The sequence below is a fragment of the Pleurodeles waltl genome, chromosome 7, assembly GCF_031143425.1.
Source record: "Pleurodeles waltl isolate 20211129_DDA chromosome 7, aPleWal1.hap1.20221129, whole genome shotgun sequence".
NCBI classification, from domain to species: domain Eukaryota; kingdom Metazoa; phylum Chordata; class Amphibia; order Caudata; family Salamandridae; genus Pleurodeles; species Pleurodeles waltl.
Genome location: NC_090446.1, coordinates 1412762729 through 1412906907, shown reverse-complemented (window position 1 = coordinate 1412906907; position 144179 = coordinate 1412762729). Strand labels below are relative to the sequence as shown.

Below are 144179 nucleotides of genomic sequence, written 5' to 3'. Positions count from 1 at the left end.
ACCCCTAAAAACTACTCCCAACCCTCCCCCAGCCCCACTCACCTCACCGCATCCTCTTCCGATCCTTTCTACTCTTATCTCCACACCACTAGACTGCTCTCTGCCGTATCTCAGCCTTAACCAAGTATATGCATGGTTTAGGCACATGCTTCGTTAAGGCAGAGAAAAAGGCAGTTGTGGTTTAGGCAAGCGTTGTTCAGCTTGCATGGTAAACATCTGCCTGGCTTAGGGTGTGTTTTTTAGGATGTTTCCCCTATATATATATACCCTTCATGTCAAAGCATAAATTGTTGTAGATGGAGCCCATGTTATGGTATCTTAGGAATGCAGAAACAGTTTTATTTACATGTTTCCTGACTTTATCTATCTGTGGACAGAATTCACTTGACCACTTCCATTTCTGCCTTTGATATATCTTGGAGAACACCAGGTCAGTCTGAGGGAAAAGTACCATTAACTGAGAAAATGCATCCTTCATTAGTATTTCCAGCCCTACCCCAGTAGGTGTGCCCAGGTTATTGCCACCAGAGTACACAATTATGAGGTCAGGGTATTGGCAATCTGTGATGCTTTCAACCAAAGGCAGCAATTGATGCCACTTTAACCCTCTCTTGCCAATCCAATCCAAGTAATGTCTACAGTTGGCAAACTGAGGTTTATGTCAATGCCACTCTTTATAGCACACTCCCTAGTCCAAAACACAGAAAAAGGATGGAGCAGAATGAACTAGCTCTGAAAAAGAAAGGCAGTTAAAATGGTAGATAGGAGTTGTTTAAAAAATGTGATAGATTTCATTGGATGATGTAACTATGCAGGTAGTTAAAATTAGGTAGAGATTGTTCAGAAAAAGTAAATATATCTGTGATTGGCTGTGGTTAAAATAAAAACAATGTAATAAAATCTTGGATATGCTTTTAATTACACCTGCTTTAGTTGAGTTAGAGAGTAATATGCTGCTTCTACAATGCATTGTGAACTTGTGACCTACTGGTTCTTGTGGATTGCTATGGAAACTCTTCTAAAAGAGTATTAACCAGAGTGTAATCTGTTTCCTAAACTTACAGTTGTTTAGAATCATTATTTGTGAAGGGAGGTTTATTTTCGTAATTCGAAGTTTCCTAATAAGTGTACTGTGGTTGTAAACCATTAAGAGGACGAAGGCAAATATGTTTTTTGTCGCCGTACTTATTTGGCAATTCATCACAAAATTACACAGGGGGCCGCACTGAGGGTTGTGACAAATTTGCAAATATGGTGAAATGCCCTACTACATTGGGCTTCTTCACAGAAGTGCATGAAAGTGTTAACAAATACTAACCATTGATAAGTGATTTAATGTAAGTAAAGTATGTAAGGGATGTTTTGATTTGCTACCTTCGGCAGTGTCATTGAGTCCAAAGTTGGGAAGGTTGCCATTAATTGTTGCTTTGTATAGGAGTTGTGTGCCATTCTTATGCTTAGTCTTTACATTTCCTGTGAGACTACAGTCTAACTTACAATATCAAAAGAAAATACTTGACCAACCAATTTAATCAACAGGTGTGTAAGTTGCAATGTAGTTAAAAAAAATGTGATTGAGAAGGTATGTGTGTACATGAGGTTTATAAAAGTGTTTATGGTGTATACAAAAGTATTGTGAGTATATGAGGGGATCAGTGAGTGTGTGTTTGAGTGCTTTTGTGGGTTTATGAATGGGCGTGTAAGTATCTTTGAGTGTGTGAGTGAGTATGTAAGTCCTGTAATCATATGTTGCCCTGGAACAGTAGAGGGTATGTGTGTTTTTTACTGCATTGTCTAGTTGGCATATAAAACTTCTTGATAAGCTCTATACTTTTGTTTTACCATGTACTAAGTGCATCTTAGGTACGGTGCAGGTAAGTCATAGGGCAGGCTGCTATGTGCTTAGAGGGTACAACATGCACTTTAAGTCATATCGAGTCACATGTGCACCTTGAGACCCCTAAGCATAGTTAGATATGCAATCATTCACCCATATTACAAGTTGTATACATATTTACAAAAGCAAAGTTACTCACCTAGCCTGTGAGAGAGAGGCATTTAGATATTCAGTAATGTGTCCATACTGCATTTATGTATGCAGCAGCAACAGAGGCAGTTGCAGACACATTTATGTGACCCATTACTCAGTAATAGAGGCAGTAAGTAATATATATAGCCACTTACATAGGCATAAAGAGATTGTGACTTATTTTCTTTCATATCCAGTGACGCAGCCAGAGAGGAACTGGTACACTTATTTAAATATGTAATGATGCAGTGCTACTCCTAGTCAATCATCCAGAGTAGTAGAACTTCAAAATGTGACTTGCCAACACCTGCAGAGTCTGTGAATGCAGTTTTACTGCCAGATCAAGTTGGTATTTAACACTGCTTACCAAGCACCAAAATGTTCTTTTACTAGATATAAGTAACCCCTAAGGTAGGATGTAGGTAGGTTATAGGGCAAGGTGCTGTGTGCTTAGAAGGTAAGAAATGCATTTTGAACTTTCAGTGAGTCACATGCATACTTTCAGACCCATATGCCAGGCTAAACATCCATTGTATCTCCCATACTGCAACTGACATGCATATTTAGAAAAGCATAGAGGGACTCAACTACCCAGTCAGAGAGTGACAGTTACATTTATCCATTCACTCACACACCCAGACACCAATTATGTGTCCAGCATAGACAGAGACACTTACACATTCACTGTCATGCCCATACAGCGCTTAAGTATCCAGGAGAAACAGAACCAGTTGTACACACAAAGTTACATGCCCCTGTACTCATCAACATAGCCAGTAAGGCATTCAAACAGTCACTTACATATACATTTAGAGACCCATAAAGTTAGTAAAGGGGCGATTCATATACTGGCATACTTAGAGGGACTGATACATTCACTCAGATATGTAGTCACATACTGACACAGCCTAACCACCCATTCAGAGAAGTAGACATTTAAACATGGCTCAGGCCTACTACTGCAGAGCCTGTTTGTGCAGTTTTAGTTTAAGCTCGACTTGGCATTAAAATAAAACTTTGCCAAGCCTTAAGCTGTCCTTTCACTACACATAATTCACCCCTCAGGTAGGCTGTAGATGGGCCATAGGGCAGGGTGTTTTGTGCCTAAAAGGAAAGACATGTCCTTGTGAGTTTCAATGAGTTGCACCTGCACTTGCAGACCCCTACATAATACATACAGGCTCCCACCCAACAACTAACATACCTATTTACAAAAAGCATACAGCCACTCAAACACTGTCAGAAAGAGACCGAGGCACAGAGACAGCAGTTATGTATCCAGCAGTATCGGAGCCAGTTGCAGACATAGGGCCTCATTATGACCCTGGCGGGCGGCGGAGGCCGCCCGCCAGGATCCCGCCCTCCAAATTACCGCGCCGCGGTCAAAAGACCGCGGCGGGTATTACGAGTTTTCCCCTGGGCTGGCGGGCGGTTCCAGTTAAACCGCCCGCCAGCCCAGGGGAAAACGACCTTCCCACGAGGATGCCGGCTCGTAATCGAGCCGGCGGAGTGGGAAGGTGCGACGGGTGCTACTGCACCCGTCGCGTATTTCACTGTCTGCAAGGCAGACAGTGAAATACATTTTGGGGCCCTCTTACGGGGGCCCCTGCCGTGCCCATGCCATTGGCATGGGCACGGCAGGGGCCCCCAGCGGCCCCGCGACCCCCCCTACCGCCATCCTGTTCATGGCGGCTTTCCCGCCATGAACTGGATGGCGGTAGGGGGGGTCAGAATCCTCATGGCTGCGGAGCGCGCTCCGCAGCCATGGAGGATTCCAATGAGCAGCGGAAAGTCAGCGGGAGACCGCTGACTTTCCGCTTCTGACCGCGGCTGAACCGCCGCGGTCAGAATGCTCATTGGAGCACCGCCAGCCTGTCGGCGGTGCTCCCGTGGTCGGTGGCCCTGGCGGCCACCGGCCGCCAGGGTCAGAATGACCCTCATAGTTACATAGCCCTGTACTCACCAACACAGCCAGTAAATAACATATACAGCCACTTACATACACATTTAGGGACATACAGAGTTACTAAAAAAGCCAGTCATATACCACCATACTTACTTAAGTGGCAGACCCATAGAGGGACTGATACACTCACTCTAATATATAGTGAAGTACTGACACAACCTACTCACCCATTCAGACAAGAAGACTTTTAAACATGTCTTGGGCCTCCTACTGAAGAGCCTCTGTCTGCAGTTTTAATTTCAGGTTGACTTGACATTTAAAACCTCTTTGCCAAACCGTAAACTTTCCTTCTGGTACATATAAGTCACCCCTAAGGTATGCTGTAGGTAGGCCATAGGGCAAGGTATTTTGTGCTTAAAAGGTAAGACATGTCATTTTGTGTGCCAGGTATAATATATGTAAGGTAGCCGTTCCCCTGTAAAAAGCCATGCAGAAGTGGTGCAGTGAAATCTGCAAGATTTCACTGCGTCGTTCAGTGCTTTCACTGTGTCAGAAATTGAATGCCTGCTCAGAGCAGGCCTTTAACTGTTTCAGGGTTTTTTACAATGGGAGCCTCCTAGAATTGCTAGAGTAGAGTAATTTTTTTGATGCTAGTCCAGCAATGCATCATTTTAGCACCACAGATGCATCAGAATGGAGCGGTGTATAGTAAATATAGCGCTACTATGGTGTCGTTAGGGGGGCTCAGGGCAGCACAAGCAATCTGACAAATCGGAGCTGGTGTGTCAGATTCTTGTAAATGTTTATAGGAGGGTGGACACAGGACCTGGTCATGCAAGGTGGTGGTTGGATTACTGTAAAATAATTCAAATTATTTGTTTTTAGAAACAACATAGAAATTTACTAAAACGCAGATTGCACGGATGTTATAGTTCGGAAATAGAAGTTCCAAAACGTAGAAATTCACTGAACTTAACTAAATGCAGTAGCTTAGTATCTATCTTTAAGTCTCAGAAACATTTTCGAAATACATTCACTGGATGATGCCATCAGTGATGTCAGTTGAGATATCATTAGTATGTCATCAGTGATGTCACTGACCATTTCATGAGTGATGTAATATGTGAGGTCATAAGCAGTGCATTGCAGGGGCAGAAGCTATAGTTAGCTAAGGTAACTATAACTGCTGAATTTCTATGGTTTTGTACGAGTGAAATGTGAGCCTAACTGTAATGTCCCTGTAACCTTTGGCTTTTTTCAGTGAGTAAATATATATATATATATATATATATATATAGGCGCGAGTTATAGTAACTTTGGGGCACGAGTTATAGTTACTTGAAATAACTCTAACTGCTGAATTTCTATGGGTTTGTATGAGTAAATTCAGAACTATAACAACCCTGTAAACTTTATTTTTTTTCAGTGAATTTCTATGTTTTTTTTATATGCTATTTCCTAACTATAACATCGCTGTAACCTTTGTTTTTTCCAGCGAATTTCTATAATTTTTTTTTTAACATAAAATAATTTTACTTACTATAAATTACTCTCAACACCGCCAAGTGCGGCTTTCGGCCGTGCGCAGAAGGGGTTGGCCAATGCAGCCAAGTCCTTATAACCACCTAACCCAGCGCTGTGCATGGCCGTTGTGCATGCACTTCTGGGGGTTGGCCACAGGGCCTACAGCCAACCATTACAACCACCCAACCCCGCTCCAGGTACGTCCTGCAGCGGTGGGGGTTGACCAGAGGGCATATCCCTATGAGTGGATCTGTGAGTGGGAGTGGGAGTGTTTGAGTGGGTCTGAAAGTGAGTGTGTGAGTCTATCAGTGAGTCTGAGTGAGTGTCTGAGTGAGTGTGTAAGTGGGCGCTTGACTCTCTGAGTGCATCTATGACTTAATGAATTAGTGTACAAATTAGTCTGTGATTTTTTTTAAATTTGTTTTGGCTTATTCACAAATTCGTTGCAACAGATATTTGTGAATTCATCATGACATTACATGGGGGCCTGCTCTGTGTTGCAAACTATTTGCGAATACCGTGTGTGGTGAAAGAAATCATTTTAAACCCATAATTTGACCCTCAAACACCACTATATCACACCCCTGCAGTCAGGGTACCTCAACCCTGACCCCCTTATTCCACTTTTCATTTTGTTTTTGAACCCCGGGGACATTAAAATCACGGCTGAAACTTTCTGGTCAGTCGTCACAAAGGATTTGCTGGCCTAAATATAAAAATGTATTTTTCCTTTAATATCTCAAAAACTACTGAACAAATTTACACCAAATAACAAAAAGTGTAATCTGCGTACTGAAAGCTAACTTTCTACCAAATTGAGTGTAATTCCATTCAGCAGTTCGGGCTGTCATGTTCTAAAACTTCTATGGGAACTAACATCGGAAATGCACACTTTTTGACTCTCCTTTTTCTCGACCCCTGCTTGAAGGATCAACCCGAAAGTTCCCATGCTCAATAAGAATTACCAAGAATATTTAGTGGCCCCAAGGAGGAAGTGTAGCTCTGAACTTCTACAGCAAATAAAGCAGTGAACCGTATAACTGTATCAGGTTAAGCAACTACATAAAACATTTATTCAAGTAAGATGTTGTAGAAATAATATCAAGAATCCAAATATCTCAAATTATTTTTCAAAATATTTAGGTGTTCCTAAAGTGATGGCACAGTGAACATTATTGGTGTGCAAGAAAAAGTGGCAAAGTGTTTTGTGGCTAAAAATAGTGATTTTCAAAAAGACCTCTTCAATCCAGGTGTCCAGAAGTCACTGAATTATGTTGACGTTTCGACCCCATATCCAAGAACAAATCATTAGACGGTCATCATCAGGACAGAAGTCTTTATTATAGGTAGCACCTAAATAAACCAAAAAGACCATTATCGGCCCCCTAGTTTGTGAAGACAATGGTTCAATAAGGGTTGGTCAATTTCCACCATGAAGCTACTTACCATAAAATAGAACTGATGTTAAGACTTTTTATATGACTTCCTTTACACTGCCTCTTATTCACAGTCAAAAATAAGTTTATCCCCTGTTCAACCCTTTAGTTTTCTCTAGGGACTTGGCCCTTGTTTCTGTTTTAAAAAAATAGGCCAAAATGAACCAGATAATGCTTTCAGAACTCACCATGAATCATCGTGTGTGCTGTAATACAAAAAATACAATCCAATGATGTGCCTTCCCAGAGTTGTGATATGTTTCTCCTCTACTTCCTTATAAATTGTGTCTCCCAAAGGGACTAAATCATCCAACAAATCTAAAAATGGAAATGACAATGGCCCTCATTATGACCCTGGAGATCTACTGACCGGCAGGACTACGGTGGCGGTATCACTGCCAATAGGCTGGCGGTGAAGACCGCTACCTTATGAGTGTGGCGGGTTGGCCTCTGTCAACCCGCCATATCTCCGCTCATACCACCAGAGCAGACAGACAGGCTGGGCCAGCGACGAACATCTCCGACCCGGCGGTCCACAGAAGACCGCCAGCAGTATTAGGAGCCGCCTTTCCACCAGGGTTTCCGTGGCGAGAGCACCTCCATGAAAACCCTGGTGGAAAGGCTACCGGTGACAGGGAATTTCTACACTGTCACGGGCAAACGACTCCCCACCCACCACAACAAGCAGAATACCGCCATCAACTCCCCTCCAAGTACAGTTCTCTCCTCCCTCCACCCTCCACTCACCCTCCATGTACAGCACCCCCGCACCCTCCATGTACAGCCCCCCTACTCCTCCTCCCCCATACATGCACACGCACACAGACACGCTAATGTTCGTTTGTAGCCTCAATGCGAACACGCTTTTTTTGGTAATGGCACATTGAATGGGTGCTTTGTATTTCGATTTAAGTCAATATTAAAGAAACTCTTGACAGTATAATCCAGATGTAGTCGCATACGGTTTTATTAGTTGGGACGGCACCACACACTTTTGTTCATTAACACATACTAACATTAATTTCGAGGGCCATGCGCTTTTGTTCTAAAAATTTACATAATACGGGTTCTATTGTGATTCTAAATCTTGGTAGCATGTTCCTGATGTAGTCATTTTATTTTACCTTTGGGATAGAGGGCTTCGTGAAAGTATAAACGGAGGCTGGTGAATACCAGAAACCAATGTTTAGGCTGCGTAGATTGGATATTTGTAATACTTTGAATCACAAGAAAATCTTTGCAGTGCATTTTTGTTTTAGTTACACGTTATTTAATTCAAACTTGAGAACACAAGATTTTGTTATCATATTTATGCAGTATGGTGGACACCATTTGTTGGAAATGGCCCTTTTTGCAGGGTTAGCCCCAAACATTTTGCCTTCTTTCTCCTATTTTTTTTTCTTATTGGTTTTTGCTGGTTTATTGTCTCTGCGCACTTTACCATTGCTAATCAGTGCCAAAGGGCAAGTGGTCCCTATATCATTGGTATTGGTGATTGGTTTATCCATGATTGGCATGTTTGATTTACTGGTAAGTCCCTACTAAAGTGCACCAGAGGTGCCCAGGGCCTGTAAATCAAATGCTACTAGTGGGTCGGCAGCACTGATTGTGCCACCCACATAAGTAGCCCGGTAAACATGTCTCAGACCTGCCACTGCAGTGTCTGTCTTGCACTGCCAATTAGACCTGGCAAGTGTATCCATTTGCAAGGCCCAAACCTTCCCTTTCACTACATGTAAGGCACCCCTAAGGTAGGCCCTAGGTAGCCCCATGGGCAGGGTGCAGTGTACTTAGTGTGTTTTACATGTCCTAACAGTGAAATACTGCCAAATTCGGTTTTCACTGTTGCAATGCCTATCTCTCTCATAGGTTAACATGTGGGCTGCCTTTCAATAATGTTTAACTGCAGTTTCCATTTGAGAACATATGGAGATCTGGAGTTTGGGGTCTCTTAACTCATAATTTAAAAATACATCTTTTAATTTAGTTGTTAGTTTGAAAATGGCGCTTTTAGAAAGTTGGCATTTTCTTGCTTAAACCATTCTGTGACTTTGCTTGTTTGTGGATTCCCTGTCTGGGCAGTGACACAAAGGAAGCTGGAGTGTGGCCAGCATATCCTGATGAGCCATCTGAGCAAGAGTAAGGGAGGAGTGGTCAATTACACCTGAAAGGACTGTACCTGCCCTCACACAATGCAGTCTCCAACCCCCTGGTGTGTGTCTGGGGCCTGGCCTAGGGAAGGCAGGATTTGGTCAACAGCAGAGACTTTCCTTTGAAGTCGGGCAAGTTCAAAGGCAGAAAGGGGTATGAGTAGTGGACCCAAAACCCCAGTCTTTTAGAATCTTCCTGGATCAAGAGGAACCTCTGCCAAGGAGTTGAGCTGGAGAGCTGGAGAAGGAGTACTGCCCTTTTGTTATGTTGCTTTGCTGGGTTGGCCTGCAGTTGCTGTTTCTGCCTTAAAAGAGAGCAACGGGTGAACTTTGCTGTGTATCTTGGTTCTGAGAATTCTCCAAGGGCTTGGAGTAGAGGTTGCCTCCTGTTGGAAATCTCAGGGACACCAAAGACTTCAGTTTCATCTGCCTATAGCACTGGGAACTGTGCGTTTTGTGATGTTCAGGAAAAAAAAACACTGCAACACTGCCAACGACACCCCTGGCCTGCACCTCGACCTGCCAATGCCGGCGGTCACCATAGGTAATTATAGTTGGGACTTACTTTCTAAAGAAAAAGCTGTTTTTTGCTTGCCTATTTTTTTGGTGCCATTTGACGAATCTTCATGAAATTTTCCCCAAAAAGTTGACAGTCATGTGAGCTTCTGTCTGGAAAATTTCAGGGTGATCCGTCAAGCGGGGGCCGAGAAAAAGGGGGGGTGAAATTTAGAGCTTTGCCAGTGTTAATTCCTACAGCAAAAATTGAACAGCGACAGAGCAAACACCACTGGACAGAATTACACCAAATTTGGCAGAAAAGTAGCTTTTGATCCAGAAAGAGTCCTTTTTGTTATTGGTGTAAATCCACTCAGTAGTTTTTGAGAAATTTAAAGAAATACAAATTTGTGTATATATATAAGGATGCAAGGATTCACAACCCCTAACGATCTTGTGGAGAGATCTGATTGGCTGAAAAATACAAAACGGGCCCGGGTACGAACACCCTGACCACTTAGCCTTCACTCATCCACACAACCACTCACATAGCCAATCATACATTGATACAGGCATTTACACTCATTGGATGATGTGATCAGTGATATCATCATTGATGTCATTTTAGATGTCATCAGTGTTGTCACCGACCATGTCATGAGTGATGTAATATGTGAAGTCATAAGCAGTACATTATGGGGGTGTAAGTTATAGTTAGCTCAGATAGTCTTAACTTAACTATAATTTCTCTATAACCTTTTTTTCAGTGTATATAAATATATATTTATCTCTCAATACATCTGACATAGCTAATCCTAACTACACCTCTGTGTGCCTTGATGATGTATTTCCAAGGTACATTGTGGTGGCATTAGGTATAGTTAATATATACTTACCTATATACTTACCTTCATAATATTCCAGTTGTCTTGTCGAAATTCTGGTTACAATATCTTCACATGTTTTTTTAAATATTTGGGTGCCATACCCTTAAGAGGTGGAATCTTCAATAATGTATGATATATTTGTAGACCAGAAAATGATTCCAAGATTTTTTTTTCATATCTCTGTAACTGCAATAGAAGACGCACCTGATAAATCCCCCATATGTCTTTTGTACCAAGTCAAATATAAATCTTGGCCCATATTTATGGGGAATTGGTGTAGGGCAGTGCCACAATTTTTCTTGCTGCACTTTCCTGCACTAATGTGAAAGGGCCGGAATGCACTGTATTTAAGAAATATGATGCATTCCTGTCCTTTCCCCCTGCGCTGGCGCACAATTGGCTGCGTAGCACCAACACAGACACCCTGGCACCATGGTGCAATGGTGCCTGCGTTGCATGCAGGATTGTTTTTGTGCAGGAAGGGACAACTTCCTGCATAATCAGTGATCTGTTTCCCACTTTCTGTGCATGCTGTAGAATAAAGCACACATGAAAAGAGGAAAGAATGAGGAGAAATGAAAATATTTCTCCTTGTCATGCCTTCTCTGGGGAGGCGTAAGGTTTTGGTGTTGCCCCAGGTTTACGAAATTAAGTAAATCTGGGGCAACGTCAAAATCCATAGGTGTTGCGTGGGAAAGCCCACCTCAACGCCCATGGAATGCTTCCCTGGAGCAGAGTAAGCAACACAGAAACTTGCGCTGTTTTGTCTTACTCCATTTATATGTGGCCATGCAAAGCCACGCAAAGTGGCTTTGCGTGGCCTCATAGAGATGGTTTAGAGACTTTCACCGCTGAAGCATCAAAAAAAGTGATGCACCATCAGTACAAGGCTCTCATAAGTATGTGCATCGTTAACTTGACTGGAGTGGACATGGAAAATGGCGGGAGAGGTGAAGTGAAACAAATCAGGAGTAGTGCAAGAAAAGACATTTTGCAAACCACAACTCTTGTAAAAGAAATGTGAGAACCCATATTTTTGTACATCAATAAGGGTAGCTATTAGTAGCGTTTGCGTTGAGTACAGCCTGGGTATGGTACATTTCTGGTAGACCAAACACTCCACAGTACTTCAGTACTCTCCCATCAACGAACCCTGCCAAAGAGAGGAGCTTTGCCTTGCATAGCAGTCTTACCACATGAGCTTTGAAAACTACCGCAAGAAACAAATCACTAATTAAAATTGTCCTGGGTTAATTTATTAGTAGAATCGTGGAAATGCGTGCAAAAAATAGCAGTGTGACTTTGAAACAATGTAAGTCACAACTAAAACTGAATTCTAGGAAAAGTAACAATATCCACCCATTTGTGGTTGCTGTAAAGTTGACAAGCATATTTGCCATCAACATTGGTTTGACGTCAGAGCTAACGTTTGAAATAGAAACGTGTGAAAGTTATGATGCCAGCTTTTTGCAACTCCTTGAAGTTTTTTTAAAGGCTTCAGCATCCACCAGCTTCACAAAGTCGATAAAGCTCATAAAGGGTTCAAACGAGTGAGTGTTTTTTGACGGAAAAGCAGTAGAACCTACATTTGTGTGATAAATTGTGCTGTAAAATGTTTTTTTCGCAGAACTACTTGGTTAAAAAAAAAAAACTTCAGTTTAGGAATGTAACACCCCTAATTCAAACGCATAGACATTGTCCCAGCAAGTGAGTTTGATCATGTTTTTTCTGTTTATAGTACAGTCCGGTCCTCTTTCGGAGGCTAAAAACGTTATTTTACCAGGGGGCCCTCCAAACTCTAGTTTAATTAACTTCAGGGTTTGTAACCACTGCTTTTTATTGCGATCTTTTTTACTGGATCAGTCTACTTTCTTCCATTGTAGTAATTCCTCAAGCCATGTACATACCTACATTTCTTATTGCATTGCTCTTATAAAAACTCTAAGCCAGCAGCATTTGCCCTGAGTCATTTGCGTCTTAATCTTATATTGTTGAGTATGTGGTAATGCATTTTCATTGAAACTTGTATTGGTGATACATGCCCATATAGATTTAAAAGATGAATCTGAGTACTTGTACAGTTATAATTTGGATATTTGCTCTAACAAAAGTATATCTGCATTTAACAGGTCAATGGAGTGACTGTGAACCTTCCGGTGAATCTCCACGAGGGGCGGATCGTGGTGTTCAGAAAGGGTGCTCACTCAATTCTGAAGACAAGCTTTGGCTTAACGGTGAACTACGATATGGTCCATAATGTTGTTGTCACGCTTCCTTCTCGGTACCAAGGTCAAACGCGTGGTCTGTGTGGGAACTTCAATGCTGAGCCGTCTGATGATTTCACCGTTCGAAATGGCTCTGTTGTCAACAGTGCCTTCCTTTTCGGGAAGAGTTGGATGTCCGAGGAGAGTCTTGGCTGTGATCATGGCTGCTCCGACAACTGCACTGTGGTTGTAAATTCAGAAGATATTAAGGCTAACCCATCCTGCAATATCATGCAGGATCCTACAGGACCCTTCTCTGCATGTCACTCACTGGTTGATCCAACGCCTTACATCTCTGACTATGTTTATGACAGTAACCTTACCAGAGGAAACACCACAGTACTGTGCCAGCTCATTGAGACCTATGTGACTTCCTGCCAGAAAGCAGGGGTGGACATTCAAAACTGGAGGAACAGCTTTTTCTGTGGTAGGAAATCATTTTCGAAAATTAATATTTTTATATTTAATTTTAAAGTTGTTTGCTCTCACTGGATTAGTACATTGATAAAGCGCAGCAGTCAAATGGTTTGACACTTAACTTTCATACTGGAAACATCTTATCCTTCACTTTGAGGTCTGAAATCCTATAGCATTGTTCTATGTATTAATTATATCTGAAAGAGACTTCAAGCTGCAGATTCCTTGCCTTAGAATATTCCCCAGGCATTGGGACTGGATCCGGAAACGTTTGATGAGCAGTGACCCTGGGAGCTGGTAGGTGACATTGTTCAGCTCTGCGTTGCGTTAGGGTAGTCCACACTCAAAATGATGTACCCTGTGCTTATGTGTGCGCCACCCCAGCATGCTTACATCAGCCCAGTCACTTTTTGGCTGACCCTTTTTTCAACCTTTTGTTGGATATTTTTTTAGACTTTGTCTCCTGGTGTGAGTATGTGCGCCAAAAAGTCAGTTTTCAAACATGTGGGGCCCGTCACCGCCAGATGTCCGTGACAGACCCGCATTTGGTTTGCCATTGGTGTATGGAGTTCAATCATTTAATGCCTAGTGGATAATGAATGGCATCTCTGTCTTGAAGTGTTCCAGAGCCTCTTTCAAAAGTGAAGAGAACCTTGGTTAGATCTTTACGCCACTGTAGATAATACAGTTTTACGCGCTGGAGTTTCCAAGGCAGCTCGCTTTCTGAAACACTTTTTGTTTCGGATTGAGCTCTGGCCTCCTGTATGTCTTTACATCCATACCATCCCTGCTCAGAGTTTTCAAGAAGGTCAGGATTGACCTGGACCAAGTCATTCTTGTGGCTCTGAATTGGGCTCAGAGAGTCGGGTATCCCGAGTGGATAAGCATGAGCATCGGTCCTCTGATCAGGCTGCCTCTTTGGAAAGATCTTCTGTTGCAGCAACAGGGCAGTGTTCTGCATCTGAACCTGAAAAGATTTGCCTTTATGCGTGGTGAAGGTTGAGCGGTGGTAGTTGACAGCTTTCAACCTTCCACTGGAAGTCTGCAATGTTCTTTTTACTGAACGTGGTAACTCTTTTCCATGTAGAGCAGTCTATCACTCAGCCTACCTTCTACATTGTGCTTCATCCCGCTAAAAAAGAGGAGAGAGACCACCAGTTGGACCCAAAAAGAGGGTTCTTGTTCTACTTTGACCACACAAAAGAGTTCCAGGTGGACAAGCAACTCTTCGTGGGGCATATCAGAGCAAACAAAGTGAAGGTGGTGCAAAAACAGACCTCCTAGCGATGGATAGTGCTCTGCATCAAAATCTGCTATGCACTGTCCAAAAGCAACCCCCTGACGGCTTGGTTGCTCTTTTTACTAGAGACAAGGCTGCAAACACTGCATTAGCTCATGGAGTTTCTATCTTGGATATCTGTCAGGCAGCATCATCGGCTTCTTCACGTGTGTTTACAAAGCACTACCGCCTGGACAGTCAGGTCTGGCGTCCTGGTCAATTTGCTCATTCGGTCCTACAGGACTTTTTAGTCTAAACCAAATTGCAGCCCCACCTCCTTGGAGGTATTCCTTCTGTATCTATTCTAAGGTAAGGAATCTGAATTCTTTATCAGATGAATGTGATCCTTACCTTCGGTAACGCCTAGTCTAGTAGAGACTATCTAGTTGCAGATTCCTTCATGACCCTCCTTTTCTCTCCGCTCTGCGAACAGATTATAGTGTGAAGTGTTCACCCTCTCTAAGGGCCTAGCTTTGCACACTAGTGGTTAGTGTTTTTTGTGGCTCTGTGTTTCTGGCATGCAAAGGAGCTTTTATCTTTCAGCAGAGTCCTAATCTGCCAGCAGACAACCCAACTTTATTTAGATGAATTCTCCTCCTGTGCCCATGGCCCAAATGTGATCTCTCTGCTACTGTGACCCCAATTGTTGAGTCCACTGTAATGCATACTGGTAAAACTCAATGTAAACTCTTTGGCTAAGGCAGCACAAAGTACATGTTTATGAAGTTGCTTTTCCATCTATGTTATCAAACATCTGATTTTACCATGCAATCAGATTTTGAAAATGATGTAAGAAATACATTTGAAGAATTTGTCTAGTAAATTCCCATGCTGATAAATATGCTAATCCCATTGAGACCTTAACAGATAAAAGCCTAGCAAAGCTCACAAAGTGAATTGTTTTTGTGTTTTATTTTACTACCAAAACACACTAACCCAAATCTTTAGCATGCCTTGTGGGCTTACAAGGGACACTTTAAGGTTGACTTTTGAATATGTAACAATTGGCTTATCCTAATTATTAAAGGAATTTTATTATTGCAATGTCTTCTTGGCAGATATGTGGGTTGTGAAAGACATACGGCAGGCCACATATGACATTATATAAGGGTGAGCCAAACACACAGCATTTTACTCCACAGAGTTTCGCTCACTCTATTGCTTTCGTTCTGTGAGCTAGTTTTAGGCAGTAACGTACACACATGTTTCCTGTCAGCATTCTTGTACACTACGCTGCTACGCACCTTCCCCTGCAGCCATTGCATTCTGGAGTATGCATACAGCTCAATTTAACTCCAATCCCAGCCACTTAAATAAAGTTAAACTCCCTTTCAAGCACATCTCAAACAGAAAGTAAAACCATATGAACAATATGTAACCCTAACTGGCACGCATTACCTGAAAATCACAGGTGTGAGACACTAAAAAACATAAGCCCAATTTGTAGGCCTATGGGCAGGGTGCAGTGTTAGCAGTAACACACCTGGAAGTAAGTGGCGCGGCCAGCCACAGTGACATGATGATCACAGCGAGCAGCTGCCCTCTGTCTGTCGCCATGGGCTCGCTCTCTCACCGAAGGACCGCTAGCAGGTTCTCCGGGTGCCTTCTCAAAGTTCGCACCGTCTGCTGTCCACAATGGCGTGAGAATGAAAAATGGTGGTGAGAGGAGCCTGGTCAGAAACCATACACACTTTACCTGGTGCAAAAGACAGAAAAGCTACAGAGAGAATACTCCAGTAAGAAAAGGGTATTGTTGTTGTAAATATGAATTTGTTAAAGGCGTTTAACAAATAAATGACAAGTGTAGCGAAACAGCAATCAGTGAAATATGCATTGCAAGGTATAGAATGTGTGCTTTAGAAGTGCAGGACAGAAACGTCACTGTTTCGAAGCTTTGTGCCCGAGCTCTTAGCTGAACGCAATGACAGGCACAGTGGACGTGTCCCCTGAAACACACATTCAAAGAATATTTAACCAAAGGCATCTACTTCAGGGGTGAAAGCAGTGCTTTAAATGAAAACATACAAGTGCATGTACTCACAAACCAAAGTACCTGTTTGCTGCTGAGAAGTGCCAGTACTCTCCCATGAAATGTATGGCAGCAGAGCGGAGAAGTGCAGATACTATCTCTTCAAAAATAACGAAGCGCAGGTACTCAGTACCGGACTGTACCTTCCCATTTAAAGCACTGGTAAGTAAACCACTTTCCAGTGCCAACTTGAGTTTTTATTACTATGCTGTCGCTCTTCTCTACTGTCCTTGCTAGCATTCCTTTCTGGCTTGTGATGTACTCTTGCCACAGGCTGCTCTTTTTTTTATTGTCAAGTGCTCACTACAGAAAATCAAATTATGACATAATATTCACGTTCATAAAGAAAAGAGAACATTATACAGTACTTTTTGTTAGGGTCGAGCTCTCGAGTGCAGGCGTTAGCGCATGCATCTCGCAGAAGAGACACTGTTGTGTTCAGTAAAGGGCTTTGATCCTGCCTGTTACGCCCCATTTGTTGGTATGCGTGGCACTCGTCTTTACAGCCTCGAAATTGGTCAAGGCATGTATGGCATCATTTCCATTTCTCTGTGTGGCCAAGGATCAAGCACTAATTGATTTCAAGTAAGTAGTGCCCGTCTGCTGCTCCCCATGTGCTTGAGTTACTATTTTGTTCCTACTTCCAGTGCCCTGCAAACAGAAGACTTGTGACTGGCAAAAACGTGCCCAGGAGGACAACAAAATTGCAAGGTTTTTCAAGCTAACTTCATTTTCTTTTCTTAAGTTGTCTTTTCTCAATTTCCACTCATTTTTTTAAATTGTTTTTGCTCGTGGACGCTGTTGTCAAAAGATGACAATTAAATAGTTTGAAATAAGCGAGACCCATAGCATTGCAAAGGCTTGTCAAAATGCAACGCTTGTAAAATAAATGGTATGCAGACTCTCCTTTCACTTTGAGCACTTTCCATATCGCTGAACAGCAGTTTACTTCAGGCTGCCCTCTCTATTGCATGTTTATATTAACGCTGCCCTCAGATACAATGTGGCTCACTGCACGTTCTCTTCTGCTGATGCAGATCAGAGCTTAGGGGGTGATTCTAACTTTGGAGGAGTGTTAATCCGTCCCAAAAGTGACAGTAAAGTGACGGATATACCACCAGCCGTATTACGAGTTCCATAGGATATAATGGACTCGTAATACGGCTGGTGGTAAATCCGTCACTTTTCCGTCACTTTTGGGACGGATTAACACCTCCTCCAAAGTTAGAATAACCCCCTTAGTGTGTGTCAGTAAATTCTGCTATGCGGCGGATGGTGAAGAAGGCCAATTTGGTTAGGCCAATTTTGCCAATCGCATTTTAGGGCCGGCGCATACGCACTGTGGCGCTGATTCGCAGTCTCACCAAGTTTTAATATAATCAAAAAGGGTATCCTAAAAGAGGTGAAAAATCTGAGATTCCCATGCAGAAAAAGCAATCATTATCCGTTTTGAATATTCACATCTACTGTGGACCAAAGCTTGTTCAACAGGCCACAGCCTGATTTCCTGTGTAAAAGTGCATGTTAATCTCAGTGTGTTTTGCCTGTCTCACTGACATCCTGCTAGCCAGGACACCAGTGCTCATAGTTTGTGGCCTAATGTGTGTATTGTCAGTAGTACTTAACAGTGTCACTTAAGTTCTGCTAACCAGAACCTCAGTGCTTATGCTCTCTCTGCTTCCAAATTAGTCACTGTAGTTTAGCAACGTCATATTCCAATTCCAATTGGCACACTGAATCCTCCTTCAAAGTCCCTAGTATATGGTACCTAGGTACCCAGGGCATTGGGGTTCCAGGAGATGCTTATGGGCTGCAGCATTTCTTTTGCCACCCATAAGGAGCTCAGAGAAACCCTTCTTCAGGACTGCCACTGCAGCCTGCGTGAAATAGTGCACACACTATTTCACCACCATTTTCACTGCACTTAAGTAACTTATAAGTCACCTATATGTCTAACTTTCATTTACGGAAGGCTAAAGGCAAAGTTACTAAGTGTGAGGGCACCCTTGCACCAGCAAAGGTACCCCCACACTGTCCAGGGCCAATTCCATGGACTTCATGAGTGTGAGGATACCTTTACACGGGTGCACTAAATATAGGTCAATACCTATATGTAGTTTCACAATGGTAACTCCGAATATGACCATGTAAGGTGTCTAAGATCATTGAATTGTCCCCCCCATTCCAAATCCGGTATTGGGGCAATCCCATGCATCCTGGGGGCTCCACCATGGACCCCCAGTACTGCCAAACCAGCTCTCTGAGACTTGCACTGCAGATACTGTTGCTGCCATCTCACAGACAGGGTTCTGCCCTCCTGGGTCTGAGCAGCTCAGTCCCAGGAAGGCAGAATATAGCATTTCCTTTGGGAGGAGGGTGTTCCACCCTCTCCCTTTGGAAATGGGTGTTACAGGCTTGGTAGGGTTAGCCTCCCAGAGCCTCTGGAAATGCTTTGAAGGACACAGATGGTGCCCTTATTGCATAAGCCAGTCTACACCAGTTCAGGGACCCGCAGTCCCTGCTCTGGCACGAAACTGGACAAAGGAAAGGGGAGTCACTACCCTGTCCATCACCGCCCCAGGGGTGGTGCCCAGAGCTACTTCAGTGTGTCTCTGGCGTTAGCCATCTTGTTTTCCAAGGTGTGGGGACACTCTGGAGATCTCTGAGTGGCCAGTGCCAGCAGGTGACACCAGAGTCCCCTCCTGATAGGTGCATACCTGGGTAGGTAGCCAATCCCCCTCTCAGGGCTATTTAGGGTCTCTCCTGTGGGTTCCTCTTCAGATTCAGTAATTGCAAGTTTCCTCCAGGAATCCTCTGCATCCTCTGCTTCAGCTTCTGACTGTCCGATCAACCACAGACTGCTACAGGAACCGCTGTAACTGCAACAAAGTATCCAGAAAGGCTACTGTGACCCTGCAACGTCAGCTCCAGCCAGCAACTGCAACAGTTTCCAAGGTGTGCATGCTCTGAGGACTCCCTGCCTTCATCCTGCACCAGAAGAACCAAAGGAATCACCTGTGGAATGATGGAGTCACTTCCCTGCTCCAGCAGGCACCTTGGATGATGACCGGTTCTCTGGAACTCCTCTCCTGGCCACGAGCGTGCTCCCTGGAACACAGCCGGTGGACCCCTTCGACCCAGACTGTCCTAAGGTCCAGCTGTCCAAATTTGGCAGAGGTAAGAGCTTGCCTTCCCAGTTTGCGATAGTACCCCTTTGCACCGTGTCATCTCTAGCTCCTGGGGCTTCTGTGCCCTTCTTCCAAGAATCCTTAGACCACAGTGTAGCCCAGGTCCCCAGCACTCCATCCTGTGACACACAACTCGCTGAGTTGTTCTCCAGCAGCGTGGGACCTTCATTTGTTGGGCTGCACCAACCGCAATTTGCACCTTCTTTGTCCCCATGTTCTGGGACTCCCGTGGGTGCTGCCTGGTCATCTGTGGGCTCTCTCCAGTGTTCGGAGCCCCCTCTGCTTCCTCAGTCCGAGTAGAGGCCCCCAGGTCCCTCCTGGGTCCAGGCAGCACCATCTTGACGCAAAACAGGACCTTGCTTGAACCAAGGCTTGTTGGATGAATCCAGCACCGCAAACAGCCTGCATCCAGCATCTCGACGTGGGACATCTCCTGCACCACGCAGGAACCCGCAGCCATCTTCTTTGGTGCTCTTCTGCAGACTTCTTCTAACCGGAGAATCCTCCTTTGCACCATCTTCTAGGTTGGCAGGGGCTCCTGTCCTTACTGGAATCTTCTGCGACTTCTGGACTTGGTCTTCTCTCTTCACAGGTCTTTAGGTCCAGGAATCTACCATTTGTTGCTTACATTCTTACTTGGTTCTTGCAATAACTCTTATCACGACTTATAGTGTGTCCTGAGGAAACTTGCAGTACTTTACTCCTACTTTCCTGGGCTCTGGGGTGGGGTATTTTACTTACCTTTGGTGTTTTCTTACACTCCCAGTGCCCCTCTATACAATACACTTGCCTAGGGGGGAATTTGTGATTTGCATTCCACTTTCTTAGTATATGGTTTGTGTTGCCCCTGGGCCTATTACATTCTATTGTATTTTCTACCGTTTGCACTATTCTATGACAATTTACTTACCTGATTTTGGTCTCTAGTGTATATATTGTGTATAATACTTACCTCCAGAAGGAGTATTGCCTCTATGATATTTTTGGCCTTGTGTCACTAAAATAAAGTACCTATATTTTTAAGAACACTGAGTATTATCTTTTATCGTGTATAAGTACTGTGTAACTAAAGTGGTATTGCAGGAGCTTTGCATGTCTCCTAGTTCAGCCTACGCTGCTCTGCTACAGCTATCTCTAGACAGCCTAAGCTGCTAGAACACTGACTACATTTCACTAATAAGGGATAACTGGACCTGGTATAAGGTGTAAGTACCTAGGGTACCCACTACAAACCAGGCCAGCCTCCTACACTAGCCTCTCACCGAGACCTTTTACCAGATTAGTAAGTCATTCCACATAAACTAGCCTGTTCATCTGCTGATGAGTCTGTTGTGAGGATAACGTATTCCCATAGGTTTATTCATTTAGTCAGGCTCATGAGCTGCATGTCTAGCACACCTTTGCTGCATCTCCTCAGACTCTATTGAACTCAATGTAAGTCAGCTCATTTTGGGGTCTCAGTTTTTTAAGTACAGTGAACACCTAAATTATATCTCACATATAATCAGATTTGAAATACCTATTTTAGTTTCATGACTTTTGACGCACAGTAAACGTTCCACCTAATCCAACTCCATTAGCTTTACGAGATACATATTTTAACTGATGCAATTTCACCACCATGCAACATTTCTACCAGTTAACCTCAAATATATTGCCAGTGTGATTGGAAGACATCTGTGTCATTAGGTTAAAAGTAAAACACACAATGACCAGAAAAGGGTGGGAGGGTATAAGTTGTGGTCATTGTTTTCTTAGTCATTGAAGCACATCACTTTTCGGTCCAGTCGTGTTACTCAGAGTCTCTGCTGTCCGGTAGGGGGTCCTGGGACAGTTTTGGCTGATCGTGCTGTACAGGAACAGTAAGTGAAATAAGAGCTAAAGTAAGGGCCAGTGGGTAATCGAAGAGATAAAGAACAGTGTAAACAGGGGACAGAAAGAAATAGAAAACATGCACAAAAGACAGCTGAAAAAATAAAAATAAAGAAGAATTGGACAAAAGTATATATATGTAAATCATTAATATTTTGCTTGCTCACAGCCATCCTGTGCCCAATGAACAGCCACTATGAACTCTGCAGTGGTGAAAGATGCCAAGATACATGTGCTGCAGCCTTAGTGCAGCCTCAGTGTGGGCCCACCTGTCTCGAAGGCTGCTTCTGTGATCAAGGATATCTGAGAAGTGGAGACACCTGTGTAAAGGCTGAGCAGTGCGGCTGTGTGCACGATGGGCGTTATTATAATGTGAGTGTAAAATATTTTTCCATACATTAGAGATATGCAATATTTATTAACAACAGATTGGAGCACGAATTTCATTGTGCCAATATCAAATATAATCACCTCATCATGTAGAGTTTTTTTTTTATTGTTGGTAAGTCAATGCACCCGTGCGTCAGTTTTACTACTATGCTATTAATAGGAGTACTGTTGAGCCAGGGCTATGGTAAAGCACTGCAAACAGAGGCATTTTGTACACAATGTGTTGTTGCCACCAGTTAGTTTATTTGACCATGAGGCTAGCATGGGGCTATTAAACAGGAAGTGATCAAAGCACTCAAATATGGGAGGCAATAGCAAGAGCAGGAACTGTGATAATGCTTTGTGACCACACTTAGGGCCTCATTGTGAGGCTGGCAGTCACTAGACCACCAGCCTCGCGGTGATGGTCAGACTGTCGCAGCTGTGGTGGTCTGACCACCACATTACAAGTTTGGCTGTCGGACCGCCATCTGACCACCGTCTCCGTCAGTATCCAAGGGCCATATGTACGAACACTTTTTCCCATAGACACAGAATGGGTAAAAACCTTTGCTACATCTGACCCCAAGATCCCAACAGGGTGATGGTGGTATTGGTTGTAATCTGACAGGGCGGCACTGAACTCAGCACTGTCCTGCTGATTGCAACCTTGTTCTCCACCAGTCTTTTCATGGCGGTTTCACCATCATGAAAAGGCTGGTGGAGATCAAGCACAGGGGCCACAGGGGGCCCCCTGCACTGCCCATGCTCATAGCACCATCGGAAGGAGCACTGTCTGCTTTGAAGACAATGCGCATTCTGAAGGTGCTGGGCAGCCCCCTCTGTGCTTCGAGATAGCACTCAGCTCCTTTAAGGGAACTGAGTGCTATCTCGTGCTGACCGGCGGGAACGCTCTAGTTCAAGGTTTCCGTCAGTCAGCCTGGTCAGGCCAGCGCCAACCTTTTAATAGGGTGGGGGAACAATAATTGGGCAGACAGAAGCTTAAATGGTAAAAGTGAGCCATTCACCGCAAATGCATAGTGTAGTAGAGTGGGTGTGGAATTGAAGATGATGGGGTAGTCAGTCAGTCAGTCAGAAGGTTTAAATGTGAACTGAAAAAGATGTATTGATTCAGAATAAAGTGGTAAAGGAAATTAGCTTGGCAGCTTACAGCTGGAGTAAGCTAGAAACAATAACTAATATCACCCACCTAGTAAGCACTTCCAATACATAGGCCCTCATTATGATCTTGGCGGTCCAAACAGTGGACCACCGAGATCACAGCCACGGCAGGACTGCCAGTGCTGGCGGTCCTATGACCACCATATAATGACACCTCGTGGCACACCGCCATTGATGGCAGTGTGAACCGCCAGACGCCATACTGGTGGTCGGTGGCGGAGGTGGATGCTGCTCCACCCTCACCGCCACGTCAGCCAGACACCGCCATGCCTATTATGATGCAATAATAGGTGTGGCATGTATGAAGACGAAGCGCTGCCGGCGGATCAGCATCCAGGAAGCCCGTTCCCTCCCAGAGCAGCAGCACCGAAAAGGTAAGTGCTGCCCGAGAGGGAAGGGGGTGAGTGTGTGGAGTGATTGACTGCATGCATGGGGGTGTGCGTGGGGGTGTGAAAGGGGATGTGTGTCTACGTGTTTGTATGTGTGTGTGTGTGTCTGTGAATGAGTGTGTGCATGTGTGGATGCGTGCATGTTTTTTTGGGGGGAGGAGGGGTCCTGAACGAAGGTAGGGGTGGGGGATGGTGAGGGGGGTTGGGGAGGGCCTACAGGAAGATCGGGAGAGGAGGGGTGGGTGTTCGATTTTCAGGGTTTGTGGGGGTGGGTCAGGGGGATTGAGGGGGTGGGTGGGGGTTGTGGCAGATGGGGGGGAGCTGGCGTGTCACATACTTGTGACAGGAATGAGAATTCCTGTCACCAGTATGCTTTCCACCAGGGATTACCTGGCGGGGTAAGTGCAGCCAGTTCCCTACTTGCATCATTATATGGCAGTCGAGCACTGCTATGCCGTCGTGGCGGTGCTCGACCGCCAAGATCATATTGAGGGCCATAGTGATGAAATGTCTCCAGTATGCCCTGTTCATTATCACTACATTAATAATTAGAACCATTTGTAGCTTTTTGTGAGATGGTTTCCAATTCCGACTCTCCTTGGATTGTGAACATTATTAGATGACATGAAAAATATACTAAAATGGTAATTTTATTGTCTAACCTATTTTATTCATGTATTGAAATAAATGACCTTAAATCATAGTCTATATTTTATTGCATGAACCAGCTGGAAACAGTGTATTTTAAGTGATGTTTTTAGCCTTTTTTATTTAACCTGTTATTCTGCATTACAGGTTGGTGAGCATGTCTGGCTCTCTAACTGCTCTCAAAAGTGCAGCTGCAGCTCTCCAGGAAACTTCCAATGTGCAATGTCCAGCTGCAGCGCAGACCAGAAGTGTGCTGTCGAGGGAGGAAGGCTGGCCTGCCAGGATCACCTGAGTATCTGCACAGTCACTGGTGACCCCCACTACTTCACCTTTGACGGCGCTGAGGCATCCTTCCAGGGTGCCTGTGCCTATGAGGTCTCACAGACCTCTGAGTCTTCCAATTTCTCGTTACGTGTAATTGCAGAGAACAGACATCGTGGAAACAAAAAGGTCTCCTTCGTATCTCGCGTGGATATCAGGCTGTCACTGAATGGCATCAGCAAACGCATCATTGTGGGACAAAGCAGAAGCGTGCAGGTGTGTGACAAGAGGCACAATTCATGCCATCAACATCCATGTCACTTCTGTACTTTATATCTACCCACCTGTAGCACTTACCTTCTCGCCAGTCTTGCTCACGAAGCTCTTACCATCTATCTCACTCTTGTAAATGGCTCCAGTGACTTAACATTGCACACTAAGGGCCTGGTGAAGCTTTTCCACCTTTACAAGAATTATATGTAGGATCACCATAAGGATATAGATTTTGAGACCTGTAACATGATTGCTTGATAACTGCTGAGTGTAAAGCACTAGAGTAGGCAACAAACTGCTGCCTCGGCTTTAAAAGAACAGATTAGAAGTTGTGATGTGCTGAAATTCTTAATAATAATTTATTTTATGAAAATGCACACTGTCTGGACACACTCCACTCATTTATATTCTGCTGCATATTGAAAACATTTCAGACAGTAAAAATAATTATGCATTTGTCAGCAAGTCAATATAGAGTTAGGAATAGAAAATTGGCTTAGTGGCTCGCCATTTATTTTGAAATGTAGGACTGTGAAGAGCAAAGATACCAGCAGACACATTTCGAATATGTCCTGTTCGCTAACATATTTCTTAAAGTGTAGAAGTTAGTGCTGGTCCTACGGGATCAGCAAAACAGAGAACTTAGCAAGAAGAGGAGGACTTGGAGTGTAGTCCGCAGGTAAAAACACGCACTAGGAGAAATAGTAGATCAACTAATTGAGAAAATCCTTATGGCACTTTCAACTACTGTAGTTAATGCTAAAGCAAGGAGTACGCTGTACAATTAAACTGATCTCTTTAAACCGCCTGTCTGTACTTTGACCTAGAAAGTCACACTATTTTTGATAAGTTGTCAGATGGTTTGATCGTCAATGTTGTTGTCACGCTTCTACTCCGACTAGAGGGTTCCTCGTTTTTTCATAAAGTTTGAGGCGTGTCAAACAGAATATCTTTTCTCCTCTGCTACTATCTCTTTCACTTGAACAAACATTTACTTTTTGCCAACGCAGAGTTAAGAAAATTAAATAATATTTCAATTAGGATCTTGATACCTAGGTTTAAAGGTTTCAGAGAGGATCTCAAGACCTACCTTTTCTGTTCCCTGGCTCAGTTCGGCTTCTATTAGGATTAATTCCCTGGGCTGGTTTAGTTATTTTAGCCCTTGAGCAGAAGTTCACACTTCATAAGTTTACATCAGTTCATTGATGCCCCCAGAGGCTAAAGAAGGCTACATCAAAGATTATTCATATTGGACATTACAGCCTGGGCCAGCAAAAGTTACCCATCAGCTAGTAAACATTTTTAATACTGATGTCTAACTTTATTACCCAAACAAAAAAGGATTTTCAACCTCAATATTACACTGCCAACTTAGCTGCAATTCATGAGTTGATCACATAGACATTTGAGTAGAAGTAGCACATTCATTCTTCATTGTATCACTACCCCACTTAAAGGACGTAATTGTTTGCTTTCTTCAATATATTGCTTCTTTCTGCAGAGTTTCTATGTATGTAATGTACATTGTCCAAAGAAGAAGCTTACATGTAATATACTTATTTTCTATATGGCAACTTCTCTGATACAGTGTAATTTTGTTTTGGCAAATATTATGATATTTTTGCAGTGAAATATTCTTGAAAAATCACCTGTCTTAAAATCACGAAAGATACATATTTAGCTTCTTCTCAAATATTGAATTTCAGTGACAATGCACAGTAGCATTATTGGTTGAAAGTATTCTTGATGGTTGTAGTCTGCAGGAAAACGTACACTTTTAGAAATCAGCAGCATAAATATTTCAGACATAGATGAAGCAGATTTATACATATTACTAATGCTGAATACCTGCACATTTAGAGAGAAATGTAATGCTGATATTGATTCATGGAGTTAGTGTTTACATCTCAGAATCATGCCAGAATAAACCATAATCCATGTGCATTTTCTGTGTCACAGGTTGATGGGGTTTTGACGCGCCTGCCAGCAAACATTGGCTCACTAGCCACAATCACCTATAAGGGTAGAGCTATTCTGGTAAAGACAACACAGAACATGGAGGTTCAATATGATGGGGTTAGTACACTGCTCATTAGAGCTGGTTCAGAATATCAGAACAACCTCACTGGGCTGTGTGGAAACTTCAATGGAAAGCCTGATGATGATAAAGTGCTGCCAAACGGGACCAAGGCAAGGAACGATCAGGAATTTGGAAACTCCTGGAAATCAGACACCAGCACTGCAGGGTAAGATTTAATAAACAAACATCTGCTATCACACAACTACTTGACATTGATCACCTACCTAGCTATTGATGAGCTATTAAAAAGGTGCTAATACATTTAAGTCAGAGCAAGTTCACGCTAAATATTGATGAATCCAAGGGTTATACCACAGGAATCGTTCATGACATTTTGGGCCAGATTTGCAAGGCCCTTGCAGCTCCTTGTGCCACATTAGCATAATTTTTTTGACCAGCGGGAACAGTGCTACGATATTGGCATTGGCTCCTTTATTTTGTTTTTGTTTTTTATTTGAGAATCAGAAGCTTACATGCATACAGGGCTCATTATTAGCCAATACCAAAAACTAGGACATAAACGTGATCAATCAACAAGTGGGCATCTGGAAGGGGGAGAGGGAAGAAAACGCGGGACAGGGGGGATAGGGAGAGAAAGAAAAAAAGGGGGGTGTAGCCCTGGGGTGGGGGGAGTGAGAAGGTGTTGAGATAGGAATAGGGAAACTCCGGGAGGAAGGTGTATGTAAGCTGTATCATTATGCGGTGACTGGGAGTCAAAGGGCGCAGCAGCTTATGGCAGAGATTATCAGTCTATTTGATCTAGTCGGAGACCTATCCCGGTCAATGTGGAGGTTACGGTACTGGCAGCCGGGGATGGAAGGGGGAGGGGGAAAATATGGGTAGTTCATGGATCCCTTATTCTGTCAACCAACCCCAATATTGCAGTGCTTCTTGGGCTGCCTTAGGTTTGGGTTGATATGTAGGAACAATGACTAGGGGGCAAGGCAGAGGCAGCAGGGTGAATCAAGCAAGAGTATAGTAGAGGAGCAGAAGGTCTAGAGAGGCAACAAGAAGTACAGAGTGGAGGGGGGTGGGGGGAGGGGGGAGGGAAGGGATGGGAAGGGATGTTATGGAAGAGGCACCCAGCGCCGTGGTCAGTGTAAGGGATGGAGGAGGAGGGGGAAAGATCGAGGGAGGGGGCTAATAGAGCATAGTGGGGAAGAGGAGAAAGGTCTGCAGTAGGGCAAGCGGAAGGTGAGTGAGTTCATAGATAGAGAAATGGATGAGAGAAGGCGAGATGATACAACACAATGTGGAGGGCACCGGTCTGAATTAAAAGGGGAATATACATGGATGTGTGGGTTTATTCTGTGAATGTGCCAGTGCGTAGTCTGCGGATGTTCCATGGATAGGTTGCTTATTTTCTATGAATGCTCTATGAGTGAGTATACTATTCCGAGTTAAGGGAGGAAGGGTGTCCAAACCTGTGTAAATTGGCCAGCCAGGTCCTGCAAATTATAGATGACGCGTTCATGTGCCGCAGTTTGCATCATTGCCACTATCCGATGTGGGCGGGGTGGTTGATCTCCAATGACAGAGGATGCATATCTTGGCTAGCTCAAGGGCGGTATGTAAGAGGCAGCGTTGTGGTCTAGACAGGACAGGGAGGTCCCTCATATCATGAAGGAGAATAAGAGAGGTAGTGAGTGGCTGCTGGAGGGAAATGGAACAGCTGAAAATGGTTCTCACAGACTAACATGGGACAATCACAGAGAATGCGTATTAAATTGCAGCTTATCTCAGTACAGTGCCAGCAGTGGGCATGTGGCAGAAGGCCCATTTTGCACAATTTTGCTGGGGTCCAATACCAGTCATTAATTATTTTGAAGAGACAGAATTTCATGCGGGCCTCCCAAATGCCCCTATCCAGGATGTTCAGTATGTCTGTCCAGTCTTCTTCCTCAAAGACTCTTTGGAGGCGGCGCTGCTAGCTAGCGCGTAGGTCGGCAAGGAGGGGCTGAGAGTAGAGATGATTGGTGAGCACTCCATAGAGGCCTGACATCCGTCCTTTGGAACACCCCCACATATTTAAATAAGACAGCACAGGGGAGGTTTGGATAGTCCGGGGGGGACCCCTAATGTGCTGCAGCGACAGTGCTGAAGTTGCAGATATCGCCATGTTTGGTCTGAGCGAAGGCCAAATTCTTCCCGTAGTATTGTGAAGCGTTTAAGTTCGCCATTCTCTTTGAGTTGGCCCAGGTGGTTACACTCTGCCGAGCCCCATTGTGACCAGTAGAAAGAGGTCCCTCCTATACGCAGCCGGTCGTTACTCCATATAGGGGCCCCTTTATGAAGATGGGGATGTGTGCCATGAAGGCGGTGTGCCCAATGCAAGGCTGTTAGTGTCGCCTTCAATATTAGGTTTTTGGGACTTCTCTGAGTTTTGTAGGTTCTGTATATGATGCTGAAGCCACCGGATTTTGAAAGCAGTTGACAATCAATAAGTACCCATTGTGGTGGTTCTGGTGCCCCCGGTAGCATCTCTTCCAATTGAGATAGGTGGAGGGCTAGAGAGAATTGTACCACAGATGGGAGTCCCATGCCCCCACTAGAGCGGTGGGCCATGAGTTTGGCAGATGATAAGCGGGGGCGAGCTTATCCCCACACGAAGGATCGGATTGATGCATCGATTCATCGATTCTCCTGAGAGTCGTGAGGGGTATTTGTATGGGCAGCATACCAAGGACATAGGTAAAATGCAGTAGGGTAACCATCTGCACTGCCTGGACTCTGCCCCACATAGTGAGCCCCAGATGGGCCCATTTATCAAAGTCCTGAGACATACGAGTCAGGAGGGGGCCCAGGTTATCTGCCACCATGTGATCCAGACCCCTGTTTACTAGGATTCCTAGATATTTAAAGTGGGATGGTTTCCATCGGAATGGGAAACCATGGATCGCCGCTCGCATGGTAATGTTGGAGAGGGGTAGTGCTTTGCTCTTGTCCCAGTTCACCCAGTATCTGGATAGGAGGGCAAACCCGTCAATAATCTCTAGCAAGGCCAGGATGGAGTGATTCAAATCTCTTAAGGTGAGTAGTATATCATCTGCATATAAATAGAGCTTAGAGACTTCCCCCTGTACTGGTATTCCAGTGAGGAGAGGGGATTGGTGGATGGTGGGCACAAAGGGTTCCATTGCTAGTAGGAATAAGAGGGGCGATAACGTACACCCCTGCTTCATCCCCCTGTACACCGGGAAGGGGTCAGAGAGAAATCCACCACAATTGACCTGTTCCACAGGGCAATCATAGAGTAGACGCACTTGGCAGATGAAGTGATCTCCAAGGCCAAACTTCTTTACAGTTGCAAATAGATAGCCCCATTTGATGCGGTCAAATGCTTTTTCGGCTTCTAAAGAAAGGGCGAGGGCCTTCTCCGGGAGGTCTCTAGCAAACCAAAGGGCATGGGAGAGCGAGCGAAGATGATTTTTAGATGTGCACCCTGGAACAAATCCCACCTGTGTGGGGCGGATTAGGGCCGGGAGTACTTTGCGTAGGCAGGACGCTAGGACACTGGCAAGTATTTTAATATCGCCGTCCAGGAGAGATATAGGGCGATAGCTACCGCATAGGAGACGGTCACATCCTGGTTTGGGAAGGACCACTATCACTGCTCTATTAGAGATAGTGTCTAGGGATCCCTCACGGCTGGCTTCGCAGAAGGCTTCATATAGTAAGTCAAGTGAGTCACTGCTGGTCCATTTGTAGAGCTCTACCGGGGAGCCATCCTCCCCCGGAGATTTATGGTATGGTTGGTTTGCTATTGCCTGTGCTATTTCAATCTTACTAATCTCCCCATCCATTAGGGCACGTCCCTTATCTGTCAATTCAGGGAGATGGCCCCCATCTAAAAAGTAGTCCAGTTGGACGGGGCTAGCCGATGTTCCAGAAGTATATTTCTTGATAAAACTTTGCAAACTCTTGAACTATGTCTTGTGGGTGAGTGAGGAGTTCACCGGTGGAGGAGGAACTCGCAGGTATAGCTTGTGCAGCTTCCCATTGGCGGAGTTGAGCCGGCAGGAGTCTGCCCGCTTTCTCACCCTGTTCATAGTGCCGCCCTTGAAGGCGTTGCAAAGCATATTCAGCCTGGAGGTGTATAGTTCATTAAGGGCCATCCTTGCCTGTGCTACACGTTGGCGAGTTGGTAGAGAGGGTTTGTTTGTATACAACTGACTGAGAGATGCAATATTGCGTTCTAGTTCAAGTTAGTGAGTTTTCTTTTGTCGGTTAGAGATTGCCGCATCTCTCATCATCTGCCCCCGTATTGTGGCTTTCGCGGCCACCCACAGTACCCTCTGGGAACAGACTGAACCCCGATTTCCTGTAAGTAAGTGTTGACATTCACCCGCAATAGAGTTTTGCCATGGGGCATTCTATAGCGGTGTACTGGGAAGCGCCATGGTTTACGTCCCGGTGAGGGGAGGTCCATGACCACTGAGGTTAAAATCGGAGAGTGATCAGAAAGAGCACATTCCAAAATCTGAACATCTCAGGCATGCACCAGTACCTTTTGTGACACAAGGAAGAGGACCAACCTCAATTGGGTGCCATGTACCAGAGAGAGGAAAATAGTTTCTCTGTCTGCCTGGTGAGTAAGCCTCCAGAGTTCCACAAGACCGTGATGAAAGAGCATATCTGCCATGATTGCTCTGTCAGGATTGTTACTGGTGCTGATGGGGCCGTTCTTCTCTAACACCGTGTCCCTAGCGAGGTTCCAGTCCCCCCCAAACGAGGTAGCGTGAAGCCCCGATTTCTGTGAGTAGGCGAGTTAGACGTAGGAGGAAGGATCGTTTGAGACCCGTGGGTGCGTAAACAGATCCAACACATATCAATTGATTACCGATCTTTAGTTTGGCAAGCATGTACCTCCCTTCTGGGTCAGACCATGATTTGACCACCTTTGCAGGAAGAGTTTTACACAACAAGATCGCCACCCCGCTTGCTGGGCGTCCCACCTCCCTGCAACTGTGGGGCAGGGCAACTACTGAAAATTGCACTCCCGACCCAGTTACTGCGCAATTTGCTAGATTCAACAGCATTGAGATGCGTCTCTTGTAAGAGGGCTACATCTGCCTCTTTGGAGAGTAAATAGGAAAGTACTTTTTTCCACTTCACGTATCGGGTCAAGCCATTGACTTTCCAGGAGACGATTTGAAGTATACGGGGAGGGGTGGTTGCCCTATTAGTCATGGTGACAGCATGTGTCTGTGGCTAGCAGAGGAAAGGAAATAAAGAGAAAGATTGGAGGAGAGGGGGTGAGTCGAAAAAGAGCGATGAAAGTGAGGGGTGAGTATCAGTGAGGAGCGAATAAAAGATGGGGGAGATAAGGGTGCAAGTGTGGAGGCGCCAGGTACTCTTCTGTAATGATCTTCAGGAAGGGAGTGAAATAAGATATAAGGTATGGGAAACTAAAGCGACGTAGTAGTAGAGAGGAGGAGAAGGATGCGGGAAGTGATGGAACAGGAAGAGAAAAACAGAAAGGAAAGTGGATAGGAGGGGAGATGGAAGGGAGGGGGGAGGAGAGGGGGATGGGGGACAGTAAAGAGAGGAAAGGAAAAAGAGAAAAAAAGAAAAAGAGGGTGAGGGGAGTGGGATAAGCCTGTCCTTAGTGGAGAGAGGATCCTCGGAAGTCTGGAACTGTAAGCTGCATGTCCAAACCTGAGGACATCATACGCCTGGGGAGGGTTCTAAGAGAAGGCGGGGGCACCAGGCAGGCAAGAAGAGGCAAGGAACAAGGAATTAATAGGGGATTTGGAGAAGGAGATCAAGCAGCAGAATGGGTGGGCCATGAGCCTACTAAGTCTATTGTGAGCAGTAAAGTGAAAGGGCATCCATGGGAGAAGGAGATTTCTATCTCTCTCTGTCTCGTCATGGAGCATGGTAGAGGAGGGTGAGGGGGGAAGCGAGGGGACAGGGGAGGGAATGAAAGGAATTTATTAGTGTCAGCCATGAGAGAGTCCTATTCTCTGTGGTAGGAGTGGGAGGCTGGGAGGGGATGCTGCTAGACTGGTGTGCTATGAGAGCGCATAGATAATATCAATAGCTGCTACCATAGTTCCTCACCTGTGGGATTGAGTTTAACCTGGATGGTGTGGATTACAGTGCGAGACAATAGCCTGTGATGGGCACCAAGTCCGTCCCTTTCAAGTGCTGTGACTAACTTGTCTCAGTGGGGAGGAAGCTGGCGGGGGGAGAGTGGGAAGGGAGGGAGGGAGAATATTAAGAAGGGATGAGGTGTGGGGTGGTCAAAAGACAATTCAGAAATATGACAAAAGAGCAAGATAGCAAGCAGCTAAAATGGGCCTAGCTCATGGACAGTCAATCAATGAAATAATAAAACAACGAGCCATTGTACAGGTCCATGGGTCAAAGAGTGCATACAATTGCAAACACACATATAGTCAGATGACTGGGTACTTGCCTCCCGACTGGCGCCAAGCATAGTACTCACAAACCCTCCGTGGCACTCCGTATTTGCTGGATTCAGGGTACCCCCAGCAGTTCAAGTGGAGGTAGGGCTGGGTTTCAATGGACAGAGAGATTTGTCCCTGTCTGTCTGCTGGGTGTAATGCGCTACGACTAAGAGTGCTTTGCCTGTGTCATCATGGGGCCTCAGAAGTTTCGCCAGATCTCTGCCTCTTTGATGAGTCTCTCTGCCACCGAGGGGCCGTACTTCCAATGAAATGAGCGGTAGGAGTGAATCCAAGGAGTCCGTAGTCGAGTCAGGGGGCAGAGTCTGAGGAGTCAGGTCCATAGACGTGAGCACAGATTGTCTAGGTAAAGCCGTAGGTCTTCCAGGTCATAGAACTCTTTAGACTGTCAGTGTTTAGTGGCCCACATGTGGGCCTGTTCGAAGAGTCCATATTTCACCTCCATTTGGCGTAGGCAAGGATGGAGTGACAAGAATGCCTTGCGGCATTCATTTGTCTCTTTTGAGAAATCCACAGCAATGGGAATCTCGTAGCCATTGGCTTGGAACGGACCCTGGGAGCGTGCTGCAGTAATGAGCTGTCAGGCTTGTGTGTGGCGCAGGAGGCAGGGGATGACAGGGTGCTGTAAGCGCAAGTCTTCAGCCCTTTTCGTCCCTAGACGATGTGCACTTTGAAACTCCAGCGGGGGGTGAAGGAGATGCCCGTTAGGGTCTCCCTAAGGAAAGCCTGGATATCCGTTCCTTCGATGTGCTCCAGGAAGCCAAAGAAACATACATTGGGGGTGATTCTAACTTCGGCGGGCGGCGGAGGCCGCTCGCCGAAGTTCCCCCACCAAAATACCGCTCCGCGGTCTAAAGACCGCTGAGGGTATTTTGGGATTTGCCCTGGGCTGGCGGGCGGCCGCCAAAACGCCGCCCGCCAGCCCAGGGCAAATCAACCTTCCCACGAGGACGCCGGCTCCGAATGGAGCCGGCGTAGTGGGAAGGTGCGACGGGTGCAGTGGCACCCGTCGCGTATTTCAGTGTCTGCAAAGCAGACACTGAAATACTTTGTGGGGCCCTCTTACGGGGGCCCCTGCAGTGCCCATGCCATTGGCATGGGCACTGCAGGGGCCCCCAGGGGCCCCGCAGCACCCCCTACCGCCATCCTGTTCCTGGCGGGAGACCCGCCAGGAACAGGATGGCGGTAGGGGGTGTCAGAATCCCCATGGAGGATTCACAAGGGCAGTGGTAAACCGGCGGGAGACCGGCGGGAGACCGCCGGTTTACCCTTTCTGGCCGCGGCTGTACCGCCGCGGTCAGAATGCCCTTGGGAGCACCGCCAGCCTGTTGGCGGTGCTCCCGTGGTCGGTGACCCTGGCGGTCACCGGCCGCCAGGTTCAGAATGACCCCCATTGCCTCTATGGCTCCTGTCTTCCAATTCGATGATCTTGCGGCGGAGGAAGAGAAGTTCCCGGTCCCATTCAGGGACGGTGTTTAGATGGTCCCACACTGTGATTACATGTTGTTCCAGGTCAGACACTATGAATTGAAAGTCTGCAATATCCAAGCGTATTGCTTTGGTTTCTGCCGCCAGTGTGGATATGGTGGAGTCCATCCCCTCCAGCCGTCGACCCACCGCTGTGATTTCTTGAAGGATGTGGTCCATGGTAGTGCCTTGCTCTGGGTTTTCAGGAACAATGAGAAAGTCCACCAGTTGGGATTCTCGGATGGAGGTCGGTGGGCAGGAGTGGTGGAGGGCTTCAAAGGGCTTGAGAGAAGAGAAGCTGTCTCGCTGGCTTGTCGGAGGATTTATCACTGGACTTTCTGGTGGCCATCATGGGACTGTATTCCCTTAGTCTATAAGGTAGTAATATTGGATAGGGTAAGTCCAGTGCTCAGTCGTTTTGTTGTGCAGGAGACACAAAGCACGTTATGCACAACGGAAGGCATTCTTCGTCAGGCAGAGGGGAGAAGGTGTCCGTACCCTCCCTGTACTTCACTCAGGTGGGTTACAAGGGTCCGCCGACTAGCAGTCTCTGTTCCCAGATGGGGTCTGTTCCTACCCCCGCCATCTTGTGTACCTGTGCGGGTGGTCCCCCAGTCGATCACCTGCTTCCCACGTCCTGTCGCTGCGGGTGGGTAAAGAGGGGGCGAAGAAGAGTAGGCAGGCTTCCGTGTCCCAATGCTTCCCCAGGTCAGACCTCTTTACCACTCTATGCAAACCTTCACTAGGCCATAGGTTCCACAGTGTTAGAAATGTGGTTTTTGGTTGGCAGTCAGGTTACCCCCTGTCCAAGCAAAAGCCCTCACTCTAGTCAGGGTAAGTCACACACAATCCAAGATTATCCTGTGCCCACCCTCTGGTAGCTTGGCACGAGCAGTCAGGATAATTGTAGGTCAAAACGAATAAAGTTGCAATGTGAATTTGTAGAGATATCACTAAAAAGTGATATAAAGGCCCTCATTCTGACCCTGGCGGTTCTCTACCGCCAGGGCCAACGGGGGCGGGAGCACCGCCGACAGGCCGGCGGTGCTCCCTTGGTCATTCTGACCGCGGCGCTTTGGCCGCGGTCAGAACGGGAAAACCGGCGGTCTCCCGCCGGTTTTCCACTGACCTTAGAATCCTCCAAGGCGGCGCAGCTCGCTGCACCGCCGAGGGGATTCTGACCCCCCCTACCGCCATCCTGTTCATGGCGGGAAAGCCGCCATGAACAGGATGGCGGTAGGGGGGGTCGCGGGGCCCCTGGGGGCCCCTGCCGTGCCCATGCCAATGGCATGGGCACAGCAGGGGCCCCCGTAAGAGGGCCCCGCAAAGTATTTCAGTGTCTGCCTTGCAGACACTGAAATACGCGACGGGTGCCACTGCACCCGTCGCACCTTCCCACTCCGCCGGCTCGATTACGAGCCGGCATCCTCGTGGGAAGGGAGTTTTTCCCTGGGCTGGCGGGCGGTCTTTTGGAGACCGCCCGCCAGCCCAGGGAAAAACTCATAATACCCTCCGCGGTCTTCTGACCGCGGAGCGGTATAATGGAGGGCGGGATCCTGGCGGGCGGCCTTCGCCGCCCGCCAGGGTCATAATGAGGCCCAAAGTGTCTTAAGTCTTTAAAAAGCAAACAAAGTCTCTTTCAAGCACAAAGTACCTGGTTTGGAGTGGAAAATCTCCTCAGAGGGCCACAAAAGAAGAGATACGTGGAAAAAGGGTGTGTGCGTCAATTTCTCCCCAGCACACACGGACTTGCGTCGTTATTTTTCACGCGGGGAAGTCGTGCGTCGTTTTCCGGCGCGCGGACAGTCTCTTTCTGTGGATCGCGGGGATTACCAGATGTCCCTGGTCTGTGCGTGGATTTTCCTGCTTGGTTTCCGGCTGCGCGTCGTTCTGCGGGGCTGCGCGTCAAAATTTCGGTCTCACGGCAGGCGTCGCGTCGATTTCTCCTCTGGAGGTCGGGCGGCGTTGTCCTTGCAAAGCCGTGCGTCGATGTTCCGGTCGTCCCGAAGGCGTCGCGTCGATCAGCGTCAGAGTGCAGTGTTTTTCTCACCGCGGAACAAGTTGTGCGTCGAAAATTTCACTGCACGGAGCGTCCAAGTGAAAAAGAGAAGTCTTTTTGGTCCTGAGACTTCAGGGAACAGGAGGCAAGCTCTATCCAAGCCCTTTGAGAGCACTTTCACAGCCAGACAAGAGTTCAGCAAGGCAGCAGGCCAACAGCAAGGCAGCAGTCCTTTGTAGAAAGCAGACAGGTGAGTCCTGTGAGCAGCCAGGCAGTTCTTCTTGGCAGGATGTAGTTTCTGGTTCAGGTTTCTTCTCCAGCAAGTGTCTGATGAAGTAGGGCAGAGGCCCTGTTTTATACCCAAATGTGCCTTTGAAGTGGGGGAGACTTCAAAGAGTGGCTAAGAAGTGCACCAGGTCCCCTTTCCGTTCAATCCTGTCTGCCAGGGTCCCAGTAGGAGGTGTGGCAGTCCTTTGTGTGAGAGCAGGCCCTCCACCCTCCCAGCCCAGGAAGACCCATTCAAAATGCAGATGTATGCAAATGAGGCTGAGTACCCTGTGTTTGGGGTGTGTCTGAGTGAATGCACAAGGAGCTGTCAACTAAGCCCAGCCAGACGTAGATTGTAAGGCACAGAAAGATTTAAGTGCAAAGACATGCTCACTTTCTAAAAGTGGCATTTCTAGAATAGTAATATTAAATCCAACTTCACCAGTCAGCAGGATTTTATATTACTATTCTGGCCATACTAAATATGACCTTCCTACTGCTTTCAGATCAGCAGCTACCACTTCAATACTGTATGAGGGCAGCCCCACTGTTAGCCTATGAAGGGAGCAGGCCTCACAGTAGTGCAAAAACGAATTTAGGAGTTTTACACTACCAGGACATGTAAACTACACAGGTACCTGTTCTGCCTTTCACCCACACAGCACCCTGCTCTAGGGGTTACGTAGGGCACACATTAGAGGTGACTTATATGTGGAGAAAGGGGAGGTTTAGGCTTGGCAAGTACTTTTAAATGGCAAGTCGAGGTGGCAGTGAAACTGCACACACAGGCCTTGCAGTGGCAGGCCTGCGACAAGGAAAAGGGGCTACTTAAGTGGTTGGCACAACCAGTGCTGCAGGCCCACTAGTAGCATTTAATCTACAGGCCCTAGGCACATAGAGTGCACATTACTAGGGACTTATAAGTAAATTAAATAGTCCAATCAGGTATGATGCAAGGTTACCATGTTTTAAGGGAGAGAGGATATGCACTTTAGCACTGGTTAGCAGTGGTAAAGTGCGCAGAGTCTAAAAGCCAGCAAAAACAGTATCCAAAAAGTGGAGGGAGGCAGGCAGGCAGGCAAAAAGTTAGGGGTGACCACCCTAAGGCTGTCAGGTCTAACACACAGGGTGTTTGAAGGTGCTGCAACTTTTACAGCTTGATGATGGGTACCCCAGAAACCTGGGTTGCAAACGAGGATACGAAGTGGTGAATGCAAGCCTCCCATCTTATCCGGAGCGTTAATCAGAGGTCAGTCAGGAAGGGGGGGGCGTCACTGTTCCCTGATGAAGGGTTATCTCATTTGGGCCGTGCAGGTAGAGGGGGGTATAGATTGAAAGGAGGGGGCTTGGTCCCCCTGTACCCTGCTGAGCTGAACCCCCTGAGACTGGGGAGTAGAGGGATGGCAAGCTGCCCGTCCTAGGCTCACCAGCATGCACCCTAGGACTATGCTGCATTGGTGCATGAGCACTGCAAGTGAGGAAGGAGAAGGGGGGTCTGCTGACCTCCAGGCGCACCCCCATGTGTCAGCAGCAAGAACTAGCAGCCCTGCATGCCTAGGTTACCGTGGCTGGCTCACGAGGCTTCCAGCATTCATGGGCTGCAGGTCCCACCCCTCCCAGCGCGACGCTCATCGTCGTCCCGAAAGCAGGCCACACCGCCACCGGCTTCATCAACAGAACGCACCGTTCACCAGTTTGCGTACTGTCGTCTGTAGCTGCAAGGCCCCGCGCAGCAGCACCAGCGAGAGTGAGGGGGTCAGGTACGTTGCAGTTGTCGCGGTTGTTGCGCAAGGCCGCTGCTTCATGGAGGCTTCAGGCCCTAGCCCTGCTGGCGCAGCCACTCCTCAATATCGCCGGCCGGCCTCCGCTCCTGCAGGACCTTCCAGAGGAGGCACCATGTTGTGCCAACTCCTCAAACCACTTGCGGTACCCTCCAATGTTGCCCCAGTCCCCCCGCCTCCACTTGGGGCCCACCGTAGCGTGGAGCTCTTCCTTCAGGTGGCCATCGCTCACCGTGGCCAAACCACACCCCGGGCCCCTTTAAGTGAGGTGTTAGAAATGGGGTCTTTGGTTGGCAGACAGGTTGCCCCCTGTCCAAGCAAGAACCCTCACTCTTTTCAGGGTAAAGGAGAATCACACTCAGTTAATCCCCGCCCACCCCCTTTGTACCTTGGCATGAGAAGGCAGGCTTAACTCAGAAGCAATGTGTAAAGTATTTGTACCAACACACACAGTAATACAGTGAACCACTACAAAATGACACAACACAGTTTGAGAAAAATAGTAAATATTTTATTTTATCTAGATAAACAAGACCAAATACGATAAAAATCCACATTACACCATTAAAAATATGATCTTAGCACTTAAAAATGCACAAATGCTGCAATTTGATGTTAAGCGGCATTGTGACGGAGTTGTTTCCCACAATGCGAGGCCATTGGCACCGTTTATGGAGTAGTGCGGACCCCCAGGTACAATACTTTTGTAAACAAGTAGAAAACAGGCCAGTGCACAGAGTCGGGGTGCAAGGCATCGCTGGATCCGATGCTGCAGAGCAGTGGAAGTGAGGCTGCGTCGGTTGCGAGGTGTCAGTCCCTTGGTTCTGGCAGATACGAAGTCCGGCGAAGTCACGATGCTGCAGGGTGACCTCACGGGGTCACAATGATGTCACAGGGCCTCAGGTGCTGCGATGTCATCGGGTGTCACGGAAGTCAGACTTATGACAGTCTGAATTCGGTGAATTCGTGTGGGGTCTGTGGCTGCAGCAATACAAAGCCTGGGGAGTCGTTGGGGTTGTTGCGGTTCTGCGAGGTCCATCCACAGCTTTGGGGAAGACAGAGTCGCGGTTTCCATGCAGCGGCATCCTTAGCAAAGTTGCACGGCATTGTCTGCCATTGTTAGACAGGTTTTCTCCAGAAATTCACTTCCAGGGGCCCAGATACTGGAATGGCACCCTCTGGCAAGCTAGAGTCCACAGCATGCAGACTCAGAACTGGTGAAGTCTTTGCTGTCCCTGAGGCTTCAAAACATGAGGCAAGCTCTACTCTAAGCCCTTGGAGATACCTCTCAAGCAGGAATGCACAACAAAGTCCAACCTCTGTCCCCCTGCACAGTCAGAAGCAGCAACTGCAGGGTAGCCCAACAAAGCAGTCACAGGCCAGGGCAACACTTCTCCTCAGCTCTACAGGTCTTCTCCAGGCAGAGGTTCCTCTTGAATCCTTGAAGTAATCTGAAAATGTGGGGTTTTGTGGCCACTACTTATACCCCTTTCTACCTTTGAAGTAGGCAAACTTCAAAGGAAAGTCTCTGTTGTTCACAAAATCCTGCCTTGCCCAACCAGGCTCCAGATTCACAACAAGGGGTTGGAGACTGCACTGTGTGAGGGCAGGCACAGCCCATTCAGGTGTAAGTGACTACTCCTTCCTCCACTCTATCCCAGATGGCTCATCAGGATATGCAGGCTACGTCCCAGCTCCCTTTGTCTCACTGTCTAGAGGGGATTCACAAACAGCCCAACTGTCAGTCTGACCCAGACAGGGAATCCACAAACAGGCAGAGTCACAGAATGGTTAAAGCAAGAAAATGCCTACTTTTGAAAAGTGACATTTTCAAACTAACAATCTAAAAAACAACTTCACCCAAAAATGTATTTTTAAATTGTGAGTTCAGAGACACCAAACTCCATATTCCCATCGGCTCTCAAAAGGAATCTTCACTTTAAGAATATTTAAAGGCAGCCCCTATGTTAACATATGTGAGAGATAGGCCTTGCAACAGTGAAACACAAATTTGGCAGTATGTTTACACATCAGTACATGTCCCACCTTTAAAATACACTGCACCATGCCCATGGGGCTACCGAGGACCTACCTTAGGGATGCCTTACATGTATAAAAAGGGAAGGTTGAGGCCTGGCAAGTGAGTACACTTTCCTGGTTGAATTGGCAGATTAAAACTGTACACACAGACCTTGCAGTGGCAGGTCTGAGCCATGTTTACAAGGCTACTCATGTGGGTGGCACAACCAGTGTTGCAGGCCCACTAGTGGCATTTGATTTACAGGCCCTGGGCACCTTAAGTACAATTTATTAGGGAGCAGTAAATCAAATAGACCAATCATGTAAAAGCCAATCACCAATACAATTTACATAGAGAGCATATGCACTTTGGCACTGGTTAGCAGTGGTAAAGTTCCCAGAGTCCTAAAACCAACTAAAACAGGTACAACTATAGGAGGCAAACAGTTTAGGGGATGAACCTGCAAAAAGGGCCAGGTCCAACAGGAGCTGAGGCCAATACTGTAGCACTCCAGCACCGTAGGAATGTGCACTGTCTGCATTGCAGACAGTGTGCATTCTAATGGTGCGTGCAGGGGCCCCTGGAACTACCCATGCCAGGGGCATGGGCAGTGCAGGGAGCCCCCGTGGACCCCAGAACTGGCTTTCCACCAGTTTTTCCATGGCAGGGTCCCCACCATGGAAAGACTGGCAGAAAACTGAGTTGTAATCAGCCAGGCAGAGCTGAGTTCTGCCGCCGCTGTCACTCCATCGGGAACTATGTCAGTGGCAGGAACAGCGGGTTGTAATGTGGCAGTCGGACCGCCACAGTTGCGGTGGCCAGACCGTCACCGTGAGGCTGGTGGTCCTTGGACTGGCAGCCTTGTAATGAGGCCCTAAGTGACTCAAATGAACATGTTGGCACAACAACCATGTCTCTTAGCCCTTTTACCTCTCTGACAGTGGAGTTGGTTACTAAATTAATCAACTCCTCCAAATCGGGAGCCACTTTGGACCCTTGCCCTCCCAGGATCTTACATAGTGTTTCTCAGGCAGTGGCAGAACATCTAATGAAGCTTCTTAATTACATGATTAACTGTATATTTCATAAAAAGTCTGGAAAAAGGTTTCATTCCTACCATTATTAGAAACAATCCTCCCTTCATCCACATGATGTAAGCAGCTATCACCCCATCTCCTGTCTTCGCATGCCAGCTAAAATTGTTGGAAAAGCTATACTTAACTTGCCTCATTCTTGGATGTTAATCACCTATTAGACACCTCTCATTACGGTTTTAAAAGTAATCACAGTACTGAAGTCACCCTGATTGTAGCAACTGAGGAAGTCTGAACAATAATTGACAATGGTGGAAAGGCAGTACTGATACATTTGGATCTGTTGGCAGCTTTTGACACCGTAAACACAAGGTGCTCATACATCGTCTAGAAAGCAATGGAACCAGGGGCTTGACTTTGACCTTGCTAAGCCTCCTTCCTACTGTTAGAAAATGGGTTTCTGGTGCCAGGGGTATGCCCCCTTTCCAAGCAGGAACCACAATTCTAGTCAGGCTAAGTCACAAACACACCGTAGGTTAACCTGTGCTAATCCTCTGGTAGCTTTGCACAGACTAGTCAGGCTTAACTAAACAGGCATTATATAAAGTATTTTTGCAACACTTCAAACAGTAAAACAGTGAAAACACCACACAAAAAGATACCACACCTGGTTAGAAAAATAGAGATTAACTTCATCAATAAAATAAGACCAAAACGAAACAATCCAAAAAGTATAACTTGAGTTATGAATTCTTAAAGAATTAGCTGTAAAAAAAGCACTTAGACTCAAGAAGCGTCAATCTAGGGTCTCTGGTGACTCCGGGCTGGGAGAAAATCAAGAGTACAGGCCAACCTCTTTGGAGTGCGGGCCAGATGCGGAGACCCACTTAGGCCCGATGAACAAGTGTACCTTGACCCTGGTTGCATTTATGGCGGGGAAGATGCAAGGTGTAGCCAAGGGGATGTGCCGGTTCCAATCCCACAACAGAATGAGATGCATTGATTTTCCCTAAGCGAAGTCAGTGATGCGTTGGTTCTGAGAGTGATGCGCTGGTCCGAGTGTGATGTATCCATTCTGCTCCTGCAGCAGAGGATGCGTTGATTTTGAGGCTGATGCATTGGTTCCAAAAGCGATGCGCTGGGCCTGCTGCACACAGCAACAGGGGTGCACCAGTTGTAATCCATGCAAAGGTGAAGATGCAGTTGTTCCTCTCCCTGCAATGACGAAGATGTGCAGGTTCTGATGAGGGTGCTTTGGTTGACTAAAGAAGAACCTCAGGCCTTCTTCTGGTAGGAATAATAATCATCTTTGTGAGAGACCCCCACCCCAGATACCTTCTAAGACACTTTGGTGCTATCCCAGAATTCGGCCTGTTCAGCAAGCTTCCTGGGGTCAGCTGCTGGTGCAACTCAGCAAAGCAGATAATGAGCATGTGCTCTCTCATGCTTAAATGATGCAGCCCATTAAAATCACTAACCTTGCTGCCCCTTACCCAGCCATTCAGTGCCTTACCGGAGTAATCAACAACATCTACCCAGGATTGGTTGGGGAGCTTCTGGCTGTCACTGAATCTTTAACAATACTTTCTCAGGAGTCAGCCTAAATTTGGCCGTTAAAATGGCCTTCATAGAGGTATACTTTGGTTAGCCCCCAACCTCTAATGTCAGAAGTGTGTCCCTCCCAAGGGTTGGCATGTGGCCAAAGACACCCCCACACCCCCAAGCTCCTCAGGAACCCTGTGAACCTTCAGGGCAACCTCATAAGTAGAAACCTATTTCTCAATGTCATCTCCCACTACATAACTGGGAAATCCTTGGTTATGCAAACCCTTTTTTCTACATCTGATACTGCATGTATGCAGCCACCATCACTGTTAGATCCTTCCTGTCAGGTTTTTCAGACTCCGTTCATATGCCAGTAAAGGTTTTTTTTGCAACTTTTTTCTCCTTGGCCCCCATCTTCAATATGGCCATCTGCAGCTTAAATTCTCTCTTTCCTGCTTCCTCTCCCTCAGCTCCTCTGGGGATTGGACATGGGGGAGACACTGCTTCCTGTTCTCACAGGGAGCTTAAATCCAGGGATTCACCCTCAGCCACTGTAGGCCGTTCCTCAGAAGAGCTATTTCCAGGCTCCCCAATCCATCATTCACCTAGGAGTGGGCTTCTGCCCAGGCACTCAGCACCTTCTGAAATTAAACATTCTTGGTGGCAATTTGGGCAGGAACCAACATCTCCTTGCTAAAGTCTCTAAGCTGAGCCACTGGGTAGGTTTCCAAGTTGGCCCGCTCAAATTCCACGATTCCAGTTGTAGAACCAGCAGCTAGAGACATGATTTTGAGGAAATTTTTTAAAATGTCAATCTGGGAGAATTTAAAATTTAAAATGGTCTTGGATGTGGAAAGGAGTGTACACCAAGCCTGTGCTTGGCACTGCACAATGACAAGTCCTGTCCTTACAGCTGATCACCAATGTTGGAAATTGTGTTTCTGGTTGGCAGAGCTATGCACCCTGTCCAAGCAGAAACCTCAATCCTAGTCAGGGTAAGTCAGAAAGACATCCTAGGTTAACCTGTGCTCACCATCTGGTAGCTTGGCACAGCGTAGTCAGGCTTAATTTAACAGGCAATGTGTACATAATTTGTGCAACACTCCAAACGTAAAACAATGAGAACACCACACAAAAATATACCATACCTGGTTAGAAAAATAGACCTTAATGTAATAAATAAAACAAGACCAAAATGACAATCATTCATTAAGTAGTACTCGAGCTATGAATTAAAAAAAAATAAACCGTAGAAAAACGCTTAGAAGAAAGAAGTGCTAATCAGGAACATTTGGTTGCACCACACCGGGACAAAGTCGAGAGTTCAAACTGACTGCAATGGACCACAAGCCGGATTTAGGGACCCACTTAGGCACCCTGAACAAAAGTACTTTGATCCTTGTTGTGTCATTGTTAAAGATGCGAGGTGCAGGCGAAGCGGTGCATCGGTTCTAATACTGCAACAGAATGAGATGCATTGCTTTTTTTCAATGCAAAATCAGCAATGCATCAGTTCCAGCAGCAATGCTCTGGTCTGAATGCGATGTGTTGGTTCTGCTCCTGTCGCATAAGATGTGTTGATTCTAAGGGCAATGCGCTGGTTCCAAAGGTGATGCACTGGGCCTTCTCCATGCGGCAACAAGAATGCACTGTTTCCAATCCATGCAAAAGTGAAGATGCACTGGTTGTGATCCCTTCAATGGGGAAAATGTGGCTGGTTCTGATGACGATGCGTGGGTTGACTGAAAAAGCACCTTAGGCCTCCATTCAAAGGGTCCAGGACTGAGGTGGCACCACTTGGCAGGGCAGACTCACAAATGGCAGAGTCTGGGCGCAGATACACGTAGTTTGGATGTCTTTTATGTCCCTGAGACTTCAGAAAACAGGAGACCATTCAGTAGGCCCTTGGAATCACTCTGGGTTCTGAGGTAGAGAGATGCAGGTACAGTCCTTCTCACTCCTAGGCAACAGGCAGTAGGTCAGCACAGCAAAGCAGGAGTCCAGCAGAGTGGTGTCCTTGTAACAGCACAGCAGTCTTTTTCCTGACTGAATATCCACAAGTCCAAAAGTGTACTGAAACACTGGTGTCAGAGTTCAATTACTTATGCCCATTTGTGCCTTTGAAGTGGGGAAGACTTCAAAGAATGTTCTTTGTAGCACACAAAGATCCTCCCTTCCTGCCCTGGCTCCATCTCACTACAGGGGGTTATAAACTGGGGACCGGACACAGCCTATTCAGGTGCAAGTTTCAGCTCATGCCTCCCATCCTGCCCAGGAAGGCCCAACAGGATATGGATGGCCCATCAGTCCTACATAATCTCCCTTTGTGTGGCTGTCTAGAGGGAATGCACAAAGCCCAGCTGTCACTCACCACATATGCGCATTCGGAGACAGTCAGAATGCACCAAATGGCTACAGTAGGAAAATGCCAACTTTCTGAAAGTGGTATTTTAAGAGCTACAATTTAAAATCCGACTTTACCTTAGGTTGTGATTTTAAATTGTGAGTCTAGAGACTCTAAACTCAAAAGATTTATCTGTCCAAATTGTGAATTACACTTATATGATGGAAAAAGGTAATCCCAATGTTATCTACAGGAGAGATAGGCTTTGCTGTAGTGAAAATCTACGTTGGTAGCTTTTCACTACAGGACATGTAAAACATAAAAGTATATGTCCTGCATTTAAATACATTGCACACACCCTTCTGAGTTGTCCATGGCCTACCTTAAGGGTGTCCTATATGAATAAAAAGGGTAGGTTTGGACCTGGTAAAGGGGTTATTTTGCCTGGTTGACATGACAATCCCAAACTGCATACACAGGCTCTGCAATCACAGGCCTGAGACATGGTTAGAGGGATAGCTAAGTGGGTGGTACAATCTGTGCTGCAGACCCAAGAGTAGCATTTAATTTACCAGCCCTGGGCACATATAGTGTACTTTACTAGACATGCTTAGGTAAATTAAACATGCCAATTCTGGTTAAGCCAAAAATACCATATTTTAGGGGAGAGAGCACAAGCACTTTATCACTGGTTAGCAGTGGTAAAGTGCACAGTTGTAAAGCCAGCAAAAACTAGGTCAGAAAAATGAAGATGATAGGCAAAATGTTGGAGGAAAGACTAAGCTAGGCTATCATGTCTAACACTTACCAATACAGAACAATAGGTTTATCTTGGGGACTTTCTGTCCAAATCTTTCTACCTCCCTTGTGGATGTCCTTAGGTGTCTTCACTGAGCCCCCCATTATTTATTGTATATGTTACACCACTGACAAAACTGATTCGTTGGTTTGGTTTCTCTATAATCTCCTATATGGATAAAAATCAGATTGTGGTTTCAATATCTAATAAGATAGATTAAATAGCATACTGATCAACAGTTGCATGATGGAGGTAGGCAGATGGATGAAAAACAACTGCCTCATACTGAAGTCGGGTAAAACCGAGGTCCTTTTGTATGGTAGCAGCACTTCTATCTGGAATCCCAGTTGGTGGCCTCAGGATTTTGGCCCTCTTCCCTCTCCTGCTAAAAAGTTAAAAAATCTGGGAGTATTTTTTGATAGGGAGCTATCTTTTGTGGATCAATGCAATCAAGTTACTTCAGCCCTCGTCTTTCCTTTACGAACTTTGAGAAAAATATTCCCTTTTATCTTGTTTGAGATTCAAAAACTATAATTGGTACCTTGTATTACCCCGGATTGATTATTGTAATGTTTATATGTTGGCATTCAACAGCACATACCAAATAAACTTCAGATGCTTCAAAATATGACTGCCCACCTCCTTCTCAAGATTCTAAGATTCCACTCTGTTTCGAAAACAATAATTGTTTTTTATTAGCTACTGTTTAGGAAACGAGATACCTTTCAAGCTCTTTGTAGAGCTCATAAAGCCCTTCTTGGATCTGGCCTGGAATATCTAAGGAATATTGGCTGATGGCTCTTTATTGGCTACTGTGAGACCATAGTGACTGGAGAGATGGTGTGGACCATTATTTTCAGTACCCCTGTGCCAAGCATGGGCATTTTTGTGCTGTGGTCGCGAACTGGCGGAGTCCGTGGTGCTGAGCCTGGACACACTGCCCACTGACCCCTTGCTGCTCATCCTGTCCTTCCTTGACTATCGCAACCTGACCAGTAATTCCTAGCAAATCATGAAAGGAGCTTTTTTTCATACACTGGACGCGCTGAAGACGGCTTTAGGCCCCAGGATGCGGCCATCTCACTGCACCAGCTGCCCCTAATCACCTTGCCAGCAGCGCTAGAAAGCGCCAGGGGGACAACATTGGAAGGAGGACTACGAGTCCCAGACTGCTCAAGGCCCCCGGAGCAGCCATGTCACTGCACCAGCTGCCCCTAATCACCTCGCCAGCAGCGCTATAAAGTGCCACCGGGGACAATGGAGCGCAGGACATGCTATGAGTCCCAGACTGCTCTTGGCCCCAGGAGGCGGACATATCACTGCACCAGCTGCCCCTAATTATCTCACCAGCAGCGCTATGAAGCGTCAGGAGGACAACACTGCGCAGGACGCACTGAACATTGGAAGGAGGACTACGAGTCCCAGACTGCTCTAGGCCCTAGGAGGAGGCCACCTCACTGCACCAGCTGCCCCTAATAACTTTGCCAGCAGCACTATAAAACGCCAGAGGGACAATGCAGCGCTGGTCGTGCCCAGGCAAAGCCCGGGCCAAGGGCCGGCCCGTCCACGCACATCGGAGCCAGAAAGAGGCTTGGCTGGGCCACCCCTTTAACATCCATCATCAAGGACTTGGCAAATCGACACAGGGTCCGCACTATAGCCCAAAGCAGTCCAGGAAGTGGGGGAAGCCACATACCGCCTCCTGTGGCGACAGGAGGTGCACTGAATGATCTCCGCTTCCGGAAGTTGTGGGCCACAGAAGGGGCTGGGCTCACTTATTTGACTCTTACTTGCAATCTCATGACCAGTGGGAAGTTTGCTAGGACATAAGTGCTTGAGCCTGTGGTCGGTGCTTGCTGGGGCCCCTTACTTTAATCTCGCAGTATGCCTAGAGCTAAGACATCTTGTCGTAAGACAACTACCGAGGCCACCCCCAGGCCTGCAAACTCTATAGGTCAAGTAGGTCCCTGCAAGTCGAGTATGGACAAATGTATAGTAATTTATAGTGGAGATAATCAATAGGGAAATTGAGCTGGCAGAGCTTCGGCTTTCTGTATCCTCCTACGTTCCCCGCCCCTGGGTGTGCTGGGGACCTCATTAATAGGAGCTTTTAATGATGAAGAGCTGGTTAGGAGGGGAGGTAGTAGTGAGGTGATGCCCTGTGATGATCCTGTGGCTGATGGGATTCAGGGGTATGTGGACGAGCCAGATCAGGCTCAGAGGCAGGAGTATGATCCCCTTGAGTTTGGAGCCCTGGATTTAGTTCCCACAAATAATACAGGCGATGAGCTGGTAACAAGAGAGAAGAGGGCACGACCAGATCCTGAAAGGAATGATAATCGCTTAAGTTGTGGTAGTAGTTGGCAGCCCAACGCTCTATTCCTTCCAAAAATAGGGGGCAGCCCAACTCTCCATCCATTCTAAAAAAGAGGGGGCAGGTAATGGGAAGGGGCAGGGATAAGGGCAGGCTCAGGGGGAGATGTTTATATAGATGGAAGAAAAATTATGTAGCATCCTTGACTTAAAATTGCAGCCTCTAATTGAGTGTCTCAACTCGATAGAGGCTATGATTAAACGATATGAGTTTAGCCATGACAACAGAGATCCCTTTACCAAGCCTAGGGAGGGAGGTTGTGGCAGGACCCACGAGCCAGGTGGAATCCCTGACACCCAGAGAGCACGCCCGAGAGGGAACAGAGAGGAATCATTGATACACCAAACAACAAGTAAAGGAAGAGGTCCACCTGTAGTTAATGAACCCCCTAAGGGACTTTTACAACACCCAAGTAGTGGACACCGTGTGGGTGATGAGGAAGGAGATAATGGCAGTGGACCTGAGGAAGCTGGGTCTGTCTGTTTGCGTGCTGACACCTTTGATATACGACCTAGCATTCCTCCGGAGTGTACTTCCTACATTATTATCCTAGAGAATGTTCCTCGTTACCTAGGGGAACAAGTGAGTCACATAATTCATTACTAAATAAAGTTGCGCACTAGTTACGGAAACAGTCGGGCTGGTCACAGGTCCTCTGTGAGGAAATTCTCACTACCCGAAGGGTTGCGTGGGTGGGTCCTAGGCCAAAAGCTTCACATGGGGACTGAATAGTTGTGAACTTCAAGTCACCTATCAGTGTCCAATCCCTATTAAATAAGATTGGTGCTAAAAACCAAGTGAATGGGGGCATTAGAGTGTTACCCCTGGATTTTTTTTATCCCCCAGTAGCAGGGAGTTTTGGGAATATACTGTCAGACCAACATCAATCACTACAAACTGGGTGTATACAACACACTACCTATTCGGAACTGTTACTACCCACTATCCACACAAGGCCAGTCAGACTGACTAGGTCCTTTGGGGTTACGGAAGGACAGAGGAACTCTTACACCCCAAAGATCAGCTGTCACCGAATCGACTCTAGAGGTTCCCGTAGAGGGGGCATCTTGTATATCGCTGGGCGATGGATAAAGGGATGATCCTCCCGAAAAGGTGGCTGAATAAAGGACAAACTTATCACTAATCTCCTGGAATGTGGCAGGGTGAACCCTAAGGTAGCTGGCAAAGCATGGAACTCTCTTATAGGGAAATATGATGTCTGTGTGTTCCAAGAAACATGGGCTGTTAACAAGATCTTTGTTAGAGGATTTATCACTTATAGCGTTGAGGCCCTGCCACCAAGGAAAATGGTCCGGGCAATGGGGGGACTTATGATCTTGGTCAGAAATGACATAGTCTGTAGGCATGAATTACTGAAGATAGACTCCCCCAACCTAATGGGTATTAGCTTACGATTCCCAAGGGGATTAACCTTGGTTATATGCACGTACTTTGCAAGCCAAAACAAAGAGTCCTCGGTTTTGACAATGCTTGAAACGCTAGTGGAAACTTATAAAAGTAATTCTAGCCTGATAGTGGCTGGAGACTTCAATACCTCATTTGAACCATGTCTTGCCATCAACATGGTAATCAGGGAACAGGATGAGCAATGGGGTGTCCCACAGCTGGTAGGTAGGCCGATAAGTCATCTTTCCCACATGGCCCTGCAAATAGTGACAATGGTGGCAGTTCACAGGCTACATACCTGAAATAGGAGAACAAACTCGGATCAAGTGCCAGTGCCCACTTTTAGAAGGGGGCCCCAGAGGAGTGTGATTGATTATATCTTGTTGGATGTGCGATTATGGCCGGATCTGGTAGATATGGAGGTACTTAGCACCACTGAGAGTGACCATCACCCGCTAGCAGTATGGCTAAATGGAGGGAAATTTGTTAGGTCTCTCAACTGGGGACTTTCAGACCTGCTGGAACCCAGTATCTCTAATAATCAAGGACGAGTAACGTGGCCTAGAGTCCTGGCTGATCGGGAAGCACATGCTGAGATCTATCAGTGGTTCGTACAGTTTTTAGATGAATCTGAAGATCTGCATGTAGATCCCAATCTTTTTTCACAAGCTCATGGTCTACTGTTTGATAAACTTAAATTGATTTTCTCTAGTAAATACCGAGGCAGCCATAGGTCGAGAGCAAAACATCCACATTGGTTTAATCGGGATTGTAGAATGACTCTGGTAACCGCCATAAGGGAGTGTAATTGAGCAGATATTAAGTACGCACGAGCAATATATAAATAGGCTCAAAGGGTGGCAAGGAAAGAAAGAGATGAAGAAAGCTGGCAAAAGCTACTTAAGACATTGAAGCTAAGAGATAATCATGCCTTCTGGGCCATATTATCAGATGGAACTGGTGAATTGGGTACTTTGAGGTACTGTAACATTGTACCAAATAAGTGGGGGGAACACTTTGGTGCTTTATATTCGGTGAATATAAATGATAAGGGGGAGGCCTTTGGTGGTACCCTACATCAACACGCAGGGAGCCCCTTAGTAGACCTTAATATAGCATTAGGGGCGGAGAACCCTTATATAGCTTTGGGTGAGGCAGGTGAGGCAGATAGTCCTCTACATTTTTTTTCAATGGAAGACACCCTGTCAGCTATAGATAGTCTGAAACCTCCTAAAGCTCCAGGCTTGGATGGAATTCCAGGAGACCCATACAAGTCCGATCCACGAGTGTGGGCAGGGTATATAAATCTTTCTAATGTAACAGTAAGTGGGGGCAGAATGCCGGATACCTGGCTAGGGCCCAAAATGATTCCTGTGTTTAAAAAAGGAAATGTGAGCTGCCCTGCGAACTATCGCCCTATTAGCTTGCTGGATAATCTCCAAAAAATATGTGCTAGGCAGGTTCTTGACAAACTGTTGGGCTGGGCGGCTAGCGTAGAGATGTTCTCGCTCTTGCAGGCAGGATTTCGGCCCAAGACAAGTACCATTGATCAGGTATTTAGGTTTTCAGTATTGTAATGGAAACAGGTCCTCCTCCAATGTCAGAGGTTATATGTAGCCTTTGTTGATCTGCAAGCTGCTTTTGACTTAATCCCATGAGATAAACTGTGTCAAGTTCTGAGGAAGATGGGAGTCCCTGGTAGTCTAGTGGACATCTTGATTAGACTACATTGTGGACACTACGCCCAGGTCCACTGGGGTGGACAAGGAGAAGTGACATCTAGAATTCCGATCAGCCAGGGGGGGTTCAACAAGGTTGTGTGCTGGCCCCTTCACTTTTTTCTCTACATATGAATGACATCACTAAATATCTTGGACATTGTAGAAAGGATTCTCCCACCATTTGTGATGGGAAAGTCCCCATCCTTCTGTTTGCAGACGACTAACTGCTAATTTCCAAGTCTCCAATGAGACTGCAAAATCTGGTGTTAAAATTCAGGTCCTTTTGTAGAGAAAGGGGGAGGGAGATAAACTGCTCTAAGACCAAGTTTATGGTCTTTGAAAATTCTACAGTCAGAACGAGGAGCATAAAAGTGGGTGATTCCAACCTTGAAAGGGTGTCAGAATTTGATTATCTAGGTATTACCTTTCCCCCAAAATTAAAATGGGACCCTCAAGTAGTAAAAAGGTCCCTAACACTAGCACATAGATCTAATGCCATTCTTTGATTCTTCAGAGCCACAAACACTTGCTCTAGCTCACCATCTCTTGAGGTTTATTGAGCTAAGGCCCTCAATGCAGCAACCTATGGAGCAGAAATATGGGGGTATGCTATCTCACATAGGCTAGAGATAGCTGAAAATGTTTTTATTAGGGCACTAGCAGCCGTATCACCTAGTCCCCCACTTATACCCTTGAGATATGATATGGGTATTAAGCGGGTGATTGATCACATACAACTAAAACCCTACTCTATTGGGTACCGGTTTGGTCTACCCCCGAGTTGGCCACGTATAGTGCATGTCTAAGACACTTGGTAAGGCTATACCTAGCTCGGAAAGTCCCTTGGCTGGGCTTTGTTTTCGCATGGTTTAAAAAGTTAAAGCTTGAGGCACTTTGGGAACAGCTGGACCAAATCCGCAGTGAAGACAAACAGGTAGTTAAGGTGGCTTACTGGCAGTATATTAGGGAGCACCAACAGTATAGGGCTAACCTGGGTCATCTCACAGAAACATATCTGGAATTCAAAGTTGTGCCCAAATTTGAAGATTTTCCTGGACTATGTTACGCCACCTAGGGCAAAAAGTTTGAATCTGCGATTTAGATACGCCTGCTTGCCCTTAAACGCTTTCTGTAGTTCATGGCGAGGAGATGGGCCATCTGTCTCATGCCCACTGTGTAAATCTAAGCCTGAAACAGTCAATCATATTGTTATTGTCTGCCCTGGGCATCAGGGCTCAAGGCAGCGGTGGCTTAGGCCAGTTTGCTTATCCCTGGGGATTGGGTATTATCGAGTGGCGTTGCTCCTGTTTAAGACAAGTACAGACAAGACTTTAGTCTATCCTATGAGCCGTTTTCTCCTGGGTGGATCAGAAGAGATAGGGCTCTGGCTTGGGAGGGGGCATGCGAGGGGGCTGTGGGAGTTATTCCACATGAAGTTTAAGGACTCTGGTAAAGTAAGGCCCTTGATAGGCTTGTTGTTGCAATGCCACTTTATGAGGATCGATAGTGGGCTAGTTCTATGGCTAACATAGAAGCCATGCTCTGAATGAGCATTGGTGGTAGTGTAGGAGGGGCATAAATGTTTTAAACAGGTGTTTTTAATTGCCGAAAAGGTTTTAAGGATTTATAAGCTGATTATGGGGAGCTAACAAAACCCTCACAGAGATGGCCATAGTAATATATTGTGACAAGCAATATAGGGTATATAAAAAATGGAGCACCTGAGAAGACTAAAGATCGATTAACCTTTGCTGTCTTTTATGAGAATTTCAGTTGTACTGTTTTTATGTTAGTAATATATAATTCTATATTTATTAATGTTTTGTTTTGCATAATGTATTTTTTATGCATGTTTTTAGGGCAACCCACCGAAATAAAGTATTTCAATCTAAGGAATACATTTCAATGGTACGTGCCTAACAGAAAATTATGGTCCACCTCTACCAAGAACACTGTGCTACCTAATTTTAAAAGGGCATGGTGGGGTAGAAGACGTTTCTCTTCATTCCACCTGTAAGTTCTAGAATAGCCTTCCTCTGATCCTTAAATCTCAAAATAACCTGATGAGTTTCAGGAAAATGCTTAAAACATGGCTGTTCTCTCACTTTTAGATTTTGCAGGCTCACTTAATTTTCCATTGTAGTCTGTAGTTCCAAGACACCCTTGAGCATATGCACGCTCTACAAATTACTCATTGATCCATTGATTGATTCATTCATTCATATATTTTCCATTGAGGGGACATGAGCACAGGTCACCACTGTTATTTAGAAAATTATTATAAAGAATAAGACTGACTTTTTGAGGCTGAAAGAATTGCAGGTTGCTTTGTGATGCAATGAGATTTCAATGATCATGCACACAGGTAGTCCACATCGTCAAAGCCTGCTTTACAAGTGCAATCTAAAACTGCACATCGATTGTATTGCTTTTTTGTTCCAGCTATGAAGTTTTGGTGATTAATTGGAGCTATAACATTTTTGCGTTTACATGACAGAATTATTCACAAACTCCTTGCAATTAGGCAGTTACATGTTATTGAACCTTAGCTAAATGCCCTGTCTTTTGTGCTGCTGTCAAATTCACCAACCTGTGTATCCTGCAGCAAAATGGGCGAGGCTTGACAAAGATTTAGGGAACTAAGACCACGGGGCAGACAGATGAACCTTTGAATCAGAACAGTGGGTAATATAAAGAGAGTGGATAAAGTGTTATTAAGTTGTTCATAACCTGCAGAATTCTGAGCCCTAAGTGTACACTTAATAAAGGGTGCATGTCAAGAATACGATTATTAATGTGATAGTGGAATATTTCTACCAACTTAATTAATTCTGGTTGTGTCAAAAAACAAGCTCAGCAGCAGCAAGTGCCAGTGACCCATGTGCTAAGATCAACCAGTACAGAACAATTTTAAAGTAAAGGAAACAGGCAGAGACGCATGCACATCCTTAGAAAGTGCACACATTACTAAAACCAGCAAAACTAGGATCCAGGAAAAGGCAAAAATGCTGTAGGCACCATACAGAAAAAAATGATTTTCTGCAGCACAAAGCCTGAGCCTTAGAATGCTGCTCCTAAGTAACTCCCCACCCCTGCTGTAAACGTGTTGCTCAAACTGTTCTTATAATTGCAATATATTACAAGGAGAAAATACATTAATATATCTATGCCTAATGTCACTACTCTTCAGAATTCAAAAATTGTATGTCCGTTCACTATGTAAGATACCACAGAGACTGAATGTGCCTTCCGCACAGATGTCTGTATCACCATTCAGAGAATTGATTCCTGATGCGGTTATGTCAACAATCTATCCGTTCATGGATCGATAAAATGAGTGCCATTGAATTTGTTAATAATAAAACCAGTAATTTAGAATAAGAATATGCATTTTCATCATTAGGTTTTCTGAGCACATATCTTTCTGCATGCATCTGCTCACTTGGTTGAGAACTACCATTTATTTTCACTGTTCTCCGTTTCCAAACACTACACTCACCCACCTCCTTTTCAGGACTCAGTTCACTGTCTTTGATCATGAATTACCTGATTTCGATTCACAAAATCACCACCAGGGCTGGATTGGAAACCCAGATCAGCCATGGCAAAAATGTTCAAACCTGCCTTTTTTCCATAGAAATATGGCATATGTATAAACCAACCTCACTGCACAGGAGGCCATGATTAGATTTGGACCATGTCGACCTTCTAGCCTGCAGCTGAGTGGGAAATTACAGGTGGTAAAAGGCCAGTCCAGCCCTGATTACCATTGGTGGACATTTGTGCCTGCAGGCAGAAATTATTACGGGGAAAATCCCCTGACGGCAATAGTGCGAGAAGCAGAATTTACAGGGTGACATGCCATGCAAATGCATCCAAGCCCCACAAATTCAGACATTTTGCTATTCACCAACATTTTGTAGGTCACTTACTTCAGTTGAATCACTTGAACCACATAAAAAAAAACAATTCATACCTGTTCTTACCTTTGCTCTCTACAGATGCAAAGATATGGTCCAGTCTCTTACATGGTTACCCGAAAATGCCGGAGACGAAGTAAAGAAAATCTGTAGCATCATCACCAATCACACTGGGCCCTTCGAGGACTGTCACTGGTATGAGGACCCGGAGCCGTTTTACAGCGCCTGCCTGCATGACCTCACTCTGTATGGCAAGGACAACGTGATGGTGTACTCGGCCATTGGCTCATATGAACAGGTCTGCAGAGCCCATGGGGTGACCATCCACACATGGTGTCCTGAGGGCTATTGTTGTAAGTACTCTTGTCTTCGTCAGGTGAACTTCAAAATAATCACACCTAGTGCTGTTATGTTCATGTATACGTGTATTGTGAAGGATTGTATATAGTTTCCCTGCTGTTGGAGGAAAGATTATCTAAAATCCTAGGATTTGCACTTGCGCACTCTTTTGGCACAAAAAAACGATTTGTAAATAAATATAAACCTGATTTTTTTCTAATGTATAATCGCATCAATTGCACGTGAAAAGTTTTTTTATAATTAAGGCAAACACCTGGACAACTGCTTTGCTCATACTAAGCTCTAATTCAAATGTCAGTTGCTCCTTTTAGTTCCCACTGTAGGCATGGAAGAGAGCACCATGATGCAGTTTGGCTCCTTCACAGCTCTGAAGCCCGGTGCCACTACACCTGCAAACTATGAAAACTTCTTCCCTGGCTCCGGTCCCTTTTACACAAATACTGTAATATACCATCTGACCAAAGCTCCTTGAAATTGCTAGAGTCCGGCCTACTAATTTTGTATTTTATGACCTGCAAGAGACATTTCTCTAGAGTTCACACACAGGTGGGGCCCTTGGTTCGCTCGACCATCTTTTTCAGACTATTGAGTTGTTATCAGTCTCAATGTAGTTGCTTCTTGCTCTTCTTACGCACGGTTATGACCAGATAAAAAACCCGGCTCCAGCTCAAGTGGTTTTGAGAATATATTTGAAGGTTTTGTTTTTCTGTATTGTCAAAAGGTTTGCTGGACTCCTGCAATATCTTGGCCTGCTCGGATGACGAATGGTGCGGAGAGGCTGACGAAAAGTACACGTGTAACAAATATGAGACTCACAACCGCCAAGACCTTTATGGTGAACCTTTTATCATACTTCTGCATTGTGTATCCTGTCTCTTCTCTTCTGGCTTTTGTTAGAAATGGGGTCTCTAGTTGGCAGAGGTGTCCAAATAGGGACCACATCTTGGTCAGGGTAAGTCACGGTTTAATTTTACAAAAGTGATATCTCAACTTATGATTATTGAATCTTTATCGTTTTTTACCTTAATTTAACCAGATAAATACCTTATATTTTTCTAAACCTCTGTGGTGTATTTTTGTGGTGTTTTTACTGTATTACTGTATGGTTCATTGCACAAATACTTTACACATTGCCTTCTAAGTTAAGTTCTCAGTGCCACTCAACCAGAGGGTGGGCACAGGAAAACTTGAATTCTGTGCGACTTACCCTGACTAGGATTGTGGTCCCTACTTGAACAAGGGTGTATACCTCTGCCAACTACAGACCCCATTTCTTACACCCAGCAACACTAATGGCAAACTATCCACAGTGCCACACATCCACAATGGCATACAGCCACAGTGACACCCCTCCACCCACAACAGTACCATATAGCCACAGAGATACCCCCTCACAACAATGGTGTCCCAGCCACATCAATGCCATATAGCTGCAGGAACACCCAGTCAGAACACTGCCAAACAGCCACAGAACACTAGCCTCAACTATGCTAAAGAGTCACAGTGATACCCAGCTGCAAAAGTGGCATAGGAATCTATTGACACCCTGTCGCTGCAATAGCATAGAGCCATCATGATACTCAGCCACAACAGTGACATATTACCACAACAACACCCAGCTAAAACAACAGTGATACCCAGTAGCAGCAATGACATACAACCACAGTGACAACCAGTCACAGCAGTAGCAAACATCCACAGTGACACCCATTCACTGTGGTCCTTAGCAACATTGACAGAGTAATCTCTTCACACTTGACCAGACTCACATGTAGACCACCTGACACTCATCTGATGTGACATTCTGCCCAACTAGTCGAAACAAACCTATTTAAGGAATAACGTCAGACTATACATTTGAAATGAAGATGGATATTAATGATGTAACAGCCTAAGTTGACTATCATGTTTGTAACTTTCAGATTTCAGTCTCACCTGCGAAGGCAGTAAGAGCTGCATGTCTTTCTCAAGGTCATTGCTGAGTGCCAATGGGATCCCAGCAGAATCTCTTCACCTGGCGGATCCCAGTTGCGTTGGGACACTGGAGGATGATCGAATTGTCTTCCCCTTTGGCAACATTTCGCAGAGCTGTGGAAGCCAACTGAAGGTTAATGAATCAGCCAGGGCAAATTTGTTAAAGTTTATTAGGGCGTTTTGATCATCAAAGATTATAATAGGGTCAATAATGAATAGCTCTGTTAAAATATTCTGTGTTCATTGCAGAAGATGTCACTGTAGTGTCAGAATCAAGAACAAATTCAGACATCATTTTAGTGCTACAAATTTCACTACTATGATAACTAAGATGCAATCCAAAGCATTAAGTCCTAATCTACACTTAACTGTTCTTTTTGTAACAAGCCAAACTAATTTCTGCCATTAGCTATGATTTACAGTAATCACGATTTTCGAGAATTATCCTACACACCTGCACAAACTTGTAATTGGCTACACACATAATCACACACAGTGAAACACACTCAAGCACAGTCATACACACAGAGCTCTCTTTCCTTAACTTGTCCCGTGCCTTAATCGCTTCGGGAATTTCATAGTATATCCTTACTGCAATTAACACTGTGATTTCATAGTATATCCTTACTGTTAGTGGAAATATGAACGACCTTTTTTGGACTGTGAATCAATTCTTTTGATCTTTCAGGTCAACAGCACTCATGCTGTCTACTCCAATGCAGTTGAAGGTCACTTCATCCAACAAAAAGGACCAATAATTCTTCAAGATAAACTCATTCATATTGACTTCTCTTGTGCCTATCCACTGAGCATTAACTTGTCCTTCCTCTGGGCCATACATGTTGGGCCAAGGTAATTGTTTCTATCTAAGTTACTAGGCGTTGTTTGAGCGTAGTGTAGTTGGTGCTTCCAGTTACCGTAAAAGTTACGGGGATGTCATTTAGGGATTGCCAGATGTCTAATCTACAACCCTTGCTTTGCCCCTTGCGATCCCTAGCACTGCATTAGCGACCGCTGGCCTAAGAGGTTTCAAAATCACTGCCAGAAACTCAGAGGGAGCTCATCCTTATGGACATTGGCTAGGGCTCCAATCTCCTTGTTTTTTGTAAATTTTTATTACACCAATAGTGAATAATATCAAATTACTCACCATTAGTGTTATAATTAATGGAGTACAATTAGCTGAATTATGACCCTTCATGGCAACTGAAGTAAGTACAAAGTGCTTTCAAATGTATGCTGTGTGCATATGTACAGGTGAGAATGTGTTTATATGATGGAAAGTGTGCCTATGTTTGATTGTGTGTATGTGTAAGCACGTGTGTGTGAGTGAATGTAAAGTTCAAACGACGTGTGATGTCTCTTCCGCTACCCCTAGCCTTTTGGTGAATTGTTGTTCATGATAAGCTATCATGCTATTGCTTCTCAACCTTATGGGAATCTGTATAGCTTTTTTCGAAAGGTAGGCATGTGATGTTTACATTTATAATATTTCTGATGAGAAAATACCCAGGCCCAGATTTACGACAAAGTGGCGCAGTGGTGCGCCAAATATAGAAGCGCTGCACCACTTATGAAATGCAGGAAAGCATGTATTCACTGGAATACGGCACACCCCTATGTTTGCCCCGGTGCTGAATTAAGTTGCCTGCATCAACGCAGGCATCCTTGCACCATAGTGCAAGGGTGTCTGTGTTGAGGGGATAGGGAAAAATAAAAGGTATTTGCAATGCAGTGGGTCTCACTTTTGCTCGAATTAGAGCTATTAGAATTGTAAATTCCTAAATGGACCTTTCTTCCCACATAAACTGAAGATGAAAAGTAAAACAGTTGACATAAGTGAGCCGATTCAAAGTGCCACGTCCGCCATGAGGGTGGAAGAGACACACAAAAGGAAAAAGAAGTTTGCTTGCAGTCAAACAAATCGGCAAACATGCAATTATCCATGTAACAGGGTCGATGGCCAAGTCGGTAACAAAACTGCCCCACGGAGGGACAAACATAAAGCATTTACCAATGACAGCAAAGAATTTTTTAAAGGCAAGCCCATGAATGAGTGATAGTGATGGCCGTGCGGTGGGCGTGGTTAAAAGCCCACAGAGAGATTACAACAGGCCAGAGAACTTGCCCGCGCTCGACCTAAAAACGAGGAGGAATAAAAGTATTCCTCCTTGGCGTGACATGCTCACCCAACCCATGGGTGGCGTTAAATTTTGGCACTGCCTCAGATTTATGCCTTCATGTAAATATAGGGCAGCACCAAAACTAATGGGTGTTGCAGTGGAACGCCCACAGCAACACCCATTGAACGTCCCTTTGACGCAGAAAACTGCATTGGGGTGCCATATTTACAAGGGGGCTTAAGACACAAAAAGTGGCTTAATGCCTCCTTGTAAAAATGGTGCAATGAAAAGCGCCACCAGAGCATCACTGAAAGTAACGCTCCAGTATAGCTAGGGCCTTGTGAATCTGGACCCTAGTACTTCATAAGTGCCAATGGATTACTTGGCACTGAGTTCTTTGCTGTTATGCATGGGAGCCTGTGCCTATTATGCTACCTCTGGGACATGCATCATGCTACATATTCTGTAAAAGATGCTGCTCATATTCTAATATTCTTTACGTCCACCAGCCAGTTTTACAGGCAATCATTTATATTGTGTAAGCTTCTTTCTGTTTTCTTCTTTAACACAATGACATGAGAATTCTTCATGAATCAAGCCCTTATAGTTCACTGATAAATCGGACACTAAAAATTCAAATACTGGGAAAAGCTACCACAAACGATTTTTGCTCCTGTTTTATACTAGTTTGTACGGTTGTCTGTTGGTTGTGGTCAATTTTTCTTACTCACCTAACTTTTCCAAACTGATATTGTCTTGTCCTTTTCATTGATATATTTCTGTTTTTAACAGTGTTGTCAACATGTTATTGCCAAATGGCCAAGGACATCTGGAAGCATCTCTCATCCTGTATAAAGACTCTGACTACAGCCAGCTCATTCCAGTGTGCCCTGTGATCCTCACCATCAACGAAAGGGTCTACATTTCTATTGAGATGGCAGATATTGACACCACCCAGTTTGTGCTGCAGTTAAAATCCTGCTGGGCAACTCCAACCATTGACCCTTCCTCCACGACGACATGGGATCTCATCAGAAATGAGTATGTTTTCAGATAAAAAAAGGGTTTGGTCTAGCATTAGTATTATATTATCTAAATCTGTACTTTTTCTGTTGGACACTGACATTTTCAAAGTCTTCCATGGGATGTTCTTTTAGTGTACTTGAACCTATACTCTCTACCCCACTTTCTCTTGTTCTCTTGTTCCCATTGTGTCTCAGTTTGTTTCTCTCACTCTCATTCACTCTTCCACTCTGCCCTTCCTCGTCTCCTCTCTCTAACTTTCTCATCGTATTTATCCCTCTCGGCCTCTCTCGGTTGCCTTTCCCCACTTAATATTTCCACCACATTAGGTTTCTTTCTCTGTTTTCTTCGTACGGAGATGGAGTTGTGCTTATGTTTACTCTGAGGACAAGGTACATCATAAGGAGTGAGATGTATGCAGCTAATGTGTACCAAAGTATGCTCCTTAAGTACTTACAGAGATTGTGCACTTATCACTTTATTATTTTGACAGCAATTGAACAGCACTCCTTCAACACAGCCACATAGCAGAAGGAGGAACTGCCATCATAATCTCATTAATTTTAAGTCCAAATGGACAAAATGGGCCTTGCCAGGCTAAATGTACAAATATTCTAATCATGTAGATAAGAATTTTGTAAAAGGGAGATGCAAACTACATGAATATCACTAATGGTAGACCTTTCCTGTCAGTGCCCCACATGTCCAACAGGGAATTATCTGAATCAATCAAATGAACAAATTAGTTATTGCTAAATATGCCGAAATGCTGATCATACTTTTCACTTAGGGGTGATACTTCCCGACGTGCTTCTGACATGGCAGATTTTGGAACTGTTAGCGCGTCGGACCTTAATAAGTAAACTTACAAGGAGACGCAAATAGGTCAATGAACCCTTTGTCTCACTTCAAGGTTTTCCCACCCTATATCCTGTACATCCATAAATCAATAACCAATAGAAATCATTAACATTAGTAATCAATAGGGGTCAGTAATTGTCACACATCATGACCTTGCAGTCAATAATAACCATACCTTTATGTAAAAGTTAAAATATGTATTCTCCTATATTAACAATGCTAATGTAACGTAGGATAATCTCAAAACCAAATGATAAAGATACAGAAACAATACTGGCTGTCCAAAGTGGCAAAAGAATCGCAATCTAATCAAGGCTTGAGCATTGTAAAGTTGCAGTACAAATTAATAGCAAAAATAACTGTGCAAACAATGTTACATACATTTAGGTTCAGCAAAGAAAAGACATCAGCTGTTATTTCATGTAGCGGACATTATCAGTGAGAACCTTAAATAACACCAGATTAGAATGGCATGTTTGGGCTTCATACAAAACAATTTAGTCAACACAAAGTTGGAAAAAATCTAACTATAGCTCCATCAAAATAGCGGTTGGTACCTAAAAACAAAAGCACATAGACATATCATTCAGTAATGTCAGTGTATACCTGTCCTCAATAGAGTTCAGCAAGCTGTGACAATCTTCGTCAACAGGACATCAGTTCGGTCAGCCAAGCATCAGGATTCAACATCAGAGTTCAGAAAAAGTAAAATCTCTTTAAGCAGTTTGAAGGAATAGAGCTAAGCTCTCTAACAGAATGGACTGTCTTCTCTCAGTGCATTCTGGCTAAGTTAGATTTCCTAAAACTATTTCCCACATCCTAATTGGTTCAAGAATCGCATGCTCACACTTTGTCCAATGAGACTAAAACTTTACATTTCTACTAGTACATGGTTCACATGTCGGTGATTGGTTACTTTCATTCTGTTCTCATCATCCGGCTCTTCAGATAACAACATTGTTGCAGCTTATACTTCAGTCAGAGTCCTCATTGTTTTCTCCTGGGAAAGTCACTCTTACACACATTATATTAAACATTGTTGCACTAGCAAGTACATCATCTCTTAGCAAGCAGTTCTCATGACAAAGACTTTCAGCTACGAGAATCAGGTCAGCACAGTGTAAAATCACAATTTAATTCTCTAAGCATCCATTTTATTAAACCCCTAAGAAATGCAGCTTGACATGAGGCCGTGCAATTAATAAAGCTAACACATAATGCATAACCTTCTGTTAAAAAGGGGGTCTTTGGTTGGCAGTCAGGTTGCCACCTGTCCAAGCAAGGACCCTCACTCAAGTCAGGGTAAGTCACACACAATCCAAATTATCCTGTGCCCACCCTCTGGTTGCTTGGCACTGAGCAATCAGGCTTAACTTAGAAGGCAATGTGTAAAGTATTTGTGTATAAATCATGCAATAACACAGTATAACACCACAGTGTTTAGAAAAATATTGATTATTTATCTGATTAAATGCAGGTCAAAACGATCAAGATTTGATAATTACATGTTAAAATATCACTTTAGAAAATGATAAAAAGAGTCTTTAGTCTTTAAGAAGCAACAAGTGTCTCTTGCAAGCACAAAGTACCTGGTTTACTTGCACATTCTCCGCAAGGGAACGCAGAGGAGGAGATGCGTGGAAAACGGGGAGGTGTGCAAGGGTTTCTCCGCGCACACACAGATGATGTGTTGATAATTTTCCAAGCAGGGAAGGCTTTGCGTTGATTTTCAGCATGCTGACTTGGATCCTCTTCGGGTTCCAGGGTATTCGGACAACCCGGGGATGATGTGGAGAAATCCTGGGAGTGCAGAATGAAGTCACAGGATCTGGTGGGCGATGCGGGGAAATTTCTGTCACACAGTAGACGCTGCATCGATTCTTCTTGCAGGAAGTTGGGCTGCACTGTTCCCGTTCGGCTATGCGCCGATCCAGTGGTCCGTGCATCGAAGTTCCTGTCGCAACGCTGACGCTGCATTGATCTCCTCTCGGGGAGCCGGGCTGTGTCGTTCCGGTTCATGTGCGGTGATTTTCTCACTGCGATGCAGGCTGTGCATCGTTTCTGGCAGGCTGTGCATCGAATTTTCACCGCACAAGGACTTCTTTGCAGGAGGAAGTCTTTTTGGCCCTGAAACTTCAAGGAACAGGAGGCAAGCTCTATCCAAGCCCTTGGAGAGCACTTCTCACCAGAGCCAGAGGGAAGCAAGGCAGCAGGGCAACAGCAGAGCAGCAGTCCTTTGCAGAAAAGCAGTCAGGTGAGTCCTTTGGGCAGCCAGGCAGTTCCTCTTGGCAGGTTGCAGGTTCTGGTTCAGAATTTCTTCACCTGTGGTATCTGGTCCAGAAATGTCTGAGTTGGTAGGGTCAGAGACCCTGTTTAAATACCCAAATGTGCCTTTGAAGTAGAGGAGACTTCAAAGATTGTTTTAGAAGTGCACAAGGACCCCTTTCAGTTCCATCCTGTCTGCTAGGGTCCCAGTAGGGGGTGTGGCAGTCCATTGTGTGAGGGCAGACCACTGTCCTTTGACATGTAAGTGTCAGGCCCTCCACCCTCCCAGCCCAGGAGGGCCCATTCAGTATACAGATGTGTGCAGGTGAAATGCACAAGGAGCTGTTAACTAACCTAGCCAGACGTGGATTGTAAGGCACAGAAGGATTTAAGTGAAGAGAAATGCTCACTTCCTAAAAGTGACATTTCTTAAACAGTAATATTAAATCCAACTTCGCCAGTCAGCAGGAATTTGTATTACCATTCTGGCCATACTAAATTTGACCTTGTTACTCCTTTCTGATCAGAATCTACCACTCAAACAGTATATGAGGGTAGCCTTAATGTTAGCCTATGAAAGGAGCAGGCCTCACAGCAGTGTAAAATGAATTTAGGGGTTTTACACTACTAGGACACATAAACTACACAGGTGCATGTCCTGCCTTTTACCTACATAGCACCCTGCCCTATGGGTTACCTAGGGATTACCTTAGGGATGACTTATATGTAGAAAAAGGGGAGTTTAAGGCTTGGCAAGTACTTTTAAATGCCAGGTCGAAGTGCCGGTGAAACTGCACACACGGGCCTTGCATGGTTAAGGGGATACAATCAGTGCTGCAGACCCACTAGTAGCATTTAATTTACAGGCTCTGGCACATGTAGTGCACTTTAATGGGGACTTACAAGTAGATTAAATAAGCCAATTGGGTATGACCCAATGTCACCATGTTTTAATGGAGAGAGCATATGGACGTTAGCACTGGTTAGCAGTGATAAAGTGCACAGTGTCCTAAAACCAGCAAAAACATTGTCCAAAAATTGGGTGAGGCTGGCAAAAACTTAGGGGTGACCACCCTAAGGCTGTCAGGTATAACACCCTCAATATGACACATTACTACATTTTAGAAATGGGGTTTTTGGTTGGCAGTCAGGTTACTCTCTGTCCAAGCAAGAACCCTCACTCTAGTCAGGGTAAGTCACACACAATCCAAAATCAGCCTGTGCCCACCCTCTGGTAGCTTGTCACGAGCAGTCAGGCTTAACTTTGAAGGCAATGTGTAAAGTATTTGTGCAATAAATCATACATTACCACCATATTTCACCACAAAAATACACCACACAGTGTTTAGAAAAATATATAATATTTATCAGGATAATTGTAGGTCAAAACGAATAAAGATGCAGTGTGAAATTGTAGAGATATCATTGGAAAGTGATATAAAGTGTCTTAAGTCTTTAAAAAGTAAACAAAGTCTCTTTCAAGCACAAAGTGCCTGGTTTAGAGTGGAAAATCTCCGCAAGGGGCCGCAGAAGAAGAGATACGTGGAAAAATGATGTGTGCGTCGATTTCTCCCCAGCACACATGGACTTGCGTCGTTATTTTTCACGCGGGGAAGTCGTGCGTCGTTTTCCGGCGCGCAGACATTCTCTTTCTGTGGATTGCAGGGATTACCAGATGTCCCGGGTCTGTGCGTGGATTCTCCTGCTTGTTTTCCGGCTGTGCGTCGTTCTGCGGGGCTGTGCGTCGAAGTTTCGCTCTCACGGCAGGCGTTGCGTTGATTTCTCCTCTGGAGGTCGGGGGGCATTGTCGTTGCGAGGCCGTGGGTCGAAGTTCCGGTCGCCCCGAAGGCGTCGGGTCAATCAGCGTCGTTGTGCGGTGTTTTTCTCACCACGGAACAAGCTGTGCGTCTAAAATTTCAGCGCACGAAGCGTCCAAGTGAAAAAGAGAAGTCTTTTTTAGTCCTGAGACTTCAGGGAACAGGGGGCAAGCTCTATCCAAGCCCTTGGAGAGCACTTTTATAGCCAGACAAGAGTTCAGAAAGGCAGCAGGTCAACAGCAAGGCAGCAGTCCTTTGTAGAAAGCAGACAGGTGAGTCCTTTGAGCAGCCAGGCAGTTCTTCTTGGCAGGATATAGTTTCTGGTTCAGGTTTCTTCTCCAGCAAGTGTCTGATGAGGTAGGGCAGAGGCCCTGTTTTATACCCAAATGTGCCTTTAAGGTGGGGGTGACTTCAAAGAGTGGCTAAGAAGTGCACCAGGTCCCCTTTCAGTTCAATCCTGTCTGCCAGGGTCCCAGTAGGGGGTGTGGCAGTCCTTTGTGTGAGAGCAGGCCCTCCACCCTCCCAGCCCAGGAAGACCCATTCAAAATGCAGATGTATGCAAGTGAGGCTGAGTACCCTGTGTTTGGGGTGTGTCTGGGTGAATGCACAAGGAGCTGTCAACCAAGCCCAGCCAGACGTGGATTGTAAGGCACAGAAAGATTTAAGTGCAAAGAAATGCTCACTTTCTAAAAGTGGCATTTCTAGAATAGTAATATTAAATCCGACTTCACCAGTCAGCATGATTTTGTATTACCATTCTGGCCATACTAAATATGACCTTCCTGCTCCTTTCAGATCAGCAGCTGCCACTTCAACAATGTATGAGGGCAGCCCTAATGTTAGCCTATGAAGGGAGAAGGCCTCACAGTAGTGTAAAAACACATTTAGAGTTTTACACTACCAGGACATATAACTACACAGGTACATGTCCTGCCTTTTGCCCACACAGCACCCTGCTCTAGGGGTTACCTAGGGCACACATTAGGGATGACTTGTATGTAGTAAAGGGGGAGTTCTAGGCTTGGCAAGTACTTTTAAATGCCAAGTGGAAGTGGCAGTGAAACTGCACACACAGGCCTTGCAATGGCAAGCCTGAGACAAGGTTAAGGGGGCTACTTAAGTCGGTGGCACAACCAGTGCTGCAGGCCCACTAGTAGCATTTAATCTACAGGTCCTAGGCACATATAGTGCACATTACTAGGGACTTATAAGTAAATTAAATAGTCCAATCAGGTATGATCCAAAGTTACCATGTTTGAAAAGGGAGAGAGCATATGCACTTTAGCACTGGTTAGCAGTGGTAACGTGCGAAGAGTCTAAAAGCCAGCAAAAATGAGGTCAGAAAAAGAGAAGGAGGAAGTCAAAAAGTTTGGGGATGACCCTGTCAAAAAGCCAGGTCCAACATGACCCCCCTACCAGCCTAAAGCCAGGGTAGACTAATCAACACTCTGATGGACTTCCCTGCTTAAGGTGATAGAACATGGACAATGGCCCACTACTGCAGGGGCACTCGCCAGTTCTACGCCTTTCTGAACTCAGTGAGGCTTCTTTGTCTATACTCTCTGGGGCCACTGATCTGGCCCATGGGGAACCCTTCTCATCACCTGAGGACCCCATCTGTAAAGCTCCTAACTTTAATTTGCTTACAAATGCATCCCAGTATGCAGACAGTACCACCATGGCCAACAAAGTGGTGTGGCCCATTCCATTCCTTGGGTCTGACTTCTGTCCCCAACCCAGGAAAAACTCTGCCCACAAGGAAAGAGACCATCCAATGCTAGGTGGAGACCCTGAGGGGGACCATTGGATCAGCTTCTCCTCTAACTGGGGGGCCGGTAGGGAGCTCCCAAGGGATTCCTGAAGCATCCCAGAATCGGGGGCAGTAACCCCAGGGGTCTTGCACCCCTTCTCCATTCTCACCAGGTCAGGGGTGGGTCCCTGATACTGGTCCCTCAGCCCAGGGTCTGTACCCTGAGGCTGAACAGAGGACAGGGTTGAGTCCTTCCTCACCGTACCTCCCCAAGTGGGCTTACATACCCTCCTCTGGGGAGTGGTATTGCCAGACATCTGAACTGTCAGGGCACCCTTGGGGGTCAACCCTCTCAGCTCTCCTGACACTAAGGAAAACTCACTCCCCAGAATGCAGTCAATGGGCAGCTGGGGACTAACTATGACCCGCATCTGGGTCACCTCCCCACCCCACTCTGGGGACACCCGGGCCATGGGGCGGAAGAAATCTTCACCAATGGCTGGAGACACTCTACACACCTGTCCGGTGTACTGCTCTGGTGACACTAGTCTCTCCACAGTCATGGTAAGACTAGCCCCTGTGTCTCTCAGAGCAGTGACTGGGACCCCATTCACTCCCACCTGGTGGAAGTGATGACTCCCACCCTCAGGGATCACCAGTTTACCCTCTGAGTCCACCTCCCAACTAAAGGAGATGAAGGCATGGTCTACGACCTGCCCCTGGGGACTACATTCCCCTAAGGCCACATGGGCCACCCCTGTAGAGGTCCCAATATTGGGTGAGATCTTTGGACAGACAGAGTCCCCCTTCCTGTGTCCTAGCTGGGAACACTCAAAGCAGCGGGGTTGGGAATGGGAATGCTTTGGGCCACTACCCACCAGAACCCCCACCCTGTTTCTCAGATGGGGCATGGGAACCCTTTCCTCCCCCCTTACTCTGGGACTCGTCTGGGTCATCTCTAACCTCCCCCTCACTCTGTCGGGGGAACCGGAACCACCCTTCTCGGGTCACTCCCAGATACCTTTTTGGACACTCTGGTGCTTGCCCAGAGGTCCGCCTCCTCAGCAAGCTTCCTGGGATCAGTCAGCTTTCTATCTACCAAGTGCTGGCGCAACTCTGTATAGGTAACATTGAGTATATGCTCTCTCAGAATCAAGTCATATAGCCCTTTATAATTATCTACTTTGTTGCCCCGCACCCATCCATTCTGTGCCTTACTGGAAAAGTCAAAGAAATCTACCCATGTTTGTGTGGTTTGTTTGGTGCTGTCCCTGAACCTCTGACGGTATCCCTCAGGGGTCAGCCCAAACTTGGCAAGTAAAGTGGCTTTCTGGAGTGGGTATGTGTTTTGATCTGGTTGATCCAATGTCAGAAGTGTGTCCCTCCCCAATGGCGGCACATAACCCCACATAGCTACCCCCCATTGCCCTTCAGGAACCTCATGAGCCCTTAGTGTAACTTCATAAGCAGCTAACCATTTATCTATGTCATTTCCCACCACAAAACTGGGTACCACATTTTTGGGTATACGAACCTTCTTTTCTCCAGCAGGTCCTGTCTGTATGCTGCCACCATTATTGCTGGATTCAGACTGTCTCGCCTTGATCTCCAGCTCTTTGAGACTCTGTTCATGAGCCAACAATAGTTTCTTTTCAGCCAAAGCTCTTTCAGATTCCACCTGTTTGGCTGCTCTTTCAGCTTCAGCTTGTTTGGCTTCTCTTTCAGCTTCAATCTGTTTGGCTGCTCTTTCAGCCTCAGCTTGCTTGGCTTCTCTCTCTGCCCTTCTTTCCTCCTGTTGAGCCTCAATTTTAAGTTTTGCCATTTGCAATTGGAACTCCCTTTCCTCTCTCCTTTCCTCTGTGGTCAGACTTTGCACAGACACTGCTCCCTGGTCTGGAAGGGGGCACAATTGCAGTGGTAACATCATCCACAGATAGCAACAAATCCTCTGAGGGGCCATTTTCTGGCTCCTCTTCCTCATCATCCTCTTCTAAATGGGCTTCTGCCCAGGCCCTCAGCGCCACTTGAAAGTCCTCCTTTTTGGAGGCCCCTTGGGTGGGTACGCTCATTGCCCTGCAGAACCCTCTTAGCTGTTTGACCGTATATGTATCCAACAGGACTAGGTCAAAGTCTCCTACTTGAGACCCAGTCAGAGACATGTTGAGTGAGGATTTAGTTTTTGAAAATTGTCATGAAAAACTAATTTGCAAAAAAGAGATAAAAATCAAGTTGACCTTCAACTGTGGGTAGGTAGTGAAATACTTAGCTACTATATGTCACTACACAAACACAAGTCCTATCCTCACCGCTGATCACCAATGTTAGAAATCGGGTTTTTGGTTGGCAGTCAGGTTACCCTCTGTCCAAGCAAGAACCCTCACTCTAATCAGGGTAAGTCACACACAATCCAAAATCAGCCTGTGCCCACCCTCTGGTAGCTTGACACGAGCAGTCAGGCTTAACTTTGAAGGCAATGTGTGACGTGTTTGTGCAATAAATCATACAATACCACCATATAGCACCACAGAAATACACCACACAGTGTTTAGAAAAATATATAATATTTATCAGGATAAATGTAGGTCAAAACGAATAAAGATGCAATGTGAAATTGTAGAGATATCACTGGAAAGTGATATAAAGGCCCTCATTCTGACCTTGGCGGGCGGCGGAGGCCGCCCGCCAAAGTCCCGCCGTCAGGTTACCGTTCCGCGGTCGAAAGACCGCGGCGGTAATTCTGACTTTCCCGCTGGGCTGGCGGGCGGTCTCGTTCAGACCGCCAGCCAGCCCAGCGGGAAAGAGGCTTCCACGATGAAGCCGGCTCGGAATCGAGCCGGCGGAGTGGAAGCTGTGCGACGGGTGCAGTTGCACCCGTCGCGTATTTCACTGTCTGCGCAGCAGACAGTGAAATACATGTAGGGGCCCTCTTACGGGGGCCCCTGCAATGCCCATGCCAGTGGCATGGGCACTGCAGGGGCCCCCAGGGGCCCCGCGACCCCCCCCTACCGCCATCCGGATCTCGGCGGTCCGACCGCCGGGATCTGGATGGCGGTAGGGGGGGTCAGAATCCCCGCGGCGGTGCAGCAAGCTGCGCCGCCGCGGAGGATTCAATGGGGCCGCGGTACACTGGCGGGACCCCGCCAGTGGTGCCGGTCCGACCGCGGCTTTACCGCCGCGGTCGGAATCCCCATTGAAGCACCGCCGGCTTGTCGGCGGTGCTCCCGCGGTCCTCCGCCCTGGCGGTCAAAGACCGCCAGGGTCAGAATGAGGGCCAAAGTGTCTTAAGTCTTTAAAAAGTAAACAAAGTCTCTTTCAAGCACAAAATACTTGGTTGGGAGTGGAAAATCTCCACAAGGGGCAGCAGAAGAAGAGATACGTGGAAAAATGGTGTGTGTGTCGATTTCTCCCCAGCACACGCGGACTTGCCTCGTTATTTTTCACGCGGGGAAGTCGTTCGTCGTTTTCCGGCGCGCGGACAGTCTATTTCTGTGGATCGCGGGGATTACCAGATGTCCCGGGTCTGTGCGTGGATTCTCCTGCTTGTTTTCCGGCTGCGTGTCGTTCTGCGGGGCTGTGCGTCGAAATTTCGCTCTGACGGCAGACGTTGTGTCAATTTCTCCTCTGGAGGTCGGGCGGCGTTGTCCTTGCGAGGCCGTGCGTCGAAGTTCCAGTCGTCCCGAAGGCGTTGCGTCGATCAGCGTTGGTGTGCGGCGTTTTTCTCACCACGGAACAAGCTGTGCGTCTAAAATTTCGGCGCACGAAGCGTCCATGTGAAAAAGAGAAGTCTTTTTGGTCCTGATACTTCAGGGAACAGGAGGCAAGCTCTATCCATGCCCTTGGAGAGCACTTTTATAGACAGACAAGAGTTCAGCAAGGCAGCAGGCCAACAGCAAGGCAGCAGTCCTTTGTAGAAAGCAGACAGGTGAGTCCTTTGAGCAGCCAGGCAGTTTTTCTTGGCAGGATGTAGTTTCTGGTTCAGGATTCTTCTCCACCAAGTGTCTGATGAGGTAGGGCAGAGGCCCTGTTTTATACCCAAATGTGCCTTTGGAGTGAAAGAGACTTCAAAGAGTGGCTAAGAAGTGCACCAGGTCCCCTTTCAGTTCAATCCTGTCTGCCAGGGTCCCAGTAGGGGGTGTGGGAGTCCTTTGTGTGAGAGCAGGCCCTCCACCCTCCCAGCCCAGGAAGACCCATTCAAAATGCAGATGTATCCAAGTGAGGCTGAGTACCCTGTGTTTGGGGTGTGTCTGAGTGAATGCACAAGGAGCTGTCAACCAAGCCCAGCCAGACGTGAATTGTAAGGCACAGAAAGATTTAAGTGCAAAGAAATGCTCACTTTCTAAAAGTGGCATTTCTAGAATAGTAGTATTAAATCCGACTTCACCAGTCAGCAGGATTTTGTATTGCCATTCTGGCCATACTAATTATGACCTTCCTGCTCCTTTCAGATCAGCAGCTGCCACTTTAACAATGTATGAGGGCAGCCCCAATGTTAGCCTGTGAAGGGAGCAGGCCTCACAGTAGTGTAAAAACGAATTTAGGAGTTTTACACTACCAGGACATATAACTACACAGGTACATGTCCTGCCTTTTACCCAGACAGCACCCTGCTCTAGGGGTTACCTAGGGCACACATTAGGGGTGACTTATATGTAGAAAAAGGGGAGTTCTAGGCTTGGCAAGTACTTTTAAATGCCAAGTGGAAGTGGCAGTGAAACTGCACACACAGGCCTTGCAATGGCAAGCCTGAGACAAGGTTAAGGGGGCTACTTAAGTCGGTGGCACAACCAGTGCTGCAGGCCCACTAGTAGCATTTAATCTACAGGCCCTAGGCACATATAGTGCTCATTACTAAGGACTTAAAAGTAAATTAAATAGTCCAATCAGGTATGATCCAAAGTTACCATGTTTGAAAAGGGAGAGAGCATATGCACTTTAGCACTGGTTAGCAGTGGTAAAGTGCGCAGAGTCTAAAAGCCAGCAAAAATGAGGTCAGAAAAAGAGAAGGAGGAAGGCAAAAAGTTTGGGGATGACCATGTCAAAAAGCCAGGTCCAACACTACATTAATAAAAAATGAGCTCAATGTTTCATGTTAATAAGCCATTAATAAGTACACTTCCTGAATATTGGCGGCCACTCTGGTAGTCGCTCTATCACATGCGTGCAATATTTTTCTCTACGTTTTTACATTTTCTACGCAAATTCAATACTCAAAACACATGAATATTCATTATTAAAATCAGCGTTAACAGAACCTTTGTAGGACTCATAGTGGACAACATTACTGCATTAGGATTAAAAGGTCACGCCTGTCAGAATATGAGCAATGCAAGGTTTATTAAGGAATTTACACCAATTATGGGTGGAGTCATATTAACACCAATCCTAGAGGAAGGCAAGGACACATTCAAGAACAAGTCTTTAATCCTGTTTCAGTTATTTTACCATACAGCAAGGATGACATGTCTGAAACTGTAAGCACCTTACTATATACCTTTATATATGTCAAAGTATACTTTTAAGGGGCTTTGTGTGAGTCCCTTAAAGTTTTGCTGCTCCTGTGTGTGTTTTAGGGTATCTGCCTTAAGTTTCCACAAGAATCTTATTGATAGATTTTACAAACTGTGCACAAGATTTTAAAGTAAAAAAGATGGTAGATATACAAAATGTTATGTGCTAAAGCAATTAGCTGGAATATTTAATCCAATAGCGAATTTACTATTATGTGTTGAGGAGCCTCTCATAAGTGTAGAGTGGTAAAGTGTTCTGGAAATAGTTGCCATACTACCTAAAGGATTTATCTGTGGACTGACATAATTGGTCAGCAAAAGGACTGGAGATTAGGCAAGACTGGATGAAGAGCAAGTGATTTGGCATCCCATTCCACTTAATGTGTCCCCTTCATGTACATGAAGCTTGACATCCTGGTGGCAGTGATCTATATTAATCTTCCTTCCTGAATCCAGATTCTACTTCTGGTTGTAAGAAGTAAAGCATCAAGATGCAACTTGTTTATTTAGTACAAGGGTATGGGGTGCAAGAAGCTGAAAACATTTAAACTGGTACAGATAGTAGATCTGTGTGTCCTTGCAGCGTAGAATTTTGGTTATGTGGAATTTGTGTTGCGTATCACTACATAAGTGCATGTTTTTGTTATTTTCTGTTGTTTGAATCAGATGTCCGGTCAGCATCGATGGGTCAGTAAGTCTGGAAGGTCAGAATCTCCCTTCCATCAAGAGATTCTCCTTCAGTGCATTCGAATTTGTCGGTGATTCACACATGATCTACATTCACTGCCAACTCAACCTCTGCAACATTCAAACATCTCTTTGCTCGACGGTGAGTAAAACTGAAGCATCATGGACTTTGTTTTCCAGTTCTTCAAAACTATGCTAACTCCCTTTGTTCTTTGTTTTCCTGATTGCTTGCTATGATAAATGTTATGGTTCCTCGTCAGTGGAGTTTCTGTGGTTGTGCTCGGCTACAGCAAGCTGCTCCTGGGCACTCTCACTCCAGCAGTATCTACTAGTGGAGAAGGCCTATTACTTTTATGGTAGTTGTAGAAAACCTTCCCCACCCTTAAATTGGACTCTTATTGGTGGTGCAGGGAGCAGTGACGTATGGAAACGTGAGGATACCCCTTACAAAGTACATGAAGGGGGGCCCCAACCAAGTAAGGAGCTCTCAAGCCAGGGGCCTGCCGCAAGTGCACAGTGTACTGTCCTTGGGGTACCCCTGGAGCCCGTCCACGACACAGGAGGGGCTGTAGGGGCTATTGCTACATCAGTGGAAGGGGGGGTCACATAGCAGACCAGGATCATCGTATTAGTTCACTACACTAACTCACATAGTAGAGACTTCAGAGCCAGGCCCTAAGAAATGGCAATTCCAATAGAGAAACTATTATATACGTCGGACTTATATTTGCATATTGCATGCACACTATTCGATTTACTAGAATATTGGGTTAGATCTTTGCATTCACTCACTGTAACTGTCCAAGCAGGAGTTGTGATTCTTTCCAGTACACATCTTGGAGATGTAGCCACAAAGCACGTACAGAACGTCAATACATATCAAGCTTCAACATATTTATTTGTAAATAGACAGGTAAGTAAAGTATGGGAAGACTTCCTGGAGTGGTGTAACTAGCAAGAACACTAATTTCCTTATGCTTGTGCGCTAGGGATGCAAAGTCTATCCGTGCATAAGCACTACCATCTCTTGAGGTACCGCACCAAAGACCACAACTTAGAGTTTGGCGCTATGGAGGATATTCCACTAGTGAATTTTCTTCCATATTTAGGGGCATATTTAAGTAAAGCACCTCTTTCCTAGCACCCCTTAGCGTCCCCTACCGCCACCATGTGTGCGCTGTATCTACGATACCGCACACCATGGCGCAGAGTAGGGGGCAATAGCATAATTTTTATTGACGCTAGTGATGTAATCTGAAGGAGTAGCACCAAAATATGAGCACTACTCCTGGAGAGTACATAGGGGCCCATTATAAATAATCGAAGCCCCTTTTAACGCCTGCTCTGAGCAGGCGTTAAAAGTGCTTTTGCAAAATGTTGCAAGGAAATCTGTTAGATTGCCTTGCGCCATTTTTTCAGCCCCCTTTAACGGGGGGATGCCCCCTATGCACACATTATGGCTAGCGTGGGGATAATGTAGCACAAAGGGTTACAAAGTGGTGCAGTGCATGCATTGCGCCACTTTGTAAATATGGCCCGAGGATTTTGGCCTCATTAAGCCACATTAGCGTTTTAAAAAATGACGCTAATGTGACGTAAGGGGGTGCTAGGGGCTTATACATATGCCCCTCGGCACTTATTCCCAACATTGGAGAATTCTCCACTACCACAGACCTCTAAATCATGTCCTGAGTCTGGACGTCTTGCACTGTAGCAACGTGTTACTAATGACTGCATTACCATTGTTTTGCTTATTACAGGTTTTTAGGATCTGGTGTGCATGGCGATGACAATTGATGGCTGTATTATTGTGCTTAACAAGATTAGTCTGATGTTGCTGGAAACTGCGCAGATTGAATGAAGGCACCAACATTAATGAGTCATGGACAGGCAGTCGGCAATGTTTACAACCTAAGTAAAATATGTAATTTATCATGCAAAGCACATGCCACACCATTCCGTTTATAACTTAAAACGGTTACAATAGCACAAACCATACAATATGCTGAAATCGTATATATCTTGTAATAATGACAGGGCAAGCTGATATTTCTCTTCATTATCTTTTATGTGCATTTTCCTAAAATGCCACCCATCTGGATATCAGTAACAGAAGATATTATTGACTTTGAGACCGCTTTACTTATCTTCCTACATGTGCGTCTGTCTTGGTTTAAGAAGGTTCGAACCTACCTAATCATGCACATGTTCTGGTCAATTAAAAGGGATGGGAAGAGACTGGTTGATTTCTTCTTCTTTGTTGAGTTTGAGGGGGTGGTAAGAGAGGGGAAGCCGTCTCTTACAGGTGAGATGTTCCTTGAAATGATGGGACTTTTTCCTGAACTGCAGTACAACGCGAGTAAGTGTGGTGTGCGGAGGCATGTTGTCCACATTATGGGCACATGAGTGCAGAAGTCCTGCCTTCACGATTTGTTCTGCTCTACTTCTACTCAGTTCTCGTGTGGATCTCTACTGCTGTTGTGTTGACGTTCAGGCTGTTCCATTATTTATGCAAGACAACTATGCAGCATAGTACTGTGTAATTGAATGATATACACTTCAAGAAAGTCACTTGGCTCTCCCCTGAAATGATCAGTGAAAGGTGATATCCGTAATACTGTAAAAGACCACTCACAACAGCGTTGGTTTCACCTGTTAGGAAGGGTGCCCTTCTGTTCGGGGATGGACAGCCTTTTAAACCAACGCGTCTGAAGAATAGTGTAGAAAAATGGCTGAAGGAGCACTTTTAAACTTCTTGTTCCATTCCATTCACTTACTTTATTCATCAATGATCTGTGCATGGTGTCATTTCAATTTGGATCTCTTTGTCTACTGTATGGGAAATTCTTCAGTGCCAACCTTCTTCCTCATTGTCGCTCCACGTTGCAATATGTCCTGGTTGAAGATGCCCTGAGATGGGTTTGTGTGAACTGAGAATATGATAGGGGTTGAGGAATTTCCCCTGGAGCAGCCATTTATCTCTTGTTTTAAAACTGAAATGAGAAGATAGCCTGGAAAATGTCTGCTGCAGGACGAATTGTGTTGGTTAAACATGCTGTGATGACTACACTCAAAGAATAAAATGTGACATTATGTGTACCTCTCCCAACACTGTATACACAGTTCATCGCTGCCTCAGACTGTAGTGCAGTATTGAGGATGCACAGTTTTCTAATATGTGGAATGATACATGATGTGAAGATGAGCGCAATCCCTTCACAAATCCCCCTAGTTTTTCAATGTAAGGAGAAGTAACAAACCATGAAAAAAATGTGCATTTGTAGGAGCACACATCACCCCAGGTAGTGCTTATAGCAATGGAAGAATGCTTTCACCCATTGCTGAAAGGTTCTCATAGGACATGTTTACAGGCTGGGATGTATTGACATATGTAATGACATATGTAACACCATGAATAATGTGAACAAAGTGACTTGGCATGCCATGTTGTCCCAAATGTTTTTTATAGGCCTGCATTTAGTGCCTTATTACAGAACACAAGGTACTTCTGATAATGCATTTTCCATTTTAGCTAGTTGGAGGTGATAATTTAATGGATGATAATTGCACAGTTTTTTCTTTTTTTACCATGTCTTAGACACAGAGCATTTAAAGTGGTTTTCTCTTTCATTTCTTCAGATGTGTTCATCCAGGTCCGCAAGAGCGGTGCAGGCAAGCCCAGAAGTGGAAGGGTCACTTATATCCACCGGGCCAATTCTTTATGGAACAGACCTAACGTCAGATGCACATGGTAAGGAGGTCGTCTTAAAACCTCAGACTATGTCCTGTCATCTTTTTTCACATCCCATGTCAGTGATAAAATAACTTGTATGAGTGTGTCATACATGTGAGAGCTGGACAATGTGAGTAAAAGGCAGCTTGAAAATGGCTAGTTACACTAAGAAATAAAGTAATTGAATTGTAGATGAACGTATATCTTTCTATCTTTATATGTCCATATTGATATCTATAGATAGATAGAAAGATCCCATCTCTGTCTCAAACTTTTACAAAAAAAGCAGGGTGACTACAACAGACACATTCAAAACTCAAAAGCAGCTTTTTTTACTACACAAAACCGACGGCAATTAACCAACCAAAAAAACTTTTTGAAAATATCAAAAACCAAATAAACAAGGAAAGCAATGCCCCATCTTCTGACATCAAAACCATACCTAACTGTGAAATCTTTGCCTCCTTCTTTGTCGAAAAAAACATGCTAATCAACACCGAGATCCTGAACATTTTGAAATTTCTACTGTGTGCACCCTCTTCACCACACTCCTGATCAGGAAGAAGACCAGATATCCTCTTCCCACAATCCTAAAAACAATGCCATCCTGCCCAACTTTAACACCTTCAATGAAAGTGACATCTCAAAACTTTGTATTTCTCTGAAACACTCCAATCACTCCAATCCAAACATCCTCTTCCCCCCAAACTCCTCCAAGAGTCCAGTCAATGCCTACTCCTCTTATGGACCAGGAATATCAATACATCACTTTTACAAAGCTCCATACCTGAATGCCTAAAAAGTAGACAGGTACTCCTATCCTAAAAAAAAAAACAGTGTCGACCCGTCTGACTCCATGAACTACCACCCTGTAGGAAATCCCTTCTTTTTGCTCTGGTCACCCCCAAATGTTTGGGACAGATACTGGTGGTTACTGACTCTTGACTGTGCCCTGGGTACTGCTTCCCAGTACCAGAGCCAATGCTCTGTGTACAGTGGATATGCAAATTAAGCTAATTATAATTAGCAGTATCAACCTACCTATAAGTCCCAGTATATGGTAGGGCATGTAGGTTTAGGGACCCCAGCATAGGTACTGCACCCATAGGCGCACTGCTGAGTTGCCCAGTGTCATATTAAAGTCAGGCCTGCCTTGCTGGCTGCTTTTAAACTAAAGTTATATGCAAATTCGACTTTGGAATTAAAAGTTTTAAATTACCTTATTTTTACACATAAGTCACCCCTAAGGTGTGCCCCATGTGCCCCTTGGGCTGGATGCCACATAACTATAAGCAGGGACATTATAATAATGGTTTAAAAGCCCTATTGAGGTAAAATAGCCACATTTGTTCTCCCTCACTGCAGTGAATGCCCTCCATAGGCTAACATGGGGAGACTTTACTTAAATTAACAAAGTCTTTATAGGAGACAGATACCTTTGAGTTTTGTATCAAATTATTGGTTAAAATAAATCCCATAACTTGACGTTGAATTTAATATAACTAGTTCAGGTAAACAGTTTTTTAACTCTACCTGAAAGTTGCCAACTTCAGCTCTGAAGTGCCCTTCTCTGATTGCCCAGCCTCTGGCAGCCTGGCCAGGCTGCCTTGATGAGGTGTGAAGGGGCCTGGACTGAACACAAAGGATGTGCCTGGGGGAGGAGATCTGCCTCAGCAGAAGGTGAAACAAGATGTGGGAAGAGCAGCCAAACTGTTCTTCAAAGGCAGGGAAGGAAATTTGGAGCAGCTCAGGACCTCCCCATTTCCTGCAAACCCAGACACTTAGATGCCCTCTTGATTAGATTAGGAGAGGGCAGGATAGGGGTGTGTTTAGGATTTTTAGCCACACCAGTGGGTGGGCTCAGCCAGATGTAACCTCCAAAATTCAGTTTAAGTCATGTTTGATTTTTGAAGAATATTGCTCCCTGGGATTGATTTTTGCCACGCTTTCCAGGAAGTGGTCATCAAAGGGTGAAGGAGCTTGTCTGTGGTTGGACAATCAGGCTCCCTGGCTTTCCACCCCAGGAGCAAGGATAAATATGGCAGAGTTGCACCCACAGCTCAGGTCCCTACAAGGAACAAGACAAAGAAGAAGAAGTACTGCCCTGCTGGACCCCTGACCTGCACCTGGACACTGCACTCTGAAGGACTGCACCAGCTGCACACTTGGTCTGCACCACTGAAAGGACTTTGCCTGTCTTTTACTGCTTCAAGAAGGGACTCCCTGTTTGCTACAGGTACGAAGGAGCTGCCCAGAGTCCCCTGCATCAAGTCCTGCAAGCAGAGCCCAGCTGACCAGGGCCTAGTGGCCATTTGAGGATTCTGACCAGGTGCATTCTGGGAATTGTAGTCCCAACTCCCAAGACTCAGAGCTTCTGGAACCTTGGATCAAGTTGTGTACACTTCAATGACCCAAAAAGGACCCCTGGAAGAAGATCCAGAAGTCTGGAGATGCTTGGAACAACTTCATAAATTGAAAAGGTGCGTTGTGATAAATGTAGTCCCAGACCCCAAGAGGCAAACCAGAGTCTCTGACCCTTGCTGGTACTGTGGACCACTTTCCTGAATCAAAAAAGACTTCTGAAAGTAAGTGTAAGAGTGCCCCAGTCCAGTGTGACCTTTTTTAACCCTTTGAGAGCTAGTTGCTTCTAAGTGCTAGAAAACGTTAATTCTTTAAAAAATCATATCTCCGGTTCCCCTTATCCGATTTTAATAATTTTGGTGTCATTTTCAAGATAACAATTTATTATATTCGTATGAAATGGTGTTGGATTTTTTTTTTTTTTTTTTTTTTTTTTTTAGGTTTCACCTTTTTACTGTTTTGTTATTTCTAAATGCTTTACACACTTGTTACCTAAGTTAAGCCTTGTCGCTCGTTGCCAAGCTAACAAGGGTTGAGCTGGGTTTAATTTATTGAGATCTGACTGGACCTCAGTAAGGGGGTTAGTGGCCTATTGCTAGGTATAGGTATTTACCTGCCCTTACCAATAATTCACTTTCCAGCACACCCTATCTTCAGATTCCCAACTATAGCCAAACTTCTAGAAAAATGTCTGCCATACAGCTTCAAAATCACATTGGGCAATTCCATCTCCTTGACCAATGTCAATCCAGTTTCAGACTGGGTCATAGTACTGAAACTGCGCTTGAGGATGCTTGACATTCACACGATCAGAACAAATCTTGCTTACTGATCCTGCTTGACCTATCTGCTGTGTTCACCACTGCACTGTGAATTATGAAAACCTTTTGAACCTATTTGAACACAAGCTAGGTCTCTCCGGCATCATAATAAAATGGTTCCTCCTTCCCTCACAACAGACCTCAGCAAGGCCTAATCAATCATGCCCTTTCAGGCCAGTCCTCAGTTACCCTAGGCATCTCCCAAGGTTCCACTCTATCCCCAACACTGTTCAACGTGTACATGGAGCCCCTGACCGAAATCCTCTTACTCTCTGACGTCTCTTATCACATGTATGCAGAATTTATTATAGTCAGAGTTATTTGGAGTAACTATAACCCGTGCCCTAAGGCAGCTATAGCTCGTGCCCCCTCCCCCGTTTCTCTCGGCTCCTGTTTGAGAGATCACCTCAAATCTTTCTGTGCGAATCACCAGTGCCAAAGATACAGGCAAGTAAAAAAAATGCTTTTTCTATGGAAAGATGGTCCTAACTATAACTACCCAGTAGGTAATGTATATACAAAGGAAATAAAATTAAAGAAATCTTTAATGCTCTGAATAAAACAAAGGTTACAGGGATGTTATAGTTAGACTCAGATTTAGCAATGCATGGCGAGGGAGCGAGTAATAGTTACTTAGGGGACAAGTTATAGTTTCTTGAGATAATTGAAACTATAACTGCTGAAGGAAGCATGGCCGACAAGATCACTGCTTAGATGTGCCTCGGTAAAGCTCCTGACCTGAACAGAAAAATCCTGCTACCTCCTAAGACATGAGATTATTTAAACGTCTGATTCAAATAGGGCAAGATTCTGTAATAATAATAGTCTGCAGCTGACTGCCCTAGGGGAGATTCCATGAAGAGATAGCGGATGGTTAGAGACTCCTGAATCTATCCTCTCAGTCGTGGCCTGGAGAGGAGCTGAGTGCTCTTGGTCCCGGGGTGTGCAGTGGGCCATGGGATGGGATACCAAATGCTTGGTGGTATCCACAGCAGGCAAACGAGGGAAACAATGGAGTGAACCCCCCGAACAATGTGCAGCACCGTAGAAGTAATTTGCTGGACAATGGACACCATAGAAGGTTCCTGTCAGGAAATGGTGGCCCGGGCATGAGCTGTGGGTGAGGATCAGACCACTAGCACGTGTGGCTGTCATTTTCCTAAACCTGGTCGGGCCTCTAAAGTGCCTGACAAAAGCGAGAAAGGTGGTGGAAAGTGCAGAGTCCCACACCAAGTACAGTGAGTGAGTTACAGAATTTTACATGATTGTTAGAGTGGTAGCCTCGCATTCATAGTTCTGATGTTCCAGGAAGGAATTGAGGGTATACGAAGCCTGCGGCATCCCAATGTCATTGGCTGGTACAACCTGGGACAATGGCAGTGATCTCTCCCCCCCCCGGTTCCCTTGGTGAGAATTCCGGCCGGACATGGACTCTGATGCCCTGCAGCTGTGAAGGACTCCTGCTGTTGGGGGGTCTGGTTGCTTCTAATGGGGCCTGTATATGTCCAGCACTGAGGCTGTCTTTATCCTAGTGCTGTCAAGCTGGTCTGACTAGCACCCTTCAGCGGATCTTGGAGGGATCACTCAGCCATCTGATTGCTGCACACTTCTAGATACCATGGGATTGGCACCGGAGAGTCTGCAGTGACCCTCGACCGGAGGAGTACATTTGGATTGTGCACAATAGACTGGGAGTGGGGTGCAGTGCCCCCAATGACATTTAAGTGCCCCCAATGACATTTAAGTGCCCCCAATGGTGAGCATGAGATCAGATGGCTCACAAACTCACAGGCCGCTTGTAACCGGATAAACAGAGGGCAGGCAGAACAGTTGGGGCCATGGGCGAAGGGGGATCAGGCAGGAGGCCCTGGAAATTCCCACCAAAGGTGAAACTATAGGCTGATTAGTGCAGGTCACATATGCTATGAGGGATTTTGATATTCGAAGCCCTGGGAGGAACTGAGGGCCCTACAGGGTCAGGCAGGAGTGAAGTGAACAGGCACAGGGGTTAATTGTGGCCTTAAGCCTTGGACAGTGATGCAGCCGCACACGTGGGGAAAACCCAGAGCATAACGCTGTGAGAGCAGTTCCCTTCATGGTGAGGATCAGGGAGAGAAGGTGATCTGCTGGAGGTGAGCTGTGCCATGGGCATAATTCGAGAGAGCACCTACCTTGATAGTTGCATTCCAACAGCACTGCCCGCTTGAACACACTCCAATATAATGAAAGACAAACCCCAAAGAGGTGCACAAGGCTATAAAATAGTGCAATACACGGTGCCAGGCCAAGGGCCCCAGGAGGTGGACAAAGAGTTCACGCACACTGGGAGCATAGAGAGCCACTCCACTGCACTGCTGAAATACACAAGGCCATACGGGGTTCCTGTGTGTCGCTGGAAACGAAAATGGACACAATGGCCATAGACATTAATCATTTGGGGCTGGACCTGCTTAAAGTGGCTGACTGGGGCACAACCACAGAGGAGGAAGTTTCCACTCTTTACGCAATTATACATGACCTACAAGTGACGGAATCAGGACTTAAAGCTGGTTCGACACAGACTGACTACCATCTGTAAGATGCTGAGGGACATTCCAGGTTCAATAATTTGCAATTTCTTGGATTTCGCGAGTGGGTAGAGGGCCCCTCGACAGAGCTGTTCTTTGAAGACTGGATTACTACCACCCTGCAGCCGGGGCACTTTTCTAAATTCTTCATAATTGAGTATGATCATAGAGTGATGGGGCCTGTGCCTCGTCCCGGTGCACCGCATAGGGCACTCATAGCCCTTCTGTTCAATTATAGTGACATAATCCTTCAACGTGTGCGAGACCATAGCTCCCCACACTGTGAAGATACCACAATACAAATTTCCCTGACTTTACACTGAGGGTTCAGGATCTCCACAAGAGTTTTTTGTCAATCAAGAGGCAGTTGCAAGAGCACAATATTATGTACAGTTTGATGTTCCTATCAAGGCTTTCAGTCCAGTACGAGGTCAAGGTGTACTTCCATGAAACTCCGTATGAGACAACTTATTGGATTGAATCTGTGGGCCTGAGGCAGAAGGACCAGAATCTTGAGTGGCGAGAACCCAAGTGCTGTGGTTCCCAGCACTCAAATCGTAATTGTGAGTCACCTTCACAGCAGAGTGGAGCCTCCGCAGGACAAAAAGGGGAATTAATCCTAGTCTGTACTGATGGTACATTACGGACCGAGCAAGAGCCCCTAGAGACACAGAATCCCTGCTTGCCCTTGAGCCTTGTACAAGAGACTGAGAGTAATTGCACATCGACAGAGTGATGGCCCAGTGAGGAATACTATCGGAACTGGGGTCTTGGGTAACACCAAGATTTGACTTTAGTCTGCATTAGTAGTAGTAAAGACTTTTTGAGATTCAACCTCGCTTCAATTTTGGGGTTGTTGAATGTTCTTCTAAGAGTAGGAATGGGTGTGTTTCAGACTCTCCATGTGGAGGATGTCCAGGGCCAAGGCCAATGCAGATTCCTGAGCCCTCAGTTGTGGCTTGCGACTTGCAGGTGAACCGGGGTCCTGGTCACTAGTTACCCTTACTGATTATTCCTAGAATGCAGTGCAAGTAGGTGGGGTGAGGTTTACAGCCCTCTTGACAGTTAGTTGAGCCAGTAGGGTTTAGTGGCTACTGTCTGTGGGAGGGGGTGAGTTGAGAAGCTTCCGATGTTTACTACTGTTTTTAAAAAAAAATCTTCCATTCAATTGCATAGACAAGAAAAAAAGAGAATTGGAGCTTCCATGGATAAGGACATTGTTTGAGTTTCCATAGAATTGCAGTACATGAGATGGGGTAACGACTGATATCTCGCACATGCATATGGAGGGTTTGGGGTATAGGTTAATAACGTGGAATGTGCAGAGTCTGAATAATCCAGCGATGCATATCATGGTCCATGCGTACGTTTGGAGTTATGGAATAGCAATAGCATTTCCGTAGGAGACCCATTTTTGGATTAAATACTTGAATAAACGGTGGCAAGACCAACTCTTTGGACGTCTTAATGAGGATATGCAAGGGGAGCCCTGATATGGATGGCCCCAGGAATTCCATTTCAGCCAACACAAGTTCTCTGGGATGTTGTGTATCGAAATGTTATCCTAGAGGGGGTTGCATGATGCACACAATCTCTGCCATATAAATGTGGATGCACGCAGCACTGATGATGGTGACTTTCTGGGTTTTGTACTAATGGAAACCCAAATGTCATTGCACTTGGATGTCATCCTAGCGGGTGACCTCAACTGTGCTATAGGCTGCTGCTTAGATAGATCCCCCAACTCAATTAGGCATTAAGCGCTGCGCAACTACAGCATTATTGCAGGCGCAGAAAAGTCTTAAGCTAATTGATGTATGGCACCAGAGTCACCTTAATGCACACATTTATTCTTGTTATACCGCAGCCACTCTCGCCCAATTAGACTCCTTCTTTGAACAAGCGCGCACAGGGTAGCGGATGTACAATATCTGGCCAGAAATATTTTGGATCACTCGCCACTCCTGCTCAAATTCTCTTTTCATAGACAAACACCAACAATACCACTATGGAAGCTTAATACTGACGCTCTGATGTACCCATTATTTAGGGACATTTTATTGAAGGCGCTGACACAAGACTTTGAGGAAAACTGGCGAACTGCTGGAAGTAGAGCAGTGGAAAGGGATGCCAAGTGGTGATCCTCAGGTTGTGTCTGATGACCACTGTAAGTTTGAGACGCACTCTAGGGAAAGACTTGACCCGTCAGGAAACTGAGCTTGATAGATTAGGAAACTTACTTTCCTTAAACCTATCTTCATTGAAGGACTGGGACAGGCAAAGGCATAATGTTTGTGACACGTGGGACCAACCAGAGAAATATACTAGAAGCACAGCTCGGAGGTAATGGTATCTGGAGGTTGACAAGGCAGGGAGGATGCTTGTATGCTTGATTAGGTCAGATTCTGCTCCGCAACTTATCCTGACAATAAGAGATCAGAGGGGACAAGAGGTCCATTTGCAACAGGCCATTAATGCTGCATTTCCAGACCACTTGCATAGAGTTTACATGGCACTGCAGTCTGGGGAGAGGACTCACGAACTGTCTGCCTATTAGGCAAAGCTCCCACTATCGAGCCTGGTCCCGGGAGAAAGAAAGTCACCGGAGGCCCGATTAAACAGAAAGGAATTACTGGGGGCGGTGACGTTTTAAGACCTGTAAAATCACAGGGAAGTGATAGACTCCTCACAGAGGTTTATAGAAGTTTCCCAGAGGCTTTGCTAGACAGACTTCAGATGGTGTACGTGGATCCTCTCGATAAGGGAGAACTTCCACACTCAATTAGGGAAGAATTGATAACAGTAATCCCAAAGCCTGGCAAAGACCCTACGGAGATGAGGTCCTGTAGATCCATCTTTATGTTGAATGTTGACCTCAGGCTCCTGAGCCAAGTTCTGGTGGCATGTCTACTCCAATATTTTCTGCAGCTGATCCATGATGTCAGTTAAGCTTTGTCCTGCAGAGAAACACCTTACATAGCTTGTGTCGGCTGGCACATGTCATGCATTCTTCTGGGTTACAGGATGATCAATATACTCTTGCTTTCTTGGATATTGAACAAGCATTTGATTCAGTGAATTGGGAGTACGTTTGGTAGGCTTGGATTGGGCCCTCATTATAGAAGTTGGGTTAAGGAACTTTATACAAATCCTCGGGCGAGAGTCCACACAGGACGTTATGGCCCTCATTATGACATTAGCGGTAAATTGCACTTACCACCATGCCGACTGCTGCCAACATACTGCCGCCACGGCGGATATCCGCCAACAATATTATGACACACACATACCAATCTGTCACTATACAGCCACACACACAAGTCTGCCAGCCCAAAGGTCAGTGATAAACTGGCAGTAGCAAAACCCACACTGTTACGTCAACAGAACTACGCCCACAGCATTATGACCCACAAATCACCGCTGCGGACATTCAACTCCGGTAAACCATTGGTGGTACATACAGCTGCACTCAAAATACACACACACATACAAAACAACACCTGTACACATGCCACACCCACAACACTATAAAACACACACACATTACACACAACCCTTTATGACTACTAAGCATTGACAACAGAGAGAGAGAGACAGCAAGAGCACCCACACAACCATGAGCCACATACCACCATCACCTATACACAATCCACGCACCTCACAACACACACCCCAACACATCACCTTACACACCCACACCACTCACACCACACTCATGGCAGCACAACAACACCCCAGTTTCTCTGAGGAGGAGCTAAGGGTCATGGTGGAGGAAATCATCTGGGTAGAGCCACAGCTATTTGAAGCACAGGTGCAGCAGATATCTATTGCTAGGAAGATGGAGCTATGGTGGAGGATCGTGGACAGGGTCAACACCGTAGGACAGCACCCCAGAACACGGGATGACATCAGGAAGAGGTGGAATGACCTATGGGGGAAGGTACGTTCCAATGTAGCAAGACACCAACTCGCAATACAGAGGACTTGTGGTGGACCCCCACCTCCTCCCGCACAACTAACAACATGGGAGGAGCAAGTATTGGCAACACTGCATCCTGAGGGCCTGGCAGGAGTAGCAGGAGGACTGGACTCTGGTAAGTCAACTCTTTACTACTATCACCCCCCTACCTGCATGCCATCACATACACTCACCCTCACCCTCACTCCCATCACTCCACCACCTCCCACACACCCCACCATCACAACCCACTCATCCCAATGCCAAGCCCTGCATGCAACACCAATGCAGGGATACCCCTCACAGACCTGCATGGACACCTATCACCACAGCATGCACACTAGAGAGAACTAATACACTAACATACACAAGTGAAAGCTGCCAGGGCAAAAACAACCATAGAGGGCAACCCATCCATGCACAATATGTCGCACACAGAAACAATAACACTGCATTTACATTCCCACAGGTAACCCAGCCAATGTCATCGGAGAAGAGGTGCCAGCAACATCCAGTCCCCCCACAGCAGAGGCCCACAGTGATGACAGCAGCTCTGGTCGCCTGGATGTGGATGACCAACCTCGCCCATCAGGGACCTCCGGACAGTCGGTTACCCAGGCACACTCTCACACCACCACAGAGCCTCCCCCCTCAGGAAACAACACCACAGCACCCACCCAGTGGGCCCATACCTCTGTCCTCAGGACACGTCAATCAGCAGTGTGTCCACCACTACAGGGACCCCAGGGCGCCCCACTAACAGAGGACAATCAGGGACCTGGGGTCAGTGGCAGTGGGCACACGGTTCAGGGGACAGAGGCAGATGACAACAGGAACGCTGGGAGGACTGCTGTGCGACAGGGGGAGGACAGGCCCAGGGAACTGACCCTCTAGGAGGCACTTGCAGAGGTCCTGGGAGCATACCAATATTCCCAGGATACGCTGGGCTAGATCCTGGACAAGTTGCACGAGAACATGTGGCTGCAGGAGGGACAGTACCTAGGGATCAGGGAGGACTTGAAGGCCATCAACACCACTCTGGTCTCATTGCAGGGGTGCTGGCAGACATGGCCAACAGTATGAGGGAGGCAGTGGCACACCACCGGGCCCCTGACACTAGCCAAACCACTGAACAGCCCTCTCCTTCTGCTGCCGCTAGTGGACAGGAGGCCCCGCCACAGGACCAACAGGCCACCAGCACCCTTCCACCTGCAGAAGGAGAAACACCCTGCAAATGTACCCTGCGATCCAGACAGAAGCCAGAGACTATAGCCAAGACTCCCGCCAGGAAATGAGACTCTCCTGATTGTCACCCTTGTGTCCCACTCTGTCATCCTGTCCAGCTTGAACTGCCATTGCTCCCCTTCCAATGCCCCCTTGGACATGGCACCTGTGCTACAAATAGAGTGGAACTATACCCTGGACTTTCCTCCATCATCAACCCAGTCCATTGCACTTGCCCCTCATCTACTTAGCACTTCAATAAACACACTTTGATAAAATACAATTATGGTGTATGTCAAATGTTTTCAAAATGTATTCGTTTAACCAGGTTCAAACATTGCAATCCAACTGTACAGTAATGTTTACATTGCAAAGACCTGTAGTTGGTTGCACTGACTACACCAGGAGTAATAGTGGGGCACCCACATCTGCAAAAAGAGATGCCAAAGGGTACAGTGAATGGGCATAGAAGTAGGAATGCACAGCCTGCCAGTGACAATGTCACACATCAAACTGTCAATTATATGTGTATTAACACTGTCTTACCTGTGTCTCATTGGAAGTATTGACAAATAATTGCACTTCTGTTGTCCTCATCCTCATCCTCATCCTCTGCCTCCTCATCTTTACTGTCCACAGGATCCACTGCTGCCACACGGTCATCTCCATCTTCCTCCTCCTGCAGAAAAAGCACCTGGCGACACAATGCAAGGTTGTGCAACATACAGCATGCCACGATGATCTGGCAGACCTTCTTGGATGAGTAGCACAGGGATCCACCTGTCAGATGGAGGCACCTGAACCTGGCCGTCAGGAGGCCAAATGTCCTTTCAATTATCCATCTGGTTCGGCCATGGGCCTCATTATAACATTCTTCTGCCCTTGTCTTAGCATTCCTCACAGGGGTCAGTAGCCATGAGAGGTTGGGGGTAACCAGAGTCACCTGCAAATATCGAGGGGCAACTGTCAGCCACACACTCACCCTTAGGGCCCACTCCATACTAATACACCAACATCCACTGGGTGGGAACCAGGGCTCACCTATTAGCCACACCCTTTGCCTCTGGAGTTGGGCCATCACATTTGGGATGCTGCTATTCCTCAGGATAAAGGCATCATGCACAGACCCAGTATAAATTGCATTGACGTGGGAGATGTACTGGTCCACCAGGCACACAATCTTGACATTCATTGAGTGAAAACTCTATCGATTTCTGAACACCTGTTCATTTTGCCAGGGGGGACGGACAAATGCAAAATGTGTTCCATTGATTGCCCCAGTGATGTTGGGGATATGTCCCATTTCATAGAAGTCAGCTCTCACTGTGGCCAAATCCTCCAACTGGTGGAAAACGATGTAGCTGCACACGTGTTTAATCAGGGCAGACAACACTCTGGTCAGCACTATTGAGAACACTGGCTGTGACATTCCAGCTGCCAAGCCCACTGTCACTTGGAAAGAACTAGCAGCCAGGAAATGGAGCACTGATAGCACTTGCACAAGAGGGGGAATCCTGGTGGGGTGACGGATATCAAATATTAGGTCAGGCTCCAATTGGGCACACAATTATGGCCCTATCAAGTCTATAGGTGATGATAATGTGCCGGTCCTCCAATGTTTCCAAGTCCACCAGGGGTCTGTACACGGGGGATGTCTCCATCTCCTATTCATCAGCAGCGGTTGCAATCTATGGGGCAAAATAGTGTGCAGCTGGTCATTAGCTCTACATTCCAACCACTACAGTTCAATGCATATTGTGATTGTTACATTATTGTGTTGGAGATGTCCAAAATAGTGCATTTGTGTACTGTGACGCAGTTAGGAACCATGGCCTGCACCCTCCCCCTGAAATGGCATCCGCCTGTCCTGTATGGAGGGGCAGGTGGAAATTAGGTGATTCTGCTGATGTTGTGTGCCGTTGCGGGAGGCGGTTTCCTAGCCCTCCCCCCCATCCCTCACATCAGGCCAGGGTGGTCAAAACCCAGTCAAGCACCTCAGCCACCCAGTCCACAGGCACCGTAGTGGCCCCAGCTACACCAGGTGGGAAAGCATCCCGGCCACCAGCCAGTCAGACGGAAAGGGAGCCTGCCCCAAGTGCGTCTAGGAAGGGCAAGGAGGCAGCCCCAGCGGCAAGAAGGAAGGGTAAAGAGGCAGCCCCATCTGCAGGGAGGAAGGGCAAGGAGGCAGCCCCAGCTGCAGAAAGGAAGGGCAAGGAGGTACCACCAGCTGCAGGGAGGAAGGGCAAGAGGCCTGCAACAGCAGGCAGTGGAGAGACAAGGGGCCTGGTGCTGAGACACAGTCAGAGCCCCCACCACCAACCACGGTGGTGCAGCCGTCCGAGGCTGCAGGGGATGAGCTGGAGCCTCCCCCCACCACCACCAGCAGCAGTGCCACCAGCACCGCCACCAGCAGCAGCAGCTCCAGTGGGACGCCGTCCGAGGCTGCATGGGATGGGCTGGAGCCTCCCCCCACCACCACCAGCAGCAGCAGCCCCATTGGGCCACCATCCGAGGCTGCAGGGGATGGGCTGGAGCCTCCCCCCACCACTGCCAGCTCCACCAGCAGCACCACCACTGCCACCACTGAGCTGCCGCCACCGCCGGCAGACAGTGTGTAATCATGCATCCATGGATAGTTGTGCGGCCTGGCCCATGCAAATCCTGTGGGTATGACACCCAGGTGAGAGCCTGTGACCTTGCACTGCCCAAAATCTGCATCACAGAGCAGAATGCCCACTCCAGAACCAGTGGAGAAGCCATCCACTCACCACATCCTCCCCAGGATGAAGCTCACAGGGCACAAAGTCCCCTCCAGAACCAGTCGAAAAGCCATCCACTCACCCCATCCTCCGAGGATGAAGCTCACTGGGCACAATGTCCCCTCCAGAGCCAGTGGGCAAGACACCCACTTGAGAGACTGTGTCCTTGCACTCCCCAGGACCAAACACAGGGCATGTTGCCCCCTTCAGAACCAGTGGGGTATTCACCCACTCGAGAGACTGTGGACTTGCACTCCTCAGGACCAAGCACAGGGCATGTTGCCCCCTCCAGAGCATGTGGGGAAGTCACCCACTTGAGAAACTGTGGCCCTGCACTCCCCAGGACCAAGCACAGGGCATGTGGCCCCCTCCAGAGCATGTGGGGAAGTCACCCACTTGAGAAACTGCGGCCTTGCACTCCCCAGGACAGAGTGATTGGCATGTTGCCCTCTCCAGGACCAGTGGTGTTGTACCATCTTCCTGCTGAGGTGCTCCCCCATTCCCCGTCCCCCTGAGGTGCCTGGCTATTTTCAACCTGATGCCCTTGCAGTGTTCTCTCCATGTTGTTGCAGGAGTGAGGTGGGGCCTTGGACTTTGTGATGTGGCCCTGTGGCCCACAAACATTGAGGACTGGGCAACTTGATTTGTGAATATGTATATACTTTTGGAATTGGATGCACGTATTCCTGCAATATTTATCTTATTACACTCTTTTTACTCTATTTTAGTTGTCCTTGCATTATTCTTGAGGGGTACGGGGTGAATATGTAATGTTACTGCATCTGCTTGTGTGTGTGGTGTTGGGGGTGTGGGTGTTGCGTGTGTGTGTCACTCTCTTTTTCCTCCCCCCACCCCTGTGTGCTAGCGGCAGTACTCACCATGATCATCTTCGCCAGCGTTGGCGTTCGTAGTGGAGCAGAACGTAGAAGAGCATGGGGAAGACATGCAACTCGGGCTTCATGGCGGCGTGGTTCTTCCTTGAGTCTTCAGAGATGAGTTGTTTCCCTTCTGATGTCTGTTTCCCCCAGGCTTTTAGATGTTGTTGGTACCGCCCAAGAAAAGGTGGTGGATTGGTGTGTCATTATACAGTGGGCGGCACATTGTCTCCCGCCTGGCTGTAGGCGGTTACCGCTGTGGTGCCTTTTGATTTCAGCCCTGGCGGTCGGTGTGTTAAAGTGGCTGTCTGTCTGAGCAGTTACAGCTGTGGTCATAATTTCATATTTATTCCCGCCGGCCTGTTGGCGGTATTACCGCCACTATATCACCGACCGCCAGGGTTGTAATGAGGGCCTATGTCTCAGCTGATATAAGATTGCATTGTGGCACCCCTCAGGCATGCCCATTATCCCCCTTAGTTTTCGCCATTGCAGTAGAGCTGTTGGCTGGTAGACTTCGACAGATTCTCGAGGGCTGGGGCATAATGGTGGGCAGTATCAAGCACATAGTCTCATTATATGCGTATGATGCCATAGTCTACCTGCGACTACTTGATATTTAGGTCCCAAAATTCCTAAATGTAATGACTGAATTCTGTGAGCTTTCAGGACTCCAGATAAATACGACAAAATCTGTCCAGTTTCCACTACGTTGGCTTGTAGGACTGCCACCGGAATGTCTGATGGAGTTGAAATTACCTTGGATGGTGGATAAGGTAAAGTACTTGGGTATTTATATTGTGCATACAGAGAAACAGCTCTATGAATATAATATGGGGAGTTTTCTGGCTGGCCTGCGATCCTCCATCCCGATCTGGAACACATTACACCTATCATTGATTGTGAAAATAGCACTCATAAAAATGGTGGTCTGGCCACGATGTCTATATATCTATGAACTTCACCGAGAAGTGTTCAGGGAGCTGGACACATTAATATTGGAGCTCCTATGGCAGGGAAAATGCTCTAAAGTAGGACTGTCCACCCTTAGACGTGAATAGGACAAAGGTGGCATGGGAATACCTGACCTTGAATTATATTACCTGGCAGTCCAATTGCGGCATGCAGTACATTGGTTGGATGGGGAACCTAATTGGGAGATGCCCCTACTAGTGGGAACCCATAGGTACCACCAACTGAGGTCACTGTTGATGTGTGGCACTGGATTACCTCAGGAACTCCCTCATTTAATTTATATGATGGGCAGGATTAGGAAATGAGCCATACAGCAGGCCTTATGCCCCGGACCTAAATCTCTGGCTGATACATCCCTTTGAGTGGATTGCTCAATTAATGTCAGATGTCAAGTGGTAGGAAGGGGAGTGTCTTATGCTATCTGACTTCTACCCAGAAGGATGATTTATTTCCTTACAAGAAGCTATAGACACGTTCAACTTAGGTCCTGGACAGTTCCTCCAGTATGCTAAGATAGCTGCCACAGCATGTCAATTGTGGGCCAGTATTTTCTGAGGTGCTAAAACCCACGTACTTGCTGGTAACACTTTTGTCAATGGCAGGAGGTCACAGGCTTATCACTTATTCATATTACGTTTTGCACTCATATAGACAGCTAAGCTGCTGCATATAGCGGAAAAATTACAGTAATTTATGTGATGAACCCCTTATCCCAAGGGTCTGGTCCATGATACATGCAGGGGTCCGCAAGGTAGTGGTAAGCTCTCGGTTCAAACAAATTCAGTATAGCATAGTTCACAATACTACACACCATATACCTCTCTAGAGAGCAGCGATGACCTAGGTGTGGGGCCTGGGAGGTAGGTTATATGTATATGGTCTGGCATTGTCAGCTAATGGTCTCCTATTGTTTTGAGATTTTGACCCAGGTTAAGAGAGTGACGGAGTGGGACATCTACAGCACAGTTAGTGTTTATTACGGCTACTCCAGGAGAACCCAAAAATGAAGCTCAGCAGACACTGTGCAATATTAGGCCTCACTGTGGCGAAAAGACATTTAGTAATGCATTGGTTAGGTCCACGACTCCCAGCAAGAGAAGTTTGGGACAAAGATCTGTTGGAATGCTCAGGTACCTATGAGGCGCATCTGAGAAGGACTAAGAAAGATGAGAAAGCTCAGAATGTCTTGATGGCCTGGGGTGCAATGACGCATTGATGCAATGACGCAGGCTCTGTTTGATCACACGGCTCCAGAACCACACACCACAGATACAGTGCATGAAAGGCAACATCAAGGTGGGATGGGGTTCATGGTAGCTCAGGTAGCTGAAGTAATCTACTGAAATATGTGTATAGGGGATGTTTCATACACAGAACTGGTACTATGATGAGGACCACTTAAATGGGGAGCATTGTTATTTCCATGGAAGCTACAGGGGAGGGAATGTGTGGCAAGGGACCCAAGGGACCCTGGGTGTGCCAGAACCGTTGTCTGAATTTTTTGATGGTTATGTAATGTGGATATATGGGCCCATATTTATACTTTTTTAGCGCCGCATTTGCGCCTCTTTTTGACGCAAAAACGGCGCAAACTTGCAAAATACAATTGCATTTTGCTAGTTTGCGCCGTTTCTGCGTCAAAAAGTGACGCAAATGCGGCGCTACAAAAGTATAAATATAGGCCATGGTGAGTTAGATGTCTTTGACACATATATTTGATATTGTATGATACCTGTTATACAGGACCCTGTATGTATCACACTGAAATGTCAATAAAGAAATATTTGAAAAAAAAACTATGGGGGTCATTCTGACCCTGGCGGTCATTGACCGCCAGGGTCAACGACCGCGAGAGCACCGCCAACAGGCTGGCGGTGCTCTCATGGGCATTCTGACCGCGGCGGTATGGCCGCGGTCAGAAAGGGAAAACCGGCGGTCTCCCGCCGGTTTTCCACTGCCCTCAGGAATCCTCCATGGCGGCGCAGCTTGCTGTGCCGCCATGGGGATTCCGACACCCCATACCGCCATCCTGTTCCTGGCGGTTCGCCAGCCAGGAACAGGATGGCGGTATGGGGTGTCGTGGGGCCCCTGGGGGCCCCTGCAGTGCCCATGCCAATGGCATGGGCACTGCAGGGGCCCCCGTAAGAGGGCCCCACAAAGAATTTCAGTGTCTGCTTAGCAGACACTGAAATTCGTGATGGGTGCAACTGCACCCGTCGCACCTTTCCCACTCCGCCGGCTCCATTCGGAGCCGGCTTCCTCGTGGGAAGGGGTTTCCCGCTGGGCTGGCGGGCGGCCTTCTGGCGGTCGCCCGCCAGCCCAGCGGGAAAGCCAGAATGGCCTCCGCGGTCTTTTGACCGCGGAGCGGCCATATGGCGGTTCCCGCCAGGCGGGCGGCGACCGCCGCCCGCCGGCCTCAGAATGAGGCCCTATATCTGCTGAATTTCTATGGTTTTGTGCATGTAAAATCTGAACCTAACTATAACGTCTCTGTAACCTTTGTTTTATTCAGCCAATGTCTAAGGTATTTTACATTTTATTGTCTAGCTATATCGCCTTTGTAACCTTTGAGTTTTTCAGTTAATTCGACTTTTTTAATGCTATTTCCTAACTATAATGTCCCAGTAACCTGTGTGTGTGGTTGTGTGGATGTGTAAATAGGTTTATTAGTGTGTGGTGGGCATGTGAGTGCATGTGTAGATCTGTGGGTGGGTGCAGGAGTGGCTGGGTGGGTGTTTGAGTACGTTTGTGAGTGGCTGTATGGGTGTGTGAGTGTTTTTGTAGGTCTGTGAGTGGGTGTCTGAGTGGCTGTATGGGTGTATGAAGAGATGTGTGAGTGGTTGTGTGGATGTGTAAGTTGTGTGAGTGTGTGAGTGCTGTATGGGTCTGTGAATGGGTGTGTGAGTGTTTTTGTAGGTCTGTGAGTGGGTGTCTGAGTGGCTGTATGGGTGTATGAAGAGATGTGTGAGTGGTTGTGTGGATGTGTAAGTTGTGTGAGTGTGTGAGTGCTGTATGGGTCTGTGAATGGGTGTGTGAGTGGTTTTGTGGGTGTGTGAGTGGGTGTGAGAGTGGGCGTGTGAGTGGGTCTGTGAGTGGGTATATGTGTTTTTTAATATTGGGTCTGAATTTGAAGATCCACCCAACTTCACCCGAATCTGGGAGGATCTACTAGGATCCAAGTGGATCCGTGGATCCTAGCAAGCTCAAAAACAAAACATTTTTGATTAATTTCTTGCCCATGAGGGGTCCCTTGTGGACCCCTTAATCAGTCCTATGGGTTAAGGTTACCTCAACTGTGACCTCTCTATCAGCTTTAAATTGTATTTTCCCCCCGGGAGTTGAGTTCTGGTGAACAAAATGGCGGCCACAACTTTCCTCTCAGTTTGCATCCAGCCAATCATAGCATTGCTGTTGGCACATGGATCCACAAGTCCGCCGGATCAGCGGAGGATCTACAGCAGATCTGTGTCCCTAGATAAAGTCATATATTTTTACTTTAACAACTCCAAAACTAATGAACAGAACTACAAGTAATTACAAAAAGCACTCTTTCTGTACCAATATCGAGCTTTCTGTCAAATCTGATGTAATTCCATTGAGCCTAGCTGTAGTCATGTCTACCATCCCTATGGGAAATTGCATGGGGAAAACATGTTTTGGAAACCCCCTTTTTCTCAGCCCCGCTTGGCGGATCACCCTGAAAATTTTCAGACAGCAGCTAAGGTGACTGGCAAACTAGTTTTGCAAATTTCGTGAAGATGTGTCCTATGGCACCATACCATAGCAAAATAAAAAATGCTTTTCCTATGGAAATTAGGTCCTCACTATAACTACCTACTTGAGACCACCAACAGTAGTGTATATATTCACAAATACATAAAATTTCAAGTTCTTTTTCCTTGGCAAGGAATATATATACATATTTTATATATATATATATATATATATATATATATATATATATATATATATATATATATATATATAGATATATATAGATATATCTATATATCTATATATATATATATATATACCTATATATATATATATATATATATATAGAGAGAGAGAGAGAGAGAGAGTAGGTAGTTATAGTTAGGTCTCCTTTTGTGTAGGCGGAGCGTTTTTTGCTTTGCTAATAACTTTGGCCTGTTGAATGCATCTTCATCAATAAAAAGTTCATCCACCTCAGTTTCAGGGTGGTCTGTCAAGCAGGGCCAAGAAGAAAGGGTCATCCCAAAATGTAAAATCCCCATGCTTTTTCCATACTTTTTTAGACACAGCTACAGCAAAAGCTGCTGAATTGAATTACAATAAACTCAGCAGGGAGCTAGACCTTCGTTCTCAAACTGCTTATTGTGATTTGGTGATAATCCATGTAATAGTTTTTGAGAAATTAATGGTAAAAAATAATTGTATATTTGGAAGGTTGGGCATGGAGAGTCCAACGAGCCTCCTGCGAAAGCGGAAATAAAAAAATGGAGCCCTGTGATTGGTAGAGAGGCCCATTTTTCCTCTGAGGCCCATTTTTCCTCTGAGCCTTCACACTCTTGCGGGAGAGAGAGGGTCCCGCGGGTCTCCCATGAATGAGCACTTTGATTGGCAGGGTGTTGAAATGTAAGAAATAAAATGGCGACCATTGATTTTTACTGTGAAACATTCAAGGTGTTGTGGAAATGAAGTAAAAAATCTGTATAAGGGGCAGCAAAAAGGCATGCTGTCCCCTAGATTTAGAGAGGAGGTGTCCAAGTGATAACTACTGTTATTAAAACAAATGTATATCTTTTTAACCAATTTTTACAATCTTGCAAGACCCTCGCAGGATTGTGAATAGTAAAAAGGGGTAGATACGGTCAGAATACACTCCAATAGTAGGAATGCATATTGTGGTTGTTGTTAAGAAGAAGTGTGTAAGAGATAAGTACTGTGCTGATAAGATGGTTAATTCCCATACATTATCAGAGAGAGGGGTGTTAGCAGGGAGGGAAGTCCCTGGACAGAGCACACTATGCGCACCTGTCATCCAAGAGAGAGGTCTCAGTGGAGAGGCCAGTCTCTCTTCACACACCCTACTATGCATATCCATCATCTGAGACAGAGGTCTGACAGCATAGGCTAGTCCACTACAATTATCCTAATTCTAAATATACAACCTTGAATGTGGGTCGCAAGAGCCGAACAGGAAGTACTGCACCGTCGGAGACTACCCAAGGGATTGTATCTCAAGAGAACCATCACTTTTAAAGAAAATATAAATAAAAATCTAACCACCTTTTCTTCACTAAATAATTTGACATTAGCATTAAATAGTAACTGAAACATGGCAGAGAGCCCTACAGAATAGATGACAATAAACTTTAGACCTTTGAGATCTTGCAAGGCTCTGGCGAGTTTCTCACAATCCTCTTGTAAGAGCATTGACACCTGATTGTTGGTCACATCTCTTGCAATCAGAGTTATAATAACTGAGCAAATACATAATTCTATTAAATATTTATCTGCTTAACATTCACACACATGTTACAAAGATGTGTGCAAACTGTCAAACATATGCTTTTATGCTATAATAAAAAAAATACTTTTGCTAAACAAATGTCTAAAAACAAAATTTTCTACAGTTATTCTATCATACATACACTCACAAAAATAATTAATTTACTTTAAAAAAAACCTATACATTCACTGAAAAAAACAAAGGCTAAAGTAATGTGATAGTTAGGTGTAATAAAATATCTGTTTTTATTTTTAAAAAACCTTAGAAATTCATTGAAAAAAAACTGAGGTTAAAGTAACATTATAGTTAGGTGTAATAAAAATATGTGTTTTAAATAAAAACTTAAAAATTCACTGAAATACAACAAAGGTTAAAGTAACATATTAGGTGAATTTCTCAGTGCCAACGGTGATGTTTTGAATTAAAAAAACAGAGAAATTCAGAAGTCATTTATCTTGCGCCCCCTCTAATCACTGCTTATGACCTAACATTTGACATCACTCATGATATGTTCATTTTCTATGACATCATTTATGACACCACTGATCACATCTCATATTACATCATTGATGAGATCACTGATTACACCATCCAAGCTATGCTTTCCCGCACATTGCTGTATACATTTCTGTGGCATTATAGGAGAAATTCACCTAATTATAATGTTACTTTAACTTTTGTTTTTTTCCTGTGAATTATATATATATATATATATATATATATATATATATAATATAGTGAGAAAGCCATCATTTTTGCCCTGATCACCCCCATTTTTTGACTGATACTGGTTACTGACTCTGACTGTGCCCTGGGCTCTACTAACCAGGCCCCGGGCCAGTGCTCTGTTAAAAAGGTGTATGCTAATTAGACATAATTATAGTTGCCTCTGACAACCTACCTGTAAGTCTCTAGTATATGGTAGGGCATATAGATTTAGAGACACAGTGAAGTTAGGGCACCCATGGATTAACTGCTGAGCTGTCTAGAGTCATTTTAAAGGCAAAATCTGTCTTGCTGGCTGCTTTTAAAATGCAATTAAGTGCAAAATTGACATTGGAATTAAAAATACTTCCAAAGTCTTAAACAACCTTATTTTTACATGTAAGTCTGCACTAGCTGCCCAAGGGTAGGGTGCAGTAAAGTTATAAGCAGGGACATTATAAAAGGTGTTTTATAAGCCCTGATCAGGGAAAAACTGCTAATTTCGTTTTTCATCATTGTAGTGCATTAGCTCTATAGGCTAACATGGGAAGGGTTTATTTTAAACTAATAAAGTCTTACTTTTGATAGAAATGACAATGACATTCAATATATCAAATAAATAGAATAAATCCAGCAACTTGCGAATGCTGGATTTATTATGACTATTACAGGGAAAGAGTTTTAAAACTATTTCTAAAAGTTACCTAAAATCATCCCTGTAGTAGCCTTTCCTGTTTGACCAGCCTCTAGCAGACTGATCCAAGCTACCCTAAGGTGGTATGAAGTGGCCTGGGCCGAAACAAAGGAAGCATCTGGTTGGCGGGGTGATTGTAACAGCAGATGGCAGAGCAGGAATAGGGCTGGGTGGCCAAACTGATCTTCAAAGGAGGGAAAGACACTTGGGACAGAAACCAGACCTCCTCCATTTCCAGCCACCTCAGCCAGATGGGAGCCCCAGTAAAAGAGGGGCTACAAGGGAAGTGTTAGGGAAAGTTAGCCTCACAAATGAGTGGGCTTAGCCAGACCTAACCCACCAGGAGAGATGTTCTCCATCTTGACATTTTCAGAACCAGTGTTTTCTGGGATTGATGTGCCACACTCTACAGGAGAAGACCGCCATATTATGACAATTGCAGTGTTCCCAACAGAAGACAGCCAAAACACCGCCAGTACCGCAAGTGCAGGTGAACGTTGTAGTAGGCATCTCCAGGCCGGCGGAGACCATATTCCCACCGACTATATTAAGACCCAGCACACAGCCACGATTTCCGGGGCGGTCTCACCACCACTAAAAGCCTGGCAGAAATGAGCAACATAAAAGGAGACACTCACCTTCAGGAACATAGACGCGTCCGCAGCCACCATGGAACCCGAACTGGAAGTCTTCCTACTGCTCCTGCTGCCCATACAACTGCAGGACCAGTGACGGCGATGAAGACAACACCCGTAAGTACACTCACCTAACACACACTGGAGGGAAGGCCATTAGTACACACCCACATCCACACACAGCACACAACCACAGCACCGATAGCCACGCCCACACAAACACGCAAACATACACCCATACCAACACACAAACACACCCACATGCACACTCACACACACACAACTCACACTGCAATGCACACAAACAACACCACCACTGTCAGACACATCCACACACAACACTACTGAGTCACACAACCCCAACACCATCGTAACCACACAAATGCATTGGCAGAATTGCACAGAGCACATATCCACAGGAAAACACATACTGCCAGCAACACATAACAATGTGTCACAACACAGAAAGTACATCACCGATGCATCACAACGCACAAACCACTGCCACACAACAACACAACATTTCACAACAAGTCCATTGCACAACTCACCCACGCTACTCATGCTGCTACACAAACACATCACATACACAGAAGACACACACTAAATCGCACATATACAACACATACATGTGGAAGGAAAGGCAGGACAAGGTTGTTAACCTTGACACCAACGGGTGACTGGTGCAGATGTATTAAAAATAAAGGTCCTGTCATTCAAAAGAACTATATACAACAGAGGCCTACCGGTCAGTCCAAGAGTGTTGATTGCCTCAGGCACATTGGGCAGAGTATCTAGCCCCCAAGTTGACTCCTGACTGCAAAGTGGCCTCCACATGGCAGGGGCATCTATGGGGCATGCTGGCACCTCAGGATTGAAGGGGGGCCAAGGTGAGGGTTTGGGTTTGGGAGGGGGGTCCTTAGGTTTGGGGTTGGGAGGGGGTCCTTAGGTTTGGCTTTGGCAGGGGGGCCTTCGGTTTGGCTTTTGGAGGGGGGGTTGTCAGATTTTGACTTGGACTTGGAGGGGGGTGACTTTCCCCTTCGTATTGCCCTTTGGAGGAGGGCCCTTAACTTTTCTGGGGATGGTAGTCTTTGCTGGTGGAAGGGGAAGGGGAGGGGCAGTCCCGGGGGGGCATGGGAGGACTGGGACTGGGTTTGGGGAGGGCATGAGGGTGCTTGGGGGAAACAGGGTCAGTGGGAGGGAACAAGGCAAACTTGTATAGGAACCTTTTTTAGGGACACAAGGGCAGTCATGGGAAAAATGGGTGGGAGTGGCTGAGAGGTGTGTCTTGGAAGTTGCCTTGGGTGCAAGTGAGTGGTTGGAAGTCATGTGTGGGCTGGGTGTCTGTTGGGTGGGTGAGTGCGGGCATTTGGGTGTCCTGGGAGGAGGGGGGGAGGAGGTGCAGAGACATGACAGAGTGGATGTGTGAGTGTCTGTTGTGGTGGTGCCTGCAGGTAAGGGGGATGACTGCATGTGGGGGTGTCGGTAGTAGTGGTGAGTGCACATGTGGTGAATGGGGTGGATGTATGCGGGTCCGCTATTGTGGCGATGGTGGGCATGAGGGGACTTGTGGATGGATCTGGGAGTGTTGATGTGGTGAAAGCAGGTATGAGTGGTGTGGTGTCTGTAAGGGAGGAGGTGGAAGGGGAATCTGTGTAGGGAGTGGATGTTGGTGTGTCTGCATGTGTCTGTTGTCTGTTTGTATGGCAGTGGTGGGACTTGTGGTGCCTGTGTTTGTCTTTGCAAACCGTGTCTATTGAGGTGGATGAATGGGTGTCTGACTGTGTGCTCTGGATGGTTGTGGGAGAGGGGTGTGGGATTGGGCACAGGTAGCTGGAGGGGGGACGGAAGACAAAGGGACATTGGCTGCCATCAATGAGGAGGCCAGAGCCTGAAAGGATCTCTGCAGGACATTCAGGGCACCATGAATGCCTTCCAGGAAGTCATTGGTCTGCTGCATCTGTGATGCCAGACACTGTGTGGCATTCTTGATGTTTGACTGTCCCAGAGATGGCCCTCAGGAGGTCAAAAGCCTCCTCATTGAGGGCAGATGGGCTGACTGGGCAAGGGGCAGAGGTTCCTGCAGCAAAGGAGACAACCCCCATTCTGGGTGAACGGGCATGGGCTGCTGGGTGGGGACCTACAGGGAGGGCAGTGCTGGTAAGGGGGTGGTGGACAAGGATGGTGCCGGGTTTGTCCCAGATGGGTCCACCACCGCCAGGGATCATCCATGCGAGGAGGAATCCTAAGAGGATGTTGTAGATTGGGTCTCCCCGAGGCACTCCCCTCACCCTCCGTCCTACTGGTTCCCTCAGCTCCGCTGGTATCAGACTCCTGGGTCCCGTGGGCTGCTGCTTCCCCACTCGGCGGTGCCCCTTTTCCTTTGCCTGATGATGTTGATGCATAAAAAGACAGAGGAGGAGAGGGAGGGAGGGAGGGTGGGATAGAAAGAAAGGGTGCAATGGGTCAATACCTGCACATCATTCACACAGACTGACCAAAATTAATCTGCTGGTATGCTATGCCATGGCATGCCTATACACTGAAATGCTCAACTTTGGGGAATCAGAGAGAAAAACAGGAGCAATGCACTCTAATCCAAATAATGTGGGAACATTGCCACTTTTGACTACATGAAAGGTCATACAATTCACGGTAGCACCGTACTTGGCACATACCCATTGTCATAAAAATAGCCCTGCCCTGTACTCCTTCCTCTATCGATTCCTGCATGGCAAGATTGCATGTCAATAAATCCATAAACAATGTGGCCAGCAATATTTTGTCCCCTGCAGCCATCTACACCTACAGACTGAGCCATCTGTTTTAGATCACACCTTTTACCTCAGTCATAGTGGCAGACTATTAGTGATGGCAATGCCCTGACACCTCAGGTATACTGATGCTGATGGAATGAACTGCTCACCCAAAAGATGACAAATGTCAAGAGACAATATCCAAAAATCCTTTTCCTACTATCATGAGTCCCCGTCTGCATGGTACTGGCACACATAACCAATACTATTCCTGCCAGGGTGGCTCATACGCATAGCCGATGTGCAACTACCAATGATCCACACAACATATACACACTAGTAGCCTACACAAACCCATACATGCCTACCATTATGGAGGTGTGAGTCTGTACTTAACCCCTTGTTGCTGCTGTGCTGCTCTCATGCGCCCACCATCTCAGGGTAGGCCACCACCAAAATGCAGGCGATTGGGGGGGTCAGGGTCTGACCGGCAACCCTCCCTCATTGGGAGGACGTCCCCAGCTGGGCCTCCGCGGACTTCCAGGCCCAGCGTCTCAGGTCCTTCCACCGTTTTCTGCAGTGGGTGTTCACCTGGGCATGGACCCCCAGGGTCCGCACTTGCTTGGCAATAGCACGCCAAATCCTCTTCCTCTGATGGGCGCTGACCCGCATGGGTGACACAGACAGAAGGAGAAAGTCATGTCAGGAGTCAAGTGAGCTATGCAACACAAAATGGTAGTCATGATCACCATGTACATGACTGTTACCGCCAGCGGTGATCATCATTGGTCCCAGTCTCCCATTAGCAACAATGTTAGCCAATGAGGAGTTGCATGTGGGTTGCGAATACCATGACGACTAATGCCAGTGGAATTAGGTCACTTCCATCTGCCCTGTGCCTGCAGGACAGGAGGCTGCCGTTTTACATGTAGCTAGTGTATTGTAGGTGAATGATAAGTGCATCATGTATGAGCTTTAGTGACGTGCATAGATCAACCATGTACACACATCATAGCAAGGTTCACACAGGTGACATTCATAGATAGTCAAGTGAGTGTCCTGATAACTATGATACAACATGTGCAGTCACTTGCTGCCTCAAATGTGTGTGTTACCAAGCTACATGTGTAGTGTTAGATGGCATGTGAACTGTCAACATCAACATGTGGCTTTTCCTTTCTCTCATTTCTAGATACCGTGCAATGGGGAGAATGAGACATGCACCGGTGTACCAGCCCCTAGTTGACATTCCTACCCTGGAAGAGTGAGACACAATTCAGATGTATCGTCTGAACAGTCAAACCATCATAGAACTGTGTACCCAGTTGGAACCAGATCTCTTGCCAGCCATTCGTAATCCCTATGCCATCCTTCCCACAGTACAGGTCTTATCCGTGTTACACTCCCTTGCCTCAGGCTCATTCCAGATGACAGTGGGCTTGGCAGCAGGGATGTCACAGCCTATGTTCAGCACAATGTTGAAAGATGTACTGTGTGCTTTACTGAGACACCTGGACAGCTACATCAGGTTCCCTCAACGTGCGGATTTTGCCACTGTCAAATCTGACTTCTATGCCATGCTTCATTGGCCTCATGTGATCGGGGCCACAGATGGCACCCACATTGCTTTAGTTTCTCCCAATGTCAATGAACAAGTGTACAGGAACAGAAAGGGCTTTTACTCCATCAATGTCCAGGTGTGGTGCCTCGCTGACCAGTACATCTCACAAGTGAAGGCCAAGTTTCCAGGATTGTGCACGGCTCCTACATCCTGAGGAAGAGCAATGTCCCACACATGTTGTCACAACTACAACGAGAGAGGGCCTGGTTCATTGATATGTATCCAATAGTATGTGTGCAACCTTATTGACACCTCTCTTCACATTCAACCCTGTGTCTCTACTGGTATTGTGATAGGTCCAACCTTTGTGCACACAGGTGACTCTAGCTATCCTACCCTTCGGTGGCTGCTGACACCAGTGAGATATCCAACAACAGTTGGTGAAAACCGTTTCAATTGACCCACGGCAGGACGAGGTGTGTCATCAAGAGAACCATTGGCCTGCTAAATGTCAGCTTTTGGTGTCTACACCTTTCAGGAGGTTCCCTGCTCTACAGACCACTGGAGGTCTGCCAGATTGTAGTTACTTGCTGCATGCTACACAATCGGGCTCTGAGACATCACATACCATTACTGGATGTTGAGGAGGTGGCAGCCGGACCTGTGGCTGATGATGGTGACATAGACACTGATGAGGAGGCAGATGATGAGGATGTAGCTGCCTCTAGGACAGAGTTGATCCAACAATACTTCCAATGATGTACAGGTATGTGTCTTGTGTCTTGTATGTGAACTGTAATCCTGTCTGCCTTGTCACATAGGTCATTCAGGTGTGTGCCATCAGTGGAGGTGTTAAGTGCAGCTATTCCTCTGTGTGAGTTTGTGGCAATTACAATTTGCCCATTGGGGGAGGTGTTACTGTTCATATGTCAGTGCTATGTTTTTTGTGCAGTTGGGTGACAACACATCTGCAAGGGATTGGCCATATTGTGTAGTCTCAGCAATACAGTGTCAACTGCAAAAAGGACTGCAAACCAAGGTTGTATCAACAGTATAGCAACTTATCCTCACTGTCCACAATGGACGGATATGTTAGCTAACGCATATTGACAGTGGAACCTGCCATAGTTGGGTACTGTGAGCTGTGAGGGATGGACCATTGGGAATGGATGTCTTGAAAATGTGAATCTGCTATGGTATGTTGTGTTCAGATGCCACTTGGGTACTCGCACTAGGGAGGACGACAATGTATTGCATGTGTTAGCTGGGCAACAGTGACTTGTATCATAATGGTTGTTCCTGTCTTTGTGTATTTGCAGGTAATTTGGGTGGTCCTAATCTGGCTCCTGCCTTGGTTGCTGGCTGCCTTGACACAGGATTTGAGGATGAGTCTGTTCTACTACCAAACTTGCTGCACATGCGTTCCCCTTCTGTCCATCTTACAGACTTTTGCTGGTCAATGGTTTAATTTAGCTGACATATAGTATAACAGTTAATACATAAATGTTACAATAAAGACACCTAAGCAGTAGCTGTGCGCAGTGGTGCACTTTGTGATTTACAAGTGAGGTGGTTGATGAGTGGGGTCATGGTGGATGCAATCATCAGAGCAGTTGGCCCAGCTGTAGGTAGTACAGCTCCAATATCCAAGGGCATTGGGAAAATGGAGAGATGACAGTGGAAAGTCAACAGGGTGTGTCAGTGGCACACAAGGGAGAATGTTCAGGAGAGTCTCACTTTCTGGCAGTGGTCTTGGTCTTGGCATTAGCTTCTGCAGGATGTCTGGATGGATGACCTCGCTTGCGTGGGTTCCTCAAATACAGAGGGATGGGTGGTAGTGGCCTGTGGGTCCCCTGGCAGGGCATCCATTCCACTAGCTGAGGCAGAAATGGATGGCACAGATGGTATGTGGCTAGTGGAAGGGGCCTGCTGGTGCGAGGACGACGCATACAGGATGGATGAGAGTTCCTTTAGTACCCCTGCAATGGAGGACATGGTGGCATTGTGTGGCTGCCACTGCTGCACGGCATCCTTGTGGTAATCCCTCTGCAGGTTCTGGTTGTCCAGCAAGGTGAATGGTATCTGGCCCATCCTGTCCTGGGATTGCTGATATGCTCCCAAGATTTGGGAGATGGCCTCCTGGCCAGTCGTTTGCCTTGGGTGCCCCATCCCTTGGCCCACAGGTGCCCTCCCACTGGCCCTGGCCCCCTGTGCCCCTGGCACAGTGTGGCCAATCCTAGCTACACTAGGACCTTCATTGTCTTGGGTGTGAGGGGTAGACATAGGTCCCTGTACTGTGGGGCACACTGCTGTTTGTACAGTCCTTGGGACACAGGTTTGGGGATGAGGGATTGTCTGTGTTTTTGGCACCACAGGGGTGGGGGGCTCAGATGTGCGCAGGGTGAGGCCTGTGGTGGTGCACTGACCAGATGTCCCAGATGGGCCAGGTAAGTAGTCAATGTCCAGATATCCAGAGCCGTAGTCCTCACTGGGGCCTTCATCCTGGGGAGGAGTGTCTGTCTCTGGCATTCTCTGCAGGATGGCAGTGGCAGGGGTACCTGTGGAGGGAGAGGAGCAGAGTTACATTGTGGAGGTGTACTTATTTGTATCAATGTCTGATGCATACAGTGGATTGACTTGCTTCCCCATGACAGCAATGGCTGATGCGGCACTGCAGACAGTGTTAGTGGGTGATGGATTGTGGAATTGGTTCCTTGGAGGGTTGTGGATTGTGGATAGCATTGCTGTCATTGCCATCTAGTGGTACACAGTCAAAGCATCCAGTTATTGTAGCTGGTGTGATTGTTTAAGGTGCAGGTGTTCCACTTTGAAGTAGGACTGGCAGCTTTTCATGTGTGGGGACTCATGCATTGTGGAACTTGTAATGCTTGCCATTGTGAGTGCTATCCGTGTAATAGGGGTGGACTGTGTAGGGATGGTGGCAGTGGGGTGGTGTGGCATGCAGGGGGAGGGGCTGTGGGAGATTGGGTGGGGGAAGAAGTGTAGGTTTAATTAGGCAGTGATATGGGTGGTGGGGATGCATGCTGTACATGAGTCGTTGGTGGCAGGGTAGTGTAAGTGACTTACCGGAATCCAATCCTCCGATGATTCCAGTCAGGCCCTCCAGATGTAGGATGTCCAAGACCTTCTCCTCCCACAATGTGAACTCTGGGGGAGGAAGTAGGGGCCCACCGCCAGTCTTGTTGATGGCAATGTGGTGTCTTGATGCCATGGAATGCACCTTCCCCTGTAGGTCGTTCCTGATATCCTCCCTTGTGCGTGGATGGTTGCCCACTGCATTGACCCTGTCGAGGATCTGTGCTCTGAACAGTTGTGGCTCTACCCTGATAATTTTATCAACCATGACCCTCAATGCTTTGTCTGTGAATCATGGGTGCTTTTGTGGGGACATGGTAGTGGTGAGGTAGATTGGGGGGTGCTGTGCGCAAGGGTGGTGGGTTTGGTGCTTAATGGGGTGTGTGTGGAGCTTGTTTGCAGTCATGGTGTTGTGCTGTGTGTGACATGTGCCAATGGTGTATATTTGCTATATATAGAGTACTGCAGTATCTCGTTTCTTTTGCAATGGATTGTGGGATGTGTGGGGGGTATGTTTTATAGTGGTGTGTATGTCTGATGTGTGTATGTGTCTCAGGTGTGGGGTATTCGTACTGTCCAATGTGGCTTTGTTTTTTTTGGAGGTGTATTTTTGAGCACAGGGGGTTGCACCGCCAATGGTTTACTGCTGAGGAAGGACCACTGTGTGGATTTGTGGGTCATAATTTGGAGGGCAGAATGTTGTGAGCGTGGCGGTGCTGGTGGTGGGACCGCCCCTCTCCCGTCCTCGACTGGCCTGACGGTGTCGAATTTTTGGCTGTTTTTGGGCAGTCTTCACGTAATACAGCAGTTGGAATACCGCCAACACTGGCGGTCTTCTGAAAAAAAAGACTGCTAAACTTGTATTGAGGGCCTTAATCTTTAAAAATTCATATCACTGGTTCCCTACATTGTATTTTTGCCATTTTGGTGTAATTTTAAAGATAAAAATACTTCCTATTTCTATCAATTGGTGTTGGTATTTTATTGTGTGTTATGTTTTACTTATTTACTGTTTTGTTAATAGTAAATGTTTTACACACGTCTCCTAAGTTAAGACAAAGTGCTTGTGGGCCAAGCTACTTAGGGTTGAGCAAGGATTAATGTATTGAGTCCTTGACTGAACCTTATTTGAGATTGTGGCCTTATTACTAGGGTTGTGTGGGGAGCACTGCTGGTGGAGTTAACAGAGTTTTTGGAAAGCGGAGCGCAGAGTTCGTCCAAAATCTCAGCTAGTCCCACCAGCAAAGCGGATCTCACCCAGTGTGCACTGCAGCCATGTTGGGAGTTGGGGTGGGCCTACTAACCCCCCCGCTGCCCTCGGGACTGCCACCTCCCTGGGGCAATAAAAATTATTTGCGCAGGGGGACACCTTGCCCCCCGCAGCCCCGGGACTGCCACCTCTCCGGGGCTTACATCTAATTGAATGTGGGGGGCATGCAGCCCCCCCACAGCCCTGGGTACTGCCATCCCTCGGGGCTACAATAAGAAAGTGAAGGGTGTCCATTTCAGACCCCTCAAGACCCGAGGCCTACCATCTCCTGGGGGCAAGGATCATTGGAGGCGGGCCACTGGTGCCCTAAGGTAACTATAGTTTGCACCCTTACCATGCACTGCTAATTACCGCACAAGTTACAGCACTCATGACATCTTTGATAACACCATTGATAATGTCACTGTAACATCTGCAGTAATATTATTGATCAGATAAATGTGCAAGGCGAGGGTTTGAGTTATAGTTACCTTACGTCACCAGTTATAGTTACTTGAGATAACTCTAAATATAACTGGTGAATTTCTATGGTTTGGTTCTTTTAAAATGTGAGCCTAACTATAACGTCCCTGTAACCAATTGTTTTTTAAGTGAATTTCTATGTTTTTTAAAAATTCTACTTCCTAAGTATAACATCCCTGTAACCTTTGTTTTTTTCAGCGAATATCTATGGTCTTTTTAACATAAACTACATATATATATATATATATATATATATATATGTATATATATATATATATATATATATATATATATATCCACACACAAACTGGCCCCTTCACAGCGCACTCTACAGCTGGTGCCTGTGTCAGGGATCGACCAATTCCCTGTAACTAATTTGCAACAATTGACAAACAAGTCAAACGTGGCACTCCCAGGATATCACTAATCTTCTTGTTTAATGATTTATGAACCAAACACCTGACACGTTTCGACCAACAAGATCTTGATCACGGTTAGTGAGTACTTTATTAATTTTTTTTTTTTATAGTTTCCCACCCGGTGCCATTATGTGGCATTGTGGGATACGTAGGTCCAACAAATAATGAATGAATCCAAACCAAATACCCCAATCAAATCCAAATGTGTGCCTAAATTAAAACTGTTACAATAACAATAAAACTACATCTTTCAAAGACTTTTGTACAGATAATTTGTTAATTATACCTATAATTTCAATGTTGTCAAAAAACGAATGCAGGGCGATAGTCTCAAAGATAGTACTTTCCCTAACATTTATATATATTCCATGATTTCGACCTACTATTTTCATAGCAAAATCTAAATCCATACCCTCTGCAGGAACAGCATTTGTTTGGGGTATAGTACTTCCTATCATTGATAACTTGCAGATGTAACAGAGTAATCCATATTTAGAGTTTCTTTTCAGGACACGTCTTTTCACCATACTCCTGTACCACTCCTAACAATGACAATACAATTCTTCACCCCCATTGATCCCATACAGTATCTTCGTTTTTAATCTAATAATGAATCTTGATTCTAGTTGTCTCAATTGTTGGACCCTGTCTCCCCCCCTCTCATGTTTTTTATGGTAGCTACACTAAAATATCTCATGTGTAGTCAATCAGCCCCATTATGGCTTTTCAGATGTTTTGTCATGGCATAATTTGAATCACCATTCTGTACCGCCCTGATATGTTCTAACATCCGCTTCCTCAATGGACAGATAGTGCTCTCCACGTATTTTAGCCTGCAGAGGCTCAGCAAGGCATTTTAGAGGAGCAAAGGCAGAGAGGAAGGTACCTCTCTAAGGGGCTCAGCATGTGCGGCAAGAGGATTCTTCTTGGGGCACCAGGTTTTCTCATCTAACTGGATACGGTCTAGATTCTGATCTAATGCCAGCTGTGTATTGACATATTAAAGTTCATACAGCAATGTGATTTGTCAATGCAACAGTTCATTTGACGGTGAAGGGGCAATAGCCAATAGAAATCTATCATATGACTCCAACTTGAAAAATTTACGGGTTTTCCCAAGTCTCTCATGAGAAAAGTATCCATTCATGTAGCTCCACACAGGATTGAAACAAATGTTTAAATTGGTAGTCCACAGTCCAGGATGTTCTACATCCAAGGTCAGTTTCTCACAACTGTCTATTTGTAAAACAATAGGCATCTATTACCAAACTAGTCTTCTCATGGGAACGAAGTCTGAAAGGTAGGTACAACTAACAAGATGATGTAACATTTTCTGCACAGCCACGAAATACTAGGCCTAGCAGGACTCACTTAGGCTAAAGTGAGTGAGTTAATACAGCACATGAATGCATTCTAATAAAACACAGTTTAATATACAAACTATAAATTCTGCATTAACAAGCCTTCTTTAGCATTCAGGTTACATTAACCTTAAAAAAAAACTCTGTTAATACATTTCACTCAGTGTGATGCAGAACTGCACTTCTCTGTTTTTGCACATGTATTTAAAACACTGGGGACCTAATTTCAACTTTGGCGAGCGGCAGCCGCTGCCTGCCAAATTGAAACCTCCAAGCGGCCTCACTCCCACAGGGCCTATTTGGAGATCCCCGCTGGGCCGGCGGGCGGAAACCTGGTTTACGTCTGCCGGCCCAGCGGGGATCTCGGCCGCAACACGGGAGCCGGCTCCAAATGGAGCCGGCGGTGTTGCAGCGGTGCGACGGGTGCAGTTGCACCCGTCGCGCTTTTCACTGTCTGCAATGCAGACAGTGAAAAGCTCCATGGGGCCGTGGCAGGGGGGCCCGCGACTCCCCTTTCCGCCAGCCTTTTCATGGCGGTTCCTACCAGCATGAAAAGGCTGGCAGGAGGGGGACTCGTAACCCCCTGGGCAGCGCTGTCCTGGGGGATTACAACCTCCGGGACAAAAGTGGCGGGAAACCACCGGTCCCGACCGTGCGACCGCGGCGCTTCCGTTGTAAAGAGGGCCTAAGTATTAGAAATTCAATATTATTTCAATACAGACATTTAACTTGCACTCTGGAATATAACATAAAGGCAGTCTCATTCTTCAAACATTTAATTCAACTTCAATACCATCTATGTATAAGTCATTAGTCTGAATAAGTTAACACTAAAATGGCTTCTCAGAGCATTACTCTATAGCCAAACTATATCAGTGAAGATACTTGTAGCTAGTTTCCACAACACTGAAGAATCATGTGGCCATTTGTAGACTTGGTATGCCAAAAGTCATGACAGCGATCTCAAATCTGAGGTGAACTGTGGAGGGTAGCTAGCCTTGGAAGCATTATCCTGCAAACCTAGGCCCAGATTTATACTCTGTTTGGGCTGAATTAGCATCATTTTTTTTACGCTAATTCAGCACAAACTTAACTCCATATTTATATTTTGATGCTAGTCTAGTCTAGCACCAATATATTGGAGTTAAAGTCATTTTTTGGATGCGTGAAACCACCTTGCGTCAATGAGATGCAAGGTGGGCTTTCCCATCCAAAAAATAACTCCAAGGCACTAGCGCCTTATTTATATTCCTGTGCAAAAATGGTACATGGGAAGGAGGCGGGTCTAAATAATGGCACTAAGCCTGCTAAGCTCCATTATTTAACGCCTGGGTCTGGGCAGGCGTTAGGGGACCTGTGCACCCAGTTCTATTGTCAAACACCATGGAAAGAGCCCACAGGTGCCCTCCCCAAGCCCCAGGAACTCCCCCACCCACACCAGAGGGACACCAGAGGATGGGGGACCCCATCCCAGGTAAGTATGGATAAGTAGGGGTAAGTATTTTAAAACATTTTTAAAGTGCCATTGAGGGCCTGGAAATGCTCCCCCCTACATGGCACAGGGTGCAATGGCCATGCCCAGGGGACTTTTGTCCCCTGTGCTGGCCATTGGGGTGGTGGGCATGACTCCTGTCTCTTATAAGACAGGAGTCATGTGGCATGGATGGTTTTTCATCAGGAAATGACGCTAGGCTGGTTAAAGTCATCATTTTTTACTCTAACCAGCATAAAGTCATTTTGGTGCAAAACACCATTCACCCATACCGCCACTCCCACCCGGCTAGCGTCATTTTCCATGATGTTAGTCCACCCTTTTTGCCGGATTGTGCCATTCCATAAATTTGGCGCCCGGCTGGCATCCTGGAATGGTGCAAGCCAGCGCTATACTTTTTGACACAAAACTGCGCAAACACCATTTTGAGTCAAAAAGTATAAATCTGGGCCCTAGTTTCCATATTTGTAGAGATGGCTTCTGAGGTAGAATAGAAGCAGGCAGTTTACTGATTCTGCTCTCCACCAAGATCAACAACATGAGGAGGCTGAACAGTGAAAACAGGGCAACGCTCAGATATGGTATTACATTGAATAGCAAAAAAGTATTAATCCATGAACAACATTCAACCTAGAAGAGAATTTCCTTGCAGTCTTTTAACATTCTGTAGTGTCACTGGTAAAATGCAATCTCCAAATTCAATTATACAACCTCCCCCAGTTGAGTACTGTTTTTTGTTTTCATTGCTGTTGTCTATCTGTGTTTTGGTGAATTTTCAACACTGATTTCGACTACTTACAAAAAACTCTCAACTAGGGAAGGGGCATACAGATTAGTTTGATACTGCGCTGGTGTTCCTAAACTTTTTCTAACCAAAGTAAGCTAACACCTGATTTAACACTCAATATGAGAGAGCCTTTCAATGCTTAGTATCCAATGTTTGGGATAACTTCAAATTTAGACCTGTGGTACTTGCAAAGTGTGACAGCATCTAGGGCCAGATGTAGTAAGAATTGGGTTTGCGACTCGCAAATTGCGAGTCGCAAACCCATATGCAGAATGGTGTCCCTGACACCATCTGCAAATCGCAAGGGGGTCGCAAAGACCCACCTCATTAATATTAATGAGGTGGGTCACAATTTGTGACCCCCTTGCAATTCCCTGCACTCACAGGGATGGTGGCCTGCTGGAGACAGCAGACCACCATGTATGTGACTGCTTTGTTAAAAAAGCGTTTTTTTTTTTTTGTATTGCAGCCCGTTTGCCTTAAAGGAAAACGAGTTGCAATACAGTCGAGAAAATGAAACCATTTGGTTTCATTTTTTCAGAGTTGGCAGTGGTCCATAGGACCACTGCCTGCTCTGAAAAAATATTTTTAGAGCCATTCACAAAGGGGAAGGGGTCCCCTGGGGACCCCTTCCCTTTTGCGAATGGGTTAGCACCCACATCACATGGGTGCTAACTGCGAATTGCTTTGCGACCGCGTTCGCAGTCACAAAGCAATTCTGCAACGCGATGCGAATCGCAAATAGGAAGGGGAACACCCCTTCCTATTTGCGAGTCGCATTCCCATTTTGCGAGTCGGTAAACGAGTTACCGACTCACAAAATGGGAATGCACATTGCGATGCACATTTTGCATGGCGCAAACTGCGAATTTCGCAGTTTGCGCCATGCAAAACGTTTCATACATCTGGCCCCTAGTGAGGTTGTTTGCCTCCTTATCCCCGGCCTGCAGAATTCCTGCTTCAATCTAGGCAATGCTGATTTAAAAGGTCAGTACATGAAACATCATAGCTACTGGGTCAAAGAATACTAAACTATTTTTTGTTTAATGGCTTACACTGTGCTTCTGTCATTTTTAAGTGCCGCAAATAACAAAAGCTATCATTCCTAGACTGAATTGTGCTTGAATAACTGTGAAAGAATGGAAAGCAATGCTGGGGTTTAAACTTTTGATCTCTGTGCCACCACTTATTTTTGTAGCAACCTTTCAATTTACTGAGCCATCAAGTGGGATTGCTCAGTGACAGGGGGATACTGTCCGTGCATACTGATATAGTCAATTAATAATTCCCTTTACATTAGAATTCATGGAGGGATTCCAAAATAGAAGAATTTATGCAATTCTAGTATAGGTATTTTCATTGTATGGCCTCTCTCAAAATTGATTTGGGTTATATACAATGGTAGCACCCAAGCTGAACTCCTGCTGCAAAAATGTGGAGACTCAGAATCTGTGGACTTTGGAGAGTTTCTCTACCGTGGGTCAAAGTGCTGCAAGTTGGGTGAAGCAAGAAAATTGATAAAATCATCAGCTCCAGGACTAACGTCATTTTGACGTCTTACCAAAACAACTGCATTATGTTGTTGGACTGTGTAAAGAATTACAGAAAATTGCCTTGTTACCTCTACCTTTTCCATAACTAGCCTCTTCTTTCCACTGTGCACATACTCACCTCTTTACACCAAACTTATTTCAAGTTCAGGAGACCTTGGTTGGCACAGAAAACATTGGATAAAGTGTTTCCCTTCATATAATGTAATGCATGCAACATTCACATTTATTCTGGTTTTCTCAAGTAAGTGAGCTGAGGGCCGGAAGGAGAATTGGTGGAAGGTGATGCAAGCCAGTGTATTTGGTCCCTTGAATATATGGGACAGAAGAATAGAGGAATATTCATGGGTGGGGAAAGTTCTGTCTTCCACTAAAGGGATGAGGTTATGTCATTAGATACCTTTACAGATTTATATCAGCACAGCAAGTGAATTGCTCAGTGGTGGTGGATACAATCCCATGTTTATTGGTACAGAACACTAACCATTATCCTAGTAGTCATGGAGGGATTCCAAAACGGAAGAATATATATGATTCCAGTGTAGGTGATTACAATGGTTGGCCTCCCTTCATATTAAAGTGTTCCACTTCAGATATAATAATGCATGCATCGCTCACATTTGTTCTGGTTTTCTCAAGTCTTTGAGCTGAGCGATGGTAGGAAATTTAGTAAGAGGTTATGAAGGACAGTGTATTTGGTCCCATGAGTTTATGAGATAGGATAATAAAGGAGTCTACATGGGTGGGGAACTTCCTGTCTTGCACTAGAGGGATGAGATTAAGGGCCTGCTTTAGATCTCAGTGGAGGAGAATACTCTGCCACACACGTGATGGATATCCCGTCCAATGTATTGCGATCCAATTATATCCTGTGGGGACTGTAATACGGCGGACTGGATATTTCTCACGTTTGTGACGGACTTTTACCTACTCCAAGATCTAAATCTCTAATTCATTAAATACCATTACACGTTTACAACAGTACAGCTGTCCTGAGATGCGTCTTCTAAATCCTAGTAAAGGATGGAAGGGTCTTACCCTATATTTGATTTATAAATGTATAGTCTGATCTTTGAAAACTAATTTTTGTTTGTGTTTAGCTTATGTAAAATCCTCCTTCAACAACAAGAACAACAACGATGAACTACATGAAATAGTGATAGAGGAAGTCCAGCTCAGCAGCTCACACCCTCCTGCTGCTGCCTGTCTATTGCTGATGCTGCCCTACTGGCTGGTAATTATCATGAGCTGAAGATGTCGGAAGAAAAGAAGCATTGGGATCCAAGGCCATCGTTCCCACCTCTTTAGAAAAGCGTGTTTCAATACTACACCAGAAAAGAGAAAGCCATTTTAAGAGCCATCATTATTAGACGCAGATCTGATTTGTAAAAAGCAGTAGGGGTCAGACAGGAGTTGCAAGCAGCAGCCTTGCAGCAAGCAAAGGAGTGACTTTACACCGTTTTGCAGAAAGCAGGCTGTTTAATAGACAGGCAGCTCTACGGCTGCTTTAGATGGATGGACAGTTTATTTACTGTATTCAGAATCTGGCTAAGAAGGGAATGGCTTTGCTGCATTTCAATCCCTATATAAATAGTTTTGAAAGCAGAATTTTTGATAGACCTGAACGCCTTAAATATTTCCCCCCTCATCATGTATCCGTGGTTGCATCACGTGTATTATGCTCTCAATATGCACCAAATAGAGCTGCCAAATTTTAACTGTGCCTTATTCAAAATTAAACTGAATATAAGATAATATCCTGGCCGTGACAAATCACTGCCCTTCATTCATGTTCCTCACATCAAATCACCATGTTATAGTTTGCTGACCGTGACACGTGTGTTGAACTTTGCCCTTTACAAATTTACACTTGACGTTCCTAGATTCCACCAAAGTTAATTCTATTCCATAGCTGAATTTTTAAAGAGGCTTTCCTTTACCCTCTGCTACCTAATCATCACTTGTCACAAAAAAAAACATTAAACTGTTATTTTCCGAAAAATGTGTTTTTTTAAACAGGTGGTTGGTGCTGAAGCAATGATATTTCTTGCAGATAACCTCCTGTCTAAGGTGTTGTTTGGTATTTAGGTGGAGGGTTTCCAAATAAATAATAATGATACCTTGTTTTGGTTGGAAATAGGCTGCACTGTCAGAGTTGTGTGAATTGTTTGATCACCTGATTGGACATGGCTTCCTGATGATGTTCTTGTATTGTTTACATTTATCAAACATTCATAACTTCATGGTTAGAGATGTAGTGTGAATGATACGATTCAGTTCAATCCACGTGCCACCGGTCAGAAAGCAGTATTGGCTATCAAAGATTCAGAAACCAATACGCTTAAGGTGATCAGATCTGCTTTGTTAAATACGTTTTTTGAGATGATGGAAAATGAGCGATTTTGGTCAAAACATCTTTGAGACAATCCCAGGTTGGGTCACTGGGTGTTCTGCCGAACATGGCTCTAGATCTGGTTGTAATACATCTAGGTGTAATGTAAAAAGCGTACAGTTCTGTCCTGGCACACTTTACCCTGTTGTGAGCAAAGGTGGAAAAACGTTCAAGATTCACATCTTCTCCAAAAGCCAAGGTATATATTTAGGAGAAAAAATATATAAAATGGAGAAAAATATTTGTCTTAAAAATGTGATTGAATTGTCTAGCTCTTCTGCCCCTCTGTGAACCCTTTGCAAATTACATAGTAAAAAGGATTGGGAGCAGCCTTGTCATAAATTGATGTGCCTATTCCAATTGGTTGGGCACATGCATTTTCACACTTACCATTACGTGTCAATGTTTGCCTATCTTTAGATGTTCATTTCGATGAAGGAAACTCTGTGTGTATGTTTTGATGAAGTTAACCTCTGTGCTTGATTCATGTTTGTATTTTAAATTGTTGGTCTTTTTTGTCCTATGTAATTAATACATCTGAATCTTTATTTTGATTGCTTTTAATGGTGGTTGGTGATCCATCCCTATAAGATTTTGTATTTTATTTAAAATAAAGTTTTCTGTGCAGTAATGGTTCGGGTCTATAATTCCTATCTCCTGTACGTTTCCGATTGGATTTCATAATTCATTATTTTATTTATGCACTTTAGAATTGCAAATGAGAGAAAATGGTTACTCACAGCAGGATGACAGTACAATAACAGGAGCGAGAGTGACATTAACGTGTATAAAATGTAATTATATTTCAATTGTATTTTTATAGCTTTATAGCGCTTATAACCCATGAGGAGGCATGTTTAGCAAAGCGTTGATAGCACGCCACATGTTATAGAAGACTTAAGGGAAAGATTCGAGAGAGGGATTACGAAGTAGGCGAAAGAGTCAGCCCAAAAATAGACAGCATAGATGTATTTTTAGCTGGTTCCTGGTTGAGAAGAGCGAGGGTCGTTTCATCTAATGTTGAGTGGAGGTCACAGTGGCCGAACAAAAGCCCCCGCAGCCCAGGCAGTGTGGGGGGGCTCAGAGCTCTAGGAAGTCCCTCAGCAGAGGACAATGTAGACGGGCGGCAGGCCCCTGACTGGGTCAAGAGGGGAGGTGCCCCCCTCAAGGTACTTTGCAGGGTAGCCCCCTCAAGTTTCTTTACGCCACGCTATGGTGGCCCATCAGAAGGAGCATAGGATATTGTAAAACTGCATGCCTCAACACCTAAAGATAAATTAAAAAACAGGGAAGTATGGAGGGTTTTCAGGTATTTTGTTCTCTGTTATATGGTCTGCTTTGCTTCAAACCAAGATGAAAACGGTGCCAAGGAATGCAGCACTCCTAGTTTGAGTAATTAATTTATTAAGGCACTTCCTAGATATCAAAATGAAGTACATGAAAATATGAACATGAGCATTTAACGTGAATGCAATAAATCATGTGTAAATGCTAAAAATCTCACAGCAGTACATTAAAACAATGTCAGGCATAAGAAGTACAATGTATCAACAACAAATGTGTATGCAGCGAATATATATATATATATGTATGTGCACAGCAAATCTAGAAAATTAAGAATAAAAATGCATCACTATGGGCATCGAATCAAACAACATCATCCTGGTGCCAACGTCAAGCTGTGGAACTCTGGACAGCTGAGACAGGAGAAACTTTCCTCGATGGGATTTTGTTCTGGGCAGTGGGTCCACCCCCAAAATGAGTTCCTTTTGCCTCAGTGCCAAGCTTCCCCACCTTATATACCTTAAACAAACTTGAGAGGAAGATTCAAGCAATCGGGATAAGGGGACTGGAAAGAGATTGAGGGTGAAATGAGATGAATTAATGCAAAATGACAGATGGACTTAGGAGTAACAGAGTGAAAAGGGAAAATGGATAGTGGGGGGGGTCAGATTTACCAACACTTCACATAGCAAAGCGCAGCGCAGCAAGGCAACTTCCTGTGCAGCGTCAAATGGAGAGAGCAGAAGTGTACCATATTTTCTGAGATACTGCGAGTTCCTGTTCTCTATCTGTGCTGCAGCGCTGAGTGCAGCCTAGCACCAATGCTGGCTTGCTTCTGCCGTGGTGCAAGGGTGCCTGCGTTGCAGAAAGGATGCTTTTTGTTCTGGAAGACATACATTCCTGCACAAACCAACCTCCATTGGCTTTTTGCACTTTCAAAGTGTGCTGCGGAATGCAGTACACTTATAAAGATGGTAAAGCAAGGAGAATAAATATATTTCTTCTTGTTACATCTCCTTTGGGAAGGTGTAGCATGTTGACGCATTCCCAGGTTTACTAGTGTCAGTAAATCTGGGAATGCATCAAATTCCATTGATGTATACTCAGGAACAACCAAGCTCTACCCCTGGAATGCCTTCCCAGGGCAGAGATATGCAAGGCGGTGACCTGCGCTGCCTTGCGTTGCTCAAACTGTACTATGCCATGCAGAGCCACGCAAGGTGAAGTAGGAGCTAAAGGCAAGTTCATACAGTTGTGCTGCCGACAAGTTGAGAACTCAACTTTAAGCCTTGAATTTAGCTAGCATCGAGAAGGTCCATAGACAATGTATCACAGGAGTGCATGAATGAAACCATATTGATTGCTTTGCATGAAGAATCATTGATACATTGCCATGGACAATTGGCCAGTGGCCATAGTAGATTTTAATCAAATATTACTCATGTCCATTGTATTCTCACCATATATTTTCCTTGCAGCTGCGGCTACTGTCCTTGACTAGGGCTAAAAAAACATACATTTTTCATTAGGTTGCTTCAAGATTCCAACCAACAACTTTAGCATTATTCTGCAAGTGCAAATCAAACCCAAAATTGATATTTACACTTGGCCACTGACAACTTTCACTTGGTAGACTTGGTATCTGTAAGGAAATGCCTCCTTGGCATGGTTACCCCCTGACCTTTTGCCTTTGCTGATGCCAAGTTATGATTTGAAAGTGTGCTGAGACCTGCTAAACAGGCCCCAGCACCAGTGTTCATTCCCTAAACCTGTACCTTTGTTTTCGCAATTGGCACACCCTGGCATCCAGGTAAGTCCCTTGTAACTGGTACCCCTGGTACCAAGGGCCCTGATGCCAGGGAAGGTCTCTAAGGGATGCAGCATGTCTTATGCCACTCTGGGGACCCCTCACTCAGCACAGACACACTGATTGCCAGCTTGTGTGTGCTGGTGGGGAGAAAATTACTAAGTCGACACAGCACTCCCCTCAGGGTGCCATGCCACCCTCACACTGCCCATGGTATAGATAAGTCACCCCTCTAGCAGGCCTTACAGCCCTAAGGCAGGGTGCACTATACCATAGGTGAGGGCATAGGTGCATGAGCACTATGCCCCTACAGTGTCTAAGCAAAACCTTAGACATTGTAAGTGCAGGGTAGCCATAAGAGTATATGGTCTGGGTGTCTGTCATACACAAACTCCACAGCACCATAATGGCTACACTGAAAACTGGGAAGTTTGGTATCAAACTTCTCAGCACAATAAATGCACACTGATGCCAGTGTATATTTTATTGTGAAATACACCCCAGAGGGCATCTTAGAGATGCCCCCTGAAAACATACACGACTTCCAGTGTGGGCTGACTAGTTTTACCAGCCTGCCACACACCAGACATGTTGCTGGCCACATGGGGAGAGTGCCTTTGTCACTCTGTGGCTAGTAACAAAGCCTGTACTGGGTGGAGGTGCTTCTCACCTCCCCCTGCAGGAACTGTAACACCTGTCGGTGAGCCTCAAAGGCTCAGCCCCTTTGTTACAGCGCCACAGGGCATCCCAGCTAGTGGAGATGCCCGCCCCCTCCGGCCACGGGCCCACTTTTGGCGGCAAGGCCGGAGGAGATAATGAGAAAAACAAGGAGGAGTCACTGGCCAGTCAGGAGAACCCCTAAGGTGTCCTGGGCTGAGGTGACTCTGACTTTTAGAAATCCTCCATCTTGCAGATGGAGGATTCCCCCAATAGGATTAGGGATGTGCCCCCCTTCCCTCAGGGAGGAGGCAAAAAGAGGGTGTAGACACCCTCATGGCTAGTAGCCATTGGTTACTAACCCCCAGACCAAAACACACCCCTAAATTGAGTATTTAGGGGCTCCCAGAACTGAGGAAGATAGATTCCTGCAACCTGAAGACAAAGAAGGACTGCTGACCTGAAGCCCTGCAGAGAAGACGGAGACACCAACTGCTTTGGCCCCAGCCCTACCGGCCTGTCTCCCCACTTCAAGAAAAACTGCAACAGCGACGCGTCCCCCAGGGTCCAGCGACCTCTGAAGCCTCAGAGGACTACCCTGCACCTAATAGGACCAAGAACTCCAGAGGACAGCGGCCCTGTTCCACAAAGTCTGCAACTTTGCAACAAAGAAGCAACTTTTAAAGACCACACGTTTCCCGCAGGAAGCGTGAGATTTCCACTCTGCACCCGACGCCCCTGGCTCGACCTGCGGAGAACCAATACTACAGGGAGGACTCCCCAGCGACTGCGACCCTGTGAGTAGCCAGAGTTGACCCCCCTGAGCCACCCCAGCGACGCCTGCAGAGGGAATCCAGAGGCACCCCCTGACCGCGACTGCCTGCTTCAAAGAATCCAACGCCTGGTAAAGACACTGCACCCCCAGCCCCCAGGACCTGAAGGATCCGACCTCCAGTGCAGAAGCAACCCCCAGGTGGCCCTCTCCCTTGCCCAGGTGGTGGTTACCCCAAGGAGCCCCCCCCCTTGCCTGCCTGCTTCGCTGAAGAGACCCCTGGGTCTCCCATTGAAACCAAATGCAAACCCGATGCCTGTTTACACTGCCGCTGAGGGTGTACTTTTTGTGCTGACTTGTGTCCCCCCCGTGCCCTACAAAACCGCCCTGGTCTGCCCTCCGAAGTCGCGGGTACTTACCTGCTGGCAGACCGGAACCGGGGCACCCCTTCTCTATTGAAGTCTATGCGTTTTGGGCACCACTTTGACCTCTGCACCTGACCGGCCCTGAGCTGCTGGTGTGGTAACTTTGGGGTTGCCCTGAACCCCCAATGGTGGGCTACTTTGGACCCAACTTTCAACCCTGTAGGTGGTTTGCTTACCTGCAAAACTAACAAATACTTACCTCCCCCAGGAACTGTTGAAATCTGCACTGTGTCTAGTTTTAAAATAGCTTATTGCCATTTTTGACAAAACTGTACATGCTATTTTGCTGATTCAAAGTTCCTATGATACCTAAGTGAAGTACCTTTCATTTGAAGTATTGATTGTAAATCTTGAACCTGTGGTTCTTAAAATAAACTAAGAAAATATTTTTTTCTATATAAAACCTATGGGCCTGGAATTCTCTTTGAGCGTGTGTTCCTCATTTATTGCCTGTCTGTGTACAACAAATGCTTAACACTACCCTCTGATAAGCCTACTGCTCGACCACACTAGAGCATTAGAATTATCTCTTTTTGCCACTCTCTTACCTCTAAGGGGAACCCTTGGACTCTGTGCATGCTATTTCTCACTTTGAAATAGTACATACAGAGCCAACTTCCTACAGTATACACTAATCTGAATGTATGGCTTATCTACCATTGGAGAAAGTGTGCCACAACTGCATTACCACAGAAACCCTGAAATTATATTTTCTATTCTGCTCATCACTAACTTACACTCACACCATAACATAACATTATAAACTGGCACTCTTGATATGAATGTAAACAGCTGTTACATCCACAGCTACCAATGGTATCCCAAAGGGAATCTCATCTAATCTGTATCCTCCTGTAGACACAGGCATAATGAGCAATGTTAGTGGTTAAGGACCTGAAAGGGGTATGGTTTTTCAATCCACCAATGACAAATCAGTGCCTTTAGAACAGATACGTCATATAAATTAGCAAACATTTCTGCTATATTGGGTAAGGACTAAAGCTCTACCCAAACAAATCTTCTGATATCTTGTAAAGCAATGCACACATGAAACCACTACCCACCTTACATACCAGCAAAATGGTAACCAACTAGCTAAAAAGTTTCATGTTTTCTATGACACATTCATGTCAGGCTTAAACCATCTCAGTTTCTTCTCCAGAAGCTCAAACATGAAAGGTGGTACCAGATAATTCTCAAGTGCAACTCAACAGCACTAATTTCAAAATTTCCATGAGGCAGATACCTCCAACCATGGATGCTAGTTCTTCATTGTTGGAAAATTGGTTATTGGTAAGGGCAGGTAAGTACCTACACTTAGCAATAGGCCACTAACCTCAACTTAGGTCTCAATAAATTAAACCCAGCTTAACCCTTTGTAGCTTTGCAACGAGCGACAAGGCTTAACTTAGGACACATGTGTAAAGTATTTACAAATCACAAAACAGTAAATAAGTAAAACACAAAACACAATAAAAATCCAACACCAATTCATAACAATAGGCTATATTTTTATCTTTAAAACAACACCAAAACAAATAAAATCGGACAATGGGAACTGGAGATATGAATTTTTAAAGAATTAATGTTTTCTAGTGCCTAGAAACAAAAAGCACCAATCTGGTCATCTGGTCGCACCTCGACTGGGGAAAAGTGCAAGTGTAAAGCCGACCGCAATGGAGCCCAGCTCGGCTACAGCCCGCGGGAGGCCTCGGACAAAAGTTTACCTTAGAACTTAGTTGTTTTTCTGAAGATTTGCTTCAGTGGGACCAAGTCGCCAGTCCAATCCGACCTCGTGGAACTCTTCCTCAGATACGCGTCGCAGGAGCCCTCGGTGGAGATTTTTACCTTTGGACTTAGTTGTTTTTTTGAGGTGAAAATTCTTCGACCGGGGCAAACCTGAATCTTGATCCGACGTCCTTGGAGCCCTCTTCTTATACACTGCCTGGGAGGTCACGGGCAACTTTCTACGTTCGGACTTAGTCACTTTTTTGGAGATTTTATTCACCGGGAAGAACCTACAAGTCAGGCCAGGTCGCCGTTGAGGCAAGCCGGCTAGAGTTGCCACGGCGGGTTGGTCCCTTTATGGAGCTTTTTTCCAAACGTTTTCCAAACTTCTCCAAACTTCTGGATCTTTTTCCAGATGTTCCTTTAAGGGTCTTTTGAGGTCCACAGCTCACCCCGAGGTTCCAGAAGGTCTGAGATGCTCCTTGAGGGTGTGGACTACAACTCCCAGAATGCACTTAGCGAAAACTCCTTTTTTGGCCACTGGGTATTGGTCAGCTGGTTGGTTTCTTCAGGAGGTGGTGAAGGGGATTCTGGTTAGCAAGGTTTCACCTGTAGGAAACAGGGAGTCCCTCCTTGAACCAATTGGAGCCAGGCAAAGTCCTTCTTGTGGTGAAGCCCAAGTGTGCAGCTGGTGCAGTCCCCCAGAGTGCAGTGTCCAGGTGCAGGTCAGGGGTCCACCAGGGCAGTCGTTCTTATTCTGTAGTTCTTCCTTGTTGGAATCCGATAGGGATCCCAGGTATGGGTGCAGGTCTGCCAGTTTTATCCTTGCTCCTGGGTGAAAAAACAGGGGGGTCCTGGTTCTCCAATCAGGGACAGGGCCCTTCCCCCGTGATGACCACTTCCTGGGAAGTGTGGCAAAAATCAATCCCAGGGAGCAACATTCCTCCAAAATCCATCATGGCTGAAAGTGATTTGTGGAGGTTACATCTGGCTGAACCCACCCACTGGTGTGGCAAAAAATCATAAACACACCCCTCTCTTGCCCTCTCCTAATCTAATCAAGGGGGCACCTAATTGTCCGGGTTTGCACGATGTTAGGGTGTTGCTGGGTTGCTCCAAATGTCCTTCCCTGCCTTTGAAGACCAGTTTGGCAGCCCTCCCCGTTCCTGCTTCCCCATCTGCTGATGGGAGATCTCCTCCCCTAGACACATCTCTTTGTGTTGAGCCAGGCCACTTCACACCTCATCCGGGGAGCCTCGCCAGGCTGCCAGAGGCTGGCTAATCAGAGTAAAGCAGCAAAAACACTGCAGGGCTAAAGTTGGCAACTTTTCAGGTAAAGTTTAAAACTCCTTACCTGAACGAGTTAAGTTAAATCCAACAACTGGAAGTTGTGGGACTTATTATACCAATTAATTTGATACCAAACTTGTGGTATCTGTTACTTAAGAGGACTTTAAAAATTAAAATAAAGTCTCCCCATTCTAGCCTATGAAGGCCATTCACTACAATGAGGGAAAAACAAATTTGGCTGTTTTACCTCACCAGGGCCTATAAAACTATTTTTATAAGGTCCCTGCTTGTAGTTACATGGGACCCAGCTGTAGGGGCACATAGGGCACACCTTAGGGGTGACTTATATGTAAAAATAAGGTAGTTTAAGACTTTGGACCTACTTTTAATTCCAAAGTCGAATTTGCATGTAACTTTAATTTAAAAGCAGCCAGCAAGGCAGGCCTGCCTTTAAAATGACACTGGGCACCTCAGCAGTGCGCCTATGGGGGCACTACCTATGCTGCGGTCCCTAAACCTACATGCCCTACCATATACTAGGGACTTATAGGTAGGTTGACTTAGCCAATTATAATTAGCCTGATTTCCATACTGATTTTACACAGAGCACAGGCCCTGGGACTGATTAGCAGTATCCAGAGTACCATTAGAGTCAGGAAACACCAGCAAAAAGTGAACAATTGGGGCAAAAAGTCACGGGGGCTCTGCGGTCAGCCCTGTTTTCTCACATTCATAGATATAAAACTCACATTCTAAAACCATCTATGTAGAAACTGCAATATTGAGTGGTAATCCTGTGGGCATGAACAGTGAGAGTTAGGATCTGCCCTGGCAAAAAATGGCAGGTAGGGTTAGTGGCATAGCAGGGAGGGTGAGAGGGTAGACCAGAAATTTTGCTGGGCAAAATGGATAGGTTTGGGTGGGAGCTCTAATCTGTCAGGCTTTCAGGGTTCTTAAAGCAGAAGATGGGGTGGCTGATTCCTCCGATACAGAGGGTGACCCATAATTTCTTTTTTAGGAACGAATAGCTATGCATCTGTAGTTTTCACTATGCAACTCTGCATAACCTTAATATACACCCTCAACCAACTTGCAACAGTCTTTGAAAGACTGTTCCATCCACACCACACTTAACATCTCCAATGCTTGTTCCACCATGAATCAAATTTCTGAGTTTCTTTAGTGTTCTAGGCCTACAGGTCTTTCCAGAGTGACCACCCTAAATATGTCTCCTTGCTCTAGTAGCATGCAGCAAAAGATATCAACTATGGGCCCAATAATAGCTGGACAGGGAAAACCACATACCATGGGCAGTTGTGGAGCAGGTTACCATGCACGAATGGAGGCAGGCACATCATATGTTTTTATAGGCCACAGGTAAAAAAATTGAAATATTGCCCATAAATACTTGTTTCAAAGTTTTACAAAAATGTCTTGCATGGAACGAGAAGAACGGGACAAGAGCAAAGAGCAGTGCAAGTGTGAGGAGAAGCACAGGGTTGGGGTAGCAGCTCACTGCAGGCAGCATACACGGTTCACATGTGTGAACTGCACACTGTCCAAAGAGTTAGCACAGTGTACAACTCAGGATGAGACTAGATAGCAGCATTAGAGAAGGAAGCACACAGGCATCAGGCACTAGGTATACCCTGCTATTTTCAGTGCCCGCACTATAGGAAACAGAATATCTGAATACTGAAAATATTTTTAACAGAAATAATACAATTTATTTCAACACTGAGCAATTGCAAGTGGTTGGACAAATTGCAAGCATTCCTCCCACAACCTTTTCTGTGTTTTATGGAGTTTTATTTAGCACCATAAGTGGTAAGGGGATACCCAGAAGTGAGTCCCGTGCTCACTTGATCAGGGTGAAACCAGTTCTAGGTTGTTTGTGTTCTTGTTCAGTAAGGACCTGGCCGGGCAGTTTGGGCTGGTCTGTTCCCGTAAGGAGCAGGTCAAGGATGTTTTGCATATGGCTCTGTCCAAACTGAGGTGGCATGGTCAGCAAAAGAACAATGGGTTAAGAAGCTACTCCAACCAGTGGTGAGACAGATTACAAGCATTCTTCCCATCACTCTTTGTGTGTTTCATTTATTGTCACGTTCTGTCAGTGCAAAGTCACCAAAAGTGATGCAAACCAGCAACAAATGTTGATTTGTTATCTACTTTCAAGTGCTAAACTTGTTTTTGAGATGGAAAGTTTCCTAAAAGGGACAGAAAGTAGTTATTTCTGCTGCTTTGAACATTTTTGCATGAAGGCGCATGAGATGGGTGGTATATGGGCATTTTCATGCAATGTACACATAGATTTGTGCTGACCAAATGCACCTCCCTGTGGCAGGTGCAAAGGAGGAGAAAGGTTTTCTTTTTTCCAATCTTTCCTAACTATGTCTGAGTGCCATACTGCACAGCGCATATAAAAAGTAGCAAAGGTCCAACCATTGTGTTTTGTACTAGAAGACAACATTTCCTTCTTTTCCTTAAAAAAACCTTTGCTGGACTCACACACATACCTTTGCAACAGTGTGTATGGTCCTAGGCTTCCATAAAGTGCACCAGCACTTGTGAAGAAAGCAGCTGCACCATATCTTAGTAGAAATGGCTCTGCCCTTTTCTCGCTCTTTCATGCAATGCAGCACAGCAACTCTAGTTACTGTTCTGTTTTGCATGTGTTACAAATGGAGTCTCTGGTTGGCAGTCAGTTTGCACTCTGTCCAAGCAGGAAACCGCACTCATCTCAGGGCAAGGGAGATACTCTCTTAGGATAACCCCTGCTCACTCCCTTGGTAGCTTGGCACAAGCAGTCAGGCTTATCTCAAAGGCAATGTATAAAGTACTTCTACCAACACACACAGAGTAATACAGAGAAAACCCTACAAAATGAACAACACACTTGTTTAAAAAATAGCCAATATTTAACTAAGTTAAACAAGACTAAAACAACAAAAATCCAACATACACAAGTCAAGGTATGAATTTTCAATATATTAGAATCTGACTCCATAGAAAACAATGGAAACATTGTTGTTACACAAAGTGCCTGGTTTGTGTAAAAAATAAAGCCACACAAGCGAGCGTGCATTGGAAAAGACAGTGATGCGTCGATTCCTTACTGGGAAGTGAGCCTGCCCACAGGTCGGATAGGTGATGCGTTGTTTTTCTCTCCCGCAAGAGAGTGATGCGTCAATTTCCAGACCGGGCACCTCAGATCAAAACAGGTTCACGTTGATTTTGACGCCAAGCGATGATGATGATTTACGTCTTTTTCAGCAGCCACAAATGGGTGTTGCATCATTTCCCCAGCCACGATGCAGGTGATGCGTCGATTTCCCTGCCACAATGCAGGTGGTGCATCGATTTCAGCCACAAGGCGCATAATTTTTACAGCTGTGTTGCAGGGGGTGCGTTAACATTTTCCCTGCACAACGTCCTGTGTTTGGATTTCAGTCTTTCTTCTACCAGCTTCACCTTTCAAAGGCTCAGGGATTGGATAGGGCACTACTTGTCAGGGTAGGAGTCTTAGCAGAGAGTACAGGTGCTGGCAGGAGAAGTCTTTGATGGCCCTGAGATTTCAAAACAGGAGGCAAGCTCAGTCCAAGCCCTAGGAGACACTTCACAAGCAGGGATATGCCACAAAGTCAAGTCTTTGTCCTCTTTCTCCTGCAGGTGTCCTGCAGATATCCTTGTGTATCCAGCAGTTTTCAGGCAACAATAGAAATGTCAAGAGAACCCTGGTAATTCATGTTCTTGCTGGACAGGGGGAGAGATCTTTGTCTAGTGACAGATTTGATTCATCCTACGGTGGCACAGAGGGTTAGTGTCCCTGCTGCAAAGAACATGTACCATGAAGACCACCGAATTGAGTGTAAGCAAACTATATAGCGCTACAAAAAAATGAAAACGCATGTCACAGAGAGTCTATGGAGAGCTGAAAAACACTGTTGGAGGGTGCTAAAAAGGGAATTTGTGCAGAAGGACGTAATTGGAGAGGTCAGAAAGGCTGTCGCGCCAGGCGCCACCAGCACTAAAGCTGGCCCTGACTGCCCTCTGGGTGGCTATAAGCACTGATGGGGATACAAAACCAAACTACTGCCAATGTACCTGCTCCCATGCCTTCCATGGAATGAAAGAAGGTGGGACCTACACCTAAAACAAGGAACCCAAGGTTAGTGATTAGTCCAGGAGTTATTGGCGTCTTGCACTCTTAAGGAAAGCAACAACCGGGAAAGTGGTGGACATTAGAGAGGTTAGATTTGCTATTCCCACCCCAGTCTAAGCAATAGTAGGGAAAGTGTTTTATTTTATAGCGGTTAGATTTACTATTCCTACCCCAAAGTCAGCAGCAGTAGGGGAAGCGTTAGACATTTTGAGGGGTGATAATTATTACTACCACTTCAATCTAAGCAGGAGTAGGGAAAATGTTGGAGTTTGGAGGGCACAGGTTTACTATTCCAACTACAATCTAAAAGATAGTAGGGAAAGTGTTAGCTATACCGATCCAATTCCTGATAATTTTAAATAAAAGTAAAGTAGCCAACAACATAACATTATTTAAACATATTAATACAATATTTTTTATAAATAAACACAGTTTAATCTAATTGAAAGATAATATTAATATAAAATAATTTACCAAATATAAACAAATAAATACATTTAAAACACATGCACTTCCCTCTCTACTACTCAAAAACACCACCCCTTCAAAACTCGAATATAAATGGTAAATAAAACAATAATAACGGTAAAATAGTAATTCAAATAATTTAAAAATTAGCAAGTATACAAAGTTATTTATAAAATCCACTATTAAATAATTAACAGTTAATTAAAATACAAATAGAGTTTAAATTACACATAATCCCATAAATAACAGATACGCAATTACCATTTAAGTATTTAATTAACTAGAGCATTATTTAGTAAAATAACTATAATTTGAATAACTTCCCTCCCTATTCCCCTGCAATCCAAAAATGTGCTAGTACATTATAAACAGCACAAACCTATCTGCACACGTTACAACAAGAACACAATGTAGTTAAACACTCCTATTAAAGTAAGGATGCTTTGAGAATAAGGGTGTAATCAGTCCATTTATTGTATGAAGCCTCAACAGCGGACATGTGTTTCATCACTGACTGTGACTTTTTCAAGGCTGTGAAAAGTACATAAAAAGATTTCACTTGTAATATATAAAAGGATATGACAGAGATAAGAAAAAATGCAAATATACCTATCGTGCACTTAACTTAGTAGTGAAAAAGAGAAGAAAAAAAATGGGTGAAGTCAGCGAGGAACATTTGACTGTGTCTGTGAAGAATATTTTGCCTATTTATTCCGTGAAACAAAAGGTTTTGAAAGAGAAGAACCATAAAGTGAAAGTTACCAAAGTGAAACCGATTCTGTTGTCTTGAAACCCGAGGGAAAACAATTTAACTAAAAATATTATTTTGTGCCAAAATATTAAAATGTGGCAAACCCAACATGCAGCACAATAAGTGGATCCCTAGATGTGAGGTATGGACTGTGCTGTTTTGGTGAAATGTTTATAATGGTAGGATATTGAGAGAAAGCACACCTGATACAAAGTTTCCTAGATGTTGCAATGCTGAAGAATAATTTTGGAGCAATTAAAGGAAAAAAAACAACCAGTTACAGGTACTAATAAGTCATGATATCCAAGTCATAAGATGACTCCAGCAAGCATATAATGCGTAAAAACCTGTTGTGCTAGAAAATGATATATATGGAAAAATTAATGTTGTATAAATTCAGACTCATACCGTCATAAAAGAACATTTTACAAGTAACTGTATACCTGTAATAATTCCAATACTTCCACCACGTTAGATGGCAAGGCATAGTAGTGCATAAATGTAAGGGCAAGACATTCAAACCTTGAAAAGTCTGTGCCCTATATAATGGAAATATAAAAAAAAGAAAGGTATTACGTAGATGGGTCACACTACTTGCTCAAATAATGACAATGGTAAGAGAGTTACATGCTAATAAAGCTACGAAGTACCAAGAGCCAGCCACATAGGCTGCATTTCTATAATGAGCTGGACTGGAAAAATATATTGAATTAAACGCATGTAACAAGTGTTATCACAACTGACAAGAAGTACAGGAAGCCAGCCACGTTGGCCCCATCTCCTGATAAGAAGTACATGAAGTCGGCCACGTTGGCTCAATCTCCTGATAAGAAGTACATGGAGCCGGCAAAGTTTGTTCCATCTCTTGATAAAAAGTACATGAAGCCGGCTACATTGGCTCCATCTCCTGGTAAGAAGTACATGAAGCCAGTCACATTGGCTCCATCTTACTTTAATAGGATTGTTTAAATACATTGTTTTGACATGTGCAAATGGGTTTATGTTGTTTATCCATTGGTATTGGTCGCCCTGAGATTAATATTACAAAAAGCTCTGGTAGTAGGGCATTTTTACCTAACCAGCACTGTTCACATACTATTTTCTTTGATAGTCACTTTCCCACCATTATTGTGCAATCCTTTATGGAAGGTGCAGTGTACATTTTCACTACATTTAGACTAGTAAGTTATAAGTTAGTAATTAAACTGTAGAAAACAATACACATTTCAAATCACAAAATACACTTAAAGAATCAAAATAACAAATAATTAAATGTTTTAAACAAATAATTACTTATTAAATACGTATTGAATGTTAAAGTACTTAAAAAAAATAAAAACTAAACATTTGTAATTCAAAAAAAATTGCCAACCTATCCTACTACAAACCAATACTAACTTATAGATTACTAACTAAACATAAAAAACTAAATTACATATTGAAAAGTAAAACAATGATATTATGAAAACTAACACCTAAAATAAATATAACAGCTGATATAGATTAAAATAATTAAAGACAATATTTAATTCAGCTATATTAAAGCAAACAATACTATATACGAAAGTATTTTTGAATACACAATATACATACAAAAAACAATACTCTTCCCTTTTATATTCTGCTCATTGATATTTCAGTGTGAATAATATTTTGCACTATACATGCAACTCAATATTTTTGAAACAATATTCTTGTCATTCACTGTTGGAACATATGCACCTGACAGTGCTCACCCCCAAGCAAAGATGTTGGCATATTTTTGTTAAGGGATGGTTGTGACTGCAGGGCACTGGCTAAAGTACTGATCCCTTGGCTAGGGCTAGTAGGCGGCTTTGAAACTAGAACAACCCAGTTGTGGATGTCACTGTTCAGAGAGGAAAAGTGGTATGGGGTAAGGGATTATGATGCAGTCAAATGAAAGGCACGTCAGAAACTAGAGTCAGAATGAAATTACCACTAGTCAGTGTTGGGTTGCCCTATATATCCGTGTTACATTGGCCAGCTTTTTTTTTTGTCTAATTGGCCGTGACAGGACCAAGAAAGTAATTAGCTCACCATGCACCAATCTTTCATAATGGCCCATCTGTCAGTGCCAGGCTGCCAGACAGGCCAGACTAACACTGTCACTATGATGCAGTCCAAGACTCAAACAGTGAAGGTCCTGGTGATTCAAAACTGACTGCAGAGTAATAGGCAGTGAAGGTCTAAAGGAGGTGGGGCGGGCGCGATCACACACTTGCAGGAGCGCGCATGGAAGCAGATCTAGCAGTGCACTGGGAGGCAAAGAAGTTAGCATCAAATCTACAATTTACAATTTCATGAAGCCAATATGGCCATACGAAAGGGACCAGGAATCAATATTAAATTTTAGTGGGTTTCTTACAAATTGGTGATTCATCCAAAATAGATGCATACCAAAATCAAGTTGTAAAGATATGAAATCAGAATCGGAAAGCTGAAACACTGAAATAAGTTCAATCTCAATAGCATAAGGCATATAAGAATTACAGTCATAGCAATGTAGAAACTAAGAAATAAGAATAAGTATTCTTTAAAGAAAGTATGATTTCTTCTCCTCAACAGAACAGAACAGAATTAAGGACATCTAGCTATATTCCAAGCTAAATAGGATCAAGGGTGTCATTATGAGTTTGGTGGTCGTAAACATCCGACTGCCAAACTCCAGATGAGGAGACAGCGTCAGCCCATCGGGATCTGAGATACTGGTGGAAACGGCGGTCCCCTGGCAGTCTGACCGCCAGGGTCATAATGTGGTGGTCGGACCACCACAGCCACAGCAGTTCGACAGCCACCAAAAGTCTGGCGGTCTTGAGACCTCTAGACTCATAATGTGACCCTAAGTCTCAAGGGTCTTGGAACATAGCGAGATAGGAGTCAGCATTGCACGGACTCCAGTAGAAGTCTTCAGAAATTAGGAAAACAGTTTTAGCATGTAGCTACACACTGTAAAGGCAAAAGGGTCTGAGAAGTCTGCACCTTTCCAAGTCTAAAAGGATCCGCACCAACTCTAACAAGGTGAATGCTACCTTAAACAATCATATCTCTAGTCACATCATCCAGAGACTCCAATTATTTCTTGTTCTAAGAGAGCAAACGTGCAACATGGAGCGATTCTCCCATCCCACAGAGCTCGAGAGACCAAGTTACCTTGAGCATCTTCACACCAGATGCAATATGAATAGGAGGCTTCTTCTGCTCATTAAGTCATCCAGTTTTTGTCAAGAGTTTCCTTCTCAGGCCTCACTATCACTAATACACAATACTTCTTTCTATAACTAATGTATAATTAATGCACACCTGCAAAAGAGTACAGAAAAAAACATTTAACATTAAAATGAAATGCCTACTCATGAAAACTTACCAAACCATGCATAATGTGCACATTTCAATACTCAAATATAACTGCAAGCATTATGCCAAAATAAATACAAAGTATGAATAACAGAGATCATGATTACATATACAATGCATTTTCAGAAAATTAAATACATTGGTATATAATTGTAGACATGAATGAGAACTACAAATCGTCATGTTAAAGCCAAACATTACAACAGACATGAAAAATTGAAATTCTAATTCCTACAGTGAGCACACCTTCAATAATACGGTTTGATGATTCACTTTACATTCAGAATGGAAAGTCACACCGAATATATAATGCTGATTACAAATCATGTTTCTTTTTTATGGTTTAGGAGAAAAGCCAAAATTACGCTTCTCCAATCTCCAGTCATCACACATATTTGTCACTGGGCACAGATTTTAATCTAAAAACATCTATCTATGACAAAGCACATTCCTCAATAGCATCTCTCATCTGTTCACAAAATACAGCCTCCAGGCTTTTTGGGGCTGCTTCACACCGGAGTGCACAATAATACCTTTGGACATCAGCGTAATTGCGATGATTGAGAGTACATGTGGCTGAAGGGTTCTGGAATGAACAGTGAAATACATTTGTATACACATCTATTTGAGGTGGGGGAGCCACTGAAAGCCTGGGCCTGATGTCTACCTCCATCTCTACTCAGGGAACCTAGAGCCCAAAATGAGCAGAACTTCCATACCACTTCTGCCGACCACCCAATGCTCTAACCTTTTGTGCTAAGAATTAAAAATAAAGAAGTATCTTTAATTTAACATGCACGAGAAAGAGGTAGCCATTTAGTGGTTAAGACGAACAATGTGAAATCAGAAAACCTGGCATCAATCCCAGCTTCAATGATGCACCACACTGCATGATCTTAGGCAAACATTTCAAGGTCTATTTACCAAATTCCCACTCAGCACACAAGCCAACAATGCTTCATGGCACTGTGAGAGAAGGAGTGAACTGGAGAGTACCAAGTCTACAGAAATATTGCACTCTCCTCCTCTCTCCATAAGTCCTGGAGCACATTCAGGCAGCGATACACCACGCACACATCTTTGCACCATATTGTAAGGGTGTCTACATGAGTCTAGCATACATTCTGTACGGGAAGGATACCTATCCAGTACAAAATACTATGCTTAAACTAACTTGAAAACTGTTCCCACTTTCTATGCGTGCTGTACAGTGCAGCAGATATGCAAAGTTGGAAGTGAAAGGAGAAATAAAAGCATTTCCCATTGATAGTGCCTACTGAAATGGGCAAACCTGTTTACATTTTTAATAGATATGGTTTTGCGTCAAAACCTGTGGGTGGTTGCATAGGAATGCCGATGCAGTATCCATTGAATACCCCTTTGGCACAAGGTAATACAAAGCAACCCTATGTGCTGCTTTGTGTTACTTTTAAGTGAATTTCCAGAGCCAAATACATTTTGCTCTGAAAAGTAAATTAGGAAACACAATGTTGTGTTGATGTGCACCACAACAATGCAACATTTTAGTAAATATACCCCTCTTTGTCACCAAGTTTACTTTTTCTTCATTATTAGCCTATATCAGAATCAGTGCTAATAGTAAAAAGAATAAGTGCATGTACTCACCTAACTAAACCATGGACTGCGAGTGGAGTTTAGGGTGAAGTTTGGGGTAGAGCTAGGCACGGGGCTAAGAGGAAACCACTTAAATGTAAGACTTTCTCAGTGCACAATTGTGCATGAGGATACAGAATCGTTTCTGCTATCTGTAGTATTATAATTTTTGCATGTGCAAAGGATACATCTAGCATTTTTTGTCAAATTTTAAATGTGTGCAGATTGCTTCTGCACTTATGGCATATGAACAATATTTGAATTTTCACATATACACAATAATGGATACTGTATGCAGTCTGAGAAAGAAACCTCGACATGGGCTGCAGCAGAATCTGCAGATTTTACCCAAAGTAATTGCTTCCATCTTAAAGGGATCAAAAGTTACTAAAAACATGGTGGCAAACGTTCCAGTGCAGAGGAAGGCCCTTCTCAATTGTTTGCTTCTCGTCTTTGAGTTTCCTATTGCTGCATTGGGGTAGAAAACTGGTACTAATAAGGTGAAATATTTTCCCAGACAGTGTTACTACAAATGAAAAAATAATAATAATACAATCATAAAATGTGCCAGATTAGGCCTCATAATTTGCCTTTTCTTACTGGATAATTTGGTCAACTCCACCACATAATTTAGCCCTGCCCTGCCACATAATTCCAGTGGACATGGCTATAGTGCAAAAAATCCTTACATAAAACACTAGTGCTGGCACAACAGAGTGAAATGCACCATGTCACAGCAGAACAAATATAAAGCATGAGTCTGACTTACTTTGGGCGCAAGTGCATCACATGTATATAGTTTGAAATATCTGAAACTAAAACAGCGGTGCTGAAGGGGGCTCAGTTGACAGAGAGGTATTGTTTGATTAAATCATGTCTTATTAAGTGTTTACAAATTCCATCACTTTGGAATTTGTCCCTTCCGGTTATTCAATGTCTCTTGCTCGATCTTCCTGTCTTCGATATTCAAACTTTCTTTTTCTTTCTCCTCTCATTCCCCTCTCTCACATATTCTCTCTCCTTTAACTTTCTCTGCCTCTCTTACGGGGCACTCAGGAAAACTAAATGCAGCATTATTATCTGCCCTTGTAAAACTGCGTCCACACAGAACTCAAATGTTTCTTCACACTGCCCCTTGATTTCCAAACTCCATTGTAGCACAAACCACTTAGATCTGCTAAAACAAAATAACTTGGATTTAATGTCCCATTTCACTTGGGACAGGAAGCGGGCCCTGCATCGTGTAATATTGTGGGCCGTGGGCCCACATGCAATTCAGATAAGTGACACAGGGACAACGGGGTCATATTCCGAGTTTGGCGGAGGGGATTCCTATGTCCCATATGGAACGGATACCCCTTCCGCGTCTTACAAGTTCCATAGGATGTAATGGAGCTTGTAATACAGTGGAAGGAATATCTGTCACATTTCGGACGGAGTAATCCCCTCTGCCAAACTCGTAATGAGGCCCATAGTTAGTGTACTACAATGGGCCCAGGGCACGTGAGCCTGGCCGTTTTTATTGGCAGGGTCACCCAACTGATGATGCCTGTGATGGATGGATGGGGAGTGAGTGTTAAGGCAAGCCCTTAAGGATGTGGCTGGTAATACAGTATTTGACTAAACACTAGAACGTGGACAACAGGGCACTACATCCCTCCCAAACTTTATTGAAAAGAAAGTCCAACCTGTGGGAAAGGATAAACAACAAACCAAACCCCACTGCGTATCTTCAGGCAGTCTGCATACACAGTGCAGGATAAGCAGACAGGTGCAGCTGGGAGCACCTGGGCATCTGAGCCCATTGTTTAACTAGCTACTACCAGGCAGGAATACTGTGTAGATGGAGTCCGGATCCTTTGACAGATGATCAGTTTAATCAATGTCCTCTCACACACTGTTGGCCAATCCTGCGTGCTCTCATGGTTTTGGAGTTGGTGTCAACTGTTCAAATAGCGGTGCATCAAGAGGGTTGGTGAAGTCTGCTGCAGAGATTTCTTTGGAGGTGCCTTGGCTTTGTGAAAGGCAAACCCACAACAATTGGGACAAAAGGGCAATGTTTGGATGTCTTCCTTTAAGGCTAAGTGCCTTCCAGGACAGGTCATTGGAACAGCTTCAGACTCATCTCTCATGCCCAGATTCCCTCATGCTGCATTCACCTTGAGGGCCTTTTAGCTGGGTTGCCACGGGACCGCACAGGCTGTGTGGGGCCTCACATAGGCCATGCGAAGGGGTCGCTACGGAACCACTAACAGGGCCACGGCCAAGTTGCTCGTGCAACCACAAACGGTAGATGTCTCATGGCGGGGTGTGCTCTTGCCAGTAGGACTCGTGTGCACGCGGGGCCTAAGAGATGGTCTCTGGATGATTCATCTCTCATTGTGCCAGGAATGCTTTGACTGTCTCCTGATGCTGATGTTTCACAGGCGTAAGGCTCCACTCTGGTGGTGAGATGCTCCTTAGGTGGTTCTGGTGATGCATGTGGTAATGACGATTTTCTTACCAATGGACAACCTGTACGACAGGTGGCGGTGTCTTGCTTGGAGTAAGGATGACTGGAGGGGCTTCATAGCCACGTATGGCTCTTTTTATTCTTTGGTATGTGCAGTCACTAGCAGGGATGCCATCTCTCTCAGGCAGCCGGTGACAGGTGGCTGGACAGTAGCACTGTGAAGTGTGGGACAGGTGTGCGGTTCGCGCATGCAGACGGCTTACTTTCGGTATTCCCACTGGGCTGTCTCCAGTAATGTCACTGCTCCCAGGTGGCTGGCTTGTGTTGATGGATGCACTTTTGGGAGGTGGTACAGGTCCATGGTCTTGACAAATTTCTTCACTCCTCCTGCACAACTCTGTTTGTCAGGATCTTCTGTGTGATAGGTCTGTCAAACACCTTCTCTGCTATTCAATCCTTCTTCATGACGTGCATCATGCCACACTCTTCTCCTTTTTCATTCTCTTTCACAATGTGGCATCGTGCCACACTCTCCTCTTCTTCTGACCAGGTTACTCGCAGTGATATGGCGTTTTTCCAATGTGTTGCATGTTTGCTTCACAGAGCTCTTGCTGGTAGTATCCTATTCCTAGGACTGTGTACCTTCTTCCGTTGCAACCTCTCACAGGCCCAATCCTTTTGATGGGACTTGACTCTTTCTCCTTGTGGACCTCTCGCAGGTCCTGCCCTGTCTGTAGGACGTAACCCTTTCGCCTTGTGGACATCTTGCACGTCTTCCCCTTCCTCAGGGAATTTCTTGGTGCTCCGCTCACAGGATCACATTTCTTCAATCAATCAAAAAAATGTATAGAGCGCGCTACTCACCCGTCAGGGTCTCAAGGTGCTGGGGGTGTATCAAGGGGGGGGGGCAAGGAGGGTCACTGTTCGAACAACCATGTCTTGAGGTTCTTTCTGAAGAGCAGGAGGTCTTTGGTTTTGCAAAGGTTGGTGGGGAGGGAGTTCCAGGTTTTGGGGCCAAGGTAGAAGAAGGACCTGCCTCCTGTGGTGGTGCGCTGGATGCGGGGGACTGTGGCTAGGGCGAGGTCGGCTGATCGGAGGTTGCGTGTGGGAGTGTGGAAGTTTACTCTTTCGTTGAGGTAGGTTGGGCCGGTATTGTGGAGGGATTTGTGTGAGTAGATGAGGATCTTGAATGTGATTCTCTTGTCTATAGGGAGCCAGTGAAGGGATTTGAGGTGTGGTGAGATTCTTTCGTGGTGGGGGAGGCCAAGGACGAGGCGTGCGACTGTGTTCTGGATTCTCTGGAGTTTGCGTTTGAGTTTGAGTGTGGTGCCGGCGTAGAGGGCGTTACCGTAGTCAAGTCTGCTGCTGATGAGTGCGTGGGTGACTGTCTTCCTGGTCTCTGGGGGAATCCAATTGAACAGTTTATTTTTTAGAGTGCGGAGTGTGTGGAAGCAGGAGGAGGTTAGAGCATTGATTTGCTGTGTCATGGAGAGGGAGGGGTCCAGGATGATGCCAAGGTTGTGTGCGTGGTTTGCGTGGGTGGGTGCGGGGCCTAGGGCGGTGGGCCACCAGGAGTCGTCCCATGATGTTTTGTTGGGGCCGAAGATGATGATCTCGGTTTTGTTGGAGTTGAGCTTGAGGTGGTTAGTGGTCATCCAGTTGGCGGTGTCGAGGAGAGCAGCGTGTAGGTTGGTTTTGGCGGTGGTGGGGTTGTGGGTCAGGGAGAGGATGAGTTGGGTGTCATCTGCATAGGAGAGGATAGTGATTCCGTGTGCTCGGAGGATGTTGGCTAGGGGGATCATGTAGATGTTGAAGAGTGTGGGGCTGAGGAAGGACCCTTGGGGGACTCCGCAGGTGATCTTGGCAGTGTTGGAGTGGAAGGGTGGAAGGCGGACTCTCTGGATCCAGTCGGTGAGGAAGGAGGTGAGCCAGTCTAAGGCTTTGTGGTGAATTCCTATGTTGTGGGGGCGTGTGCGGAGTGTGTGGTGGCAGACGGTGTCAAAGGCTGCGGAGAGGTCTAGGAGGATGAGTGCGACAGTCTCGCCTTTGTCGACTTTGGTCCTGATGTCGTCAGTGCAAGCGATGAGGGCCGTTTCCGTGCTGTGGTTCTTGCGGAACCCGGATTGTGAGGGGTCAAGAGTGTTGTTTGCTTCAAGGAAGTGGGATAGGCGGGCGTTGACTAGTTTCTCAGCAACCTTGGCGGGGAAAGGGAGGAGGGAGATGGGGCGGTAGTTGGAGAGGATCTCCGGGTTGGCTTGGGGGTTTTCTAGGAGAGCGGTGATTTCCGCGTGCTTCCAGGGGTCTGGGTAGGTGGCGGAGTCAAAAGAGGAGTTGATTATATTGCGGAGTATGGGTGCGATGGTTGGGCTGGCTTTCTTGTAGATGCGATGTGGGCAGGGGTCGGTGGGGGATCCGGAGTGGATGGAGTTCATGGTTTTTTCGGTTTCTTCGTGTGTGGTGGGGGTCCAGGTGGCGAGTGTGGTGGGGGGTCAAGAGTGGGGGTTGGGTTGGGTGAGTGAGGGGTGTGTGTGGTATGAAGCTGTTGTGGATGTCCAGGATTTTGTGGAGGAAGTGGTTGGAAAGGGTGTCACATAGGGGCTGTGTGTGTGAGGGGTCTATGTTTCTGGCTTTGGGTTTGGCAAGTTCATTAATGATGGTGAAGAGTTCTTTGCTGTTTTGAGAGTTGTTGTCAAGGCGTGCCTTGTAGTGATCTCTTTTGGCAGTGCGTATCAGTTGGTGATGGGTGCGAATGGTGGTTTTGAATGTGGAGAAGTTGCTTGTAGAGGGTTCTAGTCGCCATATTTTCTCAGCTTGGCGGCATTTGCGCTTGGAGCCTTGGAGTTCAGGGGTGAGCCATGGGGCGTTCTTGATGTTGCGGGTGGTGATGTGTTTTCTGAGGGGGGCTAGTGTGTCTGTGCAAGTGGTGATCCATTTGGAGAGGTTGTGTGCTCCTGTGTTGGGGTCGTTGGCGTGCGGGGGGTTGTGGGCCAGTTGTGAGTTTAGCCGTTCTGTGGGGATCTTGTCCCACATGGGGTAGGGTGGGGTGTGTTGATGGTGGTGTGTGGGGGGTTTGGTGAAGGAGAAGTGAACTCAGTGGTGGTCAGTCAAGAGGAGTTTGGTGGTGTGGGTGTAGGCTATGTGTTGGCTTGAGGTGAAAATTGCGTCAAGCGTGTGTCCTGCTAAGTGGGTGGGTGCAGTGACCAGTTGTTTGAGTCCAAGGTTGGTGAGGTTGTCTATGAGGGAAGTAGAGTTGTGGTCTTGTAGGTTTTCCAAGTGAAAGTTGAAATCACGGAGGAGGATGTAGTCTGTGGAGGTGAGGGCGTGCAAGCTGATGGTGTCGGCGATGGTGGCGCAGAAGGCGGGGCGTGGTCCTGGTGGTCTGTAGATTAATGTACCTCTGAGGGTGCAGTTGTTGTTGATGTGGATCAGGAAGTGCATGTGTTCTGTGTTGTTGATAGTGTCTTGGGAGCTGGTGGTTACTTTCAGGGTGTCCCTGTGTAGGATGGCGATGCCACTACCTGGCCTGTTGAGGCGGTCTTTGCGTTGGAGTTTGTATCCCTTGGGGGTGGCGATGGCTATGTCGGGTTCCGAGGAGGGGTTGGTCCAGGTTTCCGTGAGGAAGGCGATGTCAGGTGAGTGTGATGAGGTCCCAGAGTTCTATGGAATGTTTGTGAAGGGAGCGGGTGTGGAGGAGCAGGCAGTTGAGGTGGTCGTGGTGGGTGGTGTTGGTGTGGTGCATGAGGGCGTTGTTGCGGGGTGTGTTCTGGTTGTGGGCTGGTGTGCGGCGGGGTTGGTTGGTGGGGGTGGGTGCAGAGCGGGTGAGTATTGCATTGGGGGTGTTGTGTTTGTTGAAGGTGGTGTCGCTATGGTTGGTGTATGGTGTGAGGGATGAGGAGCAGGAGAAATGACAGGTGTGGCAGGTGAAGGGGCCATGAGTGTGTGTGGGGCTAGAAGGGGTGCACGTGGGGTGGGGGCCTGGGTTGAGAGAGTGGAGGTTGAGGGGGGAGTAGGTATGTCTGAGAGGACCAGGGGGATTGGCGCTGGGCGTGGTCTTGGCGCGGAAGGGCGCGGACGGGTGCAGACGGGTGCAGACGGGCGCAGACAGGCGCAGACGGGCGCAGACGGGCTGCCATAAAATGATGGGAGGGTGGGAGTGGCAGCTGGGAGGAGGGAGGGCTTGTTGAATGGGAAGGCTGTGGGGGTGGGGCCGCAGGGGAAGGCAGCGGCGGGAAAATGGAAAAGGAAAAGACGGTGAGGAGGAGGGGGGAGGCGGGAGGGGCTGCAGGGGAAGCAGCGGCAGTTAAAGTTGAAAGAAAAGACGGCGAGGAGGAGGGGGGAGGTGGGAGGGGCCACAGGGGATGGCAGGGGCAGGTAAAGGTGAAAGAAAAGACGGTGAGGAGGAGGAGGGAGGCGGGAGGGGCCGCATGGGATGACAGGGGCAGGTGAAGGTGAAAGAAAAGACGGTGAGGTGGAGGGGGGAGGCGGGAGGGGCCGCATGGGATGGCAGGGGCAGGTAAAGGTGAAAGAAAAGACAGTGAGGAGGAGGGGGAGGCGGGAGGGGCCGCAGGGGATGCAGCGGTGGGTAAAGGTGAAAGAAAAGACGGTGAGGAGGAGGGGGGAGGCGGGAGGGGCCGCATGGGATGTCAGGGGCAGGTAAAGGTGAAAGAAAAGACGGTGAGGAGGAGGGGGAGGCAGGAGGGGCCGCATTGGATGGCAGGGGCAGGTAAAGGTGAAAGAAAAGACAGTGAGGAGGAGGGGGAGGCGGGAGGGGCCGCAGGGGATGCAGCGGCGGGTAAAGGTGAAAGAAAAGACAGTGAGGAGGAGGGGGGAGGCGGGAGGGGCCGCAGGGGACGCAGCGGCGGGTAAAGGTGAAAGAAAAGATGGTGAGGAGGAAGGGGAGGCGGGAGGGGCCGCAGGGGACGCAGCGACGGGTAAAGGTGAAAGAAAAGACGGTGAGGGGGTAAAGGTGAAAGAAAAGACGGTGAGAAGGCGGGGGCGGGAGGGGCCGCAGGGGACACAGCAGCGGGTAAAAGTGAGAGAAAGACGGTGAGGAGGAGTGGGGAGGCGGGAGGTGCAGCAGGGGACGCAGCGGCGGGTAAAGGTGAAAGAAAGACAGTGAGGAGAAGGGGAAGGCGGGAGGGGCCGCAGGGGACGCAGCAGCGGGTAAAGGTGAAAGAAAAGACGGTGAGGGGGTAAAGGTGAAAGAAAAGACAGTGAGAAGGAGGGGGAGGCGGGAGGGGCCGCAGGGGATGCAGCAGCGGGTAAAAATGAGAGAAAGACGGTGAGGAGGAGT

General features: G+C 45.8%; 2 protein-coding genes across 2 annotated transcripts; both read left to right on the top strand.

Moving 5' to 3' along the window:
* The first annotated feature begins 21656 nt into the window (after positions 1-21656).
* LOC138247063 (zonadhesin-like) lies at positions 21657-26848 on the top strand. The gene is made up of 3 exons (XM_069201812.1): positions 21657-21848; positions 24212-24601; positions 26558-26848. Exons 1-3 carry the CDS (start codon positions 21660-21662, stop codon positions 26846-26848), a joined length of 870 nt encoding a protein of 289 aa, XP_069057913.1. The 5' UTR covers positions 21657-21659.
* Positions 26849-55875: 29027 nt separating this feature from the next.
* On the top strand, positions 55876-116961 carry LOC138247062 (alpha-tectorin-like). Its single transcript, XM_069201811.1, has 8 exons — positions 55876-56140; positions 56869-56982; positions 58070-58254; positions 58810-58973; positions 61037-61285; positions 74134-74296; positions 77794-77905; positions 116810-116961. The coding sequence occupies exons 1-8, from the start codon at positions 55879-55881 to the stop codon at positions 116959-116961; spliced, it is 1401 nt and encodes a 466-aa protein (XP_069057912.1). The 5' UTR covers positions 55876-55878.
* Positions 116962-144179: the final 27218 nt, after the last annotated feature.

Bases quoted from the DNA above. Each gene is read 5' to 3' on its own strand.
- LOC138247063 (XM_069201812.1), top strand. From the start codon at position 21,660: ATGAACAGCCACTATGAACTCTGCAGTGGTGAAAGATGCCAAGATACA. The intron at 21,849-24,211 runs GTGAGTGTAAAA...TCTGCATTACAG, and splicing joins ACGATGGGCGTTATTATAAT to GTTGGTGAGCATGTCTGGCT. The intron at 24,602-26,557 runs GTGTGTGACAAG...TCTGTGTCACAG, and splicing joins GACAAAGCAGAAGCGTGCAG to GTTGATGGGGTTTTGACGCG.
- LOC138247062 (XM_069201811.1), top strand. From the start codon at position 55,879: ATGGTCCAGTCTCTTACATGGTTACCCGAAAATGCCGGAGACGAAGTA. The intron at 56,141-56,868 runs GTAAGTACTCTT...TATTGTCAAAAG, and splicing joins GTGTCCTGAGGGCTATTGTT to GTTTGCTGGACTCCTGCAAT. The intron at 58,255-58,809 runs GTTAATGAATCA...TTGATCTTTCAG, and splicing joins GCTGTGGAAGCCAACTGAAG to GTCAACAGCACTCATGCTGT.